Genomic DNA, 144,179 nt, shown 5'->3' on the forward strand with positions numbered 1-144,179 from the left:
CTCCACTAAAATCAAGTATTTAGGACCTGGGATGCCAGAGAGCAGGGAGGATGCTTGAGTGCCATGTCAAGTGTCATAAAAATATTTCAGGCTTATGCTGCCTGTTTTAAAAACACAGTAGGGGAGGGAAATGAAAGAAATGACTCACGGCTATCATTTTAGCGGAAGTATCACCACATAGAGAATTACAGCCATCCAAATCACTGTCTCAAATGTTGCCAAGGCATATTCTTGTCCATGTTGCAAGCCTGGCAGAGTTGCTGGTGCATTTGAAGATGGGTAGAAGAATTTACTCTCAGACCAGTAGTATACAACCAACATAAACTCTGAGGAAATCTAACTTTTCACATCATTTCTGAGAACTATAATAAGTGTCACAACAATGAAGTGCTAATAATGGGTTTAAAGTGGACTGGAACTCGTAGGAGAACCATTTAGCCACCATGCTAACTTCAAGAGATATGTGCCTAAATCAGAGTTGGAGAATTTGTGGACTTCCAGATGTTGTTGGACTCAAATTTCCCTTCACCCCAGTCAGCATGGCCAATGGTCTGGAATGATGGGAGCTGGAGTCTAGGAACATTTGGACACCAACAGGCCTAAATTCTTGGGAGAGGCATTTGCTTTCCAAAGCGCCATACCAAGGCTGCCATAAAGAGACATATTTAGAGATGTTCGCTATAGTAATAAGCTCTACACTGTTTCATTCAAACATCCATTCATGGCAGAGCAAAAGCATATTTCAAGCTTGTGTTTTCATATTAAACACTCTGCAGTAATTCGTTTTTCTTTTTTTTTAAAAAAAACACCTTTAAACATAACTATATTTATCGAAGGTCATATGAAAACAAACAGCTTGTAAATAGTTTTATGAATTACGCCACACTTTATAAGCCTCCCTTGTTAGGCATCAATATTATATATAAACCTCAGTAATAAATAAAACTTGGTGATGTTTCTAATAACGTCTTTGGAGAGAGGTGGGGCAGGGGCCAGAGAGGGGAAAGAGAGAATCTGTCTAGTTATATACACTGACAACTTTTCCAGGGCATGTTTACTTCCTTTTGCCAACGGTTTATTCCACTGAAGTGTAAAAGAAACGATAGCTTATTGTGTTTCTAATGATGGTTTTATATCAAAAACTGACTCTGTGATCTTAAAGGCTTACAAATTGTCCCTAGGCACAAGTTTATACAAGTGCACGGCACCATCTGCATGTAATTTTAGCAAACAGATATCATGGAAACTTGCAGTCTCTCCCAGAATAGTTTAATTAGATGTGAAAAGTGGGCTATGCTCTTCCATTAACTTCAACAGTTATAAAAACAGTGTCAAGTGTTTTGCGATTGAGCTGGCTCCATCCATTGCTTCAAACTACCCAGTGTTAAGAAGATCAAGCTTCTACTTTGCATTATTTCAGCAGAATTTCATAGAAGCTGCCTTAAACTGAGTCAGTCCATTGATAGATCTAGCTCAGTATTGTTTCACTGACTGCAGGATTTCAGGCAGGGATCTCTCCCAGCCCCACCTGAACATGCCCGAGATTGAAACTTAGACTTTGGCCTCCAAAGCAGATGCTCTACCACTGAGCCACACACAGCCTTCTCCCATAACTGAAGATTTCAACTTGCCATGCCACAATCAGTGCCAAACACTCCCTTGACCCTATGGGATGCCAGATTGAGTTACTAGTTTTGTTTTGCTAGCAACCTGGACCATTTAAGTTCAGCGTTGAGTGATGCTGCTGTGAATATATATATATATGTATGATGACAGTTATGCTGGTGTTACTTGATCCTTTGGCAAATGACTAGGCAAATTCTAGTTCTAGTAATATATCTCTATTCTGGTGAGCCACTGATTCAAACAGAGCAGTGGGAAATAAGTGATAGTTTTCCAGATAGAAGGGAACTTGAAGGAGGAAGGATGCAAACATTTTGCCCACTTGTGCCTCTAGCAAACAGATGTTGCATGCTTCTTATTTTTCCAAAAACCTCCCAGCAAAAGAACACACGAAGCTGCCTCATATCGTTGATTTTTTATAAGAGCTGTTGGAACAGTCTCCCTCGGGAGGTTGTGGGCTCTCCTTCCTTGATGGTTTGTAAGCAGAGATTGGATGGCTGAGATTCCTGCATTGCAGGGGCTTGGACTAGGATCAGGCATGGTCACACCTGGCCCTCCAGATGTTTTGGGACTACAATTCCCATCATCCGTGACCACTGGTCCTGTTAGCTAGGGATGATGGGAGTTGTAGTCCCAAAACAGCTGGAGGACCAAGTTTGGCCATGCCTGGACTAGATGAACCTTGGGCCCCTTCCAACTCTACAATTCTATGATTTGTCCATCTAGCCCATTATTGTCCACTCCAAGTGGTGGTGCCTCTCTGGGGTCTCAGACAGAGATCCTTCCTATCATGTGATGGAGATGCCAAGGATCAAACCTGGGAGCTTCTGTATGAAAACCATGCCCTCAACCACTGAGCTATAGCCCATCCTCAGTGTGGTGTACATCCATGTGGTGTAGTGGTTAAGAGCGGTAGTCTCGTAATCTGGTGAACCGGGTTCGCGTCTCCGCTCCTCCACATGTAGCTGCTGGGTGACCTTGGGCTAGTTATACTTCCCTGAAGTCTCTCAGCCCCACTCACCTCACAGAGTGTTTGCTGTAGCGGAGGAAGGGAAAGGAGAATGTTAGCTGCTTTGAGACTCCTTAGGGTAGTGATAAAGCAGGATATCAAATCCAAACTCCTCTCTTCTTCATGATGTGCATGCACTCTATGGAAAGTGACCATTCTGTCAGACCACTTTCAACTTCCAAAAAAAATTATGGTCCAGCTCCGGTCTCCATAGATCTGTATTGCTGCTTGCTTTTGATGCTGCTTCTTATTGCTGCCTATAAAAATTAGAATCTGCATGTTAAAATTAAAAAGTCACCCCATAAAGGTCTTTGTGGCAATATAGGACACTTCCAGATGACCTGCTTATTGAGCATTCATCCTAATTTGTTTGCATGGAGATTAGATGGTGTTGGCTCCGCGATGTTGTATCAAAGCAAAGGTTCTTCCTCACTTGCCATTTCCTCATCACTTTCCTTGTGAAAAAAAGCCTGATCTTTTGGGATTTGCTGTGCAAGGGCTGCAAATCAGCATTAATTGTGCAACCTGAATTTTCTGGTATGCGATTGGTTCTGACTCGAGAATAGTGACAGTCTGGAAGTGCCCATGGAGGGAAAACGTTCATTTTACACAAATATTCCACAGCCTGCCAACTCAGGGCATTTTGCATGGAGTTCGCTGGCTTCCACCCCTCCAGTCCGGCTTTAGTTGTGTCTGTATTCCTTCATCTGCCATTTTGCTAATTCTACAAGAAAGGGAGCACATGCTGTTGCTCAGCAACAGTTGGATGGAAAACAGTCTTTTACCACTTCTGGAATCTTTTTATGTTTCTCAGTGTTTCTATGATATCTTCATAAGCTGCCCTGGGAATTTATTTGAAGAGCAGGATAACAATTCTGTAAATCATATATATTAACAGTGATCTCACTTCTCCAAGTATTGGTACTTTTGTAGCAGCGTCCATGCAATAGATATTGGCAAGCTTGGAGAACCAAAAAATTTGCAGAAATATAATCTTTAGGTTGAAATTCCTAACCTGGGGTACTCCAAAATTTCATGATGAAATCTGAGTATGCACAGTGGCCATGGGATGCTGACTGATTATTGCGGGGCAGGGAATAGGAGAAGATGGGCAGAAAACTGGCCGGGAAGGAGTATGGATGGCAACATCCTGATCAGGAACTCCACACTGCAACATTATGCTGCAAGTCTGACTTTGCAACTAACTAATTTTATGATGGGAAGGGTCATAATGAAGGGAAAGCAAAGCAAATGGCATTTGACTGAAAAGGAGGAAGTGGGAGACTGGAGACGTGGGCCCCTGTCTAAGGCAAGGAACTCACAGAGGTTGCAAACTATTTTGAAATAGCTTACGATCTTTCACATTCTCCTGCCTGGTGGTAGCTAAGTTTCCTTCTAATATTGCTTCAGATTTCCAGAGATGAGATAAAATGCACACTGAATTTAGTGAAGTGAATGCCAAAAATTGGGCTTGGGTTCTAGAGGAAGTGTAGGGGTTATGGTTTTAGTCACTGAATGCCAAAAATTGGGCTTGGGTTCTAGAGGAAGTGTAGGGGTTATGGCTCCCTCTGGTTTTAGTCAAATTGTGCCCCCCTCCTTGTGTTGTCTTCTAAGAACAGTAGCTAAGGGGAGGCTGAGCCAGTCTGCAACAAAAGGTGAGGTGGTTGATTCCGTCTGTCCTCCCTGTAATGTGAGCATTCTGCAAAACTCTTTGCAAAACTCTTTTTGCTGTACTCTTGCAGCTTTCACAAGCACAGTAGATAGTAGCATAGCAGACAGTAGCATGTGCTTGGATTGTTGCCATCAGCACGAACTACCAAAAGTTCCTTGCCTCTTCCTCACCCCTGGCCTGCTGCCCTTTCACCTTATTCGGCACAGTTATCAGGTCAATGGGGTAAAGTGTAACAGAAGTTGCTGAATTCAGAATATCCTGATGGATGACTTTCCTGGCATGGACTTTCAGAAGAGGAGCCATGTGGTGCCCTTTGCATTTGGACAAAGAAAAAGAAAGAAACACCCTCTCTCTCTGTATAAGATAGTTACTAACTCTGTCTGGAATTAGCATGCCGTACTTGGGAAGTGGACTGTAGCTCGTAACAGCACACTGTTTAGCTTTTTTGTAATTGTAGATCATTTATTGGTGTGTATGGCAGGCAACACTGGCTCTAGGATTTGAGGGCTCTCATGTTGTGGCAGCCTCAGTCGAGCCCCTTAACCTGGAAAAATAAAGCCATGTGAACTGATAATTCCCTGAGGCTGCATCTGATCTCCTTTGTTATGCCTTGCAAAATAGTATCACTTCTCGAATGATGGGGCCTTGATAAATAGGGTGGCCATGTGTCCTCCTTTACACAGGACGGTCCTCCTGTTTCAGGGATGGGACACCTTTTGTATCCCAAGTGCCATGTTCCCTTTTGGGAAACCTTCTGAGGGTTACATGTGCCAGTGTTGGTTGGGGCCAGAGGCAAAAGTACTGTAGGCTAGTTTCTACACACAAACCTCTATGTCCTTTCTTCAGATAAGCAAAAGGTGTTTTCAGAGTCCAGGGACATATTCCAGTCAGACCAAAACATTTGGAGCTCAAAGCAGGGCAAGTGAGGGGTGTGCTCAGAGGAGATGAGGTGTGTGGCGTGAGGAGAGTTTTGAGGGCCAGCTAGAAAAGTCTGGAGGGCTTCATTCAACCACTGGGCCTAAGGTTCCCTGCATCTGCTCTGTTTGGAGTTGCCTCCTTCTTGAAGAGATGCATTTTCAAAGCCCAGTTTAAAGGTGAAGAACCATAAGGAAGAAGGGCAGGACCCTTACAGCGACTCATCAGCAATTAGCACCCGAACAGCAGTTACCTCAGAACAGCTTGCTCCACTATACCATAGTAATTGACTACTCTGGGGCTTTCTAAATTAAGAGCGCTGTAATAAATGAACCTAAACAATTAGTAAAACATATTTCTAAATTTTCATGTATACACATAAATTGGCATTATGATGCACTTCCTCCTACTTTTTTTGAGTAATAGATCACCCTACTGGCAAATGTCCACCCTGGCAACCTCTAGAGCAGCGATTCCCAATTAGCCAAGAACTGCAGTCCGTTTTTCAAAAGCCAAACCATGCCCCCCCCCCCCACAATTTTGATATCTCTGTGGTAGTTTATTTTTATGTGAATGGTGCCATGGACCACAAGGGTGGGTTATGTAGACCCCCCTGGGGGCCTGTGGATGGACCACCATTTGGGAACCAGAGCATGATGTAATGCCATGGTCTTATGAACTTCTGTTCCAGACCTCTAACTCAGCCAGTCACTCCTCAACTCCCTGCATGGAATAACTGGTTGCAACCGATTCACTGCACCACACAGATAGAACAGGCCAAGGGAAGCAACAAAGTTCTCTTCTTATCTCTTGCACAATGTACTGTGGGGCTTTCTGGTCTGAGTCCCAGAGCAGTAAGAATTAAGGATCTAAATTTAGGTAGTGTGGCAGCTAAATTATAATGCCCTGCAGTAAAAACGAATACTGGAACACCAAGTGTCTAGATGTCACTTTAAGGCTGAAGCTTTTTTGGGGGGGGCAGGGGCAAAGTTTTTGAGCTATTTTTAGTTCTGCCATACATCCAATTTCCACCCGGACACTGCTGCCGACTTCAGTACTGTATTCCAAATACGTCCGGAAAAATCTGGATGTATGACAACCCTACATTACTACATTTCTTAAGACCCATTGACAGGCATGCTCACCTCCCCAGCATTTTTTGTTGACTCATTTGAAGTGTAGTAGAATCAACAAGATGGAACCAATGGGTGCGGGGATCCAACTGTTGTCTTTTAAGGGCCGGGTTGCTTGCAGGGAGAACCTGGGATCAGCAGGCTGCTGGTCACTGTTAAAGCTACATGTAGCACAATCCTATGCATGTTTTCTCACAAGTAATTGTGCATCTCTACTTGCCCCACACCCATAGTCACAAATGGCATCACCTCTGGGACAGGACAGCATGGGTTGAGGGGAAGGGCCTCAGGTGTCGAAACGAATCCCTGGCTGCAGGTTCCCCACCCCTAGTATAGATTGCTTTGTGTGGTTTTGCTAAAACAAATGCTTTGGGTAAAATAATGGTCTCTATAGTGGATATATTGCATATTTTCATGTGTATGACTGTTTCTCTTATTTAGCCTTGAATCCACCCGACAATCAGCACCACCACTGCTTCTGCCTCGTTCATCCTTTCTGCTTTTCTGCCAGTGGTGCATCTGGTTAACTGGCTGTACTATTTTGACTTAACTGGGGTGCGAATTTAGCTGCCCTTTATTTAAAAATTAGCTGCCCATAATTCAAATAAGTTTATGAAGGTGTGCTTTGAATTTCTCCCCCCTCCCCTAGACTGACATGAAATGTCACTTTTATTTTCTTTTGTGTGATATGCATGAGATTCTATTTTGAGATGAAAGGCATAGCATAGCATTACCATATTTCTGATAGTATCTTTTTTTCTGTGGTTGGAATATCCCTGCAACCCACCACTGAACAACACAAAGGCAGATTGTTCCATACGGTCAACAATGCATCCTATGTGTTTCAGCTGAAAATTCCAGAAGTACAGTGAGTGTTGTTGGAGAAACTGTCATCTTTTTAATCACAGCATTGGGTCCAGAATTAAGAGCCTCCAGTTCTACAGCTCCGTGGAAATTGTATAAAATGTATGCACGTGGAAATGCTTCCACAATGGTAGTATGCTACACTCGTGTGACTTATAAAGAGAGTGCACAGAATTCATGTTGGCAGCATGCCAGGCTCAAGTGAAAGTTAACTTTCTGACTGTTATTAAAGCCACATTCACAGGAAGGATTTGAAGAGTCAGAGATGTACCAAAAGCACATGGAATTCCTGAAGAAACACACATAAACCAATTTGTTCGGAATAAAGCTAAGGGCCACAGAGTGAGAACCAGTTTCAGATGCATGCCATAGAGACAACTGTATGGGCCTTTTCCCACCTCACTTAGCTTGGTGCCACATCATCCTAGCATGGGGAACAATAAGCCAAGAGTCTGTGAGTGTTGGGTGATGATGGAAGCTGGAGAAACAGACATGTCTGCCCCACGTAAGTCCACCATCTGTTTTTGGGGCTCTCCTGGAACCCTAATGGGGAAGCAAGATCCATTGGGGTGCTAATGCCTTGAACCCCTCTATCCTGTGATCAGGTGGCATATCTGCATATATGAAAACATGTAATAAACATATCACAGTCTCCACTGACCTTCATTGCAAGGAATCTGAATCCTGGATAAGTGTCGGAATCCCTGGGGTCTCTTGAGAGGGAAGTAATAGTGCCACTGTATTCTGCTCTGGTCAGACCTCACCTGGAGTACTGTGTCCAGTTCTGGGCACCACAGTTCAAGAAGGACACTGACAAACTGGAACGTCTCCAGAGGAGGGCAACCAAAATGGTCAAAGGCCTGGAAATGATGCCTTATGAGGAACGGCTAAGAGAGCTGGGCATATTTAGCCTGGAGAAGAGGAGGTTAAGGGGTGATATGATAGCCATGTTCAAATATATAAAAGGATGTCACATAGAGGAGGGAGAAAGGTTGTTTTCTGCTGCTCCAGAGAAGCAGACACGGAGCAATGGATCCAAACTACAAGAAAGAAGATTCCACCTAAACATTAGGAAGAACTTCCTGACAGTAAGAGCTGTTCGACAGTGGAATTTGCTGCCAAGGAGTGTGGTGGAGTCTTCTTCTTTGGAAGTCTTTAAGCAGAGGCTTGACAATCATATGTCAGGAGTGCTCTGATGGTGTTTCCTGCTTGGCAGGGGGTTGGACTCAATGGCCCTTGTGGTCTCTTCCAACTCTATGATTCTATGAGACTGGGGTGCACAGAACAATCAAATTGGCAGGGACATAGTTGATCACCGAGCTCTTTTTTGAGGCAGGACATTCTATGCACTGACTAAACTTTGACTAACCTTTAAACAAAGCAGGCAACTTGTTTTACTGGAGAACTTTTATGTTGAATCTGTGGTTTAGCCAGTTTTGTTGTGCTTATTGCAACTCTCTGATTTTATTATGTCAATAAAATAAAAAAAATCATGGCCTATAGATTCAGGGGTGTGTGTGTGGAAAGTAAGATTATATAATATTAGTGTTATGAAACCACTGTGGAACTATCATGGCTGTTCCTAGAACATCATGAGGAAAATGGGATCCGTCATTAGAAAAAACCTTTATGAGCCAGATTGAACTCTGTAGGAATACTGCTGATGTGAGTGGAGTTATACTAGGATGATTTTCATCTATTCCTTGTGAGAGCTATTTCTCATTCACCAAGACAACAGCTGCAGAATGCTCATGACAACTGTAATCTTCTTTTTTTTTTTTTAAGGATTAGAAGTAAAAGACTCTCCAGGACAGAATGACAGTCCAAACTTTCTAGCTCTGTAGTAATGGAGTAAGCAGTATTTTTTCATGATTGTGTTTTGTGTGAAGCAAGTCTCAATTCTCATGCAAGTTCTTTGCTTTCCACACATGCACGCCTATATATTTATGGAGTCTGCACTGACCTGCATTTCCCTCCCCTCCCGTGTAGCTGAAAATTCCCACCGGCTGACATAACAGCTGTACAGTGCTGAAGGAGATCCAAAAAAGGCTGAAGTGCCATTCTCTGGTTGCTGTTTCCAGCCTGACAGCATAAACGAAGTAACCATTTGCCAGCTTCTGATTCTCTGCTCTTGGTATCTGCTTACAGTACATGACGATTGCAGGGCATTGCACATCTCACACAGAAGCAGGATATCTGAGTACTGAGAAAACCTTATGTAAGATGTTAAGATGTTGTTACACTGCTGCAGGTACTATTGCAGGTATTAGTGTCTAATGTGCACTCAAAATACTAAGAATCTACATTTCATGGAGTAAATACTTTTTTCATACTTTTCTGTATTAATTTTTTTTAATGAGGAACATGCACCTGTTCGTTAAACCAATTTCTTTTTGCGCCATTTGTGAACCTAAAAACGGACAGTGCATTTTAATAGCCCCAATATCACTATAACAAACTGCCTATATTTGTTTTTTAAATTTTAATAAAAAGAGGTTGGCTTAAAAGGTTAACATCCCTAATAAACTAAAAGGGTGATTAAAAAAAAATTAGAATGTTAAAAGATTTCTTGAGTTTTTGTAGCATAGGTTGGCAACAGTTTTGCATCTATCATACTGGAATGCCAGACTCAACACCTATCTCTCTTTAGAATTTATAACCTGCCTCTTCATTCACATGGAATGTGAAGTCATATATTTTAAGACTTGCAAAGAGGAGTATGCATTTTTTTTAAGGTGAGGTTTATGCACACTTTTTCTTTACCTGTTTTAGAGGTGCAACCTCTACTTGAATTGCTCCTATATCCTGTATTTCCCCAGTGGTAACTCCTTCAAACTCAGTTGCAGTTTGACTTAATTACCAAACATCAAGCACTGGTTATTCTGACTGTAATTCAACTTGCAGCGTGGACAGAAGCAGGAAGTGGTTTTATTACTTCTCTGCTTGCACAGAGTGAGTTCTTCCCTACTTTCGTCTCTAATCATAGGAACACATTGTGGGATAACTATGAACCAGTGTTTTCAAAAAGGGGGATATAAATCTGGAAGAAACTATGGTGGTTTACTCCAAAAGGCCAGAGAAATGTTGACGGAGCCAAAGAAAAGTAGGTACTGCTTTTTATCAATCCAACAGTAGGAGTTTTCTCCTGGTAAAATGGTGAGTACGGGTAGATGTACCTACAATGTGTTAGGCTGGGAATATTTCTTTTCCCCTTCAGAGAACTTTCCTCCCAAAGCTACTAGGGCTAATGGACTGAGTACCAGGATACAATGGTGTCTTTGTAAGATGCAGGGGAATTTTAAGTGGGAATCTCCAGGACATTCATTTCAGCATACATCACCACTGAAAAGATCTAAAAATCACTGCAATTTTAACTGAAAGGAGAAAGTATGAATAAGCACAGATTTTGTTTTTTGATATACAGGCTTTTGAAGGAACTGGCATAGGCACATCATTCCATACATTTCTACTAGACAATGTAAGTGGATGGATTCATTTCACTGCAGCAGTTGGAACTATTTTCTCAAAGGCAATTCTTTGTTAGCAACAACAATATGCATGCAGATTTGAAGAGACGGAAAACGTTTCCTCACCAGAAGTTATGGTTCCAGGATGTGTAACTTGGCATATTTCTATGGATTTCATCAGACAAACTTTGTTTATAGTAACAATCAATTTCTACATAGTCAAAGCTATGAATGTTTTTGTATTTTACCTCTCGCTAGAATAATTACAGAGCAATGGATTTCTCATTCCCTCCTACAATGAACAAATGGGAAATGGATTTTGTAAAAAAAAAGAAAAAAAGGATTTATTGATCTATGGAGAAAGATAGTGCTGTAATAAGTCTAAATTCTCCTTCCCTTAACTGTGTTGCATATTCTCATCCCTACTCTTGAAGAATAAAGCTGGAAGACAGGCTGGCCCTGTTGTAGAGCCTCCTTGGTAGCTGCACCACATCTGTAATTTCCCCTCCCTGGGAGGATCATCTAGTGGGAAAGACCTGGTGGGCAGGGAGGCCATGCACTGGGAGAGGAATGAATCGTGAAGCTCCCTGCTCCTCAGCTGATTGGCGTGGATCCTTGAAGGTCCAGTTTTGATCCCTATTGTGGTGCACTGGGGAGGTTTTACCCTTCCTGTCCAGTGTGCCACAATGGGGATGAACCATCACTCATCAGATGATTCATGTAAATATGGGGGGGGGGGTCTTCCCAATTGTTGTGTGTGAGGCACGGAGGTTAAAACTTCACCATCCACCATACCACAATCGAGATGAAAGTCAGACCATCCCTGCCCTTCAACAGATCAACACTGCTGAAATGGGTAGGCACCAATTTCATTCTTATTTCAGTCCATGGCAAATGCTGGGAAACAGATTGAGAGACCTAGCAACCAAACTAGGCCCACAGACTAAAGGGTCCTCCATCCCTGACCTAGTCCAATAGTCTGAACCATCTGACAAAAACTTTTTTGGAGTACTATAAGAAAAAAGCGTCAATGGTTTAATGTTAAAGGTTTGAGAATATTAATCCACGTTGTGTGCATAGTTACTCGCCTTAGGTTAATTCTTAATTGGTAAAAGGTGGGTTATGAAAATCATGGGCAACCCAAAGATTACGGTATATTCTAACAGCTGTGCATCACTGAAGATAAAACATTCATCAATATCTTTTATTTTAGGGTATCAGTTAAAAACTTGTCCCTGCTACCTGGCAGCAAGGGGTTATAATCAAAAGCCCTCATTTCAGAACATTCTTCCATAAAACTCCACTGAACAAGCATCACTAAATGGCAATATATGATAGCCATCTTCTAATATTGAAAGGGCTGTCACATGGAAGATGGAGCAAGCAGTTTTCTCCTGCTCTGGAGGGTAGGACTCAATCCAATGGATTCAAGATACAAGAAAGGAGATTCCGACTAAACACTAGGAAGAACTTTCTGAGAGTGACAGCACCTCAAGAGTGGAATGGACTCCCTTGGGCGGTGGTGGACTCTCCTTCCTAGGAGGTTTTTAAGCACAGGTTGGATGGCCATCTTCATGGATGCTTTAGTTGAGATTCCTGCACTGCAGGGGGTTGGACTAGATGACTCTCAGAGTCCCTGCCAACTCTACAATTTTATGATTATTTATTCTTAATTACAGTATTGGCAGGAAGCACTGTGTATTGTCAGCCTTAACTGACTGTGCTTTTAAATGAAGAAGTCATTGCAGTTGTTTATTTCCCCTGAAAGGTACTGTATACAAGCTTTGGTGGCATCATCACAGTGGTGATAATTTGTTGGGGGGGGGAGGGAAAACCTGGATTCAGCCCAATGTATCCTATCCCACCCCAAGATAATTGATGCCATACTTCCTCTTGGAGGTGTGCAATATTTTGACTATCAATTTGAGGCATTAAAAAGAAACGCTCAACAATTTCCGTGGTTTCCTTTTTTAAAAAGCGTTCAACAATTTTGGGGTCTTCCTAAAAACTTTCGGGGTGCCCTGGTTTTTTTACTTTTCGAAATCTGGCAACCCTAGAACCCAACTGGGATTCGATTTCTCGTGCTTTCTTTTCCGGAGCTTTTTAGGTGAATTGTTGCAATGGGTCCAACTTTCTATTCTCCTGAGGCTACCTATAAGCAGGAATCAAGAACCGCACGCCTTGCTTACAGGGCCGGTTCCTTTCCGCCACCCGCCTCTGGCAAGCCAGCCGCGCAACCTCGACCCCGCTCCGTGTGCGAGAGCGAGCCAAGCGCGAGCGAGTCGGTAGCGGCGCCGCCGCCGCGACTCCTCCAATCGCTGGTCAGGTCCCTGCCCCAAGGGGGCGGGCAGAGTCTTTGATGTCGGGGGTCCCGGGGTGGCCGGAGAGTCCGCGAAGCTGGCACCCTTCCCTCCTTGCGCGGCAGGAAAGAGCGAGGAGGCGGCGGCGGCGGCGGCAGCAGCAGCAGCTCTGGAGGGAGCGAACGTGGAGGGGAGGCGGCGGCAGCGGCAGCAAGAGGCAGCAGCAGCAGCAGGGCGCGCCGAGCCGGCAGCGTCGCCTTTCGCGAAGAAGTCCCAGGCGAGCGGGGACGCCGGGGCGGAGAGGAAGAGGCGGCGGCGGCGGAGGAGGAAGAGGAGACGCGGCAGCGGCGGGCGCAGCGCGGGCGCCGCGGGAACATGAGGGAGCCGCGCCGTCCGAGGTCGGCCCAGCCGGCGAGCGGCTGCAGTAGCTGCCGCGGCCGCCGCTGAGGCAGCAAGGAGCGGCGCCGGAGGCGTTTGAGGCAGGCGGAACCATGCGGGGTCCGGAGGGGTTGGCGCGGCTGCTGTACCTCGCCGCCCTGCTCGCCGCCAGGACGTGGGAAGCCCGCCTGCACCCCAAGCAAGGTAAAAGAGCCGGCCGGTTCGAAGAGCGCGCCCGCCCGCCCGGGCTCGGGCACCCGCGCCAAAAGCCCCGGCCACTCGCCTCACGCCCCTCTCGGCCAGCAGCCGCTTTCTAGGAACCCGAGGCTTTGGCGCTGCGCTGGCGGAGGAGGAGGAGGGACGGCGGCGTGAGGCGAGCGCGCGTGCGCAAGGAGCCTCGCACGTGCGGGAAGAGCGCGCGGCGCGCGCTGAGGCGAAGGCAGAGCCCGGGGTTGGCGGCTGGGACTGGGCGCTGGTCTCTTTCAGGTGCATTCCCGCCTGGAAGGCTTTTTTCTCCCCGTCCTCGTACATGGTTACACTGTGGCAGATAGGCCAGAGCAAATAACATTTCAGGCACCCATAAGAAAGACATTTGTCCTGGGTTGTGTTTGGAGTTAGTTATTCAGTGGGCAAAGAGGAGCAGTGCCTGTTTCCGCTGGCCTTCTGTTATTCTTGCATGGACGTCGGGGTTAATTTATAAGCTCCTGAGGAAATAACATTTTCTCAGTTTCATATCATAGGATGTGTTTTGGAATATGCCAGACTTTCAGTGTTAACTCAGCTAAGTTTTACTCAGGGTCAGCCCACTGAATTAGCCTGATTAACTTAGGCTCGTTAATTTTTAGTATGTGTACTCTGAGCAAATTTTAATCAATTAGCACCCAATGAATGCTAGAAAGAGCCCTGAGATTTTGGACTGGTTTTATTCATCTGGTGACTTAACATCATCATTATTCAAGTTTTAAAATGGTGCGTAGGAGCGTAGCCAGAAAATAGCCTGTATTGTATTGTTAGGAAGGTCAGGTATGAGTGAAGCAAAAACCATTGTTTTTGCCCTTTGTATATTGATGATGCATGTATTGCACCATTGTTAGTTTCTACATCTTTTTCAAACCATGACGACCGAAAGATTGAGTCAGAGAATTGGGCCGACTTAGCTTATTGCTGTCTGCACCAGGCATGGCCAAACTTGGCCCTCCAGCTGTTTTGGGACTACAACTCCCATCATCTCTAGCTAACAGGACCAGTGGTCAGGGATGATAGGAATTGTAGTACCAAAACAGCTGGAGGGCCAAGTTTGGCCATGCCTGGTCTACACTGACTGGCAATGGATTGCCAAAGTGCTTGACCAGGGCTTTTGCCCCAATCCTATCTGGAGTTGGTGCATGTGCAGATTATTTGCTCAACCTCTCTGCTTTCAAAATGCCAGATTGTATTGCACTGGTTTCCCCAAAGAATAGGAAGTCTAGCCTTGTCTCTTCTGTTAGGCAGTAGCCTGTGATGGAGCCCATGCCTGTATCAGGAATCTGCACCATATTCAAAGTGTGTACCTTTGCTGTTTTGTTGCAGAGACTTTGGTGAAACATCTGCCGTCCTATGAAATAGTGACACCCACGCGGGTGAATGAATTTGGAGAAACTTTTCCTCATACTCACCACTTCAAAAGGAGGAAAAGGAGCATGGAGACAGGTGTGGAACCCATCCCTTTCAGGACTCACTACCGCCTCAGTGCCTATGGACAAGTTTTCCAGCTGAATCTGAGTGCTGACACCAGCTTCATCGCTCCTCACTATATTGAAGTACATGTGGGGGCCACAGAAAGGCAGCCACCCTCAGATTTGCGCCACTGCTTCTACCGTGGGCATGTTAATGCACAGGAAATGCACACAGCAATCTTCAGCATTTGTGGTGGCTTGGTAAGTACTGTGTTTCTTTCATTCAGGTTTGTTCTGTCTGAATGGGAGAGCGGACTTGTTGGGCACCTGGCTGTTGAAGTGGAGATTTTATGGGTTGCTGTGACCATAAAGGAAAGAGATTCTGAAGCGCTGTTGGCTTCAAACAGAGATGATACTCTTTGGGATACATATATGGCGCTTATATATAATATCTACATTTACCTTAATGGCATTCTGTCTGATATCATGAACTTTGTAAAATGCAACAAAACTGTGTCGCGGTTTGGGATTCTGGCAGTCTCTTTTCTCTGTCCAAAGTACAGTATGATGATGGAATTCAGTAGAGTATACCTTTTCCAATGGCACTATATAGGGTTGCCATATGGCCTTTTTAAACAGCGTCTGGGCGGAAATCGGTTAAATGTTGGAAATCGCATAAATGTAGGAAGTGTAGATTTTGGTTAATTTCATTAAAAACAGCTGAAAAACTCGTGTTTTGTTTTGTGAGATTTTGCAAACTCAGAAGGGATTATAAAGAACCGTTGCAACATACACGGTGTGTCACTTCATTTCAAGTTTCGTCCTCCCTACTCACTAGGGAAAGTGCTCCCCACCACTAGCAAATTGCAAGGCTTTATTCACGTATTTTTTTTTTACAGATTGGAAATTAAGGCTGAGAAGTGATGTATCCAAGACCATGCAACAGCTTGTGCTAGGGCTTGGAAGCAGAACTCTCAGGTCCCATGTGCTATCTGCTATCTAAAAAGTTAATGTGTTGCCTATGGGTGTGATATTTGAGCACTTTCTACAGCCAGCTAGCCCTTCTGAGCCTAGATTCGTGTCAAAAAAGTGGATTCATCATCTGCTGCTGTTCTGGCTTCTGGGATAGCCGCGCAGCCTGCATTCACTCCATAAGACGCACACTCAGGTCTTTTGAATTTCAGCCCATGTTTCATATTTCCAGCTATGACTTAATTTATGTCCAGATCTACTTTTAGCAATGTCAACAGATTAACTGACATTTTAAGTTCTTTTTAAGGAAGTTTGTTTGAGATCTGAGCTATGGAAGACTGAAACTCTTTGAGTGCTGGAATCTTGAAAAGAATGGGGGAATCTAGCTATTGGACTTTTGTACACTTTTTGACATAAGGCTTTACTGGTACATGGATGAACGGAGTTAAATAGGCTATATTCTGCAAGCCATTTAAACCTACAAAGGCATTTCCACTGTGAGTTCCAGCTGTGTTTTGCTGCGATGGTACTTAAGGCGAACAGAGGGTTATGGAATAGTCCATTGAGCATGTGTCCATTGAGGTCCATTTAGCATATGCCATTGAGCATGTATAAATGTCCTGTGAGTCCAGTTTTTGGCCACAGGAGGGCTGCTGAGAGGGGATGGGTCAGTGGCAAGAAATCCCCATGCATGAAAAGTGATGGGGTAAATGCAAAGGGTGAATGGATTGTATCCTGTGTAATTTCTGTTGAAATGATTGGCTTTCTAGTGTTTTAACTGTTTCCTGAGAACCATTTGGCTCTTTTATTGAAAGCTATTTATATTATTTCAGGGACGCGGGTGGCGCTGTGGTCCAAACCACAGAGCCTAGGGCTTGCTGATTGGAAGGTCGGCAGTTCGAATCCCTGCGACAGGTTGAGCTTCCTTTGTTCAGCCCCAGCTCCTGCCCACCTAGTAGTTCTCTGGCGGGAAGGTAAACGGCATTTCCGTGCATTGCTCTGGTTTGCCAGAAGCGGCTTAGTCATGCTGGCCACATGACCCGGAAGCTGTCTGTGGACAAACGCCGGCTCCCTCGGCCTATAGAGCGAGATGAGTGCGCAACCCCAGAGTCGTCCGCGACTGGACCTAACGGTCAGGGGTACCATTACCTTTACCTTTGTTTATATTATTTACAAAAAAACCCTTTATTTATTATTGGTATTAATCACATTAGGATTTCATTTTATTTACTATTATTTCCTAGGAAGTAGAATTGATGGTGCAATTGGTGCTTAATCTTTACACATGTTTCAGTAGTTGTTCTAGTATCTCTTCCGGCCCTTTGCTGAAGTGCATTTATGGCTCAAAGTGTGTTGAGATTTATGATCTAGAGTTATGCATATTTAAGATGTGAAAATTTGTGGCTTGCCGTTTTGGTTTGTTTCCTGAGTACTATTCCAGCCCCTATTTCTCAATTTCGTTTTGGCAAACCTGCATACTAAGAGATACATTATGAGCATACTGTAACTTCAAAATAGGATATTGCTGTTGTGGTTTCAGTTTGTCTTATTTGTTATAATTTAACAGTGTTGTATCTTCTAGCTTCACTGTTGCCTGTTATCAGACAACAAAAAGAGATTTCATAGAAACATAGAATTAATAGTTGGAGGGGACTTGGAGAGTCATTTAGTCCAATCCTCTGCAGTGCAGGAATCTCAGCTAAAGAATCCATTACTCCCAGCACATTTCTGAGCACAATCCAAAGTGTTGCTGCTGACTTTTAAAGCCCCAAAGGGCTTTGGCCCTGTATACCTGAAGGAGCATCTCCATCCCCCATCATTCAGCCTGGACATTGAGATCCAGCTCCGGGGGCTTTCTGGCAGTTCCCTCATTGTGAAAAGTGAGATTACAGGGAACCAGGCAGAGGACCTTCTCAGTAGTTTTACCCACTCTGTGGAAATAAACAACTACAGTGGTACCTCAGGTTAAGTACTTAATTCTTTCCGGAGGCCCATACTTAACCTGAAACTGTTCTTAACCTGAAGCACCACTTTATCTAATGGGGCCTCCTGCTGCCACTGCACTGCTGGAGCACGATTTCTGTTCTCATCGTGAAACAAAGTTCTTAACCTGAAGCACTATTTCTGGGTTAGTGGAGTCTGTAACCTGAAGAGTATGTAACGTGAAGCATATGTAACCTGAGGTACCACTGTATCTGACTTCTAGAAAACATCTGAAAGCAGCCCTGTTTAGGGAATTTTTAATGTTTGATGTTTTCTGTAGTTTTATAATTTGTTGTAAGCCTCCCAGAGTGGCTGGGACAAATAACGTAATCATTACCATTATCATTTCATTTTGGGTGAAGAGAGAGGCAGCTCCGCCTTCTTTCTGTCACCCAATAGCATTTCTCCATCTTCTTTACTCAAGGGACCTATTGCTTGCTTGTTCTTCCTCTTTCTTTGAACGTAGTCAAAGAAACCCTTTTTATTTGACAAATCTGGGTCTGCTACACAGAAAATCTGTAATTATCAACCTACTTGTAACCTCCCTTCCATGCTTCTTAATACAGAAGTTGAGAAATCGGGGTGGGAGAAATGCTAAAGGGTTGGTAATGGTCTCTACCCATGACAGACACCCCCCTCACCCTTGTTCTTCTTTCACAAGGCAGCAGAAAGCTTCTCAGCATACTTTAAAGCTGCAAGAAAAACCTAGGACACAGGTGTGGTCCTTGGCAGCCAGGACTCTAACTCTGGCTATGTGGAATCAAACTGTATCTTTATTGCCTATTCCCACCCCAGGGCCAGAGGTGATGTGTTTGTAGTCTAGCAACACATTTCCCACATTTGCTCTAAAGGCCTCTCAATCTACTGGTACCCTCCAGGCAAAGGTAGTCTTGAATTGGCTCAGCACTTAATATCTAATGTTTAGTGGAAATGGTCCAAGCTTTTGAAGGATCTTCTAACTTTGGGGCGGGGAATATGTATCTTTTTCTACCCTACCTCTCTTCCTGTGAGTTCCTTGTGAGTACCCATGTTTATGCTTTTGTTACCTAATGAGTGTTCTGCATTCTGTTTTCATTCTACACCATATGAGGAAGTACCGTATTTTTTGCTCTATAAGACTCACTTTTTCCCTCCTAAAAAGTAAGGGGCAATGTGTGTGCGTCTTATGGAGTGAATGCAGGCTGCGCGGCTATCCCAGAAGCCAGAACAGCAAGAGGGATCGCTGCTTTCGCTGCGTAGCAATCCCTCTTGCTGTTCTGGCTTCTGGGATTCAGAATATTTTTTTTCTTGTTTTCCTCCTCCAAAAACTAGGTGCGTCTTATGGTCTGGTGCGTCTTATAGAGCGAAAAATACGGTATTTCCAAACCAGACAAACCAGGATTGCAAGAGCGCCAAACCATAGTTTGATATTAAATCCAAACCAATCCATCTCTTCAGCATTTGTAAATCATTCAAAATATCAATAACCAAGTTGTGTCATTATCAAGTGGCATCATTTTTTTTGACTTATGGGGATGCAATATTATTTTGTAGAAGGCTAGTTATATTAATATCAATAATTATATAATAAGCAGTGTGAAAATGATTCCAGATGAAAAAAATCTTTCCTCGTTTTGTGCCAAACCCTGATACATTAGAGAACAGTTCCTTTCATTATTGCAATTGAAGTATGAGAAGTTCCTTTGATTGATTTGATGACAATTATGTCACACACTTTCACATAGTTGTGAGGAACTGCAATGGATCATTGCTGTAAATGTCAGAGGAAGAAAAAAATAGGACTTCAAAAAGCCTACAAGACATTTACAAGCTAAGATTTCAAACATATACTGAATGTGCATGCAATTTGCCTGAATATAATCAGATATATAGTTACTTGAGTAGGGTATATTATCATAATTCTGCATTTGTCCAAGCCTGTTTAAATAAACAGAGTTTATAGCAGTGGCAGGACTGAAGGTCTAGGCGCAGTGACTGCAGTCCTTCACTCAAATATATGTACTCAACCCTGAAATAAATGAGATACATTCATTACTGTTCACTGCGGGTTCCAGTGTGCAATATTACACGTACTTATCTGGGAGTGAGCCCCTTTTAACAAAAAGTCATTTACTTCTGAGTAGTCATGTTTAGGGGTGTACTATTAAGAGGGCACTTCTACAAGCACTGCTTCAGATATGACAAAATTCCTCTGTGGAAAGCACATCTAATGAAAATCTATGTATAGGTTGCCAGGTGTAAACAGACCATAGTATATAACATTTTCTTCATAGAATCATAGAATAGTTGGAAGGGACCCCAAGGGTCATCAAGTCCAACCCTCTGTATTGCAGGAATCTCAGCTACAGCATCCATGACAGATGGCCATCCTACCTCTGCTTAAAAACCTCCAAGGAAGGAGAGACCACAACCTCCTGAAGGAGACCATTCCACTGTCAAGCAGCTTACATGGCAGTGTTTTTGCTGTGTGCGCGCACACACAAACACACTGAAGGGGTCCTAAGCATATGACAAGTACTTCTTGAATAAATGCTGTGGGCTAACTAGAAACATTTCTTAAAGATGTGATTCAGTCATGCAATGTGCATACGTTCTGGCATGCAGATGTTAGAAGGGAATGACTGAAAAGGGAGCTAAGGGGAAAAATGGAAATATGTATAAGTGCTGTAACCAAAGGACACAGGAGTTATGTGCAATGACACATGTGTCTGATCATTTTCAGGCAGGCAGGCAGGCAGGCAGGCAGGCAGGCAGGCAGGCAGGCAGGCTGGCAGGCAGACATAATTTAGAATTCATTCTAGACGCCACAAGCTAACTACATTTTTCTAAGTTCTATATTTTTCTTTTACTTTCACTTCATTGGTCAGTTTTAGCTTCCTACAGAAATGGGCAACCAGATCTGCTGAGGATTTCAGTGGCTGCAGGTGGATCAAAATGACCTCTTAAACATAGTCCAGAGAGGAAACAAAGAGGTAAAATATATTAATTCTTATTAAACTTAGTTGTCACCAAAGTCTATTAAGAAAGGCAGGGTGAAGTATACAATTGACCACAATGCAGTCTTTCTTCAATAGGACAGTCACTATTTAAAGGGGAGGGGGGAGAGTCCTTTCCTAATGTAAAAGGCCTGGCTTCTTGGAGAATCTGGTGTTACTCTTGGCAGACACAATAAATTTGGTGAATCATCTTACCTGTAATTAAACCAGTTTTATGGTCAAATATTACCTCACTTTTCCATAGTTCCAGATGTTGTGGATCTAATTCTGCTATATGTGGTTAAGATATCAGCTTTGCATCTCTAAATGATCCTAGGGTATTGCTAGTTGCTTGAAAGATACAGGGCACAGACCCGTAGACACAAATCTGCATAATATCTGCATATGCCAAGTGATATCTGTGTATGCAAATTTATAATTTAAATGTTACAGAAGGCAAACTCACTAATTTTCGATCAGGATAACCCCTATATATTCAGTTAATTCATAGTAAGTTCATTTGCATCCCACCCTAGTTCACCTGAAATCTGTTCATCTTTTAATTCATTTACCCAAAACTAATTTCCTCACAGGTCCTGCTCCAAATAACTCTTAATTCCATTTGACCAATGCTTCTCCATCACTCCCAAATCATCTAGGAAAAGCCATCTTAAATGTATTCCCCCCAATTTATCTCCTCCAAAATTCATTATCCGCCCAGAAACACTTGGTTCACTCATTATGGGTCCACCCTTACTTGATCTATATAGGTCTGGGTCTCATTTGTGTCCTCATGATATACTCTGTGAACCTTAAGGAAGGGTTACTGCACGGCGAATGATCCATTTTGTTATATAGGGTCAAAATGACTATAGTGCTGCTACTACCACCGCTGCTGCTGCTAAATAATTATTTGATACTCATAGTCTGCTAGATGCCTGTGGTCTGTAAGATCATGTTCTAAACATAGAAATGACACAGCCCTACTGAAAATGCCTTCAGACAATCTAGTAGGTGGGAAATGTGGTATTAGAATCAGGTGGTATAGTATTTGTGGCACGTCCGAGTCGAAAGTTGGATATTTCTCCTGCAGGAGCTGTTATTCTGTCCAGTTTTGACAAAACAGTATGAGTTATTTCTTTATTTCTTTATTAAACAACCTTCATGAAAAGCAGTGAGCATACAATCTTCAGCATTGATGAGAGTCTGATGACTGAGTTACTTTTCTACAATAAAACACATTTCCAACTGGGTGTTGTTCTCCCCGCCCCCCCCCCCCCAAGTATTAGCAGTTATTTTATCGTAATGTGTTATCCTTATCTACAGAAAAAAGTCAGTCACAGGTATTCTTTTTCTCATTTAATACAAATATGGAGTTCATCACTGGAGTAATTCCCACCAGTGCCTTTATTCTTATTAAGTGGGTTTTTGTCCATGAAAGCTTATACCCCAATAAAGCTGTTAGTCTTTAAGACACCATAAAACTCTTTGCTGTTTTTGCTACAACACAATTATTGCTCTAGAATCAGTGGCGTAGCGTGGGGGGTGCAGGGGGTGCCGGCCGCACCGGGCGTAACATCTGGCGGTTAGGGTTAGGGGGCGCAAATCCACGGGTTAGGGGGCACAAATCCATGGGTTAGGGGGCACAAATCCATGGGTTAGGGGGTGCAAATTACTTGCCTTGCCCCGGGTGCTCTCAACCCACGCTACGCCACTGTCTAGAATTAAGAATTTGACAAACATTTTCACACTAATCTTTACTGCATGGTATGTTTTCCTTGAATCCTTTTGTTTATTTTGTTTCAGTTTTGAATCGGTGGGCTGTGCATCAGAATTTTATAACCGCTTGATTGTAAAAACCCTCAAAGTATTAAGAATTGCTTTAAAAACTATTTGTGAAGTTGCTTTCAACTTCACAACTTTTGTTGTTGAAGCTGTTAGCCACAATAGTATTGGATAATGCACACTATAACGTAATAAACTACATATTTTCACTTTATACGGTAGAATTAGTGTTGGAGTTATGTGAGACTTCATTAAAGTAGTAGTAGTTGTAGACAGAAAGCTGTTGTAACAAACTAGTTGATGTAAGAATTTTACATGAATATATGTGGGTAACAACTTGCTTGTCATTTAGTATTTGAGTTAGTGATTGTGCCTAACTGGTGCTTACATATAGAACCAAAAATATAGTAATAGTTTAGGGATATACTCAGTAAATAGTGTAATTATATGTCCCTAGGTGGCACTGAACTTTGCGGTATCTGAGCGGACTCAGGAATTTCCTGTTGCTGTTTTGATATTGTTGAGGAGAGACGATACATTTCTTATGTAGCTTATTGACTGGTCCAAGCCTTCCATGACATGCATTGCAAGGCAGTAAGAATACCAGTATTACTGGGCATAATGGGAACTAGTTTAACCAGTGAAGCTCTTGGCAATAAGTTGTGAAGTGTCTGGGGATGGGGCTTCTCTATGTGACCTGGGAATATATGCATGACAAGATATGTGCAATTTGACTGATGTGATTAAATGAGTCATCAAGAAAGCAAGAAGTGGAAGAAAGACTTATCGAATAAATTTAGTTCTTTATTTAAGAGTTTTGTGTGCCACCCTTTGGCAGTAGCCCCAGTGCGGTAAATGGTGTCAAAAGTCACCAAGATGTCAAAGAGGATCAACATTTTTCTTGCCTGTTCCTCTCCCAGCACAGGTCACCAAGCAGTTTGAGTACCCCAAACCAGACTTGAAACCAGATTGAAAATCATTTTCATCCAAGCTGAAGCTGCCCTATCATTACCTTTTGGGTGTAGGTGAAAGTGGCTTTGGGGAAATGACCTCATGGGTCTATTAGGGTCCCATGCCCAGCTACATTTGGCTCATAGACAAGAAGTTCGCCACCTCTTCCCTAGACAAACAAGTAAAACTGTCCTGAAATGTGACATTCTTCTTCCAAGGAGTGTTGTTCTGCCATTTTGTATTCTCCTGTTTTAAGTCTTGTTTATTTAAGATAGCCTTCAGCAACTGTTCCTCTTTTGGTAATATTTAAAGAGCTCACATTCATTCCAAAGGATCTATTCAGTCTTTCCATTAATAGAATTTTGAACTGATTATATTAACAGATAGTAAAGTGTCAGGGAACTGCCATCGGAGAGTCAGGTGGTGGAAGGGCTCAAGGAGGCTAGGAGACCTTCGGATGCGGAGGAAGGAACCAGTAGGGGGAGAGGGAGAGTTCCTGCAGAAACTCAATCGGAGGAATGGCTCCAAGATGTTTCCAGTGAGAACAGCGGGGAGGGCTCAGGACCTCCGCTGGGGACGCCCACTCCGCGCAGGAAACTGTCACGCAGAGAATCCAGAAGGAGAGTTTCCGTCAAGGAACTCTTATGTTGGCGTAAATTCCGGAAGCGCCCACTGACGGATTCTGCCAGCGATTGAGGTAGCCATGCACCCATGGCTCCGCGGACTGGGAGAGTTTAGGAACTGATGGCAAAGCTTGGAGGGCTTAAACACTTACGCACGGGCAGCCCCCTTTTCCCATTACATAAAGTTAGAAGGGTAACAGTAGTATTGCATACATGAGTACATGCACAAAATTTCACACTCATTTCGCAAAAGCATAATGGCTTGGAAAGCCCTGGTATATATGCATTAATCCTATTATGTGACCTGGTTAGTAAAACTTGCTTTGCTGTCCAATGCTAAATGTTTCTTAACCCAAATTTTAGGCTAGTGGCTAGGTCCAGAACATGATCCAGGGTAAAATCTACACATTGTTCTTTTTGTGCCTGCCATGTTCCAGTTGATTGCCTCCATGTTTCCTTTTGTGTGTGTGTTTAATATTGTTTTTGTTAAGCAATGAGCACAGGTTATTGTTTTCAGAGTCAGCACACCTTATTGCCAAGCTGTAAAATGTTTTCAACACACCATTTTTCTATCTCTTTAACTTGGAGACTGAGAAGATCCTTCCAACATGCATTCTATCATTTAGTATGCACAAATGAAAGGGCTTTTGTCCTCTTCATGCATGTACAATTCCTATTGAAGTAAAAGAGGTTTAAACTTGTAGATGGAAAGGCAGAATTTGACCTCATGGCTATGTAGTGGGCTTTAAAGCAGCCTTTGATAGAGTTGTGGTCTGTTGCTCTACAAAGGAGTATTTGACTTGATTCAACTGATGATTTATCCTGGAGTGCTAAGCTTGTTTGTTTGTGCTTTTGTTTACAGCACATTGCATTCACCGTTTTATCACATCGTGCAGTGATATTAAAATTCTATTTGAAGTGAATGCATTTAGAAACGCAGCCTCCCTGCCCCATCATGTATAATTCTTTATAAACAGCAGGGGTAAGAAACCCTTGGTCCTCTCTCAATAGGCAAATTGAGACCTTCGCTCACTTGCCATGTGGGTTCTTGCAAGGTCACCATAGCCTTTATTAATTTGATCCTGCCTTTTCTCTCTCCGCTGATTCCCATGCATGTCCTAGTAGGCTGTGTCAGTCAGGAATGGGAGTTTCTGGGGGACATGAACAAAGCTTGGTTTATTAATGTTTTCTGATGGGAGAACCTGGCTGTATAAGCAGCTGTGTGGGCCAGAATGTATTGAGCCATAATTCACCAAAATCCAAAACCTATTTAAAAGAGTTGCTGCTAAAAACAGATAGAAAAAATATATCTCTTTTTTGTATGGGGAAGAGGAATGCAGGAGTCTTTGTTTTGCCTCATTGTGGGAAGAAAAAGAGGCAACTTGTCTATTTCGTTCCATTCTTAAATTATGATTTACAGATAGATCAGTCAATAAAGTAGGCATCTCCACCTTGCCTTTGTCCATACCTGGGATATTTATTTTGAAAATAGATAGTTTGTGCAAGTCTATGTTTATTTGTGCATGTGCTAGTGCAGAAGTGTGTAACCATCTTTCTACAAGTGGTCTTTAGCCATTTGAAGATGTTTTTCCTGTCTTCATATAATCCATAATACTGTAAAGCCATTTCAAAATTAGTGTCAGGTTTTTTTGTTCATTATGTCTGAATTGGGATGTCATAGTTCCCCTGCTGCAGACTTGCCAGTTGTGTGTGTGTGGTGTGTGTGTGTGTATGCCATCTTGAGCAAACGCTCTTTGCCTCCGTAGATGACGACAAAACACTTATCTGAAATAGCTGTTCATGTCTTCATCATGTTTAGAGTTACATGGCCTTGGAACTTGTTTATGTTCACTGGTTATAATGTTTTAATTGTAGAAATGCCATGCTGAATTTACTGGATGGCCAAAACTAACGTATTATTTATTGCAAGCAGTTATAGTTTGTTCTTCACCCAATGTTTCCGGGGGGGGGGGGGAGAAATACAAATACAATAATACAACAACAGGATAAACAAAAATCAACATAATCAAGAAACAATTGATAGTAAACATCTGCGATAAAACCGCAGCAACAAAATCAGAAATCAGGGCAGTGCGACAGAAGGTGCTGTCGGTACCTAAAGCACTTTATCCCTCCTGAAAGGTGTATTTTCACCTGTCAGCAAAGAAAGAGCAAAGTCAGAGCATGATGCACCTCAGAGGGGTGACCTCATTCTATCAGCACCGAACCATCCTCTTGGACTCAGCTACATTAGTCGAAAAACAGCATTTCAAATGTGTTATAAGTATGCAACACCAGTTGACACTGTAGAGCACAAAACTTTTCTATGTAATTTTACATAGTGGGCTTTTTTCTTTTGTTATAACGATTTAAATTATAGCTTATTTATAGTGGTTTCCACCCCCCGTGTGTAGATCCATCCCTCAGTGAAGTACATATTTTCAAAGGAAAACCTTTACCCATAAGTTCATACCCTTGGATTTATAACCTTCAAAAATGCTTCCTGATTCTTTGAATGCATTACTTTTCCAGTTCTTGGTTCCAGAATAAGATTTCATTTACTGGACAACCCTTTATTCAGTTTATATTTTTTGTTCAATAATCCTGATCAGAGACCACCAGACTCTCTAACATCCTCTTCAAGCTTGCTCTGGCTGAAGATTTGTTATTGTTAATCAGCCCCATCTTCCTCTCACCTGGGGCTCATTATACAGTGACTGACAATTCCCCAAGAGCCATCTTTCAATTACTTACAGCTGTCCTTGGAGGCCCAAGTCTACCAAAACCCATGGCAGCCTGCCATAGCTACTTTTCTGAGTTTTGTTTCACATAAATCTCACAGTATTACAAAATGAGCAGCCAGCAATTGCTGTTACATAAACTGCAGTTTTCCAAGTTCTTGGAAGAATTAAGGCTGAAGAATTGGACTCAGTGGGATATCCTCTTGCTTGGGAAAATAATAGGCAAGTCAAAAAGTGGAAGCAGCAAGAAGGCAAGAGAGGAAGCCTTGCTGGATATAAGCAAAGAAGTAAACAGGATGCTTCCATGCCATCAAATGAAATAATTTTCTCTGCTGATGAAAATAAAAGAACAAATACCTGATGTCCAAGATGGAAATGATGGACGTTATGAATTGACTTTAGGAAAACCAAGTAAACCTTCCACTTCTAATAAAAAGGCAGAGTACAACATCATTAGAAATACATAATGTTGCTATGCAGAGCATCGGATTGGGTGTTAGCCTGTGTGCCACAGCTGCTATCACCACAACCACCTTTATGGATGCTGGCTTGATCACTGAGAGGACAAGAGACTTGGAGTTTATCACAATAAAGTCAAGGGACCCCAATACAAAGTTATGTAGTCTCTGGATCAGGAACTGGATTATCTTTGTCAGTAGGGTGAAATTGACTGCATCTCCTCTGATGGTCATGAAGATACAACTAAAGTTATGCTGAAAGCAGACAATTCACAATGGCAGTTCCCCAGTTCCCCAGCATCAGAACAGCATTATTCTGTTTACAGTGAGCCAGGTGAAATATATCTCTACTACTTCACTCTGGAAAAAGGCTCAAAGAGAGAAAAAACAGCTGTTGTTATTGCTAATGATCTTGTAGATGTCATGAAGACGAAGAGCATTGGTAAGAGCCTTCAGGCCATTGAAAGTGATTATACAAATGCTAACACTGGCTGGGAGCATGTTACCATGCAGTGGGTACAGGTCAAGATCTGGTTGGTTTGTGCTCTTTGCACCAATGACTTACCCTTGCAACACTTGATCACAACACTTGATGGGAACACCTTATCTAACAACAAGTGGACAGGTAACATTGGCAAGATACTAGACACTTCTACATAACTTGAAATTGAGCTTTCATTCACCAAACTCTCAACTGGAGAGCCTCTTACTTCACTGATTGACAATGTTGTAAAGGATCTGTCTACTGATCAAGCATACAGGTATCAGATCACACATGCAATAAGGATAGGAAAACTTCCCACAGATCTGGCCTTTCTTGAAATTGGTTGAATGAGCCATTCAAGGTGGTTAACAACAAGCTTTCTTGCATATGAGTTTCAAAACATGGCCTTAAAGGCAAAACCCTCAACAACTTAAGACTGATACTGGAATACGTGGTTTGCCTGTTTCAACATCAAAGTAAAATATTATTCGGTGGAAGGCCCACACCACATTGTGTTTCAGCTGCTGCAATTTAGGCTGCAAAACCAGACTGTAGTGGATTCTGTTTTGCCAACCATCCAGTGCTCAGCATGGTATGCATTCAGCATAATAATAAATCAGACACTCTTGTGCTCAGGTGACATGAATTCTCACTGACCACAGTTTCTAGAGAAAATGAAAAGGTTCATAAAGCAAAACTATAATACCTTAATACACATTTCAGTGCCGTTATAAAATAAGAATGTAGATCTGTAATTGTACTACTACAGATTTCCAGGCAGGAGTAAATTGTGCAACTGTTTCTAGAATTTTGTGCCTGGTACACCAGAAACATTTTGTTCAGTTTCCAAAAATGCTGTAAATGAGAGCGATTAATTTAATATACATTCTTAGTATACAATAATTAATTTTAAAAGTTAGATATGGCACTCAGATAAAGGCTCTTGTAGATGACTGACGTAACTATCTGCAGTACAGTCACTTGTAAATTACTGTAGTAGAATTTGCAACTCACTTATTCTGATGATAATTTAAATTGTTAATTGATGTGTTTAACCCAGATTCCACTAAATATGCAATACTTCTAGAAATAATTTCATTAGAATTGTAAGCTTTGGTCTCTAATTTACATTTATCTTTGCTTTCTTGAAACTACCTACAAGTATAATAATGAAATCCTGGGCATGTCTTCTGGCTGGCATGCATTCGGAAGTTCCTGGACATAGATGGGATTCGTTCATCGAAGAGATTTCCTTCCTCCCCCACCCAAAAAAGAGAAAGCTCAACAACTTTGCAAGCAAAAAAAAAAAAAGCGTTCAACAACTTTTGTGTCTGGATTTTCACTTTTTGAAATATGGCAATCCTATAATAAGTTTGTTGGCATTTATTAGCTCTAAAATTACTACAGTTATCCAAGGAACGGTGGGAGTGAACAAAGGAACCGTAACTGATTGGTCACCATGGTAGGCACAGAAAGTACCATCAAAAGTTGATAGGGCAAACATTTTAATGTGTTGCGCCACCACGGGGTGTGTGTGTATGTCTGTGTCTCTGTGTGTGATTGACCCAATGTTATCTAGAATCATCAAGCCTGGGTTGATTTTGGTCTGATAAATGCACATATCCGTGGAGCTCAGCATGAATTTTCCCCTAAATAGCTCAAAAACATCTCCTTTTTTTATTTAGATTTTGCCCCTCCACCTTTTCTGTCCAGATTTTCACTTTTTGAAATACGCCAACCCTATATTGTTCATTCTGACATACCCCCAGGTAAGTGCATATAGGATTGCAACATCAGTGTTTCAGCATCATCAAAAAGCTTGAAATCCCAGTTTTGCCTGTAAGCTTTAAAGGTAAAGATAAAGGGACCCCTGACCATTAGGACCAGTTGTGACCGACTCTGGGGTTGCGGTGCTCATCTCGCTTTATTAGCCGAGGGAGCCGCCATACAGCTTCCAGGTCATGTGGCCAGCATAACTAAGCCACTTCTGGTGAACCAGAGCAGCACACAGAAACGCCGTTTACCTTCCCAACGGAGTGGTACCTGTTTATCTACCTGCACTTTGATGTGCTTTCGAACTGCTAGGTTGGCAGGAGCAGGGACTGAGCAACGGGAGCTCACCCCATTGCGGGGATTCGAACCGCCGACCTTCTGATCGGCAAGCCCTAGGCTCTGTGGTTTAACCCACAGCGCCACCCGCGTCCCTCCTGTAAGGTTTAAGGACCATTAATTCATATAATAAATAATGCAACTGTGATTACTTTTTTAAAGGCATTAACCTACTCACATTTGGGTTGCTGCAGCTTCTCCAGTGACACCTTCTCTTTCGTTTTCAGATGGGCACATTTAAGTCCCATGACGGTGAATACTTTTTGGAACCTTTGATGACAGCAGCTGAAGATGAACAAGAAGATGACCATAATAAACCACATCTAATATATAAACATGAAGAATTTAAGAAAGATTCTTATCAGAATTCCTATAAACCTTGTGAAACTTCAGGTACAACTAAATCTTAAACAGTGATGGACAATATATTTATTATCTTGTTAGAATCACCAGTGGTTTGTTGATATCCCAAGGTGATATTAGTCTTCATCGAGATATGCTTGTGTTTCTCTATCATGTTGGTGGTGTTGGGTAAGATGCTGTAAGTCAGGTGTGGGGAACCTTTAGCCCTGCAGATGCTGGTCATTGGTCATGCCTACAGGGGCTGATGGGAGTTGTAGTTCAGCAACAACTGGAGGGTCAAAGATTCCCTATACCTGCTGTACATGATTGTTGAAGATGAAGGGTGTATCTAAGCAATGAATTCACATTTAACAGACTTGTTACCACATAGAATTCTAGGAATTGGTATCAGACAGAGAATTATGTTAGAGAGCCTCACCTTTTACACAAAACTGCATTTCCCATTTCCTGTGGAGCAGGGAAAGACTGTTAAACTAGTTGAAGTCTGCAGTGTAGCTGTCCCCTCAGTATCTGTGCTGAAGTGACATGATCTGCTACTGCTGGCATCTAAGAAAGGTTGGCTGGTTAGTAAAATACGGCTGCTCTGATCTGTACTCAAGAGACCTGGCCAGCATTTTCTTCCATGTTCTTTATTAGATGCTCCATCTTAAAGGCTGCAGTGTCCTTTGGTATGATTGGACTAGAGCTGTTTTTAAAAATTGTATTGTGTATTTTGGTTCCAGAGTAGAATGGCGCTTGTATGGAGAATACCAAGCAGGGTTTAATTGCAGAATCAGGTTGGATAAAGTTCTTGTTTAGCTTTAGAAATTTAATTGGAAGATGTGAACAGGCCATTTTCTTCCTTTGTTTAGTCTTACATGGCTTCCTTTCATTAAAAGGCTTTGCAGTCTGGAGGTGTGTCGTGACACTTGGCTGATCAGGCATCAGATAATGCCAAAATACTCTCTCCCTCCCTCCCACCCCCGCCATGTTTGGTTGGCTACTGAACAGTGTCCATTCCTTTTCTAGGAATTGGACCTAGCATTTCCAGTAATTCCTGTGTAGTGGAAATTTGTATGATTTTCAATTAGATAACCTAGGACTGTTATTAAAAATGGATAAGCGTTTGTTTGCTTTTTGAAGGAAAAGGCTTATGTTTATAAGTTTGGAAACAGCAAAAATGGTAGATACGTGCTGTTGTTTTAACATATGCACTCTGAGCAGCATTTTTCTTAACTAGATCACATGCGTTTTTGAGAGTTGGCACCATTGCCAAGCGCTCAGCCTAGGGCTTGCATACAGATTAAGAATATTCTGACAATTGTGAATAATGCAGAATGCCCCTTAAACAGTATTTTGTGAAGTAGGGCGGTAGAGAGAAATGAAGGCAGAATGCTTTAGGATATACTTTAGCCTTTCAATTCTGGTTTGATGAAGCAATTTTCTGCAATTCATCATGTGCAGAATTGTTTCTTAATTTGATACATAGGAAATAATTGTGAGGATCTTGCTGTTCAGTGCATTTTGTTTAAAAAGGCATTTCTTGTATACCACGATTCCTCTTATGGTTAGGGAAAGAGGCAGCATTGTACAGGGAGTAGAGTTTCTGTGTCCAACATAACTATACGCCAACGCTACCTCCCAACATCACCTGCCAATCAGACTTTTCCATTGCTTCCTCAAATTACTTCTCCATTTTTTACTCACTCTGCTGCTAGAAAATGGAAAAACCCAAATCCCACAAAATCACAACTACTGAGTTCAAAATAAAGCATAATAAATTCTGGGCGTTTATGCAGACCTAAGCCTAAGATTTGGCTTAATGTTGCATCTTCATTCAGGATCTTGGTTTATCTCTCTCCAGACAAAGCAGGAGTTGTAGAAGGGCTTACTAGGGTTTAGAAAGCCTGTGCATTATGTAGCCTACTGAGATTTTTGGTGGTTATGTCATATTTGTGACTAACCAAACTCAGATTGCATTAAACTAAATCTATGGCACCCCCTTCTGTTTGTGGTGTCACTCTTCTCCACCTGCATCAGAGCAACATCTGCTTCTCTATGCTTTACATTTGTCACCCCCTGGTGTCCACCCTGCAGTATAGCTGTTTAAAAAATTATGGCTGCAATCCAATACACATTTACGGTAACTGGAAATGTGTTCCATTGAACTTTGTGGGATTTAGACAGTGGAATTTTTATTGTGTATATAATGGTATCATAGGTGGTCAAGACATATAATGCCAGTTTTGCAAAGTGAGTCTTCAGGTATAACATGTTCATTCATGGAAAACTAGGTAGGGAAATGTATGTTTAGCAAGAAGATTGTGTCACCTTAGGAAGGTCTGTGTGGTGCAATCCCGTATTTTTGTGTAGATTAGGCAGTGTTATTAGTTCTTCGCTGTTTCATATGAGAGCAACTGTTTCTTCTTATAAGAGTAATTATTTCTTTTTGCGGAGTATTTTCAGCATCTTAATTTCCAAGCCATGTTCATCACTGTGCATTACTGCCATTTCTTTATGAAAGTCTCTCCCCCCATATAGCTAGGTAGGAAGGCAGTTTTATAAGTTTGTAATAATTGTAGCTTATTACTTTATAATTCACAGTTTATCAGTCTGCCATTTTTGTTCCTGTATTTTTAATTTTGCGTATCTTTAATTTCACTGGCCAGTTGTTTTTCTATCACTGCATCTCAACCATTTTTTTTTTGTTCCCTAATGCTGTGATTGATAACTCACATTGTGTATAAATGGGTTGTATCTTCTCAACCTCTTTTTCTGTGAAAAGAAACCTTATTGCTAAGCCATTGAACTAAGCAGAAAAAGATTCACAGTACATAAAACATTGGTAGTGGGTACAATAGCACCAAGAGGGGTACTCTTGTTAAAGTTTGTTTTGAGGGAAATTGAAACTTGGAAAAAAGAAAGGTGGTAGACCATATTCCATAAGCATTACACACTCAAAGAAGCACACTATGTACTGGATAACAGCCAGCAGCGAAGAGGCCTGTTTAAGGGTTGCTGTCTCCACGCACAGGTGTTGCCATATGGTGTCTGGATTTCTAACCAATGGGTTTTGGAATAACACTTTTGTTCTTATTGTGCATGTGTTATGTAGCAAATGCCAAGTTTCAGAGTTGCTTTATCCACCGAGAACAACAGAAGTAGAGCGTTATAGGAAAGCCTTCAGGCAAACTAGCAAGTTTAGGACATCTTTTCTTTTGCTATTCAGCATCCCCATCTTTGTGTGGAATGGGGTGAAGAATATGAGCAAGACTGATTCAGGCTTCTTTCTCAGGGCTGGGGATTGTTGGCCTTGTTCCCATGTGTCCTGGATCTTTATAAGGTGCCTGTGGGCAATTATTGACTGGCAGAGAAAGAGCTTGTGTTGCCCAAATAGCCCAAGCTGAAATTTTAGCTATTGAATGTAGTAATGACATTGAATGTAAACAAATTTCTATGCTAGCCTGACTCTGCTTATTGGCATACATAGACAAGTGAGCATAGATTAGTTTCTGTTCTCTTTTGGGCAGATTGGTAACATTCCAATCTTCTTTTCTATCTGTTCCCTTGTTTGTACAATGGTGCCCAAAGCAAGAAAAACAAAAAGGGCAGAATTGAGTTCCTGTGGGTGCAAAGAGTCCTCTTAAGTATGCAAGCAAATCCCATTGCTGGTTTATATATATATATATAAACTATCCTCCCAAATGACCTGAAAGAGGTCATAGGGACTGAGAAGTGTGCATGTGAAGCAACAGAGAACTCAGGTGTGAGCCCGCATATGCCAGAATTCGGAGTTAACACCTAAACAAAGCAAGTAACTTGTTTCTTCAGCCTAGCGCATAAAGGGCAGAGGGAGGAATTGAAATCCAAACAGACAAAAACTTATGTTCATTCTTCAAGCCAATTCCCCCACTTTCTGTGTGATCCTTTAAGCTCCAAGGGGACCACAAGAAATATGTTTAGCATTAGGGTGTTAGCCTTGCAAATTGTATGTGCAATAGTAATTGTTCGTTTTGTTTTGCAGAAGAGCCAAAGAAAAGCACTTTACTATTTCCATATGAGAGCAGCTTAATGAAAGACATAAATGTACTTCAGGAGCACACCGTTGTAGAATATGCTTCTAAAAACCTTTCTGTCGAGAGTGATAGAAACAACCCACATTCCCGGAGGAAACGCTTCCTTTCCTATCCAAGATACGTAGAGGTGATGGTTACGGCTGATGCCAGAATGGTTCAGCACCATGGACGGAACTTGCAGCATTATGTATTAACGCTAATGTCAATAGTAAGTAAGCCTATATTATTACAGATGTATTCCAACAGGTACTTGAGGAGAATTAATGTTGTATCCCTGTCAGCCTGGAGGGACCAAAGCAGAGCCCAGACAACTGTTCCTGGCTTCCCCGTCATTGTTTTAAGCAATGTACCATTTAGACTGCAACCTCCAGAATTGTGATCAAAGGCTTTTTGTGTCGTCCCCCCCCCCCAAATGGCAACCTTCCCCTACCTGATGACATGTTGCGGTGTATCCATGAGCCTATGAGTGCAATTTCCCTGGTCTTCCTCCAGGCCAGAAGGAGAGTTGGAGAATTAGCCAAACATGCTCCCCAGCTTGAACAGCCTTGTGAGATAGGGGATTTTTCACAGTTACAGAGCAGAAGATTTTTAATTTGGAGAAAAATTGACTCTCTTTTGCAGGAAGGGGTTATAGAGAGGAAAGAAGTAGGCTTCTGTATATCCCAGGGTTCCCCTGTGTATGCAGAAAATACCTTGTTTGTGAATGTCCAGTTTTGCTTCCAAGCTGATTGGCGTAGGGTCACACATTTTGCTTTTAGAAGGAATGATATGGCTATTCAAGGGGGAGACGACATTCATTTGGGCTAGCATAGTAACCTGGCACAAGCCCAGGCAGCTCTTTGGATCCAGGCCCATATTACTTGGTTGGCTGTATCCAGTGACAAATTCTTTTTGACAGTAAATTTGGTTCTAAAAATGATGTCAGGGGAATGTTGAGCCCCAGATATCCACAAATAATGCTGCGAATACATATAATGTCAGATTTGCTTCTACTAATCTGTTAGGTACAGTTCAGACCAATATGGATTAAAATAAACCTTTTTCATTTCATTTAAATTAAAGAACTTTGCCTTAACTGGGTTGTGGATGAAGTCTAAAGCTAAGACAGTCATGGAACTTATATATATATACAGATGTACCTTGGGTTAAGAACTTAATTCGCTCTGGAGGTCCGTTCTTAACCTGAAACTGTTCTTAACCTGAAGCACCACTTTAGCTAATGGGGCCTCCTGCTGCCACCACTTTCTGTTCTCATCCTGAAGCAAAGGTCTTAATCTGAGGTACTATTTCTGGGTTAGCAGAGTCTGTAACCTGAAGCGTCTGTAACCCGAGGTACCACTGTATATATATTTATTAAAGCACAGATACGGTATCATAAGAATTATCTTTGCCTTTATTAAATATAAAAATAGGAACTTAAGCCAGTGTACAGGCTTATTAAAATACTTGCTGCACCTAGAAAATAACTAGAATTTTTGGAAGGGGAGAGATTTGAATACTATGCCAGAGGTTTGCCATAATACATGACCTTTTCCTGGTATGGCAAGAATGTACCAGTAATTTCTCAAGTTTGATGGGTTTGTCCCATTGATGACAACAGGACAATTAGCTAATTTTCATATTACATTTGCCCTAAATAACTGTCGCGCTGATTCTGACTGGGTATTGTCATTCAGGTGGCATTTGTTAGTCTCTCTGCTTGTGTATATATTGCAGTTAGAGAAAATGTGACATGAAAATTGGTTCAGACAGTGCAATCGTATGCTTCATTATTCCTAAGTAAGACCCACAGTATTCAGTGGGGTTTGCTGCCTGGAAAATATGGATAAGATTGCATGCTAAATCAAATAGGGCAGAGGAGTTGAATGAATGCTCAATGCAATGTTGGAATCCACTGAATGTACAGTACCATAGAATTTTAACACTCTGGCTTTTATTTATCTAGGTTGCTACAATCTACAAAGATTCAAGTATAGGAAATCAAATAAATATTATGATTGTAAAATTAATTGTAGTTCACAATGAACAGGTAAGAAAATGCATTCATTTCACGATTCAGAGTAACTTGCTGCAATTTTCAGTTTTAACGCGTACTTTCAGAAGTTAATGCTTTTATTGAAGTATTGAAATGAAATGCTTGAGATGAGATTTGCTAGCTGCTCTGCCAAGTATTTTGTACATACACTGCAGGCAGACAGGCTGGTGCAAATGTTTAGAATTGGGATCTAGCTATTAATACTGATTAACATGGCCAGGTTTATTATTTATCGGGGGGGGGGGAGGCTATTGGCTTGTTGCTTTTATTTTATATATTTTGTGGTTTTATATTTTGATTTTATTCTGTGAACCGCCCTGAGACCTCCGGGCATAGGGTGGCATATTATTATTATTAATAATAATAATAAGATAATATTTTAATACTAACCAGGCTCAGCCTTGACTCTGCCAACTAGTCTTTCTGGTCATCAACTTGCTCAAAATTCATACAGATATGTACCATTGAGATATATTTTCCAGAGCTGGTCTTGCGTTATAATATAACTGCAATGGATTTAAACTTCCCATCCTTGTTTTGTCTCGGCAACTTATGTACAGGAAGGACCAGCTATCAGTTTTAACGCAGCTACCACTCTTCGTAACTTCTGTTTATGGCAGCAAACACAAAACATTATGGATGATGCTCATCCTTCCCACCACGATACTGCAGTTCTTATCACTAGGTACAGTATCTGAGAAAACTCATTTTTCATTACTATCCCTGTTCCATAACATTACTGCATAGAAATACCATTGGGCCCTCTTAAGCTTTGTGTGAACAATCAGGATTAAGAAGAGGAGGAGGAGGAATTTGCAAATAAGAGGGAAGGGATATTGACAAGGAATGCATAAACCCCTGATCTGCTTCCGGTCTTAGTCTAGTTGAGGATTGGCTGATATTACACCTGTATACATGTGGGGCATGTTCTTTTGGAATTTAGTGCCATTGATCTTAATAAAAAATATGTATGCTTAGGGTCACAGCTAGGCCCCTTGATCCCAAGGTGCTGCTTTACTGCAAGTACATCTTTGAGAACTAGTCAAATGGGGCACTTGCCCATTAAAACCATTGAAATTTTAATGAAAGACTTCCATTTGGGAGGGGGTTTCAGAAAATATGTATAGGTATCTGGAATATGTTTTCCCTGTTGTTTTTAAGACTGAAATTTTCATAGAAAACCTTTGTTTCTTTAAGGGAAGATATCTGCAGAGCTAGAGAAAAATGTGACACCTTAGGTAAGTTAAAGCAAAAAGATGACCATGCCATTTTTCTGCAAATAAAAAAAATTGTTTTAAATTGTAAATGAGTATTTAATGTAATTTATTTTGTTTTGTAAACTTTTTGAACATATTTTTAACCTTTTTAAGCATATGGTTACATGATGATAAATATTTGGATCACAGTCCTAGGCCTGCATTTGTCTGTGAAGACAACACTGCTGCTATATAACCTGTTTCGCATTCAGATAACAAATTCAATTTTATAGGTTTAGCTGAACTGGGTACAATGTGTGACCCACTGCGTAGCTGTTCCATCAGCGAGGAAAATGGATTAAGTGCTGCATTCACAATAGCACATGAACTTGGACATGTGTAAGTCTTGCCTTTTCTACCAAGTAAATCTTGCATTTGCCTTACATAGGGGACACAGTATTTTTATTTTTATTTTGCAGGGAAGCCTCTGCATGATTGGCTGAAAAAGCATGAGCTTGCAAGGAAGTGCTGTATTTACATACTAATACTTAGCATTCATATAGCAGTTTAGACTCTAAAGTTGGGAGTGTTCATAGTGATTCATATACAGTACGTTATCTTACCGATTCCCAGCAAGAACATCGTAAGATACCTCAGTGCCGTTACAAGTGGCGTTGCTGAGAATAGCTTGAATCTTGGCCTTCTGGTGTAAATTAGTATCATATCTTGGCCACTGTGCTACTCCAGGTTATCATCAAAACCTGGCATATTTTGAAATGAATTTAAGTAGTAGATGGCAGTAGGGCAGCAGTGCTCATCTGACCATTGGTTGCATTGCTGCTGCTTACCAGGAAGTAGGGTGGGAGGGGCAAGGCTAGTGAGATGTAAATGCACTGGTGGGAGCAGCAGAGTGGCTCCGCCAGTGTGTTTGTACTATGCCAATGTTACCATTGCCTCCTCCCCACTTTTACCTCCTGATAAGCAGCAGCAACGTGACTGGCCAGAGGTCAGGTGAGCTCTGCTGCCCCACCATGCTAGGAATCTGCCAGAATATGATTGTGTTGAGACTCGCCTGTGTCTTTTCACTTTCTGCCCCCAAATATGCACAGCTCTTACTCTTCAATATCTTCATTCCCAGTTTCTAAAAACATTGCTGAGATTCAAATTATATATTTCCATAGGTGAGTTGTTGGAAAGGCAAATAACCCCTAAAACACCATTATATTATTCAAGTGCTGTCATAATCAATGAGGCGATGCATCGGTTTAATGTTTGCTCGTATCGTTATTGAAAAGTAAAAGGCTCTTTCTGAATTTGTTTTGTATTTGTATTAGGTTTAATGTTCCCCATGATGATAGCTTTAAATGTAAAGAAGTTGGGATTAAACATCAATATCATGTAATGGCCCCGACTTTAAATTACCATTCAAACCCATGGACTTGGTCAAAATGCAGTGAGAAGTACATTACTGAATTTCTTGAGTAAGTATGGTTCCAGTCCAGCCACCTTCTGCATATGTTTATCACATGGACGTTGTAGTGGTGGGCATTTGTGTGATTTCTCTGTCATACAGAATTTCAACCTTTAACTTTATTAAAATAGGTGTTAAATGAGGGGCAGGGGGAGAAAGAGAAAAGCTTCAAATAAATTAACATTTTGGGGTTTCCTTACAAAAGGTAAAAACAATTCATCATAGTTTAGAACACAACTATATTACATTTGAACATGTGCTTATTTTGTGTCAGAAAATAGGTTATGCATCAATTCACAAACCCAGAGTTGATTTCTTGTAATAGCACTGCATTAAGTTGAATTCTTTAATAGCAGTGCGTCATAGCAAATCAACCCCAGTCCTAAAATTTATTTACAAAGTGTAATGGTTATATGGGGTTGCTCGTGCGTAAGTTGCTGCCACTCCTGGCTAGGTTGCCTGGTTAAACCTGTTCCTGGCTGGACAGCCCTTCACTTCGTGGCTGTTTCAGTCGCTAGCAGAATCCGTCAGTGGGCGTTTCTTGAACTTCTTCCAGCAAAGAAGTTCTTTGACACCAAGTCTACGCCTACTTTCCCTGTGCGGAAGTCTTCTGCGCAGGGTGGGTGTGGGTAGCGGAGGACCCGTGCTCTCCCCGCTGGTCTCCGGCGAGGAGTCCTGGAGCCCCCTTGCCGATTCCCCCATCTGCCCCCCTTTATCCCTGGTGTTACGCTGATTTCCTTCCCCAGCCGATGAGCTCCCTCTCTCCCTGCTGGGCCCTTCTCCGGCATTGCTTGGGAGCCTTGCCTCCACCTCTGGCTCCGATGTCAGTTCCCGGACACAAAGTATGTTTGAGTCAAAAGCAATGGGTCGTTTAAGAGAAGTTCTGTTTGTTTATTATAGCACTGGTTATGGGGAATGCCTTCTTGACAAACCAAATGGAAGAATCTATGACTTTCAATCTCAGTTGCCTGGTTCCCTCTATGATGTGAACAAGCAGTGTGAGCTTATGTTTGGACCTGGGTCACAAGTATGTCCTTACATGGTAAGTTACGTAATGCAAAACACAATTTATAATACTTGCATAACACTTCAAAACTTGGCTGAAATTATCTTGAAATCCTGAGAAGATGGTTGAAAATGTTTTTGGCACCCCCCTTTAATTTGTAATTCCTTGTTTCCTTTGCTATCCTTGAAAACACATGTATCCTGCATTTTAGTGCCATACCACAAGATTTCTATTAGCTTTTAATTGTTTCTTTTGTTAGTGACCCAGGTAATGGAGGAGCTAGAAATAAATATTTAACAACATTTAATGAATACTTTTAATGGAAACAAAATACATCAACTCTGTTAACTCAGTAATCGGTAATAAAGGAAGATTAGCAGGAAGATAAAAGAATGATAAAATAAATAAAATGATAAAGTAGCATCTTTAAAAAATGTTGCCAAGGTAGAGGTGTTCATTCCTCTGCAAAGGACAATATTCAGAAGAAGTAAGATATTGCTTGAAATGCAGTATCGAAATAGAGTTTGATAGTAAAGGGGCAGCAAATTCACAAAAGCTAATCTAAAAGTAACCAAAATTCATTTTATGAATACTTCTTAATCACACTGAGCTAAGAAAGAGACGTATTATCAGATACATAGATTTGTCCCTTCCTTCCTCTTCCCCCTCCTTTGATTCCAAAATGGAATTTAAAGTTTACCTAGTGTAGTTCTTTGGATCTTAGCTCAAGACCAAAAGTTTATAATGTAAACTTTATTAATAACAGACCAGTCCTACCACATTGGGGGACTGAGTGGTTACTGTCATATCCAAAATAATAATAAAAAATGGACTCACTTTGCCTGACAGAATGTGGAAGAAGCATATTTCATTCCCTGCTTCTTCTGTTGAAACTCCTGTTGGTCCCACTGGGGAGGGGAAATAAGTATCCAAATCCCAAAGTGGAGTATTTCATTATTTGAGGGTATGTTAGAAATGGGAGGGCTTTGGATTAAATCCATTTACCCTCAGAACATCCCTGATATGCCCATTCTCCCTCCAACCACCATTGGAGCAGAGACAGCTGTTGTGGTTTCTGCAGCTGCAACAAACAGGTGAACCACCTGCTTTGGCCATGGAGAGGAAGATCCCCCAAACTCCTATTCACTTTAGGATAGCCATAGGATTGTACCTTTAGTGGGCTGAGTATCTTATAACATGACCATTTAGAGATTTCTTAGCCTCACTCACCACAAGATTGTATTTGGCATGCAGATATCTAAGTACAAAATACATGTGGATCATGTTCAAGATAAATGGTCCAGGTTTTAAACAGGGCTTTTCACTTTAAAATGTAAACAGAACCACAATCTTTTCTTGGTTGCTCCTTCAAAGAATTTGAAGACACATTTAAGAATGTATGCACGCTTCAAATTCAATATATTTGAATATTGGTGTTCGAACTCAGGACACATGGGTGGTATCTAATGATATAGTTTTGCTAGTGCAAGGACTTCTGGCTGTGGCATGGTTCTGGCTCCAGTCCCTTCTCTCCCACAACTGTTCTGAGAGTTCTCACAACCCTCCAGAGCAAATTTTGGGGACAGTGCCTTATGCTAAGGGATCTACTTTGGGATCTACCAAATATCTACCACCCAATATTCTGTAAAACATCCTTCTCCTTAGGTTACATTCTTCCAGACCCCCTTGGGGTTGTTCCCAGTTGACAACTAGGTCTGGCCTGTAGCTTAAAACCAAAACATAGTTTAAGTTGGGGATATTGCATCTATAGATTGATGAAAAATAAGTGTTACTCATGTAACAAAGTAAATCCTGTTTGTTTGGTAGAAACAATGCAAACGTTTGTGGTGCACAAGTGCAGAAGGCATTCATAAGGGTTGCCGTACACAGCACATGCCTTTGGCCGATGGAACAGAATGTGGCCATGGAATGGTAAGATTTCTTTTCCACGTCTACCATTTCCCTTTCCTTAAATTACTGGCTTTCTGTCCACATCTAGATCTATCCTTATCTTGAAATGTCTTCATTCCCTCCCTTATCTCTCTGCTGTTACATCCATATATATATATATACCAATAATACTGAAAGAAATCAATCTTGATTTTTCATTAGTGGAGTGCATTGCTGGAGGTCTCCTCTGAATGAAAACTGTGATGTAGAAGGCAATTCTGAATTAACAATTCAGAACGTATCTATGCTTCCACTGGAGGGAAACAGTATCTTATTTCCTGCTGTAATCCATTTTTCCACTAGAAGGCAGCCATTAAACCCATCAGCAGTTTAGATGTAGTGCAAAGCAATCTGGCCTAGTGTTTCCCTGTACCCAGTCCAGACAATGGTAGAGACATGTGACATAAGAGTCCTTACACTGGGTAATCAGACCAAAGACCTATTTCGTCCAGCATCTTCTTTCTCACAGTGGTGCCAATGGGAAGCCCACAATAGCCCTCTCATTCTGTTGTTGTCCCAGTGAATGAATGTCTCTGAACACCAGTAGCCTTTGGTATGTGGAGGCATCAACTAGATTTCAGAGACATCCTATTCCTATAGCATCCTGAAGGTAGTCTACAGCCCTCACGAGTGGCAGTCGTTAGCAGCGTTATATTCCAGGGACAAGTACAGTGGTACCTCAGGTTACATACGCTTCAGGTTACATACGCTTCAGGTTACACACTCCACTAACCCAGAAATAGTGCTTCAGGTTAAGAAGTTTGCTTCAGGATAAGAACAGAAATCGGGCTCCAGCGGCGTGACGGCAGCAGGAGGCCCCATTAGCTAAAGTGGTGCTTCAGGTTAAGAACAGTTTCAGGTTAAGAACGGACCTCCGGAACGAATTAAGTACTTAACCCTAGGTACCACTGTACAGGGGCTAATCTCCAGCTGATCTCCTCAGCAACAAAAATGGTTGGAGTGACTGTGGAAATATTTTCTCTAAGCTCAGGCTGTCCCTATATCTTGCTGTGTTCTGAGGTGCATGGCTAGAATAGAGGGATGGTTTCTCTAAGGAGTTGCGGCAGTTGGCAGAGTGGGAAGCAATTGCTGTGATAAAGCCACTGACCTAATCGCCGGGGGGGGGGGGGGGAAATCCCATTGCCCTTTCCTTGTATTCAGAACAGACAGTGGCTGATTTATGACTGGAATTTACTGTGGGAAGTACATAGTTGTTCTCACAGTAGTTAACATTTCATAAAGTATTTTCCTGTGAAATACACTAAACAAACCTAAAATCGGGGTACTTGCTTCAGTAATGCCCTGTAGCAAAAGGCATTATTATCACAGCTTTAATTATCAGTGGAGATGACTCTTCTTACCCTTTAATTTGGACTCTTATCTTTGCATTTGTTCTCATGGATTACAAGTCTTGCGTGCATTGCTTGATATATAAATAATAAAATAAGTATATCTGAAGCACAAGCACTGCTAGGTTGAAGAAAAACTGTATGACATGAACATCTGGGATGGGTCTGGTGTGTAATTTTTCTACTGTGACTTCATCTTGTTTCTTCTGTAGAGATGCTACACAGCATAAAAAATTGATACATCTTTATCGAATAAGCTATTACCGGTAAATCCCAGATGTTAACATGGGCTTATTCCAGTTCTATGGAAGTGGCCATATTAGTACAACATTTCTAGGTTTAACTTCAAACATTCCAGAATCGTCTTTCCAGGCAAATATAAAACTAACCCCACTTTTATTTCATGTGCTACACAGTTCGCTCTCAGGTATCATGCCATATTATCCTGTCTACTCTCTTAAGATCAGAAGGTGAGGCCCCTCTCTGTGTCCTGTTGGTTTCTACAGCCACAGCAGGTGCTCTAACTTTCTAATGGTTTGACTTTACCCCCAATGGCACACTCTTGCATTGTCTCTCAAGACAACTTGAAGCCAACAACCAAAAGTTGAAACAAGTTGGGGTAAGGGGGGAATATTCTCAGTGGATGCAGCTAGACTATCAGTTGGGGCCATACTAGCTGTAGACCAGCTACAGCTGGAGGTCACCATGTTGGCACCCCTAATTAAAGGTACCTTATTTGCCCCCTGCCTGGACTGGCATGGTTGCATAAGGCCTCCATCGTCTACTCACATGCTATGGGTAGATTGTGTGGCTGCACACCATACTGAAAATAAACCCCTTAATTTGGAATGAAAGCAGGAAATCTATCCTCTCTGAGTGGAAAATGAAAAAGTTTCTACAAGTGCTATGAAAACAGCTGGTTTTCTTATTGACCCATGTTTCATAGGAACAAATCCATTGTGCATAAACACTAGTTTTACACACAAACTCCTTTAGTCTGTTGCATATTGGAGGCCCATCTTATTGCACATGTTTTAGGTTTGCTTTCTATTCTGATCAGCATAAATTGGGGTTCATGCTTATTTCTTTGCACAGTGTATGTGTAAAAATGTCAGCTGCCAGATTTTCTGATGTTCTGAATGAAAGATACTAGGAGCGGATTGCTTTTGAATTGCTAGACATCTCATTTAAATGCATAAAAGAAAGCTTAGATGCTGAACTTTCCAGATTCCTGAATTGTTAATAGTATTTTGAAAGTAAAGTTTGTTAAATAGTGTTTAAATGACACAGTAATTTTCTAACACCAATTTAATTTTCTTTTATATCAATTCCTGTTCTCCCATTTCATTATCAGAGTCTGTGCACACTGAATTAGTTTTTTTTCTAATTTTGATGATTTTGTTATGTTTGTTAATTGAACAGCATTGCCGGCATGGGATTTGTGTAAGCAAAGAAAAGGAAAAGCTCCCTGTAGATGGAGAATGGGGATCCTGGGGACCCTACAGTTCATGTACCAGGACATGTGGAGGTGGCATCAAAAGCGCAACCAGACTGTGTAATCGGCCAGAGTATGTGTTTTGTTCTTCATTTTAAATATATGTCCATTGAGACTTTGTTTACTCTGCTTAGTCCTCTGAAAGCAATAATAAATTAATAGCAGGTTTCCATAGCATATCCGATAATGACATACTGTTTAGCCTTTCCATTATCACTTACTTGAAACCACCTACTTTACCTGGAAGGAATTGCTACTTGCCACATGTGAACAGGTGAGTGGTGGACCGCAAAGCTTGTTTTCAACCCCTTAGGCCACACAACAGATGCTATTAATCTGGAACCCAATTTTATTGTTCTGTTTAGTTAGATGCAGGCAGGAATGGATGTTTGCCTCTGAGTTCTTAAAAACACATGACTATACTTTGGTAAAAGGTAAAGGTGACTGTGGGATGAGGCACTCATCTTAGTTTAGGCCAAGGGAGCCGGCATTTGTTCGCAGACAGCTTTTCAGGTCATGTGGCCAGCATAACTAAGCCGCTTCTGGCACAACGGGACACCGTGACGAGTGCCAGAGCGTATGAAAACGCTGTTTACCTTCCCACCGCAGCGGTACCTGTTTATCTACTCGCACTGGTATGCTTTCGAACTGCTATACTTTGAATCGTCTATCAAGAGTAGCATGCCTGTTCGAGCTCTTAAAGACACATTACAATACTTGGATCATAATTTCAATGTGTCTTTTGAAATTTAAAGGCAGAAATTATGAATAGTGCATTACTCAAAACCAAATGAAACATAAGCTATCTTTATTGTATATATTATAATAGTTGGTTTGTTTAATCCTGGCATTTTGGCAGTGGATAGTAAAGCCTAAGAATAATGTGGTGGGGTTTGTAAAAATGCATGCTTATGCAATGATGACATTTTATATTTAATTCCCATTCACTTTGCAATTGTATTCCTACCATGATGCACATTACAGCTGTTAAGTTGTGTTAAATATTCTTGCTTGCAATGTGTTTTATTACCTATTGAAAGCTGCTCTGGAAATTTTTAATTGAAAGGCTGTGTGTGTGTGTGTGTGTGTGTGTATGTATGTATGTATATATATATATATATATTTGCTTTCGTAGATTTTCACGGGTACAGGAATGCAGGTTTTGGTGTCCTCGGGTGTCTTCCCGTGTAAAAGTTGGGGTGTCTAGGCGACGTTTCGACGAGGTCTCACTCGTCATCTTCAGGCTGGTGCTTTCGGCTTCTTGTTACTGGAACAGAGCGGGATCTCAATGTTTGAGTTCCTATAAATACTGTAGAGGGGGTGTGGTGTCTAGCCTCCAATGTTCTGGGCAGAGAGGAAGTTCCCAGGCTAGTGTGCCTTTTCTTCTTTTGTTCCTTAATTACTTGAGAGATACCTTGAGTGATTTCTTGAGTGATATCCTGAGTACCACTTAGGTGGGTCATTAGGTGTGGATTAGTTGCTAAAGTCTTTGTGTCTTGACCTCTTGAACTTTGTGAAGAGTTTTCCTGAGAAGATGGCTGTATTGCACTTAGTTGTGCTTTGGCTTGGCTTCGTGTATAGGGGCGAGCTGTGGTTTTGTGGCTTGTGTCAGCCAGATCTGTGTAGGGATTGCAGGGGGGTGCAGCATCCGGAGGTGCCACCATGGATTGGCTACTGGATGGTGTCAGTAATTCATCTGTGGAGAGGGTCTGGGTTTGGGTCTGGTGTGGTTGATTGGTGTTGGCGTTCTGTGTGCCTCTGGATCTGGTGTCAGTTTTTGTGGGGAGGGCTAATTTCCAGATGTCTGGCAAGCGGGATGTGTCGTCACGCTTGTTCATGTTGTGAGGGTGTTTCTCTATCTCGATGGCTTCCATGATTATTCTCTTGTGGTGATGTTCCGTGTTAAAGAGCAATTTGGAATCTGCAAAATTAATTTCGTGTCCTGTTTCTTTCATGTGTTGGAAAAGAGAGGAAGTTTTTTCTTCTTTTTTGACGGCATTCTTGTGTTCTGCGATACGTGCATTTATTCGTCTGTTTGTTTGTCCAATGTACGTGGCTGGGCAGACTTTGCAGGGTATTTCATAGATCCCTTGGTTTTCCAACTGGATTTTATCCTTGGGGTTTCTGAGGATATTGGCTATTTTTTTGGTTGGTGCAAAAGGCTGTTTTGATATTGTGTTTATGGAGGATTTTGCTAATTTTATCTGTAGTGCCCTTGATATAAGGAAGGAGGGCCATGCCATTGTTTTCTTCTGTGTCTTGGTTTTTGGGGGGTGTTTCCTTTTGGATTAGCTTCGTAATCCTGTTTTGCTGGTATCCATTGGCAATTAACACATTTGAGAGATTCTGTAACTCAGTTGTCAAGTGGTCTTTGTCAGCCAGGCGTTTGGTTCTGGAGATGAGAGTCTTGGCTACGGAGTTTATTTGTGCAGGGTGGTGGTGTGATTGTGCATGTAAGTAGCGGTTGGTGTGTGTTTTTTTCTGGTAGATAGTGTGTCCTAGGGAGCCATCAGGTTTTTTGTAGATTAGGACGTCAAGGAAGGGAAGTTGGTTGTTGGCTTCTATTTCCATAGTGAATTGTATTTTGGGGTGTAAGTTGTTGAGATGTGTGAGGAAGCTATCCAGTTTTTCCTTCCCGTGTGGCCAAATTACAAAGGTGTCGTCAACATATCTGAGCCAAAGTTTGGGTTTGTGTTCTGACATGTCTAAAGCATTGGTTTCAAAGTGTTCCATGTACAGGTTTGCGATGACCGGTGAGAGGGGTGATCCCATAGGTGCTCCTTCTATCTGTTTGTATCTTTGTCCATTGTGGATGAAGTACGTGTTGGTTAGGCAGTGGTTGGTCAGGTCCAAGATGTATTCGGGGGGATTGTATTTGTTTTGAATAGCTGTCAAGGCTTCATTAATGGGCACTTGTGTGAAGAGAGATACAACATCGAAGCTCACAAGTAGGTCATTAGGATGTAGGTTTTGCTTCTTTATTGTTTCTATGAACTGGAAGGAGTTTGGTACGTGTGAAGAGATGGATTCTGCATAGGGCTGAAGTTGCTTGGCGAGAAATTTAGCGAGATTTTGTAGAGGTGAGCCTATGGAGCTGACTATTGGTCTGAGTGGTGTTCCTTCTTTGTGTATCTTGGGGAGGCCGTAGAGTTTGGGGCATCTGGATGATTTTTCTCTGGGGATGCTTTAGACATGTCAGAACACAAACCCAAACTTTGGCTCAGATATGTTGACGACACCTTTGTAATTTGGCCACACGGGAAGGAAAAACTGGATAGCTTCCTCACACATCTCAACAACTTACACCCCAAAATACAATTCACTATGGAAATAGAAGCCAACAACCAACTTCCCTTCCTTGACGTCCTAATCTACAAAAAACCTGATGGCTCCCTAGGACACACTATCTACCAGAAAAAAACACACACCAACCGCTACTTACATGCACAATCACACCACCACCCTGCACAAATAAACTCCGTAGCCAAGACTCTCATCTCCAGAACCAAACGCCTGGCTGACAAAGACCACTTGACAACTGAGTTACAGAATCTCTCAAATGTGTTAATTGCCAATGGATACCAGCAAAACAGGATTACGAAGCTAATCCAAAAGGAAACACCCCCCAAAAACCAAGACACAGAAGAAAACAATGGCATGGCCCTCCTTCCTTATATCAAGGGCACTACAGATAAAATTAGCAAAATCCTCCATAAACACAATATCAAAACAGCCTTTTGCACCAACCAAAAAAATAGCCAATATCCTCAGAAACCCCAAGGATAAAATCCAGTTGGAAAACCAAGGGATCTATGAAATACCCTGCAAAGTCTGCCCAGCCACGTACATTGGACAAACAAACAGACGAATAAATGCACGTATCGCAGAACACAAGAATGCCGTCAAAAAAGAAGAAAAAACTTCCTCTCTTTTCCAACACATGAAAGAAACAGGACACGAAATTAATTTTGCAGATTCCAAATTGCTCTTTAACACGGAACATCACCACAAGAGAATAATCATGGAAGCCATCGAGATAGAGAAACACCCTCACAACATGAACAAGCGTGACGACACATCCCGCTTGCCAGACATCTGGAAATTAGCCCTCCCCACAAAAACTGACACCAGATCCAGAGGCACACAGAACGCCAACACCAATCAACCACACCAGACCCAAACCCAGACCCTCTCCACAGATGAATTACTGACACCATCCAGTAGCCAATCCATGGTGGCACCCCCGGATGCTGCACCCCCCTGCAATCCCTACACAGATCTGGCTGACACAAGCCACAAAACCACAGCTCGCCCCTATACACGAAGCCAAGCCAAAGCACAACTAAGTGCAATACAGCCATCTTCTCAGGAAAACTCTTCACAAAGTTCAAGAGGTCAAGACACAAAGACTTTAGCAACTAATCCACACCTAATGACCCACCTAAGTGGTACTCAGGATATCACTCAAGAAATCACTCAAGGTATCTCTCAAGTAATTAAGGAACAAAAGAAGAAAAGGCACACTAGCCTGGGAACTTCCTCTCTGCCCAGAACATTGGAGGCTAGACACCACACCCCCTCTACAGTATTTATAGGAACTCAAACATTGAGATCCCGCTCTGTTCCAGTAACAAGAAGCCGAAAGCACCAGCCTGAAGATGACGAGTGAGACCTCGTCGAAACGTCGCCTAGACACCCCAACTTTTACACGGGAAGACACCCGAGGACACCAAAACCTGCAATATATATATATATATATATATATATATTCAAATAAATGAGAACCACAGCAGTGTAGTTTAGTTCTGAAAATATTGTTTATAGTGTTGTGACAGAAGTCTGTTAAAGCTATGCAATGGTGGCCATCACCTTAAGAACTTAAGAAGATCCTGCTGAGTCTGGCCAATGGCCCATCTAGTCCAGCATCCTGTTTTCACAGTGGCCAACCATACACCTGTAGGAAACCCACAAGGAGGACCTGAGCACAAGAGCAGTCTTCCTCCCTGTCATTTCAAGCAACTGGTATTCAGAAGCATCATTACCTCTGCAGGCAAAGCCTAGCCATTGATAGCCTTCTCCTTCATGAATTTGTCCAATCGTCTTTTAAAGCCATCCATGTTATTTAGATTAAATCAGTAAGATCTCTTTGGAAAGTTTGTTTTGAATATGACTGACTGACTCTGCTTAACATGCTTGCAATGCAATTTTCATTAGGCCAAAACATGGAGGACAATACTGTGTTGGCCGCAGGATGAAATTTCGATCCTGTAATACTGATTCATGTCCCAAAGGCAGAAAAGATTTTCGGGAGCAGCAGTGCTCCGAGTTTGATGGTAAACATTTCAACATCAACGGGCTAACATCTACCGTGCGTTGGCTTCCAAAATACACTGGCAGTAAGTAATGAGAAACTTCCTCTTTAAACTAAATATTCATTTGCGTAAAATTTCACATGTGACAAAAACATACTTGGCTTTTTTTGTCCCAACAGTTTCTACGAAGGATCGCTGTAAGCTTTTTTGCCGTGTTTCTGGCACAACATCCTACTATCAACTGAAGGACAGGGTTGTTGATGGTACTCCATGTGGAATGGACACTCATGATATATGTGTGCAAGGCTTATGCAGGGTAATTGAGTTCACTAAAACAACACAAATCTTTTTGGAAACTGTTTGAGAGCAGCAAGGAGTTTTGTGGTGCCTTAAAGTCCTAACGTATTTATTATGGCATAAGCTTTCATGAACTATAGCAGATGTCATATGTGTGCATTGTTGGGAGGTGGAGTTGTAAACAGCGAGAGGTCAGAGGGAAATGAAAGATAGAGAAGTACAAATAGTGCTAAAAATAGTGGCCATTAGAAAACAAACACCCAACCTAGTTGGAGTTGATAAAACTGACATCCTGAAATTGGTATTGTGAACTGTTGCCCACAAAATCAAGTTCATAGGGAGCTTCCAGATCACACACACAAACATACATGTACAGCAATGTCCATATGATGTTGTCATCATAAAAATGCCAGTCCACACACTTTTCATATTAAACCTGAATTTTCCCTGAGCATGGAAAATCTAATTAATAAACAAAAAACCATTTGCAGACAGAGGATGTGTGTGATGACACGTTGGTGGGTGTTTTTTATTGTCACACCCCCCGTTTCTGATTGTTCCTCCCCTGAGCACAACCTCTCCATTTGTTTCGAACATGCTCCTAGATACAATCCAGCACACCTATGCTTTTCATATTTTGTTGTTGTAACACACTTGAATTTGAAGTATGGTTTTGGTGTGCTCGTTTGTTTGGAAATCTTCTTTTATAGACTAGTAAAGCTAGTCCTTGTTGCAACACAGCACCAAATGCATTATTGATTATGAGAATTGTTAAATGAATTATTACTTGCAAGGTGTGAGGAATGAGAGGTTAAAATGAGCAATTTGAATTACCTGTAAATTGAATGCTGTTGCATGTACTTAAAAACATTTTGACATGTTTCCATAGCAAGCAGGCTGTGATCATGTGTTAAACTCTAAGGCAAGGCGAGATAAATGTGGCATCTGTGGTGGTGATGATTCTTCATGTAGAACTCTTGCAGGAACTTTCAATAGCGCTCATTATGGTATGTTTCTTGATATCCATCTATCTATTTACATATTTAATTGCATATGACACTGGCTTTCATATGCCAAACAGATTCTCAAGTTTGATTTTGTGTGTGTGCAGTCAGCTGTGTTTTTCTAGTAGCGCATTCAAACAATTCAAAATTAAAATAATAAATATTGGCATTAAATTATTTTTTCTACATTCCACAATGCTGTCCACTATGCCAGACATATTTTCCTTTCAAAAAAGGCTGTAATTTCAAACCCCTATATTATAATCTTTTTTATTTCTAACATCACTTACATCACTTTCATTTCATTCCCAAACCTAGCTACAGAAAGGAAACCTGTTGGAGTGTTATGAGCAAGTTTAGTATAGTGCCACATATTTTAATGGTTTAAATCAGTAGTTCGAAACTTTTTTCAGACTTGGGGCCCACCTTTAACCCAAACATGCATTACCAATGCTGTGTGTTTACTTGTGAGATACATAATTTTCTTTTTCTTATTTTGTCTTTGTTATTATGGTCTGTGATTAAGATAATTAATAAACAAAGCAATATTATATAGGGAATAAATTGTTTCTGTTGCTCCTTGGAAGTGATTATCTAGCGGTATTCTGTTATTCTGGCAGGGGACAAAAACAAACAAACCAAAAAGCTGCTTTAATTTCTCTTCAGGTTTATCACTTCTCTTGGGAAGTTTATTGTTTACAAGCATAATCTTTCATAGGATTAATTTAAGTTTAATTATATTCTAGGCTATAACATTGTAGTAAAAATTCCCAAAGGAGCAACAAACCTTGACATACATCAGCACAGCTATTCAGGGAAGCCAGAAGACGACAACTATCTTGGTAAGTGTTTCAGATAATCCATTACTGGCTTTATTCCCTATGAGAAATCCAACAGCCCTAAGACTCTCTTGAACACCTTTGCATAATATTACTATAAGCTGACTCAGTGGTATTTTACCATGTTCAGTGGTATTTATCAGATTAATTCTTACAATTAATTGAATCTTGGAATTTGTTTTAATGTTCCATATCGTAATTCCCTACCAATAATTAAATCATTACCAATGTGCAAGATGCATGTAAGTATGAAGGAAAGATGCACTAATGGTGATTGTTTCTGTTAATGTTGTTATAGCATTATCCAACACTCAGGGGCATTTTTTCCTGAATGGAAATTTTGTTGTGAGCTTGTCTAAAAAAGAAATCAGTATGTACGGAACTAATTTTGAGTACAGTGGGTCAAACAACACAGTGGAGCGAATAAACAGCACTGGCCAGCTGGAAGAGGAGATTCTTTTGCAGGTGAATCTTCAATATGTTAATTAATAGTATGCATTTGCATTTTTTATGCATCAGGAGTGACGAAAAATTCATTGAAAAACAGTTTTTAAAACATCTTTGTTTAGGTGTTGTGCGTAGGGAATTTATACAACCCCGACATTCGCTACTCATTCAATGTTCCTGTAGAAGAAGGCCAGGATCTGTTTATATGGGACCCCTATGGGCTTTGGCAGGACTGCAGCAAAATGTGTCAAGGTATTGTCGTTTCCTTGGTTGATGTGATTTTTAAGATATTTCAAAATTTCTTGTTGTTAACCTGCTATAAATTATATTTATTTCTCTTTCACCTTGCTGTGGTTTGATCATGGAAGTGTGTGCGAAACATAGTTTTGTGTAGGTCACAACTTGGTAGACCGTCTTCATAATTTTCCTAAGATTCACTATATAAAAGCAAGGAAATTCTGATTTTAAAAATTTTGGAACAATGGAAAAATAATTGGAAATGATGCTTCTACTAGATGGGGACAAGTAAAAGAGGGTGCCTTCACCCTTGTGTGGCTTCCTTTTATTACATATACAAGACAGCAACACAATCCCCCTGACAGCATGTAGACTGATATGGCTAAATTGACCCAACACCCCCCACCCCCTCATACACAAACAAAACACTTTGTGATTCACTGAATGCAACCAACTGTGCTCTGGGTTTCCCAGCGTCTCCACCACCAACCAAAACAAACAAACAGACAGACAGACAGACAGACAGACAAACAGACAAACAGACAAATAAAGAACCTCCAGACACAAAAGATTGAAATAACATTATCCCCCCTTCTTTCTCCCCCTCTCACTCACCAATTCTTTCCTCCCAACCTCACAATGCTTAACACAGCAATGTCTCACCCCAAATGTAACTGGCCTGTAGAAAAGATCTTATGAATTGAAAACAGAGATGTTGTATGTACCCTTGTTATCCATGAGAATCTTTCAATAAAAACAATTTTAAAAAATAAAAATAAATAAATGACATTTCTCGTTCAGTATACCAAGAAGCTTAGGGAAAAGCTCCCATCTTTATGAAATGTCCATGCAAGAAAATTTGCATTTTGTGAATGCTGTCCTGTTCATAACTAAGTTGCAAATTATATGTACGATCCCTGTGTTTTGATGTTGTGCTAAACTACTAGTGTGGCAGGAATAGACCTGAGTTGAGCCTCTCGCTTTCACACTTCTCCCTTCCTCCTCAAGGCAAGACTGCAAAGAGATTGGCAGCTTTCACTGGTTTTAATTAACTGCAGTTTAGTAAGTAATTCAGTCCTAAAATGTGGTTGATGTTAACCAATATTTGTTTAAACACAACAGCTTCATAACTCAGCAGTTGGTGTCTGTTTCAAACAAACCATAGGTAAGATTAACCACATATTGGGCTCAAATAATATGACAGCCTGTGTTTAATTCAAATGGAGGTGAAAACTTCTGAATCGAACTCCTCATGGCTACCTCAGTTTTATCCGTGCTGAGTCTCCTCCCTGATGTTGGAGACTGTCAGCTCTCTGAAGTGAACACGGAAGGCAGATGGGGAGATGAACTAAAACGTTTATTGCAAATTTTGATGAGATTAGGCTTTGATGAGATTAAAGCCTGAAATAAAATCTACTTTCATCCTGTATAAATCTCATCTTTAACTTTTTCTAAACCTTTTATTTAAGGTCTTCACAGGAGGAAGGTTACATGCATACGAAGGAGTGATCATTTGGTGGTCTCTGACCAAAGATGTGAGCATATAACCCGTCCCACAGCCGTAACAGAACAGTGTAATACAGAATGCGAATTAAGGTATAAACATTTATCAAATTGTATGACTAGATTAACATTAACTCAAACTGTTACATATTCTGGATTTCCTTTTGTGTTCCACAAACTCATTTAATTCACTGTGTTTGGATTTTTTTTATACGATTTCCTTAAGTGTTTAAAAAATTCCTTGAGTTGTTGTTTCTTGCATTGAACGATTACAAATAATAAAAAAGTAAGCTTAATGTTTGTTTGTTTGCTCCCCATTCTATTTGAAGACCTTCATAATTTAGGTTACCTTTACACACTAAAACATATTTAGTTTTATATAATAGTTTATACTTATAGGTGGCATAACACTGGCAAAAGTGAGTGTTCAACTCGGTGTGGCCCGGGGTTTCGATCTTTACACATCCACTGTATGAAGTACTCTGTTTCAAAGGGACTGAGTGTTCCAGTGGATGATAAATACTGTGCTGATCAACAGAAACCACCAATCCGAGAACCCTGTCATGGAGACTGTCTTCTAACAAGCTGGCATTACACAGGATGGTCCGAGGTACAGATCTAGAACCTTCCTATGATTTGCTTTTGCATTAACAAGTGTCCTGTAGCCTCACTGTATTTTCTGATAAGCAACAGAAAGCTCCATTCGTGTGTAAACCACCGGCTGTTTTCGAACATAAGAATTTTTTTAAAGCATTCATTCAACAGTTTATAACAACCGCAGAACAAGATGCTAAATCTTTTCCAGCCCAAAGCATGCATTGATGTACATCTGTGCTTCTATTCCTTAACACACACTTGTTTATTTTATAATAATAGGTTTCTTGTCTTTTCTCGATTAAACCAGTGTTCGAGGAGTTGTGGACGAGGTGCGAGAACCAGAGAAGCTTTTTGTATGAACAACTTTGGCCGCCGGCTGGCAGATAGAGAGTGTCACGAACTTCCAAAGATTATTACGGAGAGCTGCAACGAGTTCTTGTGCCCCAGCTGGACCACTAGTGATTGGAGCGAGGTAATGTGTGCAGATCAACTTCACTGTTGTGAAGCCATTAAGCCCTTTCCACCTGGTGCTAAGGATACTCAGAATGCCAATGGGTCTCTTATTGCCAGAGATTCCTGGTGAACTGCGCCTTTAGGCTGAGTTTGGAGTTCTTATCATCCTAGGATCCCTTCTCAACTTAAATTCCTTTTGCCCAAACTCATTACTTAGCCCAGCTCCCACTCCTCATTTAAAATAAATATATTTCATAATTCTGTGGGCTGGACAGTACATTTTGGGTTGCCATGGATGGGAGCAAAGCTTGACTCACATTTAAAAGTGGCAGTGGCAGGCACCCACCTCTAAAACAGCTGTCAGACACCTGGCAGGGAGTGGCATGATAGGTTTGCTGATTTTTGTGCTTTTAACATAGGTTTAACATGCTGTTAGTGTGAGGAACTTATAGCGGGTGATAATAAAAGTTAGGATTTTTCTTTTTACTTATGCAGATTTTATTACTTTGTTTGCTACTTCCAAGAGCCTTGTTGGAGGAGGAGATGTAATATAAAAGCTGCATGAATCAATCTACAAATAACACTCAAATCCTTTTTACCATCTCTGATCCTCTGCCTAGTGTCCTGTGACTTGTGGGAAGGGAATGAGGCATCGACAAGTATGGTGTCAGCTGAATGACGAACAACTGGAAAACGTTTTCTGCAATCCAAACTCTATGCCACATTCAGTGACAGCATGTGAACTTAATGAATGTGCAGCTTGGCAAGTGGGACCCTGGGGAGCAGTGAGTACATTGAAGTCCTTACATAATATTATTTTCAAGCATTTCACCACTAAAATGCTTCTTCTTAAACCATTTCTGTGAAGACAGGGGGACAGGTACACTGAGGTTAACGATGCTCCAAAAAATATTTATTACAGCCTAAGTCTTTGTACATGGCCTAAGAACATTTGATGAAAGACTTTGAGGATCAGGTGGAGAACTTGACAAATAGGCAATGGAGGAACTTATGGGAAAAGAGAATATATATATATAGAGAGAGAGAGAGAGAAGCAGGAGATAGAGAGCTCTAAAGGCAAGAGCTAGAACCTTCAAATTCATTCAATGCAGTATAGGAATCCATTGTAGAAATTTAAGAAGAGGAATACATGGTTAGCAACAGTTGGAACTTAAGAATTTTCCATTTATCTCTGTGGATCCTAAGTCTAATCTGTTCTATCTTTATGGAATTGTTTGTGTTTAGTGCTCTGTCACATGTGGGCATGGATATCAAGTGCGTGCAGTCAAATGTGTTGCTGGCATTTATGGAACTATTTTGGACGATAACAGAGAGTGCAGCGCTGCAATTCGTCCAGGAGACAGCCAAGTAAGCAAAACAAGTATTTAGAGAAAGTGCTGTGAAAAAATAACAGTTAAGTGAGTTTTATTCTACCCTTCCAGCCATCTCATGTTTCCAAAATGTACTTTGTCACCTTTAGGAATGTGAAATGGTTTCTTGTCCAGAGACCATCAAGCTGTGGCCAACATCACTTCCTGTGATCCAGACTGATAAAGCGGCTCAGTGGAGATATGGATCATGGACTCCAGTGAGTGATGTTGCAATGGTGCAATCAAACATGCATTTTCCTTCTTTATTTCACAGTTACTTAAACTTCTCCATTTCAAAATGTTATTCTATAAGTAAACTGGGATAAGGATAAGATCTTAAGAATTGTCTTCTCTTGATATGAAAAAGAGATGAAAAACTCCTGCATCGCTTTTCGGCAAATTAATTTAGCCCATTTGTTTTGCAATGTTTATAGTACAACATTATGCATTTGTTTGCTGGTCTTATCTCTTGTTTCAAATTGTGCACCATGCATAGGACACCTTGTCCCCAGGAGCAGAATAATGGGTAGGCAGACTAGTTGTGGGTTAAAAAACAACAACAACAGGCTGCAACTTACAGCAAGAACATGGGGTTGACTTGGCATGGGGCAAGGATCAGTAATAGAACAGCCCACCTGATGGGTCGTCCTGGTCAGGGTCCTTTGTTCCGGTTGGGGTTCAAGCAAGGCCACTATAAGAAGTCTTGTTGTGCAGGATGGCTTACCTTGACAGCTGCAGGGCTAGGGAGTCAAGTGCTAACAAATGGCACCATAATGCAAATAATCTAGGTAAACTGCCAACTACACAGTGACATTCTTGACTTCATTGAATATTTGGCAGTATTTATACCATAGGGACGCGGGTGGCGCTGTGGGTAAAAGCCTCAGCGCCTAGGGCTTGCCGATCGAAAGGTCGGCAGTTCGAATCCCCGCAGCGGGGTGCGCTCCCGTTGCTCGGTCCCAGTGCCTGCCAACCTAGCAGTTCGAAAGCACCCTCGGGTGCAAGTAGATAAATAGGGACCGCTTTCTAGCGGGAAGGTAAACGGCGTTTCCGTGTGCAGCTCTGGCTCGCCAGAGCAGCGATGTCATGCTGGCCACGTGACCCGGAAGTGTCTTCGGACAGCGCTGGCCCCTGGCCTCTTGAGTGAGATGGGCGCACAACCCCAGAGTCTGGCAAGACTGGCCCGTACGGGCAGGGGTACCTTTACCTTTACCTTTATACCATAGGCACCCAGCTGACTAGCATGCCATCCCTAAGGAACATACCCTAGCTACACTTAATATCTTAGGAAAGGAGAGGTTTCTTGACTCTGGGTCCTGAGTATGTTCCTGTTTGGTTAGAATAGTACAATTCTGGTTTTGCTCTGTCTTTGCAGTGTTCCGCATCTTGTGGGAAGGGGAACCGCGCTCGTTACGTAAGCTGCCGGGATGGTCATGGCAGAGTAGCAGAAGAATCATTTTGTGCACATTTGCCACGACCTGAAGAACTTTCAAGCTGCTTTAGTCCCTGTGGTGTTTGGCAATCTGGAAGCTGGTCACCTGTAAATATTACTCTTTTTCCCATTTTGTTTTTTATTTTCCTATTTTGTATTAGAACGCCAGTGTACACCTAGGTAGAAAGACTTCCTATGTTTAATTTCTGATGAGGCATGCGTAGAGTTGCTTTGGCCCTTGTTCCACAAATGTAGATAATTGTTAATTGCAATTTTTTAAAATAATTGTTAATCATTGGTTATCACTTTTTCCTGTTACGTTGTGTCACATAAATGTTGGGTTAATTTTTGGTCAGTGCACAGTTACATGTGGTAATGGAATAGTAACAAGGCAAGTTGTCTGTGTCAACCACCATCAACAAATTGATGAGAATTACTGTGATCCCGAAGGCCACCCTGCAAAAGAACAAGAATGTAACATGCCACCCTGCCAGCCAGTTTATCACCACAATCCGGATACACGTGAACATCCAAACCACCAGGATTATCCTCCAATACACAAGGTCCATGATTCACATGACAATATAAACTCAAGGAATCACCACTCTCCTCAAGGAAACCAGTGGAGAACAGGACCATGGGGAGCAGTAAGTAAATCATTGTCTGTGTACATTTGATGATGATGATGATGATGATGATGATGATGATGATTACCCCACCCATCTGGCTGGGTTTCCCCAGCCACTCTGGGCAGCTCCCAACAGAAAAAACGGTGATAAAATATCAAACAGGGCTGCCTTCATATATCTTCTAAAAGTCAGATAGTTGTTTATTTCCTTGACATCTGATGGGAGGGCAGGCACCACTACCGAGAAGGCCCTCTGCCTGGTTCCCTGTAACCCCACTTCTTACCGTGAGGGAACCGCAAGAAGGCCCTCGGAGCTGGACCTCAGTGTCCAGGCTGAACGATGGGGGTGGAGACGCTCTTTCAGCTATACTGGGCCGAGGCCATTTAGGGCTTTAAAGGTGAACAGATCTTGCTGCTGTTCACTTTTTCCATCCTGTAGGTCCCTGATCCAGAGGTGTCCACATGCAAACTGTCAACACATATACTGTAATCTTCCTTACATGTTTCCCTTCCCTCACTGAACACCACAACTATATATAACCCTGATGTTATATTTTAGGTGCAAACAAGGTTCTCCTTCCTTGCTCTAAACTGAAGGATGGCATAGTGTGAAAATACAGTCTTCAGAGAGGAGATTGCAGCCACTTTGCTCCTCCTCTAGACCTGCTGCTGCGGTGCAGCTGTGAGCTAAGCCGTGGTTGTACTTAGTGTGCCATCTGAACCCAAGCTTGTACTTTGTCTCCTCCATGCAAACCACAAACTGTAAGCCAAGAGCAAGCCTTTGTTGCAGCTCCTGGTTTGTCTGAAGCACCACAAACCTCATGCCTGAATTCAGTTGGCACACTTAGCCAATAATAATAAGTTTTTATTTGTATCCCGCCCTCCCCTACCGGAGCTGGGCTCAGAGCGGCTCACAGCCACCACAGCAGATGCAGGACCAAAGATGGAGCAAAGGCACTGTGATCTCATTTCCTCGACCCAACATACCTGTGTGTATGCACTGAGTTTTGTGCTAAGTGTGAACTGGATCATTGTATTCTTTTGGTATTCACACAACTAGGGCAGCATATTGTGTTTATTGCCTCCTAGTGCTCAAGTACTTGTGCTGGTGGATTTCACCGCCGGGTCGTGGTGTGCCAAGATGAGGAAGGAAGAAGTGCTAGCTTCTGTGATGAAGCACTGAAACCACCTGACTCCAGCCATTGCGATTCTGGTCCCTGTCCAAGATGGAACTATGGGGACTGGGGAGAAGTAAGATGATTAGACTCCATTTGGTTAAAAAAGAGTATTTATTTCTATTAATGCTTTCTAACTTACTATTTGATGTTAGACAAATTCCACGCAGCATTATGAACCCAGCAATATAACATTTGTTACCAATTTAGTCCATTTTCTAGACAAACCCAGCCCTGGTTCACAAGTAGGGAATGAGAATGAGGCTGACTTGCAGATGTTTTAGCATAGTAAAGAAACGTTAATTTCACTGCTGTCTGTTGTATTTTTAACAGTGGATATTCCATCTCATTTCCAATAATCCACCCCCCTTATCTTCTTCTGTTTTCACCTGTCATTTTGTGTCATGCTTCTCAAATATCTATGTCTTCTTTATTGTACGCCTTTTCTACAGGTATATAAAACAGGCTGCAACTCACTACACTTGCTGGGAGTAAATCCATTAGACCCGTATAGGCTTCCTCTTTTAGCTAGTTCTTTTTTGAAAAGACATTCTATGGTAATACTCATAGTAGTTGTTCTTAGACTGTTGGGCTAGGACCTGGGGAACCAGGGTTTACATTTCCACTCACCCATGAAGTGACCTTGGATCAATCACCTTGTATCAGCCTAACCAACGTAAACACGTAAGAACAACGCTAATATAGCTATTTTCCTTACAAAAAAAACACCAGTTCTAGATAACCAGGCAGTATACACATTTATGTAAAAGAAATGGCTACACCAGTTTTATTTTCCTCATATGGAAAGGATAAGCCCAATGAATGCCACACACAGCTGATTGGAATAAGGAATACAGATGTCTTTGATAATTAAAATTATGAGCAATAAACTACAGGCTCTTCTTGATAACAGTGCCATTCATGAAAATGCTGATCTGTATTTAACTTCCAGTGTACTCAGACATGTGGCGATGGAATAAAGACACGACTGGTGATCTGTCAGCTTGCAAATGGTCAAGTGCTGAATGATCAAAACTGTGAACTGTTAGAGAAACCACCTGAAAGAGCACAGTGCGACATACATGCGTGTCCTGTTGAAGTTTCATGGCATCGTGGACCATGGAAATCGGTACGGTAGTATTCACTATCATATTTATTTTACTTTCTTCCTTTCCCCTTTGCCTTTTTGTTTATTAAGTAGAAGTTTTGTTTAAATACAAGAAGAACAGTGCATTCAGTATGCATTTTGTATATGTAGTTTGCTACTTGGTGTAAACCCCTGTAACTGCTGCATTGCTACAAGCCTTGGAAGTGGCTAGTCAATGGTGGCAATTTCAGTGACTCTAATAGAAGTCAAGTTGATGCTTTGTACACTCTAGGGTGTGGGAACAAACATGTAGGTTTCTGATCATCAAGAGTGACTAAGCTTTTTGTTACTAACTGGTTTTGAAGACAACGAAAAGGGGGACTTGTTTAAAAGTCAGCGTAAAAGTCTATAATGTTTTCTACATATTTATTTTTGTACATAGAAAATAATGAACACTCTTTGTTGTGTATATAGCTGGCTTGCCTTATATTCAGTAATGTATACCATGCCATCCATACAGTGTGTGATAGAGACTCATATTTGCTGGCTACAGAAATATGTATAATACTGCATTGTGTATAAAATACAACAGCTTTCATTTTATGGTTTAGATAGATTTTGATTTGAAGTTATAAGCACTAGTCTGCACATGTCTAGGGATTGTGTCCCTGCCTCCTCCCCCCCCCCCCGTCTCATTTGTGTGTGAGTAAGGATATTTAAAGTATCTATTCCTGGTTTGTACAGACTACAGTTGCCTGAGTTCAGATGAAATGGGGAAAAATGGTTTAGAACAAACCAATGAGATTTAAGTCTCCTCCCTTCACACACAAAGGGGAGAGCAACAAGGCATGTTTTATTGTTGTGCTTGAACAAGATCACACCTTGGCTATACCAAAAACATACATAGCTATTGCCATTGATGCTTTCACAAGTGCCATTCCCCCCCAAAAAATGTGAATTATCCAGCCAAAGCTAAGCAGTTTATGGGCTTATCCATGCTTACCACACAGGTTTGCACTTTCCCAGTCTGTGCCCAAGTGCTATTTTCCCTCAGGAAAACCCAATCTTTACCACTGAATTGGAGCAAACAGCACTTCAGGTTTTCTTTAGATTGCCATTTGCTCTGATTCAATGGTAAAGAGCAGGTTTTCATGGAGAAAGTGCTGGGGCAAGAAACAAAAGCGCTCAGACACAGACTTGGAAAGTTCAGACCTGTGCAGAGCTAAGGTAAGCATGGATGAGCCCTAAGTAGGTTGTAGTTAAAGATGCTTGAGTCATGTTCTTAGTATAATCACAATACTATTATTTTGGGAGTAGAATTGGATAGTGGGAGTTACTGGATAACAGAATAACACTGATTAGTCTAGCTAAGCAGATCATGCTGGAAAACTCACTGCATTTATTAGAAGCCTCTGGTTTTATTAAGAACAATTTTGCAAGCAAAATTGTTCAGCATTCTCTTTAACTATGTCAATATCTATCAGGTCAATACTATGATATCCATTTGCAGTGATTTTTCTTCCGCTGTTTCAAAGTCAATTTTATAAACAAACATTTTATATGCCGAAAAATATTTAAGTAATTCTTAAAACCTTTTCATGCTGCAAATAGAACTTTCAATCTAGAGCATACTGAACATTCAGCACCAGAATATTTTGCGAAGCATTTCCATGCTTAAATTGCACTCATTACAATTGTAAAATTGTAAAATTAAACTCTGGCTGAATTCTCTCCATTTGAATTCAGTGGTGCTAAAGATGTGTCTGGATCATACCTCGTAATATTTATTTTCCTTAATGACTCTCTGAAATGGTAAAAACTAATGATGTTGGAATTAATACATGAATATGCCAGTAACCCAATTAGCGAGGCATGGATTCTAGAACATAAATGAAAATAAGATCAAGACATGGCAAAGCCGCCAGTACTGGAAAGAATAATAGTTTTACTCAGTTAAAAGTAAATGCAATAGAAAATTATTTAGGCTCTAAGTTTATTAGAATATGTGAAGCTACTTTTGTCTTCATTTGTAGCTCCAATACCCTCTCATGTGAATGGAAGTAACCAACCAACTTGGTGAAGCTGTGAACTTCTGTATTTACTCCTAGATGGGTTTCTGTTCTCTCTCATAAAGCTTTATGAGTGAACTGACATTTTTATCCTAAATGCATTAATTCAGCAGTACATTGGGCTGGATCCAGAGCAAGTTCATTGCACTTGGGCTCCATTGAAATCAGTGGGAAGTTAGCCATGATTGCTGAGAGCCAGTGTGGTGTAGTGGTTAAGAGCGATAGACTCGTAATCTGCTGAACTGGGTTCGATTCCCCGCTCCTCCACATGCAGCTGCTGGGTGACCTTGGGCCAGTCACACTTCTGTGAAGTCTCTCAGCCTCACTCACCTCACAGAGTGTTTGTTGTGGGGGAGGAAGGGAAAGGAGAATGTTAGCCGCTCTGAGACTCCTTTGGATAGTGATAAAGCGGGATATCAAATCCAAACTCCTCCTCCTCCTGATATTTCTCCTTGTTGTCAGTGGGGTCCAAGTGCAACTAACTTGCTCAGGATGCAACTAATTCTGTTTATTGAAATTATGTACAAATAAGATTTACTGTGCAGTTTTTAGCTTCCTTTTATTTTGTAGATCAAGATGCAGTAGATATTATCAATCCTCTTCTGTGTTTATATATTTCAACCCCTTTCACCATTACGTCAGGGGCCACCATCTGTTCTTGGCTTCAGTAGTCCTTGGAGTCAGATGAAGTATATATAAGTAAAAGAATATTTATTTGACCCGTGTTAATGTATAGATGGAATTTTCTGTCATAAAAGTGCCTCCACTCACTTATTATAGTGCCTGAAAGTATTTATATTTTTAATAGTCTTTTATATTAAAAGGGAAGTCAGGATCTTGCTTTCAAAACCAACTACGTACTTCTTCCTCTGCTACTGAATATTGTCAAGCGTCAGAATACCTCATTACTGATATTTGTCCAATGGTTTGTTTACTAACTTCAGTCTTACTATATGCTGATTGCTGGTTTTTTTTAATGCTTTGGGAGAAAAGAATGATCTGCCAGTGTCTGACATAATTCATACAATGAAATCAAAAGACTCTATAAACACTTGACACTCCATCCAGCGCATAATTGTGTTGAAAAAGGAGAACAAAATAGACATTTCTAAAATTATCAAACAAGTTTAATGTGTTGATTGTATTGTTGTTGTTGTTTAAAAATGTCCATGTTAATGTTCTATTACCTTGTAGTTAACAGAATAAAATAATAAATAATAATTTATGTCTGATAATTTAATTTAATTATATGGATACTACTTGGTGTCTATGCAAAATAATTGCTTTTTGATTTAATTGTTGTGTCATTTGTCTTTCGTGGCTTCATAATTGTTAATAATTAAATGTGCTTTTATTAATTCAGCCTTTGTTTTTGGATTGCTGTTTGGAATTAACCATTGATGTGGAAGTGTTTTATATGACAATAAATGTGCTATTCTTCAGTGCCAATGCTTTCATAGGGGAATAATTGTTACAACACCCTTAAATAATTAAAGATTGAAATATTGTAGAGTTTGTCATGGCCTTTATGTGTGGACTTATATTATCTATTATCAAAAATATATTCTGAACCAGAAAGACACTTAGCGCTTGGTGGAATCTAGGTACATTCCTTTCCGTGTCAGAAAGAAAAATACCTCAGGTAGGAGGAAATCATTCCATAACTACTAAAGTTTCATGGCAGTTTGAATCCTTTAACCAATGTGATCTAGAACAAATACTATTTCAGTATGACTGTGTCATTTCAACCAGGGCTGGTTCTACCATTAGGTGGAGTACAGTAGACGCAGGTGGCACTGTGGTCTAAACCACTGAGCCTCTTGGGCTTGCTGATCAGAAGGTTGGCTGTGCGAATCCTCGCAATGGAGTGAGCTCCCGTTGCTCTGTCCCAGCTCCTGTCAACCTAGTAGTTTGAAAGTACATCAGTGCAAGTAGATAAACAGGTACCACTGTGGCGGGAAGGTAAACGGCGTTTCTGTGTGTTCTGGTTTCCGTCACGGTGTTCCGTTGTGCCAGAAGCAGTTAAGTCATGCTGGCCACATGACCCAGAAAGCTGTCTGTCCACAGCTCCCTTGGCCTGAAGCAAGATGAGCGTCGCACCCCATAGTCGCCTTTGACTGGACTTAAATGTCCAGGGGTCCTTTACCATTTAGACATCTCAAGTAGTAGGCTTTGGGTGTTATGAAAGAGAAAAAATACGAATTGTTATCAATTTAATATGCAATTGTCATTGACCACAAGGGAAGGGGAAAGGTGGTATTTTTCTGCCTTTGGCACTGAAGTAACTATATTAACAGCTAATATGGATTAAATATGCACACTAATTGTGGTGTCCTTTGGCCACATTCTTATGTCACAAGTAACCAGGGTTGCTGGTGTAACATGGTTTATTGTGTGCAGACACACTATTTGCTTACTCCAGCTTCGTTCCTCCTCTGACACAATTGGGAGAACCAAACTAGGAAGCCACAATCAAGCTTGGCTTCTTGTTATAACCAAACCCAGGGTTGTGCAAGCCATGATTGCTAGCCAGCCTTAAACTGTGGTTTGTTCCTGGCTTCCAAACCTGGCTTGTTAGAGTGCAACATGCTTTGATCTTAGGTTTGGATGTAATGGAAGGTTGAGCACAACCATGTCTTACTTTGTTTCTCTACTCATTCCTGGGAAGGAATGAAGCAGAAGTGATAAACTAGGAAGTTTCTTATGCACAACAATCCACCATAAGCCAGCAGTCCTGGCTGCTTATTGTTACACGTGAACTCTGTTTTGTGGAGATGGGTGTGTGTGTACATCTATTTATTTATTTAGAGCACATTTATTTATTTAGAGCAGCCAAAAAAGGCTTCCAGAGCAGGTTACATGAAATCAAAGCAAGACACTCCCTACCTGCAGGCTTACATTCAAATAAATAATTTAAAATACAACACACAAAGGAAAAGGAACAAGGAGGATAGAGGAAAATAAAACTCGAAACTCAGGCACCAGTTTGTAGACAATTGTTCAAGCAGGCACAGTTGAGAGGCAGGAGGTCCCTGGTGGAGCTGGGGCTCCAGAAAAGTGGATGCAATGAACCCTGCTTCCTATCTTTCCCATTGAGGCAGCCTGATGAAATGGCTTCGCCCAGATGACAGCTGAAGGGAGAGGAGGCCTGATGGAGCTGGCCTGTCGCAGCAGAGCTGATGGAATGAGCTCTGCTTCTTCAGTTTATTTGGTGCCTGCAGATCTTCCTGGATCCTGAGGTTGTTTCCACCAAGTTCATAATACAGGCATTGGGGGATCTGTGAAACGACATGGTTTGAGTTGTAGCTCATTCTTTTGCAGCATCCCAAACCATATTTTACCCTGTTTGGGGAAGAACGAAGAGGTAACCTGAAGAGGTATGTACAAAATGAGCTGCTTTTAAGTTGCTTAGCTATAATAAGTTGTTAAGCCGTTTTCCCTACAACAATTTTTAAAATACATTTTGCTAGATCGTTCAACGGCTGCAAATATGAGCTGCCTTAGTTTGGAAAGTACTTCTGTCCATGCAGAACAATCACTATACTTCCCACAGTAGGCATTTGTGACCCCCAAACTGTGTGTATGGTACTCTTATGTACATAAATGACATGGAACCAAAGGAGTTGAACAGATTCATGGGGAATATGTCATATCAGTGGCTACCTGCATGTTCCTGAGATCAGGCAGGGCTATTTTTATGTTCTTAAATCCTAAATTTCATCTGCCTTAATTGGGTATTCCTCAGTGAAAACAGAATGTCTCAATCTATTTTGTTTTTGTTGTTCCTGAAACACATGAATCAGTCAATCAAACTGTACGTGTTCCAATCTGCTCCTGTAAAAGTTGCATCAGTTCCGCATGGAAATCCAATGAAACCCATTTTTTCTGCCACACACAGCTATTTGTTCTCTAGCAGGACTCTTGTCAAGCAAGAGGTGATTCAAACGTATCCTCTTCAACCATTTTATTGATATTTTTTGCTTCAATATTAATGTTTCATTGTTATCATTAAATATATGTAATTACATTAAGTAATATAATGTGGTTAGAGAATATCATTAATTCTCTTAATAAGCTCCTAACGATATATTAAATAATATGATGTAATTTACTAATGTCATCAGTCCTATTCATGATTCATGATTCTAATGCTGTCCCTGCTGAAATGTTCTTTTTAAAAAAATTATTTAATCGTTTTTTCAATACCACAATAACACTAATAATACAATTTAACAATTCAGATTTGAGTACTGATATACCTATAACTACACCCTTTTAACAATATTTCCCCACCTCTCCCCCCCACTTCCCGCCTTATCGCTTAAGTATTCCTTCCAGATTTCTTCATATTTATCCATTCTTAATTTGCGTCAATATGCAATTCGTTCGTATGTAACTAGTCTGTCCAAATTGTCAAACCATGCTGAAATGTTCTTGATTTACACAGCAAATCCCTCTGCCATTCACCATGCTTAACCTAGACCCAACACACATCAAATGGGTCCCTGCGTTCGCTCCTGTGCATGCCCAACAGTTGCAGGTACATTGTAAAAGTACATCTGTCTCAATATTGTTGGCGTAATAGTTTTCTTACATTTGAAGAGGAACATGCTGAAATATTCTTTGGTTCTTCTGTGATCTTTTAGCAAATTATTCGTACTTTCATCTTTGTGTGTGAATTCTTTTGTTGCTGTTGACAGAATCATTCCAGCCATCATCTTTGTCAGTGTTCTTTCCCTAATGTGACTTTCATCTTGTGATAAATGCATGCATTCCTCATTTCTGAAGCAAGTGGGTGGAGGGATTGATAGTTACAGCTAAACATTTTGGATGGTGTTTTAGGGTGGTTCAAGATGTTCCCTGAAAATCTCATTCTCTCATGCTAGTTTAGTGTGCCTACATAGCCTCATCAGCTGTTGAACTTTTTTCTTTCTAAAAGAGAAGTAGCTTAGGTATCTTGTTAGTAATAATGGCATCATCACATGTCAGTCAGGTGTTGCTACATAGCAACATCACTGAAACCAAATGAAATCAGTTCAGAGTGAAGGCAATGCTTCCTGAACATTACTCCGAACTAGCTTGTTGGTTCTCAGTGATAATCTCATGTGACTAAATCCGGTTATGCGGGAACTCACTTGTTTCTATGGGAAAATAACTATTTTAAAGAGAAATAGTGCTGCAGAAATAGATGAACAGATCTCCAAAGATACACCAGACCATCCAACTCTACACCATCCAACTGACAGAACGAAACCCAAAGGGAAATAGGAGTACACCTATGCAGCCATGCTAAAAACACTTTGCCCCTTTCTGAGCCTTCCAGAAGGATGTTGGAAAGGGTTCTTCATTTTTGTAGGGCTGCAAAGTCATTGTTTCGGTTTAGCCTCAATAGATACCCAATTATTATAATCATTACTTCATAAGGTGCACTTCAGTATACTGGCAAAGGGTATATCCAGTAAAGGATTATATCTGAACAGCAATATAATGCATAGATAGGATGTGGGTGGCACTGTGGTCTAAACCACTAAGCCTCTTGGGCTTGCTGATCAGAAGGTTGGCGGTTCAAATCCCCGTGACGGGGTGAGCTCCCATTGCTCTTTCCCAACTCCTGCCAACCTAGCAGTTCGAAAGCAGGTCGGTGCAAGTAGATAAATAGGTACCACTGTGGTGGCGTTTCCATGCGCTCTGGTTTCCATCACGGTATTCCGTTGCACCAGAAGCGGTTCAGTCATGCTGGCCACATTACCCGGAAAGCTGTCTGTGGACAAACGCTGGCTCCTTCAGCCTGAATGCGAGATGAGCACCACAACCCCATAGCCGCCTTTGACTGGACTTAACTGTCCAGGACTCCTTTACCTTTCTACCTTTCTTATAATGCACACTTGTGTTATAGTGTATATGGGAAGACATTTGTGATTATGCATACAGTAACCATATGATTGATATATCAAGCGGTTTTAAAACTTTGCCGTTTTACCAGCTGGTGATAATATTGTAATGGCATCTGTACTTGAAATAATGACTGGACTTCAAATTGTGAAGTAGGGAGGAAATTTATTGACAGCTGATCCCACCACATGAGTAAATGAAAAATTGTGTGTGTGTGTGTGTGTCTGTGAGAGAGAGAGAGAGAGAGAGAGAGAGATTTTCTGATTCTTGGATGGTAATCAGATGCCACAGCAAAGACCCCTGTTAAGACAAAAGCAAAAATAATAGTTCCTTCTGTTTTAACGAGTTTGTGTGTATGTCTTTTTTATTATTTTAAAAAAGCATATTATACTGCATGAAATGATGATATATCTGTGCAGTTGGGGGAAAGCGTGTATTGATAGTAAGTATTGAATAAGTAATTTTACACTTTTATGCAGTGTGAAAATCAGTTTATATAGTGACACGCTTACATATTGTTCAATAATAATTGAATCTTAGAAGCATTATAATTTTTCCAATATGTAGTTTAATCCTGGGGAGGGGGGGACATAGCTGAGAAGAGTAGATCAACACGATTTTATTATAGAGATTTCAGTTGCAATAGAGATGTTAAACATAATGGCCTAGTGACCTCCTGAAACGCTCCTGCACAATATACTATTGAATTATCTTTATAGTTTGAAATCTGATGTTCATTTTAAAATCAATGTATTTATTTATAAGCATCCTATACATACAAAAATATCTATATAAACAATCAGACAATTTAAGAGCTGAAGACAATCTATACTAAAGTCATTGTTATTCCTGGTATAAACAATTAGCAATACAATAAAGATTTTCTCTTAATATCCCACAATAATCAAATTGTTATAATATTCAGCAATTACCAAAAAACCTACACTTCATAAATAGTTGAGAATACATTCTACTGAATTGAATTGAATTCACATTCAACTCTATTCTTTACAGAGCTAATTTTTTAAGCACAAAGGTGCAAATCTATCAATGATCGCTGCATCATGATCAGTGATGCAGACAGATGAGTTATTTTCAGGTTTAAAATATGGGTGTGTTCCTTCCTTGGTGGCAAATTATTGGTCCTGCAGTCCATTTGAATTTAGCACACCTAGAATCATGATTCTGAAATTGTTGTTGTTGCTGCTGCTGCTATATTTTACCCTCCCTTCACTCAGAAGTCCCAGGGTAGGTTGCAACACTTTCAAATACAACATTAAAAACAGTTTTTTTAAAAAAAGTTACAATCTCAAAATAAGGTCTTAAAAATATGTATCTCAGGTATCAAAGGTCACGGTAAAGAGGTGAGTCTTTAGTATTTGCTGAAAGCCATTAAGTGACATTTTCAGATGTGTCTCTGTTTTAAAACAGAGATCTAAATGCAACCTCTTATCTGGCCACGGCACTTTTGAGCAGTTGACATTTCTGAGTCATCTTCAAAGCCAGTTGCATGTAGAGCGCATTGCAGTAGTCCAATCTGGTGGTGTCCAGAGCATGGAGTACAGTGTCCAAGTCATTTCTGTCCAAAAGGGGCCAGAGCTTGGCAAACCAGTGAGAGTAGGGGGGAAAGCACTCCTAGCCACTGAGGCCACCTGAGCCTCTGGTGACAGTGCTGAATTCAGGAGTCACCCCTGGACCTGCGCCTTGCAAGGGAGTGCAACCCCATCCAGAATGAGCTGTCTCCCCACTTCCCAGGCATGAGAACTTGTGGCACACAACATCTTTGTTTTTTCATAGATTCAGCTTTGAGGTATTGGCTCCCCTCCACCTAAAATCCCAACAACTGTCCTGATAATTAGATGGAAGTGCTTTGTTGTGCCTGAAGACAGTTGATTGATGGATTGATATAATATTTAAGCACTTCTTTGTGGAGGGTTGCAAGAGGGTGGTGTTTCGAGGAGAGAGGGTTAAATTGGGATGTGGAAAATATGAAAACAACAAGAAGAGGCAGGACTGAGATTTGGAGATATGCTTCAGAGGTCCAGACTATGGGGAGCCCCGAAAAATCAATAATTACAATTTGGATTATAATTTGGTCTTTTTTTCTTTTTTGTTTAATTGGATTATGATTGGATATGTTGATTGGATGTTTTTTATTGGAAAATCAATAAAAATATTTTTTTAAAAAAAGAGGAGAGAAGGAATGTGCTGTTGTTGCCAGAGAAACTGGGCTGATACTTCTCATCTTGATCCAATCCGACACAGTTGCAGCCGAAGGAGGCTGAAGATGTGTCTTTGGATGCACAGCCAAAAGCTGATGTCACTAATTCACAACACGTTGCTTTTTTCCATCCGAATATTTAATTTCATCCACATTCCACCACACATAGCCACACACAGCAATGTGCCACTAGAGTTGGACTGGGGACAAAGCCTGGGTGTGCAGGGCTAAATAGGCAATGTAACCTCCTGCACAGCACAGCAAGGCGAGAATATTAGAAGCGCATCTCCACTGTTCGAAGGGGTGGTTTTACTATCTGTTAATGATGTGGCCTAATCTCATTGGCTGTGTCAGACTGCAGTCATGGAATCATAGAATTGTTGATTTGGAAGGGACCCTAAGAGGTTCTCTGTGTAATCCCTAACTGGTTGGGATCATTCAGTGAAGAAGAATCACTGCAGATGGATCTGAAGCAACAATATCTCTGGGGCTAGGAATACCTGAAAGGCTACTGTGATTGGTGTGGGGTTTTTTCGAAGGTTTTTCTTGCCTCTTGAAAGCTCAAGCTTGAGTGTAAAAATTCCTCACTAAGGCAAAGGAAAGAAGGGAGAAAGATGGTGCAAAAAGGAAGAAGAGGAACTATAGCTGGGGAAGGAGGGTGGGGATACAAATGGTGAATGGCTTCGTGAAATTTCACAGGCCTTGTCACCTCAATCTCTTCCAGTACAGTTTATTGCAGAACATCCCAACTATTCAGGATTCTGCAATCAACTGTGTCTTGAGGTGTCTGAATGTGAATATTACACCTGTATCATATGAATTCATTTGTATTCCAGCGGCTGCATTTGATTGATCTCCCTTGAATGTTATTATTTAAAGGAAAAGGGGATTTAGCAGACAAAGCCCAGTTACCAGAGAAGCATACAGACTTTGAACAATACTAATCAAATCCAGCTTTTGCCCTTTGATGTGTTAATATTTTTAAAAGAATCTGCCATACAACAGATGTTAGTTTAGTCCAGTTGAGATAAGTAATAGAATCTTAGCATAAATAAGAGATCATTCAGCTTCAATTTAGTCGGTATATTTGATTCTTCAAATTATGCGAATGGTTTCTGCATGCTACGTCCAATGCAAGTATTTTGTATAAATCATCAAATGAATAAGATTTAAGACTGAAATCTTGTACACCCTTACCTGGCAATAAGTCCCATTGACAATGATAAGACTTATGTTGGAGTGGTGATGTAGAGATGATTGTGATGATTGTGCTGCATATCTTCTAACAGTATAATTGCAAAAATGTTCAAAGAGAAATAAAATGGTTAGAAAAAACAGAGCGGTCGGGGGCACTTTTGTAGAATCTGCCCATAAGGGACTATACTATTTTTCTGAGCTTTAGCTAGGCTTATCCTTTTTAGAGTAAACCCACTGGAATCAATGGAATTTTAGTTAGCCCCATTGGTTTCAATGGGCCTTTCCTTAAGGCTAGAGCCAATTATTTCTTTTGTCTGTGTGAGATGCAGCAAGCAATTGATTACTTGGCCAAAAAGTGCCAATGGGTGTGATAGGATGTCAGGCTTCAGGGAACTGGCTTCCTTCCTTCCCCTTTGGCAGTAGATAAGCAGAACAAAGATAAAAGAGTCTCTTACCAGTTAGAAACTTTAATAATCACAGCGAGAGAACAAAGAGTCCATTCCTAGGAATGAAGGTGCTCCCAATTAAGGGTTCAACCCACTTCCTCCCTAGTCACCCCATCACTACCGCATCTTGTAACCTGATCTTGCAACCACTGTGCTTTGTCTGCTGCCACCTTATCTGCTCTTCTTGACCTTGGACTGAGCAGATGAACACTTTCAAGTCACAGTGAGTCTGTTAACTCTCTCCCGGTTCTTCTCCTCCTAGCTGTTTCCCCATCTAGTACTTCCCAGCTTCTGCCTTATGAACTATGCCCCTCTGCAAACCACTGTTCCAAATCTATACTGTCCTGGGAAGATTCAGGATTCTGATCAGGAGCAGGGGGAGGGGGAGGCTCCCTCCATTCCTCCTCAGTGCAGCCCTCCTCAGCACGGTCCCTGACATACGATCATTTTTTAAAGGAGTCAGACAGCAGGTACCTTCCATGGAAAAGGCGCTGAACTAGCACAAAACGAAACTTGTTAAATCCTCCAAGTGTCAGCAGTGATAACTCTATTGTGTTTATTAAGTTGGAAGGACAGAGTTCTACTCCATTGACATTAACTGGCAGCTATATTATTGCTCGCTAAATACCCATCATTTTGATGGACAGTTTGCTTGTGGAGAAAGAGTTTGTATATTGCAAGGACTCCCAAAGGAAGGGGAAACAAGTATGCAGTGACTTTTGGCATAGCCTACACGATCCCATTATTACAGAGAAGGGTCGGTTTTGCTCTAAATTGTCCCCAAACTGCATCACTCTCCTTCCACCCACCACCCCTTAGCAACCAATAACTTAGGGAAAATCAGAAAGGTGAAAAACCCTAAAGTCATGGTTAACCAGGCCTGTCTGCACAACCCACCCATTTGGATAACCTAGGCCTGTGATCTTAGACACAATACAATGGACTGGAACCTGCAGAATTGACTTGGTGTATCTCCATGTTTCTACACATATGATATTATGCACTCTATATACTGTTTCTAGACAGATGTGGCCAGCTGTTTCTTGGGCACTGGAGTTCCTTGCACAGCTGTTGTAAGCCCTGAAACAAGCAGAAATGCATAGTTAGAAATAGATATCTCAAGCAATCTTACTCCTTTCTTGTAGCTATAAAATAGTCTGCTTTTATTTGTTTCCAAATAGCCGCACAGTATTTTTTGTAAAAGGTAATGTTTTCCACTACTGAAGAGGCAGGATTGATCTAAATTGCAGTCCAAATGATGGAGGCCCCTTGGTGGCACATATGTGGGGTGTTTCTCGAAAGGAAAGATATAAAAGCTATATGAAGAGTTCCTGTCTGTACAGTTTCCTGAAAAGCGACCCTTTAAAGCGCAAGCAAAGAAGCTTTTGAACACAAACCGGAACAGACTTCTCAGTTTAGTTTTACAGATGGAATTAAGTGGCAGCAGTGAAAAAACTTTTAACTTTGCAATAAAATTCACACGATGCAGCCAAAGTTAAGCACTTTTTAAGTCCTATTAATTTCAGTGGGAGATTTAAGCACATGCATAAATCTCTCCTGTTGAAACCTGTGGGAGTTTAAAGTGCTTTGGCTAGGGGAAAAATGCATTTATTAATCTATTATAGAGATTATTGCCTAGAGCAATTTACAGGAAACTACCTTTGTAACAAGGGATTATTTACTGAACCTTTAAATGCTGGTCCTGGTGCTTTTTTCTCCACTTAGATATGGATAGCTGAATGCAAAATACACCTTGTTGATCACATGAATTTTCAGCTGATAGTTTTCTTAGTATACTACATGCTAGTGGGTGCTCTTACTGCTTCTACTCAGGAAGAAAGTGATGCAAATCTCAGAGTTTGGGACTTCCTTCATGAAATTTATGTGCCCACAAGCTGAGACACACCACAGACCCTTCCAAGTGTCCCTGTTTTCCAGGAACAGTTCCAGATTTACAGAAGCCTTCCCAGTTTCTGATTTGATCCTGGAATGTCCCACTTTTCCTTAGGACGTCCCTATTTTCATCAGAGAAACATTGGAAGGTATGGAGTTATGCCACCCCTGAGCCAAGGAGATATGTAACTAACCATACAACCTTTAGAAGATATCTGAAGGCAGCCCTGTTTAGGGAAGTTTCTAAATGTTTAATGTTTTGCTGTGTTTTTATATATTGGAAGCTGCCCAGAGTGGCTGGGGCAACCCAGCTAGGTGGGCAGGGCATATATAAAATTATGATGGTGATGATGATGGAATAGGTAGGACACTCCTATTTTCACTGGAGACATGTTGGAAGGAACACATCCATGTATCAAGGGGTAGTAGTAGCTCAACCACGAAACATGATCCCTGAATTTTTCTTCAGTTCAGATTTTGATCTGAGCTAGAGAAGAATTCCTTGTACTCATTGTGTCCCAAGCCCTCTCCATTCAGCTGATTCCCTCAGGCCCCTCTACCCTACCTGGCTCTCCCACACCACTAACTGGACTACAGTGAAGACCGCAGTATGGCTGTAGCAGCAAGTTGCACTGTGGCCAGGCTACAGGGAACGGTGACAGAGAGAGGACTCCCATCTCCATGGGGTGTAGCAATATGCCAACCCAGGCAAAGTGGGCCCTGGAAAATGTGCTGCCCCTAGGCCACGGCTACAAATAGATGCAGACTACATCCCCAAAGGCTCCTTTTGGTTGGTCTGGTGCCCTACTACATATCACACAAAAGTATCAAGAGAAGAGCAATAGGAAGGAAAGGCATCCCTTCCATCAGTCTCCCTACAGCTTAATGTACATTCTGGCAGTTCCCTTGCTGCGAGAAGCCAAGTTACAGGGAACCAGGCAGAGGACCTTCTCGGTAGTGGCGCCCTCCCTGTGGAACGCCCTCCTACCAGATGTCAAAGAGAAAAACAATGACCAGACTTTTAGAAGACATCTGAAGGCAGCCCTGTTTAGGGAAACTTTTAATGTTTAATAGACTATTGTATTTTAATATTTTGTTGGAAGCCGCCCAGAGTGGCTGGGAAATCCAGCCAAATGGGTGAGGTATAAATAAATTATTATTATTATTATTGTTATTATTATTATTATTATTATTATTATTTGAACTGCCACCTGATAAGGGGGGGGATTTTGAGGTACTGGCGGAAGATAAGTTTGAGTGACTACGAGGTTGGGAGTGGACCCTGTTTGGGAGGAGATAACTCAATTTCTTTCCAAGCCAACCTGAAGTGAACCGAGGCAGAGGAGGCTCACCCATCACTAGTGCAAAGTTAATAATAGAGAGACACATTCGGGCACAGTTATGTGTAAGGAACAAATCCCATAGCTTTTAGTAAAATTCAGTAAAGAGCAACACTGGAGTATGAGTCTTTGGCCTTTAGCTTTTTCATCTAGAGCAAATAAGTGTCTTAACACTTAAGGGCTCTTTATATATGTGTCCAGTGAAGTCATTCCGCTGGCACAAAGATTTCCGTCTTCACAACAGAACTTTCCTCCCTCTCCTCTCCTCACACCCCATGCCTCTCCCAAATCTGCTCTGGAGTTCTTGTGCTGACAGAACAACTTTGATGGATCCTGCCCTCTGGCACCATCTATGTTACTTTTTTTTTTCCCCTCATTCTTTTTTATTAGTTATTTCCAAAAAGAACACAAGGTAACACACAAATACAAAGAAAATACACAGAAAAGAAAAATTAAAAATAATAAACAGCAATTATCATTTCCATATCATCCATAACATAGTTGTCTCTTACGGGGCTTCCTTCAGCCTGTCCGTAAATCATTCGAAGCAATAAATAAAATTACACGTTTCATTACTTATATTGTCATTATACCGATTCCTAATTCCTGTTTGCTTTGCACAATAACTCTTAGTCTTTCACAGTGCGTCTCTAAATCCCTTTAGCGTTATTTGCCCTTCACTAATACATTCCAGATAATCTACATACTTTTCCCAATCTTTGGTGAACACTTGGTCTCTTATGTATCTAACTTTTCCTGTTAATCTATCCAACTCTGCGTAATCCGACAACTTAGATCTCCACTCCTCCACCGTTGGGGTTTCCCGGCACCATCTATGTTACTACAAAGAGATAATTTTAATTCCCAATATGTTTCAGGCATCAGCCTGTCGCAATAGACCAGTTGCTTTATCTAAGGCAGATGAATCCGCTTGCCCATTCAGTAGAGTACAATACTCTCTTGCATGTATGTTTTGAAACTTTTTATAAGCAGTGTCACATCATCAAACTAGGCCAAGGAAGACTTTTTTTAAAATCATACATTTGGTACTTTCTCCACTCCTAATATTTTTTCCACAGCTGCTGCACTTCTTGTTGCTTTCCTTCCATTACTAGTGTACAGCTAATGTTTTTTCCTTTATCCTTTCTGAATTACTAACTTCCACTCTATACTCTGTCTGTTTTGTCATTATTTTATTGTACATTAATTGACACTTCATTGACCATTATCAAGAAATCCTCTTAAGAAGCTAAACCTACTACAGTGACTTCATAAAACACACTTGCACAAACACCATCTTCTATAGTATATATTGTCTGCGTCCTGTTCTGTGTTATTCTATACAAACACAACTTAAAATGAGCATTTTGTAAACAGCAAAATATTCCCCATATTCCTTGCAAGCAAAACTGGTGCCCATTTGATCAAAGACAGCATTGGTTTTATTTCAGAGCATTTGCATGCTGTCGTTATACATTTGAGAGATTCAGCAGGTCACAATTAAAGCATTTATATCTTTACATTTCAAACAATACATTTATAACAAGCCGCTGTATGAATTACTAATGAACAGCCGTCTGCTTTTTTATATTGGCACTGTAAGCATTATCCTTCTAATGCAAATCCTGTAGATTTCAAATGGGGAGAGTTCAGCACTGGCTTAATTATTCCATTGAAACTGATGGTGCTTTTAAAGCAGTGCTGTTTTTCTGGAAAAAGAGATGCCGGAACTCACGATGAACGCCTGCTTTGCTCTCTTATAATGTCAATGGTGCCCACCTGAGAGGTGCAGGAACTGAACTCTGGTGAATTCCTGCTGAAAAAAGTACTTGCTTAGCTGTGGCTGGATTGCACCCTTAATTTTTTATTATTAATCACTGAGTAGACCAGGTGTCACGCTGGCCACGTGACCCGGAAGTGTCTCCGGACAGCGCTGGCCCCTGGCCTCTTAAGTGAGATGGGCGCACAACCCCAGAGTCTGTCAAGACTGGCCCGTACGGGCAGGGGTACCTTTACCTTTACCTTTAGACCAGGCATGTTTCCTTGCTATGAAAGTAAAGAACAGAACAACATTCTTACCTTAACACTGTTGCCTTCGGTGAATATTGTTTGGAAACCGCAGACCTCAGAAACAGAGGAAAAATGGAAGTAAAGTGTCTGGTGAGGAATAGCTCATACTGCGGAAATGGAAACCGCTGAGGAAGGAGGGGACAGCCTAATACACTGACACTGGATCTGTTTTCATGTTGGTACTTCAGATAAAGAAATTAAATGATTAAATCTGCCTTACAGTATAAGTGAACTTTTTTTAAAAAAAAGAAAAAAGATGAGCCTTTTGAGACAATAGGAAATACGTTGTGTCTTTTTCAAACACCTGCCTTACTTAAGTGCCACCATTTATCAAGTTCTGTTTACAGTGTAAAGACTTTAATGTGGAGCTTATCACTGGGGTCCTTTGATACTTAATCCTTCCAGAACTGGCTCTTTGAAATGCCTTTATAATGATAAGGTTTGCAAAAGTGGCAGGTTCTCTGTCGCCTCATGCTCAAGGGCTCGGATAAGAGAAAAGAATACCTTGCAGGAAATATCAAATATCCTTCGCATGGGTCTTTTCCCCTCATTAGAATACCCTCAAAGTGTAACAGAATACAAAACCTGTAGTGTTTGAAAATTTAGCATAAGAAAACAAATACACTGACATCCCTAATCCTAACTGTATATACAATGAAGTAAATCCTACTTTTCAGTAAAACTATAGGCAAGTTCCACCATACAATCTATATGTAAGTTCCATAGAAATATGAGACATCCTGCTAGATACAGCGATGTAAAATGCAAGTCTCAGTCAGTAGCCTTAGAAATGTTTCCATTTGCTGAAAATAAGAACTGTATTAATTTTTGCTTTGGGGAAAGTAAGGCTGCTGAAGTAGGCAAATCTTAAACACAACTACAAATGAGCAGGCAACTGCCGACTTATTTTAGCTGCCCTGAGCATTTGGGTCTAACTGCTATTTTAAGTTCCCATTATGGCCCACCATCATAGGCGCCGACTCCATGGGGCCTGAGGGGGCCCGAGCCCCCTCAAAAATTCGCTCCGCCCCCCCCAATAATTTAAGAAAATTATTAGTTATATTATGCTTTGTAAAATCACAAAATTATGTTGATATTTTTTATTTTCCTTGTTTGACAATAGTTACCTTTTAAAATACATTCAGTAATGAGTTAAAACAAAGCCACTCCCGATCTAGAGAGGGGGTGGGGTTGCGGGCTCTTGACCCATCAACAATCTCGCGGGGCTGGCATCAGCCCTGCGAGAAGCGGGGATTCCCCCTAGCTCATTAATATTCACCGCCCACGGCGGCAGCCAATTGGCTGCCGCAAAGGGCGGGCCCTCACAGGTTCACTTAAGGTCGGGGCAGCCCGGGGCTCGCCCCTTTCGTTCCCCCAGCAGCAGCGGTTTGGAGGTCTTGGCCCCCCCCAATATTTTTTATAAGTCGGTATGGGCCCCCGCCCCCCCAATATTTTTTATAAGTCGGCGCCCCTGCCCACCATGTAGTAGTGTCACTGCCAATGTGGTAAATTTAAATGTCTGCCAAGCCCAGGGCAGATCAGGGCAACAGAAAACAGAAAGATAATTGTTAGTGATAGGGCCTCGTAGGGTGCTCTGGTACTGACCAGCTCTGGTATTAACTCCACCTGACTTTCCAGTAAGATTTCCTCCCACCACTATAAGACTGGTGAGAATCAGAGTAACGAATCATACAGAGATGGACGGTCACACAGAGGATAGATACATCAACATGCTATTAAGCATGTAAGCAAAATGGAATGTTTGGGTGCCAGGGCCATGGGAACAAAGAGCAGGACGTGGTCACTGTCAACATCAGTGGTGGTGCCAGGGCAGGACTTGAGAGTAGAATCGGAGGAGGACCCACTTAGCAGAGTGAGTAGGGGACCACCAAACACTGCGGGGCTGACTTCAAAGTAAGCAAAGCAGCACAGAGAGATTCTCTGTAAGACTGTTAAGTCTGGACTCCAAAATTGTGTAACTGCATCACTGGCCAACATGTCCTGTTTGAGAACTTCAAGACTCACATGGCTGACCACACAGTAGAACCCTGTGAGTGTTTGTTCACGAGTAAGTGCCAGTATCTTCAATAGGGCCCTCTCCCTTAAGTGGGTGTATGATTGTGGCCCAAATGGACCTGATTCAGCATAGTAGCATTTATTTGCCATGCAATATTTGCACCAATAATTGGCCATGCTTCTGCTATGAAAATGTCATTCTAAAGTCAAACAGCTGAGAACGTTTGATTCTTCTTTCTTTTACAGTGCTCTGTATCCTGTGGGAAGGGTGTAAAGGATCGCGACATATATTGCGTTAACAACTTCCAAATTAAACTAGGTGATAATATGTGCCAGCATTTAAAGAAGCCTCGAACCCACAAAGTTTGCAGAGCTGCCCGATGTCCTGGATGGAAGGCCAACAGGTGGAATGAGGTATTTTTTAGTCTTGCAGTCAAGTCACGATACAGTCCTGCAGCATAGAGAAGGTCATACCTTCTGCAATGAAATATAGTACCTAACTTTTTTGTACTGTGGTGCACCCAGTAGAGTTTGGCTCGTATGGTCCAATCTACTGTCTAATGACAGTTGTTATTTATTTATTTACTTATTTGTTTAATCAGTTTATAGACCAATTAATATATTAAAAAGCTCTTAGAGTTTTACAAGGTAAAACAACAGCAACATAAAATGGAATACAAATTAACTGAAAATACAAACTTTCAATGAAACTCAAGGAACAAAATACAAAAAACCCAAGCAGTGCAATCTAAAAAATAACACTTGGGAAATCTTGGGGGTGGGGGACAAATACATTCTTAATAAGAATTTAAGACACTTCCAAGTTGGGGTACCAATCCAGTTTTGCTACAGCATTTAATTTTCTTAGGCCATTATCTGGACACAATAGTCACATGGAATTAAGCCCCATTGAAGAATCCTGAGTAAACACAGGATTTGACTGGATTTTAACTCTCCCATTGAAATCAATGAGGTTTTTAAGTGCTTAGCCTTCTCTAGGCAGTATTCTCTTGTATTGTGTGGTTCCGGTTATTCAGAAATATTTCACAAAAGTGGTAAATCTGTGATACTAGGCTAGCCACAGGTTGATTCTGAACACATTGGACCACCATTGCTATAATTCAGAAATGCACAATTTGCACACCACTGGGCTGAACACAGTGAGCCAACAATAGACAGTAACTTACCAGCCGCTCAATAAGGCCTCTTGAATTTGGGGGTCTGCCTGGGCTGGCATGGGTTGTCAGACACCAAGCAGGCCACAATATTTGGCTCAGGAGCTGTCACCAGTTTGAGACGCCATAAGCTGTGCAAGCCTGCTACAATCATCCCCTTCCATCCATCTCATTTTAGTCTCTCTTAACATGTGGTGAAAGCATAATAGGACCTTAGGAAGCTACATTATACTGAATCATCACCAGGATAGTCTCAGGTCTCTCTCAGTCCTTCCTTGGGGATGCCAGAGATACAAACTGGGGCCTTCTGCATGGGAAGAAGATGTTCTACTATTGATCTACAGCCCTTCCTTTATGATTAGGACAATGCAGTCATTTGTTGTTGTTTAGTCATTTAGTTGTGTCCGACTCTTCGTGGACCAGAGCACGCCAGGCACTTCTGTCTTCCACTGCCTCCTGCAGTTTGATCAAACTCATGCTGGTAGCTTCGAGAACACTGTCCAGCCATCTCGTCCTCTGTCATTCCCTTCTCCTTGTGCCCTCCATCTTTCCCAGCATCAGGGTCTTTTCCAGGGAGTCTTCTCTTCTCATGAGGTGGCCAAAGTATTGGAGCCTCAGCTTCAGGATCTGTCCTTCCAGTGAGCACTCAGGGCTGATTTCCTAAGAATGGATAGGTTTGATCTTCTTGCAGTCCATGGGACTCTCAAGAGTCTGTCTCCTCCAGCACCATAATTCAAAAGCATCAATTCTTTGGCGATCAGCCTTCTTTTAATTTTGTGGCTGCTGTCATCATCTGCAGTGATCATGGAGCCCAAGAAAGTAAAATCTCTCACTGCCTCCATTTCTTCCCCTTCTATTTGCCAGGAGGTAATGGGACCAGTAGGGGGACGCAGGTGGCGCTGTGGGTTAAAGCCTCAGCGCCTAGGACTTGCCGATCGAAAGGTCGGCGGTTCGAATCCCTGCGGCGGGGTGCGCTCCCGCTGCTCGGTCCCAGCGCCTGCCAACCTAGCAGTTCGAAAGCACCTCCGGGTGCAAGTAGATAAATAGGGACCGCTTACCAGCGGGAAGGTAAACGGCGTTTCCGTGTGCGGCTCTGGCTCGCCAGAGCAGCGATGTCACGCTGGCCACGTGACCCGGAAGTGTCTGCGGACAGCGCTGGCCCCTGGCCTCTTGAGTGAGATGGGCGCACAACCCCAGAGTCTGTCAAGACTGGCCCGTATGGGCAGGGGTACCTTTACCTTTTACCTTTAATGGGACCAGTGGCCATATATACGGTCATATATGTGTCCTAAATTATTACAGATCATTTTTCATTGTGCCGCATTGTGTCAATGCAGTTCTGAAGTTAATTAACATTCTGTGGAGGGATGTGCCTTGTGTCAGCAAATGCAATTGATGGAGATGACTACAAAGCAAAACACGTATAGAGGATCTGCTCTCCTTTCATGCTTACATACAGATCACCATAAAGTTAATAGTTACAGCACAAATGAGTCTGGAGAATAGAAACTCCAGCTCCCCATCTGCGATTTTCAAATAAAGTTAATGGAAACAAGTTGTGGTATGTGCTTTTTTCACTCACGTACAAGAAGGCTATATATTCTGCCTTTTCAAGAGGCACACATTTTAGGAAATGTGCCATGGAGAATTAACATTAAAAGGCTGCAGAGGAGAGTATGACTTTAAAAAAATAATGAAACAAATATGCAATGAAAGGGTGGAGGCAATAATGGCTAAATATGATTCAGTCATTTTTGAAGTCTGGAAAACATTGGCAATGGTAAGATGAAGCTGCTTGAAAGCATGGGGCCTTTGATTTCTGCGTGAGAGAGAAGGCAAGTGACATCAGCATGTGAATAAATTCCCTCTTTACCAGTTACATGAATGCCATGTACGAGTGCTAAGAAATAAAGAGCACATTTGCTCAGTTGCTTTCCAGCCCTCCTTATAAGCCTGCACAGCTCGTGACTGACAATACATGCTAACAACCATATATTGTGGTTTTCCAATGCCGGAACTCTCCACTTTTGCCTACACAACAAGGGATGGGAGATAATTTTGATTCAGCCTGCGTTTAAAGGTGAACTTAATCCACATTTCCCAAAATGATCTGCAAACTGAGGTTCGGCCATCCTTCACAATTCACACTGTCCTGAATTTTGCAATGCAGTTCTTCAGCCAAGTAATGTGTACTAAGATGCCCAAACCAAGGTAAAATGTGCATATAGGCGCATATATTTTACTGAAAACAACATAAAATGCATTATACTAGGGAAAGCTGCTTTGCAAAAAAAAAAAAGTAGATATTGGGCAAAATTGCACATGAAAAGGTGGATTCTAGGAGAGACCATGAACTGATGTGGAAATCTAAACTTAAAATCGGAAAAATGGGGAACTGAGAGAAAATGACATTGATATATTTCTCCATATTTGGCTTGTGGGTGCAATGGCTCACAACTGACAATTGTCTCCCACTAATAGAGCAAGATTTCCTGTGCTGTTTTACAGCAAAGATCTATACTTGCCTACTCATAAGTGTCATTCTGAATTTAACAGGACTTACTCCAAGGTAAGTAGGTAGGCTGCAGTCCTGTTTCCACTTACTTGGGTGTAAACCCCACTGATTTATTTTAAAGTATGTATACCCTAGCAGAGTTAGTGACTATTAAAAAGTATGAATGTCGTATTCCTAACAATACATATTTGGGTTAAGCACCCTTGAGTTCATCAGGGCTTTCCTCTGTGCAGATATGGTTTGGATTGCCCTGTTACGTCTCATTCATTCATTTCCCTGGTTTTTCTATGTCTGTGTGTGCACATTTATTTATTTCAGTGTTCCGTGACCTGCGGAGAAGGAGTTCAACACCGGGATGTTTACTGTAGGTTGAGAGGCAGCGGCAGAGTTGATGAAGTGCTGTGTAATTATCTGATGCAACCACCTAGTAAGAGGCCTTGTTGGCTACCTGCCTGTGTACAGTATCACTGGCTGACTGATGAATGGCAAGATGTAAGTACAGGCCAATAAATAATCATCCTGTTTGAGATTATTTAAACTAGTTACAGATGTCTGCAGGTTTGGCTGCAGTTATACTACTTGTTAAAAAATATTTGCAGTGGGAAGACCATAATAGTTTTCAACGGTGACATGAAACACCGTTCCCATATGTGTATTATTTGTGCATTCTGCTGTTTGCCCACATATTTGTCTACTTCAGTCCCTGCCAATGAAGATGCCCATAAAGTGAGGTGGGTGGTAACGCTACTGACACACATATTTTAAGGATCAAAGGCGATCTGTTGAAGAAAGATCTGAAGGTTGCTTTATGATATATGACTCTATGGCTGCATTAATAGGGTGCCCCAATAGTGTAAATGGGGAAATCAAAACAGTGATACATTTTCCTTTACAACTCTGAGTGGCTTTGAATGTCATGATGACACACAGGGAACAAGAAGTGATTTTGATGTGAACTTCTTTATTCCGTTGACTCTCAGTCTTCAGTGAAATAGACATATTTCACCCAGTGTGGAAAATCCAAATGCCTGATTGAGGAACAACTTGAACAGCTCTCCACTAGGGCAGACCATGAAACATGTAGCTTCCATGAGATGCCCACTCTGAAATGCTACTCTTAGCACCAACCACTTAAAATCATATATAAAGCTTTAATAAAAACGAGTAGCTACAGAATTCCACTTGCTTTCAGAGTGGCCACATTTGGGACAAGCTTCTTTGGGGGGAAAAACTCAGCTTCAGAAATGTAGTCTATCTTATAGGATTTGTTCTTATCATCTACAGTGTTCCTCATCATGTCAAAAAAGGGAAACATACCGCAAGGTGAGGTGTGTGGATGAAAACGGAATCCAAGTAAATGAAAGACTCTGTGATTCTGGTGTGAAACCTCCATCCAGCAAGAAATGCAAACTGGCTTCTTGTAAATATATTGTCATTACAGTTGACTCCTCACAGGTATGTATATGTGCATTTGTGACTGATTTTATACCTAACAAGAACAAATGCATTTTCTAAAAAAGCATGGGAGTACAAACAGTCTCTCCTACCAACAGTTCAAAAACATTCATTGAATTCTCTCACCAATTCAGTTTGCTTTTATTATGGTTATAGACCTTGGAGATGCTTTTCCCAACATGAACATCTATTTATGTTGAAAAAGTTTTGTATTTTGTGGCATGTAGCCTAAAGATTTTAGGGGTTGCCACACAAAAAATGTCTTCTGCAGAGCAGCTGCCACCCTGAATTTCTGAGGGAGGTGGAACTACCAAGAGATAAAATCCTATGCCTACTTTCTTGGGAGTAAGCCCATTGAAAAAGGGACTTCCTTCTAGGAAACATGCATAGAAGAAGGTTGCAGTATCTCCAGACGGGAGGAGTTGTGAGCGGGAGCCATTTCCCGTGTCGGCAGGGGGCGTTCTGGCCCCTTCGTCTGCTGTCCCAGCTGCCGTGCCGCACTCCCTGGCAACCAACCAATCAGGCGGAAGCTGAGGGGGGTGGGGTTTAGCTGCTCAAATGCAGCAGCGGCAGCATTGCCCTCTCATTGTGCTGCTGGGTTTCATCGGATCACCCACCCATCCTCCCTTTAGTTCATTTCCATGTTTTTGACCTTGCTATGGACCTGTGGTTGGTCGCCTTGGTGGTCCAAGGGGCCTGGTAGGAATTTTTATATACTTTGTCCTTGTATCTTTCTTATCCTCAAGCGGGTGGCGGGTCCTCGACTCACAAGTATAATAACAATTAACTTCATGTGCCTTTTGTGACAGTAATTATATTATTTTAGTGTCCAGCTGGTTGTTATCTTGAGAACCAGCAGAAGACCTCATACTGCGTAGAAGCCCACAATGCCTGGAGCAGCCATACCAACAGCCTTCGGAAAATAGCATACAGAAATTGCCCACTGGCTCAGTCACCACTGATGAATAAATGTAATGTTGTGGCGTGTCCACTTGCCGCATCATGGAATGTGGGGAAATGGAGTCAGGTGAGTATTGACTCAGCAAGGTTAAGATGCCTCAGTCCAGGAAGGAATTGTGGCCTCCATCTTGACTTCTTTGCTGTTGTCTAAATTATTTCTATGACCTCTGTTTAAGTGTTCAGCACCTTGTGGAAAGGGGACGGCAGGAAGAAGAGTAGAATGCATGACCCAAAGTGGTTCACCCAGTGACTTGTGTCTGTCACATTTGAAACCTGCAACTAGAAGGATTTGCCATGCGAAAGACTGTAAGTAATTCAGATATGTGCAGCAGATACAATGGAATGCTTCATTCACACACACACACACACACACACACACACACACACACACAAAATGACCTGACACGTCTATTTTTAGGTGAGATGATAACCAGCTGCAAAGAAATCCAGATCAGGAAAAAGATTAGAAAGGATGGGGAATATTTGCTAAACATTAAAGGAAGAAAGATAAAGGTATTGTTACTCCTTTTATCTGAGAGGGGAGATACGTGGAGGAAATCCATCTTTTTCTAAAGGAATTCTATGTTTCTGTTGTAGATTTTTTGTTCAGACATGTGGCTAGAGGATCCCAAAGAATATTTAACACTGGCCAAAGGGGAAGCAGATAACTTTTCAGAAGTATATGGATATAGGTACTGTGATTTTAATTTTTTAACCTTTCTTTATTTGTAGATATACTGTATTCATATGTAAGTTGCAGAATTATATGTCTGTTCCTTGTTATAGTCTGAATTAATGTTGAAGAACCTAGGAATTGCTAAATGGTCGTACCCTGCATGCTCCAAACTGAGCATGTGCAAATAGTTTCAGAATTCATCTCCAGCTCCCATAATCCATGCTATTATTTGGCCAGAGCTCTACCAAAACTCACAACCTGAGCATGGCTTATTTCTAAGCATTGCATCTGCAGTGGCTCCATATGCTGGGCATGATCCAGCCAAAGTTAAGAATTTCTAAATCCTATTTATTTTTAATGTGAGAGTTAAGGACATGCTTACACCTCTCTCCATAATATCAACAGGACTTAAAAGATGTTTAGCGTTCCTGGATTGTTTTCACAGCTTTCAGCTGCAAATCTGTAGGCGTTTATACAACCCTCCGTGTTGCATAATGTAACCTCATTAGTTTTCACCCTCTTCAGGCTTTTAATAAGGAATAGCACTTTGCTGTGATGAAAGCAGAAACTAAAGAACGTTTATTTGTAGGCTGCAAAATCCATACGAGTGTCCTTTTAATGGAAGCAGACGGCAAGACTGCATGTGCAGAGATGACTACCCTGCAGCTGGCTACACCATTTTTAGGAAAATAAGAATTGACCTCAGTTCTTTGGAGATTAAAAGTGAGTCTTTATGTAATAATACTGTGTTTTGCAATGACTGAGTGACTGTTGAAAACACAAATTGTATTCCCAGTAATGCCCTTTTGAAAGAAAAAGTCTATCCCCCCCCCCCTGTCTTTCATTACATAATGATATATTGGAGGTGATGTGAGATTCAATGAAATATCTTCTTGGTGGGGTTTGATTTGTGATAGGTTTTCGCATGCACACATCATTATGGTGTGATGCTCCTATCAAGAAGTGAGCTTGTATGTGTAGCCTCTCCCCAAAGCAGCCGGCCATATTGTTCTCTCTTCTCATTCTGTGCAAAGGCCAAACTCAGTGCGATGCTAGAGATTTGTCATCTCTGCTCTCTCTCAACTTTTGCAAATAGCAACCACAATCCAGATTAAGGCAGAAATGAGGCTTTTATGGTTTTCCTAATGGCACTAATGTCAACACCACAAGGGGATTGACAGTGGAAAGAGCTCTCCCTTTTTGCCACCCTCCCAACCTCCCTCAGAGGGGGCAGTGGGCCTCACATGAAGACGGCAGGATCCAAGTAGGTTCATGTCAGGAGAGGCGCTCCAAATATCTATTGGGATGGACAGAGCTTTATAGGTCAAAACCAGTCCTTTGTATTGGATATGCAGAGGCAACCAGTGCAGCTTTCCCAAACAGTCTGCAAAGGCAGACCCACATAAAGCTCCTTGTAGCAATTCAGTACAGTACTGAGCTTCCCAGGCCATAGATTACTGCAGCCAAGGCTATCCCTGCCCTGATAGGGTGATAGCAACTTCAGAAAGGCCATTTTCAGTGGGGAAATAGCTCTTTGAAAGGGTTATATTTCCCCTCCCCTGTTGTCCTGACATGTCCTGACACACACACACACACACACACACACACACACACACAGAGAGAGAGAGAGAGAGAGAGAGTGCCCCACGGTGGTTGCCATTTGCAAAAGTTTAAAGAGACCTGAGACCTATTCAAGCACTTTCGCGGGGGGGGGGGGAGAAACAGAGTGGTGTAGTTCCATGTTTGCCATGCACTTAGGCCTCCACCAACTCAGAGTTCTGAAGGTGCAGGGCAGGGCTGGTCAACCCATGAGGCAAGCTGAGGCAACTGCCTCAGACGGCAGGATCCACAGGGGCAGCGATCTGGCCTCCAGGGAATGCATTGCCTGATGTTGTTGCTGCTACTGCTGCTGCTGAGGTAGCAGCAACAACTTTGGCACTTTCCTTAGAGACCAGCTCTGCCTCCTCCCTGGCAGCCTCCCCGTGCTGCCTCTACAGCAGCGTCTTGGTGTATAAGAGGTGCTGCTGGTCTTCCACTCCCACCCTTGTTCCCATTGTAGACCTTTATTCCCCTCCTTGTTCCCAATGTAGATCTTCAACCACCCTTTCTTCCACGGGGATGCGGGTGGCACTGTAGTCTAAACCACTGAGCCTCTTGGGCTTGCTAATCAGAAGGTTGGCGGTTCAAATCCCCACAACAGAGTGAGCTCCCGTTGCTTTGTCCCACCTCCTGCCAACCTAGCAGTTCGAAAGCACACCAGTGCAAGTAGATAAATAGGTACCACTGCGGCTGGAAGATAAGCAGTGTTTCCATGCTCTCTGGCACTCATCACGGTGTCCCGTTGAGCCAGAAGTGGTTTAGTCATGCTGGCCACATGACCCGGAAAGCTGTTTGTGGATAAACGCTGGCTCCCTCGGCCTGAAAGTGAGATGAGTGCCACAGCCCCACAGTCATTTTTGACTGGACTTAACTGTCCAGGGGTTCTTTACCTTACCTTCCATGGGGCGGGCACGAATCAAGAATTAAACTAGTTTTGCTGGCCATAACAAGCTTTCGCTTTTGCTTGCTAGCCACCGACTTCCGTTTTGCTCACACCATACTTGGGAAGCCCGTTCCTTTTGCCACAGCTGGAGACTGTTACAGCGCTGCTAGATGCCCACAGGTACGTGTCAGGGATAGAGATGGGACTCAGTTTTCCTTTGTCATGCATTTTTTTTCCAGTCCATTAAGTATTAGCAGCCTCATACCCAGTGTTGCTCAGGAACTCTAAGAAATCGAAAGAATAGTGCAGTTTTGAAATCAGTGTAGTTTTGAAAGGCTCAGTCTGCCATCTTGAGTCAAAATGGCGTCCAACTGTATCCAAACATAGACGAAAACCTTCCCCCTTGATCTTAGGAGCCATTATGCCGTATTTGGTTAATATCATGGAAGGTTTGAAAGTCAAGTTTGCCAACTTGTTTGAAAATTGTGTCCAACTGGACAACAAACAAATTCTTTGATCTCAGAACCAAATGTGATTCCAATATGTCCAGAAGTGTCTAAACAAGGGGTGAACAAACAACTTTCCAAGATATATAGTTGATTTTGTTGAAATCTTTAAATACCCAAAGATCCCTCTTTTCTTACTTGCTCCTTTTTTATTTCATTTTGGCCTCATCTTCAGCTGGTTTCTCACATTTTATCTGTTTTCAAATGTTCGGTGACCCCAATGATCAGAAGAACTGTAGAATTTGGTTTGCCATTCATTGCATTTGATGGGGCACATTCCCAAGCAAGTGTGAGGGATTTTCAGCCATTGGCAAGCACTGTAGAGATGCGAGAATTTTCCTAGTGTCTGGCAGAAATCAGTACCCAAATCCCATGAGGTGTTTTGTTCCTGTTTCTTTCTCTTTTTTTACCCTTTCCCTTCTTTTATTGAAACCCCCTCTTTCTGTTCACCTGCTCTTTCACTCTTCCTTTGTCTCGCCACTTCTTGTAGACCCCCCCTCCCTTCCGACCCATTGCATCTGGAGTCTGCAATGCAACACTGCCCTCTTGTGATCTCACAACTTCTCTTCAGCAATTGTGCTTTAGGTTGGAGTCAAGGCAGTCTTTTTCAGAGTGGTACAACAAAGGCATTGACCTAATCCAGAGGTTTTCAACCTTTTTGAGTCCATGGCTCCCTTGACCAACTACATTCTTTCTGTGGCTCCCCTGTAGGGATATGTGCTCCAGACCTCATAAGTCCCTTGCCTGCAGAGCTGGCAGCCCCTTTTCGAACATCCTCCCTTGCAGAGTGTTCTCTCAGCCTCCTCTCCTCTCCCCTGACCAGCCCCAGAGGACCATTTGCCTGCTGAGCTTGTAGCCAGGGCTGCTGCAACAAACAGCTGTGCAAGCCTTCGGCATCAGAGGAGGGAGGGAAGGAAGGAGGGACAGAGGCCAGTGTTGCCCACAGCACCCCTGGCCATCATTCAAGGCACCACAGGGTGCCATGGCACACTGATTGAAAAACACTGCCCTAATCCATGGCAGGTTCCCCAACTTTAGGGTGTATCTAGGATGTAACTTTTAGAAGGCAGCCCTGTATAGACAAGCTTTTTAATGTGTAATGTTTTATTATGTTTTTATATGTGCTCGAAGCTACACAGAGTGCCTAGGATAACCCAGTCAGATGTGTGGGGTACATATTATTACAGTGGTACCTCGGGTTAAGTACTTAATGCATTCCAGAGGTCCGTTCTTAACCTGAAACTGTTCTTAACCTGAAGCACCACTTTAGCTAATGGGGCCTCCTGCTGCTGCCACGCCGCGGGAGCACAATTTCTGTTCTCATCCTGAATCAAAGTTCTTAACCCGAGGTAATATTTCTGGGTTAGCGGAGTCTGTAACCTGAAGTGTATGTAACCTGAAGCACATGTAACCCGAGGTACCACAGTATTGTTGTTGTTGTTGTTGTTGTTGTTATTATTATTATTATTATTATTTCAAATATCTAACGTGGTAGTGACTGGTGCCTGTTGAAGATGGGCTGGGGGCAGGGGAGCAAAAATGGACAGATGACCATGCATGCACACACACTCCTTGACGCACTTAACAAAAGCACACAAACATAGCTGACAATGTTTCTGCCCATCTGAGACTCGGACATACAGCTGACTCTCTCTCTCTCTCTCTCTCTCTCTCTCTCACACACACACACACACACACACACACACACACTGAGAGAAATTAAAGGAAGGAAGGAGGAACTACTAAGGGCCTTATACACACGGTCTCGAAATTTGCCTTCTAAGTTGCTTGTTTCTTCATTTTTGGGTAGGAACCATGTGACATTTCTCCTCACTGGGTGATACGACCGCTTTTCTGGAACTAAAATCTGCTTTCCAACCAATTGGTAGTTAGAGCAGAAAGATTTTCTAAATTGATTACATGTCACTGTGCTGTTTGCTACATCACATCCCCCCCTTATCCCCCTTTCTTAACTCCTCTTTTGTGATGCCGCCCCATTCCCTCTCCACCCCACCTCAGCCCTCCTTGTCTCATCTTTCTTTTATTGCCGCTTCTGCTGTTCATTTCTGGGCACACCTGCACAAATATTAGCAATATTACTAGCCACGCTCTAAAGCCGATCTGTATGAGCAGAGGGCGATGTATAGGTTACAAATTTATTGTAATGTATGATGGTGGTCTTTGTTTTTATTTTGCTTTGGTTCCTGTTTGTCTTTTGTAAGTTTTGGCGATTTTGAATTTTAAATTTGGAGGTTTAAGTATATTATATTGGTATGGGAAACTGTCGTGTAATGGGCCAATGGCCGTAATAAAGATCAATCCAATATGTTTTTTCTCTCTCCACTTGAAAAGGGGCAGTTTGGCATCAATTTGGCAGGCACTGGGCTGAGGCTATCCCCTACGGCAAAGTGGATCGCTCAGGGAAATTACGTTACAGTTCAGATACACAAATCTCAAGTAAGTCTGTTTGCACCAATGATTATTTGCAGGGATGGAGTGTTTGCTCCAGTTGCTTCAATTAGCAGCAAAGGAACCTTGAGTCAGGTACAGTGGTACCTCGGGTTAAGTACTTAATTCGTTCCGGAGGTCCGTTTTTAACCTGAAACTGTTCTTAACCTGAAGCACCACTTTAGCTAATGGGGCCTCCCGCTGCTGCCGTGCTGCCGGAGCAGGATTTCTGTTCTCATCCTGAAGCAAAGTTCTTAATCCGAGGTACTATTTCTGGGTTAGCGGAGTCTGTAACCTGAAGCGTGTGTAACCTGAGGCATATGTAACCCAAGGTACTAAGGAGTTGGAAAGCGTCAGGCTTTAAAAAAGAAGAGGCTGTAAAGACTTAATCTCATAAAACGTCTTAAGCATGAGAACAAGGAAAGTGGCAACAGACATCTGGAAGGAGCAGGTCCTGTTTTAAGGCAGGGCGGTTGGGGTGGGGGGAGTGATTTGGAGTTGCCTGTCACATGACACAGAAGGAGAGGACGTGCAGGTCATTGCTTCATCTCCTTCCCATGATTCCTGGTTCTCAGACAACTTGTGCATCACTGCAGCGAGGGGGCAATGTTGCTTCCAAGGCAGCTATGAGTTCATGCTTCTCACGAAGTGATTTTCTGTTCTTTTCAGGATGATACTAAGATATACGGAAGATGTGGAGGATTCTGTGGGAAATGCATTCCTAATGGAAACACTGGTCTCCAACTTCAAATAAACTAGAGAGAAAAAGAGAGGAGGAGGAGGAGAAGGAGAAGAAGAAGGAGAAGGAGAAGGAGAAGGAGAAGGAGAAGGAGAAGGAGAAGGAGAAGGAGAAGGAGAAGGAGAAGAAATCTTTAAGAATTATATTGAAGGTGCTGTTATTTCCTCAATCCTTTCAACTCTGCAGTGTTTGTCTACTCTGAATTCCTACTCCTCCTTCTATGTTAATCGTCAACTCTGCTTCTTGCCACACCCACAACCTCCTGCAAAGCTGCCACAGATTGCTGGGCACAATCTTAAGGCCATTTCGCCCATTTAAAAGGAAAACGGACCCCTTGGTGTTTTATGCGCACACATAAAACTGCAACGAGTGACATGAACATGGCAAACGTGATTACAAATGCACATAGCATATAAATACATTTCTCTGAGATCCGGGGTTTCTTGCAGCTTCCTAGCACTCTGAACACACTGGCTGAATGTATAGTGAATGTACATGGGGACGTAGCCTGCTCCAACCTGGGCATGTTTCTTTCACAGTCTGTATCCTGTTCGGCTAGAGGGACGCGGGTGGCGCTGTGGGTTAAACCACAGAGCCTAGGACTTGTCAATCAGAAGGTCGGCGGTTTGAATCCCTGCGATGGGGTGAGCTTCCGTTGCTCGGTCCCTGCTCCTGCCAACCTAGCAGTTTGAAAGCACCTCAAAGTGCAAGTAGATCAATAGGTACCACTCAAGCGGGAAGGTAAACGGTGTTTCCGTGCGCTGGTCTGGTTCACCAGAAGTGGCTTAGTCATGCTGGCCACATGACCCGGAAGCTGTACGCCGGCTCCCTCGGCCAATAAAGCGAGATGAGCGCCGCAACCCCAGAGTTGGCCACAATTGGACCTAATGGTCAGGAGTCTGTTGGAATTCTGGCCCGGTCAGAGGTATGTGCCTATCTGCAGGCACTGGCTGAATTCCTTTGACCTCCCTCCGGCGACTCCCGGCAGGAAAAACACACGAGGTCCGTTCCGGCGATTTTCCTCAGGCTGTGAGAAAAACACACCACCTGCTTCTCCTCCTTCTCCTCCTCCCTGCATATCCCCAGGGAGGGGAATCAGACTCAGACAGAAATGTAACTACATGCTTTTATTCCTGTCTTTAGCAGTCATACAGTAAAAGATGTCTGCTCTCTTCAACAAACAGAGAGAAACTCCAAACTCCACCCATGTACATCCTGTACAGGTCATATGACACACACTGAGCTCACATCCTGTGCTCAATAAGGAGAAAGGACTGCCCCTTCGTTCCCATGGCAACAGTCACAAACTTCCTGTTTGGCTTTCCAGCCACAAGCAGCTGACTGAGCTGCTAGAGCCATTGCTTGCTGCAGCATTGCTGCTTTAGAATAACAGAGTCAGCCCAAGGATCTTAACTTATTCATTTAATAAACAACTTTACAAAAAGCCAGTTTGAGTTCTCTTCTGGCGCAGGTTGGCAGGAGCAGGGACCAAGCAACGAGAGCTCACCCCATTGCAGGGATTTGGACCGCCGATCTTCTGATCGGCAAGTCCTAGGCTCTGTGGTTTAACCCACAGTGCCATCCGCGTCCCTTAAGACCCTTATTACTGTACAAAACAAAGAGTTCACATTTGCTAAGCTGGCTCAATCAGTTACGTTAGAAAGCACGGAAGGTGTTGAAATATATTTAATCATCTTTAAATCCCTCTAGGTTCACTTGGACTTACTCTCTAGTAAGTTGGTTTAGGATGGCAACTGATCAACTTTGCAAAACCCTGCCAGGGATTATACTTGTCCCCAGATCTATCTCAGATAGGGGCATATCAATATACTTTCTGCTGATACAGTTCCTGTAGCTTTCTTCATTGTGCCCCTGTCCTCTTTTCACATCACATTTTTGGTACTTATACAGACGCAGCTCAGCTTCAGAAATCTCCTTGGCACATGCTTAGCAAAGTTAATGTCTATTGTGGCTAAAAGCAAGTAATCACATAAGGAAAACCACCATAGTTCTGAACCTAATGTTAGCAATCCTACCTCTCATCTATGTACTATGAAAACAAATTAATTTTGTATATTATAGGGGGTTTTTTAATTCAGTTGTGCATATACACACATACACACATGGAAGTATACAACAATTGCCCAAATACTTCAAAATGAATGCCCATACTATATGTTAAAGGAAACCTCTGTTGCATCTTTGAAAAACTCACGCAAGAAGCTATGTAGGAAGTAGAGCTCATTAACTTTAGGGAGATCTAGTTTAGATTTCTAGTGCTCCTAGTGGTCCTCGTTCAAGTGTCCTGCTTTTTCCACATCAGGAAGTCATTGCTCTGTGCCACTTTGTCTCCACATAGGTAGAGAGTTTTGTCTTTCAGAAGTGTTCTGGTTGTTGGACTTGCCAGAAACCCCAAATATTAATTAATTATAATAATATAATTAATATTACATTGAATTTAGACACTATTTCATAACAAGTTCTCAGGTATTTGGAATGTATAGCATATAGTACGATTCTATTTTCTTTGTGATGCCTACTGTTGAAGCCAAATACCAGCTAAAGGTACAGTCCTCATTCCATTCAAGTCTGTGACAAACGCCCCATTCATCTTAATGGATCAGCATTGCAACCTAGACAATTAAACCAAATACCGTCAACTGCCAGTAAAGCATTGGTAGAGGAAAAAATGGCAGCTATACTAATATGACCCACAAAGATATTTAAAATAAGGGCTAAGTCATACCACGGGATTTTGAGCAGTTAACTGCCTTTGAGCTAACACATATAGATAACTATTTTGTGACCTCTGTATCAGAAAAGTATTTTTTTTTTTGCACTATGTGCCTTATTCTACTTGTAAACATGAAAACTGTAACATTATTTTCCTAGAAATGTTTACATTTACGATACCTATGTTATAAATTATAAAAAAACTTTATGTAATAAATATGCCATGCGATCACTGCTTAAATACACTGCTTAAATGTGTCAGCAAATCACTTATGGGATGTTTGTGCAAATCATTCGGTGTCTCTTCAACCTTTGACATTTTTCTCTACATTGGGAAGAAAGAGCCTGTGCAACTTAATTTATTAAGACTGCAGTCCTCTGTACAGTGGTACCTCGGTTTACAAACTTAATCCGTTCTGGAAGTCAGTTCTTAAATCGAAACCGTTCTTAAACTGAGGGGCAGTTTCCCTACTGAGGCCTCCCGCCACCGGTGCCCTTCCACCGTTTAGCTTCCATTTGGCTTCCAGGGCAAAGTTCGCTAACCGGAACACCTACCTCCGGTTTTGAGGAGTTTGTTGTCTGAATTGTTCGTGAACAGGGCTGTTCGTAGACCGAGGTACCACTGAGAGTAGCGATATCAGATAATTCTGATGAACACAGAAATGGGAGTAGAAATAGCTGCGGTTCACTTATTCCTCCTGCATCTGAAATGGAAATCCATCAAGGGAATATGATCAGCATTCACTTCTTTTCGTTATTGTCGGTCTGCAAATGACGCACAACTGGAAAAGAAAGCCCTAGTCTTAGGGCATTATAGTGGTACCTCAGGTTACAAACACTTTGGGTTATAAACTCCGCTAACCCGGAAGTAGTACCTCAGGTTGAGAACTTTGACCCAGGATGAGAATAAAAATCAGGCGGTGGCGGCAGCGGGAGGCCCCTTTAGTGAAAGCACGCTTCAGGTTAAGAATGGTGTCGGGTTAAGAACGGACCTCCGGAACAAACTACAGTAACCCAAATGGAAGTGTACCAGAACGTGAGTCACAGAAGCCTGGTTACCTGGAGCCAGATAGCAGCATCGCTGGGATACCAACCCATGCTGGAGAATGGTAGTGCATGTCATGGAGGAGACTAGTGCCTCCAATGTAGGTAATGGATCAAAGAGCACCTGCAAACAGAGGCCTCCCCAGGCTCCTTTGTGCCCTTGGCAAGGAGACATTGGCCACTCAGGAGTCAGCTGCATGTTTAAAAACAGTGTTTTAAATACAGTGGTACCTCAGGTTAAGTACTTAATTCATTCCGGAGGTCCGTACTTAACCTGAAACTGTTCTTAACCTGAAGCACCACTTTAGCTAATGCCGCTGTGCTGCTGGAGCCCGGTTTCTGTTCTCATCCTGAAGCAAAGTTCTTAACCTGAAGCACTATTTCTGAGTTAGCGGAGTCTGTAACCTGAAGCGTATGTAACCTGAGGAACCACTGTAGAACACAAAACTATGCAATTTTACAGAGGCTTTTTTATTATTTTGTTATAAGAAATTTAATTTATGACTTATTTATGGCAGGTTTTTTTTCCACCCTAGAGCAGTGGAGGAGCAGCCCAGGGAGCATGTGCATGCTTGGGCAGGCTCCTAGCCACTCTGAGCTAGAGCACAGAGGCATGATTTTCATGACCACCCCACCGGGCCTGAACCCTTGGTGGAGGCCAGCTTGGCCAACCCCCAGGTGTGCCCCTGTTTCCCAAGCAACAAGGCTGAACAGGTTGAACACCGCTCATCCAGACAGGGGTGACCATCTACTTGACAGCATGTCTGTCTTGTCTGGCTCTGAGCTCTCCTCTAGCTCATTATCACAGCCAGACATCATATTCATGTCATTGTGTTCCTTTGAGATTTCCTTGAAAGTTATTGGACGCAGCATCCAAATCCACAGCTTTCACTCCATCTTGCTGGCGCATTGCTATGTTTAAAAAGATGCTGGTGAAACCCAGTTAAGTCTATATTGTGAAGAAATGTTTACAGTCTGGGATCTACGTTGGCTCCCAGTACGTTTCTGAGCACAATTCAAAGTGTTGGTGCTGACATTTAAAGCCCTAAACAGCCTCAGTCCAGTATACCTGAAGGAGCATCTCCACCCCCATCGTTCAACCCAGACACTGAGGTCCAGCGCCAAGGGCCTTCTGGCGGTTTCCTCACTGCAAGATGTGAGGTTACAGAGAACCAGGCAGAGGGCCTTCTCAGTAGTGGCGCCCGCCCCGTGGAATGCCCTCCCATCAGATGTCAAGGAAATAAGCAACCAGCTGGCTTTCCGAAGACATCTGAAGGCAGCCCTGTTTAGGGAAGTTTTTAATGACTGTTGTTTTGATGTGTTTTTAATCTTTTGTTGGAAGCTGCCCAGAGTGGCTGGGGAAACCCAGCCAAATGGGCGGGGTAGAAATAAATTAGAGTGGTACCTCAGGTTAAGAACTTAATTCGTTCTGGAGGTCCGTTCTTAACCTGAAGCACCACTTTAGCTAATGGGGCCTCCTGCTACCGCTGCACTGCCGCTCCACGATTTCTGTTCTCATCCTGAAGGAAAGTTCTTAACCCAATGTAATATTTCTGGGTTAGCAGAGTCTGTGTGTATGTAACCTGAAGTGTATGTAACCCGAGGTACCACATTATTATTATTATTATTATTATTATTATTATTATTATTATTATTAGTGTGGCTCAGCTGGGATTGCACCTCAGTTTTGTTGTTCACCACAGAAAAGATCTGAGGCATTAGCAAATGACTTTCTTTGTACTTGAAAGTCACAATGACATCTGCATGGAAGATGGGAAAGTGCGGGGAGGGATGTGGAGCCCAGTTGCTTTGCCAAGGTAAACCAGTGAAAATGGAAACATGCTTATCCAACCTTGGTAGGGGCTCAGGCTCAGGGGATTCATATTTTAGTGCATGTATAATATTCCGCTAGACAATTTCTTCTTCAGACTGAGATGTTAAGGTAATCAGCATTAGTTCACAGGGTGCTCATACAAAGGGGGGCATTGTTCAGCTTGAAGGCTATGTCCTGAGGAAAAAAGTCAGAAATTTTCAGATGAATTTCTGAGTTCACAGCTACAGAAGGAAAGATGGAGTTTGAACAAAGCAAGAAATGAATGCCAAGTTTTTCACCTAGATCTTTAATTTTTAGTACTTTCAAGGGAGTATATTTCACTGTTGTGACCTACTTCAGGACATCCTAAGCTTTAGGATTCAAAATGGGAAGGAGAAAGTCAACACGTTTTATATTTGATTTTTAAAAAATCAGGAGTGGTCAGCTTCTGAAGTCTGGCAAGACCATATGTCTATAACATCTATATCAAATCTGACAATCTGATATGATTGAACATACTTGCTTCTGGGTTAAAATGTGGAATATTGAAACGAAAGCTTCAGTGATATCATGTTCATGTTGAATTTCCATTCCATTACTTAAGTGAAATGACAGAAAACTCACAGAGCACTCTTTATTTTATTCTTATTCTTATTTCTTTTTTTGATATGTGTGCGTGTAGAATAATGTGCACAGCCCCATCTAGTGGCTATGCTTAACATTGTTATAAACTACACTGATTCAAAATAACCATCCTTACAATTTAATGCACAGATGTTAAGCCCAGAGACCTATAAACAAGCATAAAATGCTTTGCTGGAAAAGTGCAGTTTTGAGGCAGTTGTTGGCATTTGTCTGTCTTGGGAGATGATGGAAGAGTGTGGCTTTGGGGGTAAAGTCAATGAAAGTTACAATGCCTGCTGTGGCTGAGACCAAAACAGAAGAGACATGTTTTATTGCAGGTGAGGCCGATGAAGGCGTCCATTTTTGCTGCTACAGGTGTTCCATGGTGTTTCTTCTCTCTGCTTTCCTTTGGTCACTGCTGTGGACACACAACCTGATTGTCTTCAGGCACTGCGATTGTCTCCAAGGGATTCCCATGTGGTGGGGTTAATTTTGCTGGCCTCCTGTATCATGTTGAGATATACGCCAAGCTTTTCATAAGCTTCTGCGAAGATATTTAGGATGGTTTGGAGGTCATCCTCCGAGTGTGCACACGCTACGTTGTCATCAGCATATTGAAGCTCTATGATGGAAGTTATGGTAACCTTACTCTTTGCTTTCAGCCTACTCAAGTTAAAAAGCTTTCCATCTGTTCGAAATATGATTTCTACCCCAGTGGGGAGTTTCCCTTTGACAATGTGTAGAATCATGGCAGTGAAAATAATAAACAGAGTTGGGGCAATAACACAACCCTGTTTAACACCTGATCCCACTCTGAATGGTTCATTTTGAGAGTCATTGTTATCTGCAATGGTTGCTGTCATGTTATCATGGAGGAGCCAAAGGATGTCCACAAATTTATCTGGGCAGCCAGTTTTCAGAAGGACAGTCCACAGGGCATTATGATTTACAGTGTCAAAAGCCTTAGTCAGGTCAATAAATGCTGTATACAGGGGTTGGTTTTGATCTCTGCATTTTTATTGAGGCTGTCGAGCAGAGAAAATCATGTCCACTGTCCGCCTAGAAGGTCGAAAACTATTTTGGGATTCAGGAAGGGTAGCCTTGGATATAGTTAGGAGGCGGTTTGCTCAGATCCTTGCAGCAATTTTGCCAGTCGCAGCTGGTTACCTCAGTCACTCTGGGCGACTTCCATCAAATTAATGACGAGGCAGATCACCTTGCTGCAGTCATTCCTCCTATAGCAAAATACATTGTGTTCCTGTTTACATTAAATTCATTTCCAAGTAGGAACGTTTTAAGACAGATCTGTGCACTCTTTAGTCCTTTTCCCCTCCCCTTACAAGAAGAGCTAGTTCTTCTACGTTATTCAGATTAAGCAAACCAGGAAATCAGTGTGTTCGACACTAAATGTGGTTTTCACAAAATCGAATGTGACAGGCTGTGCCACCACTTGAGGCTGATACTAATTGATACTGCTAGGTAGAAGTTAGGGAGGACAACAGTAGGGGTCGCTAGAGCAAATGGCTGATGGTGCTAGAGCCAGTGGTAGGTGGAGACAACTGCTGCGTTTTTATAAGGGCAACACCTGGACTAAGGATGAGCAGGCGGACAGCTGGTGTCCCCCTATGGCAGGTGGGACTGACTGAGCATGGAGTGGATTTTGTGGCCCATTGCCTCACTTGCCCTAATGAACTAGCTTCCACTGTGTGTATCATCGTAAGCGAGTGTGCTGTCCTAAGCAAGAAGAATTGAGCTTTCTGATTGCTTTGTAAAGTCTCCCTTGTTCTTACATCGCCTACAGTTTAACACAAATATTAGGATTTTCTTTTCGGGGGGAAAGATGGCCATAATTTTGAGAATAGCAAGTACATAATCTCCGCATCCTTGGGCCTTTTTTATACTTAAGCCCATAGAGGATTGGCTTGTTTGGCTTCAGATCCCTTTTTAACACATAAAGGTTTTCTTTTACGGTTTGTGGCGGTTCTTTTTACAAGGCCTCAGCTTCATAGGTACTGGGTGTGTTTATTCTGGCTGTAGGAAAAGATTCTGTGCTCTGTTTTCTGATAAGTTTCCCCTCGAGTTCAGTTATGACAGATCTCCCTTTGAATATGCTTTGCTGAAGAAAAATACCATAGCACAAGACAGGCATCTCTGGCTATATTATATTTATGTCTGTAGTCTGTCCTTAAACATCAACAGCTGTGCACACATTGATCTGGCGCACGGCCGATTCTCCACTACATCCAAGAAACCCTTTTCGAAAAAGTTTCTTGGGGATTATGTCTACATTATTGCAGTATGATTTCCTAGCCTACACATATTTTTCCAATATTATCTGTATTTTTATTTATTTTGTAAAGATGGATCAAGATACCAGGTTGCATCCAATGTTAACCATACTCTTTGAAATGAAGGGGGATGTCTAACTTAGGTTCATTCATTTCAATGGGTCAACTCTGAGTAAAACCTGGTAAAACCCAAAAGCTGTAATAGGAAACATAGACAATTGTTACACATTTGTAGCTGTGATGTTTGCTGACAGTTTGGGAGCAGATATTTCTGGCTTTTTGTTTTTAAATGTGCTTCCTCTCTGGATGGGGAGAGATGGGAAAGTTTTCCCCATCTTGCAGCTGGTTTTCCATTCCTTTGTGGCATGTCTGTTGTGTCACACTTACACATAGGGTTTGCAACAGAGGAATTAGACCTTGACGTACACAGGTTCATTTAGCATCCTATGCACTCTCATTTACCCTTTGAGTGTTCAAAACAAGCTCCTGAAGAGGACTATGCAGAAATTAGAGGCCAGTTATCCTCATTGCATGGTAACTTTTATGGCCACCTCAAGTAGAATCCTCAATGGAAGGAGGTTGTCTGAAAATGTCTGTTCCACAATGACCTTCATGACAACCATTCTTTAAGCAAGCAAATGGCCAAAAGAACAGTTCCTGCACAGTTTATCACATTACGTATCCCCTTACAAGTTCCTCATATAGATCTCCCCTCTTCCAATTTAATGCAGATGGCCTTGTGCAGCAGGAGAAATGCTAATCTGAAGTCATTCCAATCTGAAAAAGGAACATCAATTTTGATACAGGAGCAAAACAAGTTTAATTCACGGGACATTCCATAGGCCAAGAGGGATATAATGCTTTTTATACAGTTAAATAATTCAAGCTGTAATTATACGACATACAATTGGCATGTGCACTTATTAAATAAATAAAAAAGCTCTCTCTTTAGGATCTTGAAAACCTGGAACAGGAAAGGATAGGGATTTGATGATAGAGCTAAGAGCTTTAAAAATAGTTCAAAGGAGTTTGGGAGAAAAACACAAAAAAGCAAATGGTTTTAACTTGGCCCACCAGTTAGGTATATCTCCAGCTTATCTGAAACTTGAAAGCCGTGACTTGTGAAGAAAATAATAAATTAGCAATGCAATCATATACACTATCCAAAAATAAGTTCCATTGAGTTTGATCCTGTGGTTTTCCAGCCTGGACACTTCTGGACTATATCTCCCATCATCTATTTTCTGTCAGCCTTGCTCATTGGGGCTGATGGAAGTTGGAGCTGAACACCACCTGCAGGGTCACAGGTTCTGCACCCTGCCTTAGACTGTCTTTAATCAGTATTTCTCAAACATGGGTCTCCAACTGTTGTTGGACTACAACTCCCATCATCCCTGACCACTGGTCCTGCTAGCTAAGGATGATGGGAGTTGTAGTCCCAAAACATCTGGAGGGCCGAGTTTGAGAAACACTGCATAGTCTCTGCTCCCACTCCCAAATAGGACTTTATAGATCAGCAGGAGATGATAGATCGATAGAGATAGATAGATGATAGATAGATAAATAAATAAATAGATGATAGATGATAGATAGATAGATAGATAGATAGATGATAGATAGATAGATAGATAGATAGATAGATAGATAGATAGATAGATGATAGATAGATAGATGATAGATAGATAGATAGATGATAGATAGATAGATAGATAGATAGATAGATAGATAGATGATAGATAGATAGATAGATAGATAGATAGATAGATAGATGATAGATAGATAGATGATATTGATGAGTGTTGGCCTCATAGTGCCACATTTGTAAAGCTAAGCAGAGTCTGGTATGGTTTCAAATTGGATGTGCGACTTCATGTTGGGATTTCTGCATTGCAGGCAGGGGTTTGTCCTAGATGACCCTCACGGTCCCTTACAAGTCTACAACTCTATGAGTCTATGTTCGCTTCCAGACCCAATGTGGATTTATCTTGGGATTGCTTATGGAAGTCGGCTTCTGCACATTAGGGATGGCACAGCTTTCCATTTCAATTTCTCTCAGTAGGCAAATTTGTATTTCAGTTCTCTGAGAAGAGTGTAAGTAGATAAGCCAGTGTGGAAGTGATCATGTGCATACTTTATTGGCTGTAGGCTCCAATAACATTAGTAGGAGTAATTTCCGAATAAATGCAATTAGGGGTTTACAACATGAGGTAGTGTATGGTGGTAGCTGTGGTGCTACTAAGTAATACTGTTGCATGCAATACCTTAGTCTAGCCACTCCGGGTCAGTATTCCTACATCTGAAAGGCCATTGCCAAAATGGCCAAAGAGGTTTGAAGACCCGCCAAGGAAGAATAATGCTGCTGCCTTTCCATCAGGAGACTAGAATAAATCACTCTCTCGCACACATCAATACAGACAGTTCACGTGGATGACAGCAGTTGCACATCAGTGAATGGAATATATCTGAATATGAAGCAACAGAATAGGAAATTCTGCAAATAATAAACTGAGAGCTTACATTTTAGATTGCAAAATTCTTAGGTCAGGGGTCTTTCTTACTTACATCTCTGTTGTAGTTCTGAAGGCAGCTCTGTTTAGGGAAGTTTTTAATATTTAATGCTTTATTGTTTTTAACACTCAATTGGGAGCCGCCCAGAGTGGCTGGGGAAACTCAGCCAGATGGGCGGGGTATAATCAATAAATTATTATTATTATATTATTACTAATAGGTTGGGGATACTCTATAAATCCCACACATCTATAAATCTAAAACCAACAGGAATAATTATTCAGCTAGGCAAAGGAGTGGCTCTTTTCTCTTTTTAAAAACATAATACAGCAAAGAAAGTCACTGGCAAATTGGCAGCAGACCTACTAGCCGTTCTAGGGAAGAAAACGTCAAATTGACCTCAACTAAATACCAAACAACAGTCCTGATCATGCTCATTCAGAAGGAAGTCCTCCTGAATCAGTGAGACTTAGTGCATCGTATCCAAACTGGTTATAAAGGATATAGTTCAATTACACAGGGCAGGACTGGGGGCTGGGTGTGGAAAATGAATACCCCCCCCCACCAGCCCAGCTCTCGCTGTTGCTGTTGGATGGGCACAGGACAAAGAGGGTTCAGGAGCCCGCAAATAAGTCTCTTAAGCTTAAGCCAAGAGAGAGTATTCTCTATAAGATTGAGATTAGACCACTGAAGATGCCCGGAAAACTATCTTGGGAGTGTGCTACCTGCAAGCCCCAGTTAAAGGGCCCCATCGGGGGTGAACAGCAGCCTTTTGATTACTTGGACTACCAGGGCAAAACAGGTGCAAAACGCCAGCACCCTGTCATCTACAACTTTATTAACATCTATCTACAATTCTACTAGCACCTCTCGGTATTGTGAATATCACCGAACTTATCTTTTGTTGGTATCTTCATGAACCTATCCAAAAGACTGAGTTAAGCATTTGAAAAATCTATTGAAACCAGACATTATAAGTTCATTTTAGGCTGGGTAGTTTGCAAGTCTTTGTGGCTTTGTTTAATGTTTTGTATTTTTCTCAGAAGGTTGATAAAGTATGTATAATTATTGTTCTGTGTACAGTGGTGCCTCGCAAGACGAAATTCATTCGTTCCGCGAGTTGTGTCGTCTAGCGATTTTTTCATCTTGTGGAGCGCGGATTCGCTGGGTATTAACGGCTTTAAGAAAAAGGAAGCAAACTCGCAAGACGTTTTCGTCTTGCGAAGCAAGCCCATAGCGAAAATCGTCTTGCGAAGCAACGCAAAAAGCGAAAAACCCTTTCGTCTTGCGCTTTTTTCGTCTTGCGAGGTACCACTGTATATTAATCGGCAATGCTGGCTGGGCAGCCATTCAGTGAGGGGGCCACGGGCGCAGCAGCAAGGCAAGGCCGGGCTCCAAAGACCCCTGGCAGCAGGCAGGGCAGGACAAGGATCTCTGTGTGGGGGCACCTGGTTCATTCCCCCCAAATTGTGCTCTCAGGGCTACTGCCTCCCCATGCGATGCCCCTGAGTGAGCCACTTATGATCAGACGGAGAGGCAGGCGAAGATGTAGGTTGAGACAGTGAAGAGGAGAACCAGGTCTAGGAAAAATTTGTCCATCTATGGATACCAGTCTTGCATCTGAATGCCTTTCCCCATACAGTGGTACCTCGGGTTAAGTACTCAATTCGTTCTGGAGGTCCGTTCTTAATCTGAAACTGTTCTTAACCTGAAGCACCACTTTGGCTAATGGGGCCTCCTGCTGCCGCCACACTACCGGAGCATGATTTCTGTTCTCATCCTGAAGCAAAGTTCTTAACCTGAAGCACTATTTCTGGGTTAGCAGAGTCTGTAACCTAAAGCATATGTAACCTGAAGCGTATGTAACCTGAGGTACCACTGTACATGTAAATAACATATGGGTGGGTACCAACTCACAGCAAAGTATATGTACTTTGGTGGATATAAAAAACTTGGGAACATCCATGTTCGATTTAGTTTGTTTTGAGTTTTGAAGATGCCGTGTTTCTGCCAGATGTACTACTTCTAGTTGCAGTTTTCCGAAGGATGTAGTATCTCTGGCAGAATTTTAAAGCAGAGGAAACTTGTGGCTTTGCATGACTTCAAGTGGCGCCCACTCTTTTCTGCGTTAATTCCAAGAGATGTTTTATTAACAGAGACAGAAACTCGCCTTGCAGTCCAAATGTGTACAGCCCACAACTTTCTTGTCTGGATCCAAGGCAAGATGTTTCTGCCAAGCATTCATAAACAGAAATGATGAACAGAGACCCTCGTGCAGACGTCAAAGGCTGTGGAGATTTGGCAGAAAGCACACGGAAGAGGGCCTCCTTCACCCCCAAACAGTCTGACTGCCCCAAGGATCCTAGGACACCTTTTAAATGACACATTTAAGGATCTGAGAGTCTGTGGCCTCTTTCGGATATTTTGATGCAGCACACACATACATATCCTTGCTTCTTTAACCGTTCAGGGTGGCTTCCGAGACGTTAAAACACACGGCTGAGAAAACTCAAGCATATAGCTGAGGTTCCTGAAATGCCAATGTAATAAGAATTGTAAATGAACACTTAGAACTTAAAAAGAGTGTGAGGAGAGATTGAATTATCCCTAATGGCCTAATAGATTAAGTTGCAAATCTGGTTTCTTTTAATTTAATGGGAATTTAGCCACTGGAGTCCTAGCCACCCCAGATCCTGAAGAGAAAATCCAGAGTTCTTTTTGCTGCTTGACTATTTTTGGCTGGCAATGGTTTGTTTGTGTTAAAAAAGGTTATAGGGGTCTAGGAAAGGCCCTATCCTTTGGTCTAATCTGCATGACTCTATGTGGCCAGAATTTCCAGTTCCAAGCTGCTTGAAGCAAGCACAGGGGGGTTTTTTGTAGGGGAGCAGCATTGCAGAGCCACAGTGGTTGCTTGAAGCAGCGCCCAGGTGCCGGTGTTGGGCACCCACAACCATCTTCACTAGACAGTGGTACCTCAGGTTACATACGCTTCAGGTTACATACACTTCAGATTACAGACTCCGCTAACCCAGAAATAGTGCTTCAGGTTAAGAACTTTGCTTCAGGATGAGAACAGAAATCATGCTCTGGCGGCATGGCGGCAGCAGGAGGCCCCATTAGCTAAGTGGTGCTTCAGGTTAAGAACAGTTTCAGGTTAAGAACGGACCTCCGGAACGAATTAAGTACTTAACCCGAGGTACCACTGTACATTTAAAACACTACTATACCACTTTAAATAGTTTTCAGCCACTTTAAATTCTGAGAGATTTCGTTTGTTAAGGGTACGTAGAGTTGTTAGGAGATCTCTGTTCCCCTCACAGATCTACAATTCCCAGAGTTACTTGGGAAGAGGAACTGACTTTTAAACCACTCTGAGAATTATAGCGCTTGCCCCCTGTGTCCCTATCCGGCCACTTTGATCTACGGAAACAGGCACTTTTACAAGTTCCACATAATGTTTGTTCTGTACTTGCAAGAAATCAGACTTTTCGTGTGGCAGCATGTGAGGGGAATTGGGGGTAGGGGTCTCCTATCAACTCTCAGCACCCTTAACAAACTGCAGTTCCCTTGAAATTGGGTAACATGATAAAATGAAGGATACAACAAGTATTGAAACAAGTTAACAAATTGCTGATGTTCTGTATTACAGAGAATGCAGGGTTGGGAGGATGCGGGGAAGTCCAGTAGATTTGGAAAAAAGAACATGAAAATTTGTAACCTTTCTATTTTATTCTTATAATCTGTTCTCTATTCTTTTTTCTGCACTTTATAAACTTAATAAAAAATATTATAAAAAAACAAACAAACTGCAGTTCCCAATATTCTTTGGGGAAACCATAACAGTTTAAAGTGATCTTATAATGCTTCAGGGGTGCCCAAACTTTTTTCAAAGAGGGCCGGATCTGATGAAGTGAACATGAGTGAGGGCCAAGTTGTTGACCTTTTTTTTTTAGGATTGGAGTTGTTGAGCTTTGCTTTTTTTAGGATTGAAGTTATAGAGCTTGGGGAGGGGGGATTTTAACTGCCACAGGAACCAGATTAAATCGACCAGAGGGCCAGGTTAGGCCCCCGAAATGGACTTTGGAGATGCCTGCTAGGTGTACAGTGCAGATGGGACCTAGATTTCACTTGAAGTCCAATAACCTTCACCCTGAACCAATCAGAGACCCTCCAGATGTTGTGGACTGAAACTCCCACCATCCCTGTCCATTGTCTGTGTTGACTGGTGCTCATAGGATCTGTAGTCCACATCATTATTAATTTTTATGGGGGTGGTATCATGTTGGCTAACCCTGTATCCAATTTGATTGGTGGAAATTCAAACATACTTGCTGGATCAGAACGAGGAAGTGGCCTCAGGGATAATATCTCTAATTCTGCAGGAAAGAAAGAAAGAAAGAAAGAAAGAAAGAAAGAAAGAAAGAAAGAAAGAAAGAAAGTCAAATAAAAATAGTTTGAAAGGTAGTGCCAGTTAAAACAAGCCAGGGGAGGGTGCAGCTTGCAATCTGGATCCTGACCTCCTTCCCCCTTGTGGATCATTTTGATAGGTGGGCATGGCTAGCCACTTATCTGTCGCCTGACAAGCACTATCCTTTGCCTGAAATCAAGCTACACGGGCAAAGAAACAGGTCTTTGCAAGTGCTAGCAACCAGCAGGGGTTGCAAAGTCCTCAGCTTCTGCAAGCACCAATAAGCTGTCTCAAGGACTCACCTCTTTGCTTGGTGGTGGGCATGGCTTGTGGAAAACCACTTCCCAGGCCAAACCAGGAGACCGCAGACCACAGAAGTCCCTTCCGCTGACTCAGAGGCAGACCAATTCTCATTAAAGCAAGAATATTATCATGGGGTGAACCCATGCGCATGTTCCCAGTGAAATAAATTCAGGAGACGACTATGAATGCTGCTCTTATTTCATCCTGGTAGGCCTGGAATCAAGCATCTCTCCAGGAAATGGAAGTTGCAGTGGGAATGCCCTTCGATTTGTCTGGGGTGAGTGTGTGTGTGCTTCGATGTTTATTGATAACAATGGAAAGACAAGCTAGCTATTGGCCTTAGAGTTTAGTCCCCAAAGTACCTGCAAGGAGACCTTTCATCGCTGGTAGATCTCAGTTGTCATTTTTATACTAAACACAGCCTCTTATAAACACAGCACATGCCTATGATACTGACAAGCTGTGCATCAGACAGCTGCTGCCTAGCAGCTATTCTAAAGGAAGCGAGGAAAATGTATCCCATTCCTAGACACACGGGCTCCTTGCCAAGGCTGCTCAAATGCACCACATGGCCAGTGAGTAAACCTCCGCCACACCGTTTCTGCAGATTTACTTTAGTTTTTAACATGCTTTCTTGGCCTTGGGTTGAACAAAGGTGCAATATTGGCTAGGAAATCGTTTCCCACATATTTCAAGTCACCTATAGCTCCTTGCTCTCCAGCACCCTCCACAACACACCCAAGAGTTCAGAAACTGGTCTCTGTGGGTTGATCTTGCCTTATTTGCGGCAGGGGGATTGGACTTCCAGGTTTGCTTTGTTCATTTCATTCTTTACGGTATTATAGACAGTAACCTTTTCTCTCTGAGAGGATCGCAAAGATGCTGAATCTTTGGCTGTGAGGAAAGGAGGAAAGCCATGAAGAAGAAGAAGAAGAAGAAGAAGAAGAAGAAGAAGAAGAAGAAGAAGAAGAAGAAGGGGAGTTTGGATTTGATATCATGGCTGACAATCTCCTTTCCCCTTCTCCCCCACAACAAACACTCTGTGAGGTGAGTGAGGCTGAGAGACCTCAGAGAAGTGTGACTAGCCCAAGGTCACCCAACAGCTGCATGTGGAGGAGCAGGGAAGCGAACCCGGTTCACCAGATTACGAGTCAACTGCTCTTAACCACTACACCACAAGAACACAAGAACAGTTTGCTGGATTGGGTCAATGGCCCACCTAGGCCAGCATCCTGGCCAACCAGATGCCTTTGGGAAGCCTGAGAGTAGCACACTAGGGCATCAGCACTCTGCACACCTGCATTTCTCAGCAGCTCATATTCCAAGGCACACGGCCTTATGTGTTAGGTGAGAACATCTGATCTGATTAGATCAGTCCTTGTAAACCGAGGATATCGAAAATCATCTGCTGTTTTCCCCCCTTTTCATTTTATGATGGTGGCTATGGATTTACAATCCTTTTCTTTTAGTCCCTAATCTCCAATTAAAAAACAAGATGAAATCACTAATGAAGTCAACTGGAATATGTAAAAACTGCTTTTTTCCCTAAAACAAATGTTTAGGGGCAGTGCCAGATTTACGTACAGTGGTACCTCTGGTTGCAAACGGGATCCATTCCAGAGCCCTGTTCGCAACCTGAGCAGAACACAACCCGCGTCTGCGTGATTCGCCGCTTCTGCGCATGTGCGTGATGTCATTTTGAGCATCTGTGCATGTGAGAGTGGCGAAACCTGGAAGTAACCTGTTCCGTTACTTCCAGGTCCCCGTGGGACGTATCCTGAAAAGATTTAACCCAAAGCGTCTTTAACCTGAGGTATGACTATATAAGCTAAACAAGCTATAGCTTAGGGTCCCACTCTCTTGCCCCCCCCCAAAAAAAATTAAAGGGGGGAAAAACTGGATGTACATTTCCAAAATATAAGATAAAAAACAAAATAAAACCTGCATACAGTAACAATGTGCAAATGGCTTTAGATACCTATTAGGTCCATAAATTACCATATAGCATATATTCAAGACAAAAAAGTGACAATTTGTTGTTGGCAAAGGACAGCTGGACATATAAAGGGCCCCATTACTTCAGTAGCTTAGGGCTTCATCAAATCTAAATCTGGCCCTGTTTAGAGGTACTCTCATTTTGACTCAAGAAAATCACCATTTTATAGTTCAAATTGGGGGGAAATAAATACAGTAAATGGACAAAAGTATGAAGAAATTGCGTTGCCTCATATTACACAGCTGGCAGCTCACAGTAACTTCCACATTGGCATGAGGTTAATAATTTTCCTACTCATATTGAAATACAGCTCCTCAATGAGGTCAAACTTTCATCAGTTAAACACCACACATCCACATTGCTTCATGCATTAAACGCTCGCTTCCATCTGAGACTCAGGAAACTGTGACAGAAAATGAGGCCGCCATCACGGGAAGCAATAGAACTGACAATTCACCATGCTAGAGAAGAAACTAAAAATTTAATATATTTTTTTTTAGTTTCTTCTCCTCTTATTCACAAAAAGTTTAGGGGTATGTGTACCCCTGCGTATCCCCAGGAAAAAAAGGCACATACTCTCCCTTCGGAGCATTAGGTCCTGCAATTAGCAACGAGGTGTTCAAATACTGATACAATTCAGTGACATCTCTAGCCATAAACAAAGAATTATAGCCGCAATCATTTTCATACATGTGTTTGGCTTGTTTGCATATTGTTTCAGAAGGTGCAAATTTAGTAGTCTTGCTTTTAAATGCAAACTGGGTCAAATTTCTGCTTCATCCATACACTCTAGAATTGGAATTAGTCATCCAACAGCCCTTCCTAATTTTCACAAAATGGCGGCCCTCCCACTTTCAAAAGGTGCTGGCGCAAAAATCGCAAGACAGGAAAAACTGTTTATTGTTGCATGACTAAACCCAGTAGTCGGCTCAGTCGGGAAATGTTTTGAGAAATTGTCAAGATCAACAATATATATGTGTGTGTGTGTGTGATTCTCCTGAGACGTTCTCTCATAAGTCTGCCTTTGATTTCTTTATTACTCTTGTGTCAGTAAAGTGATTAGCAGTCTTCCATTAAAACTGCAAACCTTTCATTCTGAATTTATTAGACGATAATAGCTGACTCACTAACGCAAGCACTTGGATGGGCTCCAGTGCTCTTTATATGGAATGACAATGCTCTTCGGGAATCCATTGGTTTCACAATCCAGTGATGGATGAACATACATCCATCACTGGATTGTGATTATATATTGCATTTTTCTGTGGGGACAATGGGGGACGCATACCTGTAAACATTTTGTGAATATAAGTTTGACCTCATTGAGGGGCAGTATTTCAATATGAGTAGGAAAATGAGAGTAGTCCTGATCATTTTTTTAATAAAAGAACCTACTGTGTGTGTGTGTGTGTGTGTGTGTGTGTGTGTGTGTATTCCAACTGGAACAGTGAAGAGCTGTGGAGTGTCTAACCAAAGCACAGCACTTCATCAGAAAGCTCTACAGCTTACATTTAACGCCAAGCGTTGATCAATAATAAATAGCGGTAATCAATGAAATAAATAATAAATAAGAATCTTCTATCAAAGTGGCCCATTGCTCAGTCACGACACAAAAGCTATTTTGTTATGCTAGGCTACATATTTGGATGTGTCAGAAGTGATAGAAGTCAAGCACCCACCAAACTTATTTTATGTCTCACTCTATGACCTTTTGGTTATCTAAAAACGTTCAGTTGAAAGCAATTAGTTTCTTAGCTTGCTTGCCAGGGACTGGTTGGGTGCATATGAATGGTGGGACAATGACAAGTGGTCAGTGGGGGAAGACTGGGAAGAGGAGGTGTCAGAAGCAGAAGGGCTAACAGGGCTAAGTGAGTGGGGAGAGTCTGTGGCAGAGAGAAGTCCAGAATCAGAGGCAGAAGCTGAAGCAGGAGAGTGGGGTGAGGGAGGCCAAGAGGGAGAGATGAGTCAGGCAATACAGTGGTACCTCGGGTTAAGAACTTAATTTGTTCTGGAGGTCCGTTCTTAACCTGAAACTGTTCTTAACCTGAGGTACCGCTTTAGCTAATGGGGCCTCCTGCTGCCGCCGCATTGCTGTAGCGCAATTTCTGGTCTCACCCTGCAGCAAAGTTCTTAACCCGAGGTACTATTTCTGGGTTAGCGGAATCTTTAACCCAAAGTGTCTGTAACCTGAAGCGTCTGTAACCCGAGGTACCACTGTAAGAACAATTTCCCTAGCCAACAGAATCATTTTCAACAGAATATTAAAAACACAATAAAACATCAAACATTAAAAACTTCCCTAAACAGGGCTGCCATCAGATGTCTTCTAAAAGTCAGATAGTTGTTTATTTCTTTGACATCTGATGGGAGGGCGTTTCACAGGGCGGGTGCCACCACCGAGAAGGCCCTCTGCCTGGTTCCCTGTAACTTCGCTTCTCACAGGAAGGGAACTGCCAGAAGGCCCTCGGAGCTGGACCTCAGCCTGAATGGGGGTGGAGATGCTCCTTCAGGTATACTGAGCTGAGGCCAAATAGGGCTTTTAAAGGTCAGCACCAACACCAAGTCAGGCTAGTGAAGAGTCGTAGGTATCTCTCGCTCCTGCTGCAACAAGCTCCTCTCCCCACTGGTTTGCCAGAACCAGAAGAGGCATGAAACAGGAAGAGCAAAGACAGGCATGCAGATGCAGTCTCAGATTGCTTGGGGAAAACCCTGAAGGGGCAGCTGTGGGAAGGCAGGGACCTTCAGTCTTGGCAACTGCTTCATGAGGGCAAGACCTACCAGAGATCAGTTGCTATGCTCATTAGGCCTCACAGTCCTATGCAGGTTTTGCTAATAAAGAGTTAACTCTACTTGCTTGGTGTGATTCACTGCTTGCTCATTACTGGCAAAGTGAGGGAGAATAGCAGCAGGACTGGAAGAGCTTGCCAGAGTAACTGTATACAGGGCTCACCCTTCCATTGTCCCCCAGGGCTGAAGAGCCCTTTTCAGTCTCATGGCCACATTCCATTGTGGGCAACCTTCTGGAGGGGCCAGAGGCAAAAGTGGGTAATGAATATAAATTTTACTGTTCTACAGTACCGTTCTACAGAGAGGACACCTCTCTGTCCTCAAACCAGGCAGAGTTATTATCCAGGTCCAAGGATACATGTCAGCCTAGCAAGAAGATTCAAGGAGGGAGATCACTGAGAGGTCTAGCCTGCAGAAAGGGGGTTGGGAAGAAGAAGAGGAAGAGTTTGGATTTGATATCCCGCTTTATCACTCCCCGAAGGAGTCTCAAAGCGGCTAACATTCTCCTTTCTCTTCCTCCCCCACAACAAACACTCTGTGAGGTGAGAGGGGCTGAGAGACTTCAGAGAAGTGTGACTGGCCCAAGGTCACCCAGCAGCAGCACGTGGAGGAGCGGAGACACGAACCCGGTTCACCAGATTATGAGTCTACTGCTCTTAGCCACTACACCACACTGGGAAGGGGATGTAGCCTGGGAAGAGTCCCAAGGAGCGGCTGAAGGAGTCTCAGGGGGACACATTTGGCTTTTAGCCTTGAGCGTCTCCAACTCTGCATTAGGCAAAATGAGCCAGCTATCTCAGGCAGCTGATTTTAAATGTCACGAAAGGCAGTGACTTGTTAATTATTCAGTCTGCTGCTGTTGTATTTTTTTTTCCCCCACTGCCATGAAGGGGAAGAGCTATTTTGTGGGGTTTTCTGCCTCAGGTGTCAAAATGGTTCTACACCTCGTCCAGTTTGCAGTGCGCAGGGAAGCTCACTTGCTGTTCTGCCTCATGCAGAGAACTGTCTCCGGAAATCGGCTCTGGAACCAAATCCTTTTAGGCCTTGTTTCACTATTGCACTATTTGCAGCCCAAGCTTTGTTTCCCCATTACAGTGGTACCTCAGGTTAAGTACTTAATTTGTTCCGGAGGTCTGTACTTAACCTGAAACTGTTCTTAACCTGAAGCACCACTTTAGCTAATGGGGCCTCCTGCTGCTGCCGCGCCACCGGAGCATGATTTCTGTTCTCATCCTGAAGCAAAGTTCTTAACCTGAAGCACTATTTCTGGGTTAGCGGAGTCTTTAACCTGAAGCGTACGTAACCTGAGGTACCACTGTACAATATTTATTATACAAGGCTGTGTCATGAAGCTGTATTGGTGTAGGGATTCATCCAACACTTCTAGCAAAATTTGCAAATCTTCTGGAGGAGAAGGTATTCAGAAAAGGCACCAGCTGTCAGGAGTCACAAGTGAGGAGAGTGCTGTTGAATCTGGTTGGCTATGGTGAGAACAGGAAAATGGACCAGATGGGCTTCTCGCCTGATCTAGCAGGGCTTTTCTTACATTCTTGAGGATGCCAACTTTTGAGATACTAGCTGGAGTTTGGCAATGGGCTTTATTTCACTGTTTCCTTTTATATCTCGGTAATATTCTATTTCTAGAAGTCTACCCCAGAATCGCGGAGAACTTAAAACTCAGAGCTTTGCAATTTCATACTGGTTGTTTGTTCTCCCTGTTTATGAGAACAATAAAATAAAAGATTCATTTAAAATAATGAGGAAGGCATAACAGCCCAGAAATAAAATGGGGGGGGGGGGGAGAGAGCAAAAAGCAGAGCAGTTCTTGTGAGTTGTTGTTGTTGTTTGTGAATATCATGAACTGTACTGTGGAAACTTTTTTCAGCCGTCAGTCTGACGGATATTAGAAACATGGCGACTGCGTTAAAAATAAAGTGTTGGGCTGTCTTTTGCAGAAAGTTAATAAAAAGAAGGAAGTGAAAGGCTGCTCATTATTTTTAATGACTTTGCTTTCCAGCAGAGTGCTTGTATCTCCCTCCCCTTCCATTCTGCTTTATTTTAGTTCATTATGGTACATTAAACTGCTCAGAAGAATGATGGCTTTGTTCTAAATCACTGCATTTATCAAGAAGCCCACCATCCTGGCTGTTAATAAGGACTTCTTTGCCAAGGCGATGATTTGGGAAGAGCCGGAGACATTGTCCACCAAACAGCAAGTGAATAGCTGAGCAGCCGAGCAGCTCCATCACTCCAAAGAACTGAAGTGTGAATGAAAATAGCCCAACACCATGGACAAAACCAAACTTTGCCCGACAAAGTGGCACAAATCATTTCATACCTTCTTAGAACAAGTGTCACTGCTTACAGTCAGCTGAGGAAGAGGAACATATCGCTTCCTGTCAAGCCATCCGTCTAACAAGACTTTTAATGAGTTGAAGCTTTACCAGAGATGGTACTAATTGTTGTTTTTGCAATTTTAGCACTCAGGAAAAGAGGCTTGATGTGCCAAGTTATTGAGGCAGGATCCTGTAGTCAGCTAATGTTTACTCAGAGTAAACCTATTGAAAGTAATAACAGTGACTAACATTGATGGTGATGATTAATTAAATTTATTGGTTGCTTTATCTAGCCCAAGGCAACCCAAAGCAACAACCAAACATCAAACAAACAAACAAACAAACAAACAAACAAAACCACCACACAGATACATTTAAACCGGGGGGTGGGGTGGAATTCATTGAAAACATCCCACTCACTTTAAAAGGCCACAGATAGTTAAAGGCCAAAAGTATAGATACAGAAGAAAGATTTGCCTGGCACCTAAAGATATAAAATGATGGTGCCATGTGAGCCTTCCTGAGGAGAGCATTCCCCAAGCGGGGAGCCACCACCAGAAAGGTCCTCAGATGACAACGGCAGAGTTCAAGGCAGTTCATCTGGGGAGAGGCAGTCCTTGAGGTGTTGCAGTCCTGAGCGGTTTAAGGCTTTATAAGTCAAAACCAACACTTTGATTTGGGCCCAGAAGCTAATTGGCAGCCAGTGCAGTTGGGCTAGGATTGGTGTAATATGCTCAAAAAGTCTTGCCCTAGTGAGCAGCCTAGATGCCTTCATCTGCCCCAGTTGCAACAACACATGTCTCTCCTGTATCAATTTCCAATGGTTTGACTCCCCACTGAAGGCACATTGTCTTCTGAGACAAATGGATGCCAACCAACACACAAAGTTATGAGCTTTTTTAAAAAAGAGAACCTGCCATTTACCTCAGTGCTGTTCAGTGAGACCAGGCCTGAGAAGAAAAAGGATGAAATATTCTTCCCTGTGTGCTGTGATCTTAATTGGCCCCTCCTGCTTTATTCCTGCCGCTTTTTTATTATTTAAGAAAGCTAAATGACATATTTCTAATGACATATTTAACATCACATCAAATTTGGCTATTTGGCTATTTTTAGAATTTGAAAAAACACCGACAATGGATTTTTGTGCATTAAGAATGAAAGGTTGGGAAAAAATTAAAAAGTTACATTTGAAATCCAAACAGCTTGTACCCTTGACCAAAGTTCTCCATCTAATTTTTAATAATTGGATTCCACAGGTTTATCTATATTATCTCTAACTATAGCCCAAACTGACATCTTAATTGCAGAACTCCATGCAAAGCAAAAGTACTTCAATTTGTTCCACTTAGCAAAATCTATTTGATGCCTTTCTCATCAAGAGACATAATTATATCATTGAGCAGCTAGTTAGCAGACATTGTGGGTTTCAAAGTTTATCCCAAGAGTTTATCCCAACTGTACAGAAACTTTACCATTTCATATTCTTAACAATCAATATAGCTGACCATTCTGCTTTGTCCTTATTTAAAATATCCCGAGATTTGACCACAGAATTTCTGTACCCCTAAAACAAGGGACAATCCCCATTTATTACACCTCTTTCTGCCATGCCAGCTCTCTCCTTCGCGGCTGTGTGGCCAGAAGTTTGCTCCCGAGTTGCATAAAGGCTTTATTCAGTTGCAAACCAATATGTTTCAGTTGGTATAGCAACCGGGTACTAAGCATGCTTGTTCAGGAAATATTTAAATTTCAAAATTTGAAACATACGGCTTTGAATTAGTATTTTTTTCCCCTTAACAATTTAAGCTGAAAACAATCCACCCTGATGTACTATCAGTGGTATACCTTATGTCTATAAGGGGGTGGGGGAATTAAAGGATTCTGAAGTTAAAAATGTGCTTACTAACCCCAGCTGCTCCACTCAAGCTCTCAGCCTTATAATTTCAGTGAGATGTGCTTCCTCTTTTAACAGAGACTTCATATCACCATCTTCTATTGTCAGAGGAGGGCAAGCCAACAAGCTGGGAGATTCATTAGTCAAGGAGAGGAGCAAATAACAGGATCGGGTGTGCAAGCCCATGGTGGTTAAGAGCGGTGGACTCGTAATCTGGTGAACGGGGTTCGCGTCTCCGCTCCTCCACATGCAGCTGCTGGGTGACCTTGGGCTAGTCACACTTCTCTGAGGTCTCTCAGCCCCACTCACCTCACAGAGTGTTTGTTGTGGGGGAGGAAGGAAAAGGAGGTTGTTAGCTGCTTTGAGACTACTTAAGGTAGTGATAAAGCGGGATATCAAATCCAAACTCTTCTCTTCTTCTTCTTCTTATTTTCTTGAGCACCATTTTGAACTCTCCTGTCATAGTTTAGGAACAATCCAGAGATGGGCTACATAGGAAGCAGTTGATAAAGTGTCCACCAGAAAACTAACTGAGGGGAGAAGGAACTTCTTGGAGTGCCAGAAAACTATTGAAGCAAACAAAAGGAAGGGGGAAGCAACCGTTCAAGGCTACCACCAGCTGGGCTCAGAGAAAGACAGAGTTTCTAGTTTCAGTCCCCAGACGACTATTGGGACTCTATTTTGCCTTTGAAGGGGAAGACTGGTCATGGCCCATGCAGCAGTGGTGTAGCGTGAGAGTTGCCAGTGCCCAGGGCCATGAGAAGGGTGGGTGGGACGGTGGGAAACAGATGAAGTATGCATGCATAATGGCATCCGCATCACCCAGGAGATCACAGCCACAGAGATCAGAAAAGAAGAATTGTTCCATTGTCTGGAGAGGTCACTTCCTGGTTCTCATGGTGAAATATACTCGGAGTTGAGAGTAGATTTCATGCTCTTTATTCAGCTCATAGTGGTGAGGAGGAATGAAAGTTTCCCCAAAGTATCTGCTTTATGTACATTATTTACACAATGGGCTGCACGTGATTGGCTAATTCCGGAATTCTCCTGTAGGCCAATCAGGTTGTGGATTCACTTCCATCTGGAGCTGGATTGGGTGGCTCCTGCAGACCAATCAGACTGCTGCATTTTGGATCCTATTCAACTCAGTACATAACACATGGAGAAGCTGTTTTTAATAGAGCCCAGCGACAGAAGCACGCAACTGTATTGAGGCAGCACAAGATGTTGAAATTTTGCGCCCCTAACAATTTTGTGCTCGGGGCAACCACCCTTGTGGGGTCCCCCATGCTACACCACTGTATCAGCTGGAAGATAAAAAGATGGCTGGAGGAACGGGCCAGGCAATCAGAGGAGGAAGAGACCCTCCTTTGCTATCACTGAGCATGTCACAGTAGTAGGCTTCTTAATACCTTGAAGGAGAATTCTTGAAAGAGAAGCACATATAATGTCCTTTTGTAATTCACCAAAAATTAAATTTGTAATTCTGGCATAAGAATGGATAAAGAAATGGGGGGGGGGGAGATCAGGGAGGAGTTTCTACTTTCTACTTTGAGAGCTATTTGTTAGGAGGAACCACCAAAGAGGATGCGTGACTCTGCTAAAGCAGGCCTGCGTGCTATGGATGGGAATTGAACTAGAGGCAGACAATCTGTTCTATAGTGGTAAGAACAACATTGCTGCACTCAGCAAAGAGCCCTCACATACATAAAACATTAGTGTCTGTGTTCCGTTTTACTTATTTTTTCATTCCACTGACTTTTGTGCGCACGTGTGTTTGGAAATATACTGAAGATGTAAGATTACTAAATGAGACTATTGTGAGAACCTCTGGGATATGTTCATTTTCCAGCCGAAATGTCAAAAAAGCAGATTTAAGTAGGTGCCAAATTGAAATAAAGCCCACGTGGAATGATATGTTTCTCCCACATGAAAGCCCAGTGAGCTCATTTTCTGTTTAATATCATTTTAAGGGATTAAAGAGAATTACTCAATTCCTTTGCAGAGAAAACTAAGCAAAGCTTCCAGCAGATTCAGGATAAACCCATGGAATTATATTAATAGTTGCTGTTGCTTTTATCAATTACATAGTGCCTCTTAATCAGATAATGTTCAAATCAAATATCCGGTTACAACCCATTTTTAATAGAGGAAAGAAGGGCAAAGAAAAGGGAAATCTATTATAAAAAGAAACCAAAGTTGGATTCTCTAAAACAGGATTGAGAAACCCGGTGGCCCTCTAGACTCCAACTCCCATAATTCCTGACGAGGGACCTCGTTGACTGAGGCTGATGGAGTCCAACAACATCTGAAGAGCCACAGTTCCCCATAACTGCTCTAAACTAAAGTTTTGAAGATGAGTCCATTTTGAATAGAGACAAGTCTTTGCAGGCTGTGAATCTCACACCATTAATGTGGACATCTCAAGAAAGACCCAATCAATCCTCTAATTTAGGGTGCCCTCACACTTATTTATAATTACATTTATATCCCACCTTTCCTTCAGGAGCTCCAGGTAGCACAAAACATGTCCCATTCCCCCACCTCTGATTTTTATTTTTACTTTTATTCATAGCCAGATAGTTGCTCACTGGGGCTGTTTTCTGGTTAGTCGACACCAATTTCACCACTGGCTTTAAGTTTTCCTAGTGGCTTAATTTGTTTTGTTCGCTTTTTAGTGGGACTTTGAGATCTTTTTAGCTGCTGTTCATTGTATTTTATGGAAACTATTGATTGTGGTTTTATGTATGTTTTTACTTAGGTCGCCTTGGCAGTGTTGTTGTTGTCCTGACAGTTCACCTAGAATTATGCAAAAGTAAATTGTAAAGAAAGCATGAAAAATTCAAATGAGACTCCTCCCCCTACCTATAAGGTGTAAAATAAGCTGCAAAACATTCCTGCCTATTTTGCAAGCATACTGAAGATGACAGTACTGCCACAGTTATTATGGTGATCCACTTGCATCCAACAGTTAACTGCTAGTGTCCTTCCTTTGTGAAACATCCAGCAACTATTTGCATCTAGGGGTCTTCATCTCAATAGCTTTGTAAGAGCAGCTGATAGTCTCTCAATATTCCAGAGGGGCTGAAACGTCTATTAATATTTATGAGTGGTTATCTAAGAAATCAGAGCTCTTAATAACACAGCAGAATCATTTTCATAATCCCCTTTCAGGGAAATATTGGATCTCGTTTATCATCATGCTGAGGGGTGTGGGGCTTTTATTTAATCTAAAAAAAATGAATTACTGATTAGGCATGTCGTTTTGATCAAAGAATGAGCATTTTTTTCCTTTTTCTTTTACAGAGATATGAAGAAATGATGGGATTCTTACCATACTATGTGCATCTATGTTTTTCATCTGTAATCACATGCTACTTAATTTGGGCAAACTTGATTGATTTCAGCCTGGAAGCAAGTTGGGATGATTATTTTTAAAGGGATATAAGAAAACCAGTTTGGATTATTTTCCGTCTTTGGTAAAATCACTAATTTGTTTTATCATGTTTTGGACTTGTGGGGGCACTCATGTATTTCCTTACATAGTTCTTCTTCAACCACCTGCAGATAAAAGTTGCAGGTTGGGGGGGGGGGAGAGAGAGAGACCCACGAAGCTGAGTTTAATCCAGAGTATTTTAGAGTGGACAGAATTCAAACCAGAATATAGAGCTGACAGGATGAGCTGATAACCCAGGCATCCTCAACCTCGGCCCTCCAGATGTTTTTGGCCTACAACTCCCATGATCCCTAGCTAGCAGGACCAGTGGTCAGGGATGATGGGAATTGTAGTCTCAAAACATCTGGAGGGCCAGGGTTGAAGAAGCCTGTGATAACCTATTGCATGACTGGCATGAGTGCTTTTTGAAGTTCCCTATGTTGGATTAATGAAGATACGCACAGGAAGGTGATGGATGGAAGAAGGAGAACCTTGCATGAGGGGCAGGCAAGAGAGGATCTCCCAGTGTAGGAGGCTGGTGAAAGAAGGGGAAGCTCTCAGGTGAAAGCTCATAGAATAGAAGGAATGTGGACTGTTAATTGGCAGAGGCTGCTCTCTGTCCCAGGTGTGGTATCTCAGAGATTAATTGATAGCTATCAAGAAACAACAACAGGCCTGGCATGCTACTATTGTCATGATACCTCCTATGCCCCATAGCTATTGTCAGTTGTAAAAAAGAAAAGGCCCACCTCACTGCTTTCATCTGCTATGCATTTAGAATGGGTTAATTTTTTTTAATAGAAAAATGCCATTTTGCATATACAGCATGCCATATTTGCCAAAGGGATCTGCCAAGACGTCTGGAACACGGTGCAAAAATTCCACTTTCATTAAACAGCAAAAGATTTCTGGCTGTTCTTGCTTTTCTCTCCAGCAACCTTGAATCGCTCCATTTTAAGGTAGTTTCACAGCTGTGTGGAAATCACCATTGAAACTGTATCCCAGTGCATCATAAATAATCACACTACTAGGCTTCCCTCCATTATTATTATTATTATTATTATTATTATTATTATTATTATTAAGTTGGGAGCAGGACCTGGTCACAGAAGAAGAGTCTGTATTCTTTGTTGGTGGGTATGCTTCACCCTCAAATCAGTTCATGACCCTCATGTGCAAGTTTACCCGCAAATAAATCTGAGTTCCGTGGGCTTTTCTCCCCAATTTAGTGTGCACAGGATTGCTGTCCAATGGGCTCAAAGAATGCAATTTCTAAAGATTTCAAGAGAGAAAAGTGCTGCAGTTGAGACCAGGTGCAAATCTGTGTTAGTTTTCCCAAGAAGAATTTATAGACCCTGTTGTAAAAGAGAGAGAGAGGGAGGAACACAAACTTGCTTTGTTGGTCTTCTAACCCATCCTATTGTTGTGGTTTTTCGAGGTTTAATTCTAACTTGCTCTGCATTCCTATGCATAGAGATTGATGATAAAGGTGTTGAAAGAAGCAACAGTAAATATGCTATGGCAGAAGATTCTATATTGGAGGCATTCGGTTAGTTCTGTGGTATTTCTCAGATGATTTGTTCAGCTCCACCAGTTCGCCCCCCCCCCCTTGTCAAAAGGTCCAGCTGGATGCACTTAAGAAATGGGAAATTCAGACACCTGTGTCTTCCCCAGGGCTGGCGGTTGAGTTGGGGAGAGCCATAAATGTTTTAAGTAGTTTTGGGAGGTGTGGGTCTGGCCCTGAGGGTGATGAGTAGAGTGTGACATGGGGGTGAGGGAATGAAAAAAATGCATACACCTATTGTGATACGCTGGAGGATTTTCCATTGGTGCAGTCACAACCAGGACCTACAACACAATAGTGCAGTATATCTTCATCCCCTACCAGGAGAGCTCTTCTTCAGGGTACCAGTGACCCATGCCCATTTCTAGGGTATTATAGGATTCAATGGCAATCCAGCTTCTTCCAATTTTCTTTTCCAGTTTAGCGGTTGCCCTCTTTAGATAGAAAAATGTCGTCTTGCATACTTTGTTGATGTCACCCTTTGGTTTACCGTTGGTGCTCAAACACTTGTGTTTGCTATTAGAAGGAATGACAGTTCTGCCTCCATTTCTATTGTTCCAATGTGTTACAATCCAGTGCTGAACAATTCACTGGATGGGCATTACAACTCTGTGCAAGCCAGCAACGCTTTGATGGAAACTCGTTTGTCACTGCCAAGATACTTTGAATGAGTAGAAACGAACACAGTCTCATTTTACCCAGTTTATTGTTTTGGTGTGTGGCTAAGGGGACCATTGGAAGGTGTCTTATGCCACTCAGACTATTTATCAATCTATCTCAGTACTGTCTGCACAGTGGCTCTCCAGTATTTTCAGTTGAGTGTGCATATAATGGGAGACCTAAATTTGCCACTTCACAAGGTGAGAAATGGGCTACATTTTTGTCGTAGAGGTAAGATGAGTCACACCAAAGAAGAGATTCTTCTTTTATCTGTCTGTTCCTGAGGTGCTGCTTGACTACCACAGGGGATGGGGAGAGAGACAATTCAGTTCACATTCCAAGCAGAGTCTATCCAATTTGTCCTTTCCAAAGCAATACAAGAACAGAAATGTAGGCACCTTTCAAAATTCGCTCTTATCTGAATTTTGTGATGCAGTTCTCCAACTGAACAGTGCTTATAAAAGTGCATATGTTAGAAAAAGCATGCATGAAAAATCAATGTATTAGTGAACATAACATTAAAAAATGTATTATAGTAGGGAAGGATGGACATGGAGCGATGAGGGGACACCCGACAAGCTAGCCAGATCAGCTGAATCAATCCTAGTGATCAATGGAGTGACAGGTGTTGCAGCCAGATCGCCCTGACATCCATTATAGTAGGGGAAATTGCTTACACAAATATGTGCACTGGTCAAAACAGCATACGGAAATGTCTTTTACCGTGAGAAATTCGAGCTAAGATGTTGATGAATTTTCACGAGGATCTGCAAAAATGTGCTGCGGAAATGTGGAAAGCCGAATTTAGGGTTGGAAAAATACCTGAAACCACTCAATGGGATCCAGAAGCTGGAATTGGTGTGGAGCCATTGCAGGGAAGATAACAAACAAAATGTGAACCAGCCCTTAGAATAGCAGAAATCAAGCACAATAACGGAGAGTGGGAGACATTGATGAGGTAATTATCCCTCTCCCATTGAAAAGAAGTGTCACGCACAGGGCTGTGGGGTTTTGTGACAGCAGGAGACCATCCCATGATTATGATGTTCCTTCTTTCCCTTAATTTATTTTTTTCTTTTCTTTTTCGAAAGGTTTTATGAGGATTGGGTGCAGCTGCGCCTCATCAAGCCTCTTCTTATTTAACATTATAAGGGACCTGATTAGTTTAGAGCTTGATTCAGCTGCTGCTTATGGAAAGCTTGGCCCTGCCTAGGATGCTCTTGCTACAAAATTTAAGATAGAAACTCTCTGAACCAAATATAAATGCTCTGCCCGCTGATAGATGCACATGCCGATTGCTCTCCCTCCACCTTTCTACTCCTGGCTATATTTCTGCGATTCACTGTGAATCTGTAGTTTAACATATCTCTCTATAGTGTGATTTTTCTTCCCACTTCAAGAAAGTCACAGAGTAGTAACAAATGTATCTGGCAGTATTTAGAATTCCAAAGCAAAGGCTGTTGTTTTTGCCAACAAGAAATCCCTTAATACTAATGAAAACAGGCAGAGCTGAGCAAACGACAGTCAATTGAGGGCGATTCGAAGTTTGACCTGAAAATAATCTGGATAGAATCTTTGAAAGGGTAAGAGAGATTTATGAAGGAATTCTGGGGCTCACACTCTAAGCGCTCCTTCTCACTTATCCTTGAAGGTTCACTCCCTTCTATAGCAGTTCATAACATAAAAACATGAGTCCTGCAGGATTAGACCAGAGGCCCATCCAGTTCAGAGCTTTCTGAGCTCTCTGAGACTTTGGGGAAGTGGGGTGGATACTCTCCAGAGACTGTGGATCTGTTAAGTCTCTCTCTTCTAGTGTTTCTTTTGCTAGCTGTTCCCCATCCAGTATTTCCCAGCTTCTGCCTTCTGAACTATGCCCCTCTGCAAACCACTGTTCCAAATCTATACTGTCCTCCTGCTCCTGGCAAGATTCAGGATCAGGAGGGGGGTGGCAGCTCCCACTATTCTTCCTCAGTGCAGCCCACCTCTGCACTGTGACTAGGAGCCATTATTTTCATTCTCCATGGAAAGCTGGAAACGGTGCTGTATTCTTTACCACTAGTTTATGGATTGAGGTTGCAGTTGTTTTCACAATCTAGCTTTCTTGAAGGCACACAATGGCTCACAACAGGCTCTGCTTATTGAATGCAACAAGACTCTCAGTAACATGGGTGGCTGGGTAGGGAAACCATGGAAAGCGGCTATAAATTTCAGTGGGGAGAGGATGTGGGGGATCTCAAAACCCTATATACAAATTGCAGGTGTTCTTTTTGCCTTTTCCAAGATTTCTTCAAAGTAATCTATTCAGACCTTCACAATTATTCACACTTCAGAATGGGCTGAACCACTTGAGACTGCTCTAATCGGGATAGGGTTAACGTTGGATACAACCCAATAGTTTTCTTTTTAAAAAATTCTCCAACTAAATATATTTAACATTCAAATAAGCCATCTGTAAAATAAAAAGGAAAGGAAAAATGATGTGAATAGCAAGAGATGGGAACAAGCAAAGAAGATTATTGAGGCAGATGAAGTGCTATGATAGTCATTTAGAAAGTATATTCACCCGCCTAATGATGTACTTTCATTACCTGGCCACAAGGTAAGCATTTTCCTGATGTTTGCCCAATTCTTTGTGAGTCAACCATTCTTCCTTACTCTTGAACTTTGGGCAGTTGCAGGGGAGCAGTGTCTGATAATGCAAATAGCTTTAGAAATGAACCATTGTCTGTTGACTCCTATACAGCCATAAACATGTTTGCTGTAATTGAGGCATGGTAGGATTTGTAGCACGACTGAAAGATGAAAACAGCCCAGATTAATGACTCCTCTCAGCCCGTGTTCCGACAGCCCCTTTTTCAAAGCACCAATATTACCCACTTAAAAAATGGAAATCTGCCAACATTTGACGTACCACTGCCGCCACTTTCGACATGCCAGATGGTACTAAAAATTCAAAATATTTCCTATAACAGCTGTATCTTTGACAACAAAATTAATACAGGCAGAAACTTCCACTGCTGCATGTAGGCCACACTGGTCAGGTTTCTCGCTTTAAGGTCTAATGTAACAAGAGTTAATAAATAGATCTGATCAGCTCGGCGCTGGATGTCAATCATGTGTCCACGTCTGATGTTCAAAACCAGATGCAAAGCTCGGTGTCTTTATAGTTTAGCAGCTGCTCTAATAAGACTGTAAAATACACCTTCCCCTAGAGTGACAATAAATGTGTTAACACTTTCTTGCAACAAGCCCTTTCCTATAGCTCATCAGCTTCTTGCCTCAAGCTCTGTCTTTATGTATTCGGTGACATAAATCTTACAAGCATATTTGACCAGAAAGCTACTCTTCAAAGTCTGGATAGTGCAATTTGGCGTTTTTAAATCCCTTCCTTTGATGCCAGGAAAAGAAGATCTATTGAAAAGAGAGAAACTATAAAATGCAATCCTACTATACACATCTACTCAGAGGTAAGTCCCACTGACCTCAGTGGGGTTTACTCCTAGGTAAGAGGGTATGGATTGCAGCTCACATACACTTCCTTCTGCATAGATATGTGCAGGATTTAGATCTGGAAATTGCTGCCTTTGTGTAAAGCATCATTTGAATGGGTTCCCGGGTTAATCAGCATAACCATGTAGCCTGACCAAAATGCTTAAATTTAAGTCAATGCATTTAAATCATCTTTATCCTGCTGAAGTCAATTGCACTAGTGTCTGGGTTCTAAGCATATTTGTAACATATTTCAGGCTCTTAACCACCCATCACAGATAAAAAGTGAATTCATTTATTTTTTTTACCCTTATTCCCTATGACCATTCTTTCTGCCATTAATAAATGAATTACTGTTGCTCTGTCTTCAGGAAGGACATTAGAGCTTACATAGACAAAGAGCAAGACCATTGGGTCCAATATTAAATCATAGCCTGTCAGTCTTTACTTTCAGCATGTATCGATGTAATACGGTATTGTTATGACTTGCAGCTGCAGAACACCCTTAAATTCCCGGTGGGTGATAGAAGTTAATTAAGGCTAGGAGTGTCAAAACATAGCTAGACTCGTGTGTATTAGGCCAAACCTGTGTGTATGTAAGCTGTGTATTGGAGACTTCTAAATCCTGTAATCAACATGTGTCAAAAGCTAATTCAGCCAGGACTAGCTTCTTGCGTGAGGTGTTAGCCTGGGGGTAAGGACCCATTAAGACAACAAAACTTCAAAGGGAACTCTGTGTGAAACGGCAAAGGGATAGGGCCCCTTTTACTCCACAGATCAAGCAACATGGGTTAGAAGCTGAGAGGAGTTGTGTTCCGTGAGAAGTGGGAAGCAGGAGGCAGAGCAATGGCTGGCTGGAATACAAGGCTGTGCTTATGGATTAAGAAAGACCCTCCAGGAGTGTGACGCTAGGAACCCCTTACACATATGCTCAGGTTGTACATATGTGTAAACAAACCATATATCATAAAGACACCACAGTCTCCGCTGTGCCTCATTTTCCAAAAGGAAACATGGATCCTGGAATTCCTGGAATCTCACACCACTTGGAGATTGGAGTGGCCTGTAACAATATTGTACAATTCTATCCAGGGTGTGCAACTAGGTTTTTTCACCTAGAATGTAGGCTATTTGTTCTAAGAGCCATTGTTGTTTAAGCCACATCCACACCATACATTTAAGGCATTATGATACCACTTTAAACAGCCAATGCTTCCCTCAAAGAATTCAGGAAGCTGCAGTTTGTTAAGAGTGCTGAAAGGTGTTACGACATTATTCTTCTCTCAGAACTACAGTTCCCAGAGTTCCCTGGGAAGTGTAATTGACTGTTAGACCACTCTGAAACTTGTGTCTCTTACTCCCTTCTTTGCCCACCCACTCACTCAACCACTTTGAACTACAAAAACTGGCATTTTTACAACTTCCACATGATGTTTGTTTTGCACTTGCAAGAAACCAGTCTTTTAGTGTTGAATTATTTCAGGTGCCAGCTAAAAGCTTTCTTGTTTGAGCAAGTTCACCAGACATCATCATCATCATCATCATTATTACAATTAAAACACAATGTTTTTGTGTATATTTGCTTTTAAAACTGCCGATTTTATCTATATTTTTATAATTTTAGTCTTTTTACTGTTTTTGTTGTCAACTATTTTGAAATATTTTACATTATTTTATGTAAACCGCTTAGAGATTTTTTGTTGTTTTTGTTTTATTCACTGGTACATAAATTTTGTGAAATAAAGTAAGCATTGATACTTCAGAACCAGGGTTATTCGGACTGTGTTATTGTGTTTCTCCACACTCCTGAAGAGTGCGGCAATAATTTTCAGGCTGTGCTGAACTGAATCAGTATTATTGGGCTGAAAGATTATTGTAGCCAAATGCAAGGTCAGGGAAAAAGACATGTCCCTTTTCCAGCATTCCGTTTCACTAGCTCAATTTAAGCACAACCCATTTCATGTTATACACATTACAATATACAGTTTCAAATGCAATTCCTTCAAAAGACTTACAAATCTTTCAACCTCTCTAGAAATACTGTGCACCATTCTGGCTGTCTCTCGCTCCAAAAAGAATATTGTACTGCAGCAGGAAAAGGTTCAAGGAAAGGCAACCAAAGTCATCAAGGGGAATGGAGGCTAGAGCATTTGATTATTTTTAGTTCAGAGAAAAGGCATCATAGTAGAAGTGCACAAAATTATGTATATAGAAAGTGGACACCAAAAAACTTTCTCCTCCCCCACATAATACCCACATTGAATGAACCTGGGTACATTCAATGAAACTGAGTGTTGGAAGATAAAGGACAGACAAAAGGTAAAGGGACCCCTGACCATTAGGTCCAGTCGTGACCGACTCTGGGGTTGCGGCACTCATCTCGCTTTATTGGCCGAGGGAGCCAGCGTACAGCTTCCGGGTCATGTGGCCAGCATGACTAAGCCGCTTCTGGTGAACCAGAGCAGCGCACGGAAACGCTGTTTACCTTCCCGTTGGAGTGGTACCTATTTATCTACTTGCACTTTGACGTGCTTTCAGACTGCTAGGTTGGCAGGAGGAGGGACCGAGCAACGGGAGCTCACCCTGTCACGGAGATTCGAACCACCAACCTTCTGATCGGCAAGTCATAGGCTCTGTGGTTTAACCCACAGCGCCACCCGCGTCCCTAAAGGACAGACAAATAAAACGTTTATTCACACAGCCCATAGCAACAGCTCTAAATTCTGGATTCATCCTTCTTACCAACCAGAAACAGTGGGGGATACCCATTTGTCATCTCACACAGAACCCATTTCCTTTGTTCTCTTAATGGCCAGGCGATCACCTCATCAGGAAGCTACCCTGGCTTCTATTTTAACATTTCCTGAATCCAGGGATTAGAACAGTCTCTCATACAGCCTGCTTCCCCCCCCCCCCAACTCATAACAGACTTTTTGGGAGCTCCTTGCTATTGCAGGAGTAGGTACACCTTTGAGCATTTTTGGGTCATACAGCACTTCCCCCCCCCCCCCACATGACGCCAGGTGCTCATGAGCCACAAACAATCCATGTGCAATGATTGGCAATTAAAATGCTATCTCTCCCCACCCCAACCCCCATCATATTACAAACCCTTGTAGACGTGATATACTTGGCAAGTATCTTATGCTGTTAGATTACCAAGAACTGCATGCGACAGAAAGTTTCAGAAGGAAAAGATGGCATTAAAGCACACTGAAATTTGGTGAGACAAGTCTAGACATGTGCATAGCTTCCCTGATGCTCTGTTTGATCTTTGCAAGTGACATAGTTCATTGGTAGAAGAGTGAAGCGGTGCTTCTCGAAAGGCTTTGGCTGGATTAAGCTGCGATATCTGGCTTTGGCTCTGGACAGAATTTATGCTGCATGGAAATGGATGGTTGTTTTGTGGGTGGGTGTGGCTGCTTCCTTAGGCCGAGAGACAAAACATATTCAACTCTAAGATAATGGAGAAATGTGGAAATGCCTTAATTGCTAAAGCCCACCCCCTGACACTCCCTGGCACAAAGCTTCTCCAGAAGTGTCTTCTTCCATTGGGAAAGACAAGTTGTGTTCTGGACAGCAGGCTCAGAGGACCATTGCTTAGAAGAGAAACAGTGTCTGAGCCTGTTTTTGAAGCAGACGCAGTATGCATCCACATCATACATTTGAAGCATATTCAACACACTTTTAAAACACATTTGTTGTTGTTGTTTAGTCATTTAGTCGTGTCCGACTCTTCGTGACCCCATGGACCAGAGCACGCCAGGCACTCCTGTCTTCCACTGCCTCCCGCAGTTTGGTCAAACTCATGCTGGTAGCTTTGAGAACACTGTCCAACCATCTCGTCCTCTGTCGTTCCCTTCTCCTTGTGCCTTCCATCATTCCCAACATCAGGGTCTTTTCCAGGGAGTCTTCTCTTCTCATGAGGTGGCGAAAGTATTGGAGCCTCAGCTTCAGGATCTGTCCTTCCAGTGAGCACTCAGGGCTGATTTCCTTAAGAATGGATAGGTTTGATCTTCTTGCAGTCTATGGGACTCCGAAGATCATTCAAAAGCATCAATTTTTTGGCGATCAGCCTTCTTTATGGTCCAGCTTTCACTTCCATACATCACTGCTGGGAAAACCATGGCTTTAACTATACGGACCTTTGTTGGCAAGGTGATGTCTCTGCTTTTTAAGATGTTGTCTAGGTTTGTTAAAACAGATGGCTTCTCCCAAAGAATAATGGGTATTGTGACCCCCCCCCACAGAACTACAGTTCCCAGTGCCCTTAGCAAATTACAGTTCCCAGGATTCTTTGGGAGAAGTCATGTGCTTTAAATGTGCATTGGACATGCTTCAAATGTATGGTGTGGATCTGCCCGAAGTCACCTAGATTCGCTCCCATTCTGCATCTTTCCACAGTCAAGAAATGTTAGGATCAAATTGCCTGTCACGTTTAACGGGTACTACACAGCTACATTTCTAGTTCCCCTCCTTTATTTAATAATAGGCAAATTTTATTAGAAATGTTATTAGGACTGGGACTGGAAGAGGAATATATCCCTTCCCTCCTCCCTTGCCATCGGGGTGAAAATTGTGGATATGAGGATTAGAAAAAGACTCCCATTGGCATAACCCATTTAACTATGAGGAATAGGGAGGGGTGCACATCACCTAGGAGTGAGTGGTGCTGTGGTCTAAACCACTGAGCCTCTTGGGCTTGCGAATCGGATGGTTGGTGGTTCGAATCCCCATGGCAGAGCGAGCTCCCATTGCTCCTGCCCAGCTACTAGCAGTTCGAAAGCATACCAGTGTGAGTAGATAAATAGGTAACACTGTGGCAGGAAGGTAAACGCCATTTCCATGCTCTCTGGCATTTGTCATGGTGCTCCGTGCGCCAGAAGTTGTTTAGTCATGCTGGCCACATGACCCAGAAAGCTGTCTGCAAACAAACGCTAGCTCCCTCGGCCTGAAGCAAGATGAATGCTGCAACTCCATAGTCAAATTTGACTGGACTTAACCGTCCAGGGGTCCTTTATTGTTACCTTTACACATCTCCTCCCTACACATTGTGACAATGATAGCAATTACCTTTGTACCTGCAATTAAAAAAAATAAATTAAGCATCGTGCATTAAACATAATGTGTAGTTTGCCCCACGTGAGCCATGTCACTGAATGTCTTAACATGCCGCAAAGTAGAGTATCTGTAGCAAGAGAGAACACACAGGAGCTTCTGAGAATGCCATTTTTTGGCCCAGGAAGGATACGCAGGGATCACATGGTTGCCTAGGAATAAGCCCCATTGAACTTGGTGAGACTTGCTCTACAGTATAGATCAGGGGACAGCAACCTTTTCCAGCTGTGGGCCAGTCCACCATCCCTCATACCTGTAGTGGGCGGACTATATTTTTCTGGGGGAAATGAACAAATTCCTATGCCCTACAAATAACCCAGAGATGCATTTTAAATAAAAGCACACATTCTACTCATGTAAAAACACCAGGCAGGCCCCACAAATAACCCAGAGATGCATTTTAAATAAAAGCACACATTCTACTCATGTAAAAACACCAGGCAGGCCCCACAAATAACCCAGAGATGCATTTTAAATAAAAGCACACATTCTACTCATGTAAAAACACGCTGATTCCCGGACCGTCCGCAGGCTGGATTTCAAAGGTAGGTTGCCTACCCCTGGTATAGATGCATTAGAGTTCACAAAACATCTGCCCTTACTCAACAAGACTCTTCATTGTTGCTGCTGCTGCTGCAGCCAACACAGCTCCCTTCTGGAGTATGTATTTCCTCAGTATGACATGAGGACTTCTGCACCCTATTACACTGCAAGGGTGTTCTAAAAGCAGAACCGTAAAAGTAATACTAATTATAACGAACTGAGAGAAGTTGTGCTACAGGGTAATTTTCAACAATCTCTTGAGGGAGGGTGGTTCCCCTCCCCTCTTTCTATCCCTGTTTGAAGTACTTCCCACTCTTGGATGCCCTTTGGAAGTATTTTTTTTACTACTGGAGTTCTTTTTGAAGTACTTTATCACACCATCATTCCTTACTCTTAACTTCTTCATTTTCTCTATCTCATGAATCCTTCAGAAACCCATGCCGTGAAATGTTGGTGACAGTTGGGTCCCTGACACCCATGAAGTTACACTTAAGGTAAAGGTAAAGTGACCCCTGACCATTAGGTCAAGTCGCAGACGACTCTGGAGTTGCGGCACTCATCTCATTTTATTGGCCGAGGGAACCGGCGTACAGCTTCCGGGTCATGTGGCCAGCATGACCAAGCCGCTTCTGGAGAACCAGAGCAGCACACAGAAACACTGTTTACCTTCCCGCTGGAGCGGTACCTATTTATCTGCTTGCACTTCGTGCTTTTGAACTACTAGGTTGGCAGGAGCTGGGACTGAGCAACGGGAGCTCACCCCATCGCAGGGATTGGAACCGCCGACCTTCTGATCGGCAAGCCCTAGGCTCTGTGGTTTTAACCACAGTGCCACCCACATCCCAAAGTTACACTTAGGACCCATCAAAATCAATGTGGAAGCTGCTACAATATTTCAGCCTGAAATCCTAGCCACACTTAAGGTAAAGGTAAAGGTACCCCTGCCCGTGCGGGCCAGTCTTGACAGACTCTGGGGTTGTGCGCCCATCTCACTCAAGAGGCCAGGGGCCAGCGCTGTCCGGAGACACTTCCGGGTCACGTGGCCAGCGTGACATCGCTGCTCTGGCAAGCCAGAGCCGCACACGGAAACGCCGTTTACCTTCCCGCTGGTAAGCGGTCCCTATTTATCTACTTGCACCCGGAGGTGCTTTCGAACTGCTAGGTTGGCAGGCGCTGGGACCGAGCAGCGGGAGCGCACCCCGCCGCAGGGATTCGAACCGCCGACCTTTCGATCGGCAAGTCCTAGGCGCTGAGGCTTTAACCCACAGCGCCACCTGCGTCCCAATAGCCACACTTACTTGGCAGTAAATGCCATTGACTTCAATAAGACCAGAAATTGCTTGGGTTGTGCTTTATGGCTCCTCATGGTTGGTTTTGTATAGTTGCCTTTTTCTGGAATAAGCAGAATGTCACATTTCATACTTGGAAATATGACAACCTTGCTTAAATTACCCAGCTTTGCCTCACAATGCGGGGTACACACAGCACACCCCTACTCCCTGTGTGAGCCTACTACCATCAGGTGTGCTGCCACACCATCAGGCACAGTCTTGTCCTTTGCCTCAGGCAGCAAAATGTATTGGGCCAGCCCTGGGACTCAGCTATACAGCTGTGGATATAATGTTTTAAGTGCATTATACAAATATGACACTAGATGGCGATGGTGAGCTAATGGCAAATTCAATATATTTTTGAAAATGTTTATTTTAAAAGCATTTTCACAGTGTTTTTGAAAATACATATGTAGATTCCACCCTGGACATTTAAGATCTATGGCAGCTGCCAACTCCATTGCCACAGATACTACTGTGTTGATAAATCCTCTTCTAACTGAGCAATTCTAATTCTGAGCAAGGGAATTATGCTATATTTTATAAGGGTTTGATTAACTAAGGGCCTGGACCTTCCAGGTAAATACTTAATTATTATTATTATTTATTTTTTAAAAAAACAGTAAAAAAGAAAGAAAGAAATCAGAAATTATTGCAAGTAAAGGAGACCTGCTTTACCTGATTTAGGGCAAATGGTTGGTTGTTCTACCATAAGCAAACCCAGCCTGTAAGACTAGATAGCCCAGTGTTGCTGATCTTGCTAAAACGGCTTAACTTTCCATTGCACCCGTGATTAGCATCACTCGGCCATTATCTTGATAGCACTGATAACATGCAAATATGAACCCAAATCCTCCTCTGTTTTATCTTGAGCAAGTCATGCAAGGCCTATCATCTTAGCTGAGTCATTCTTGTCCTAGCGGAAGACCGATGCTCTCATCCTTGATGTGCCTTTGTTCTGTGTGCACTTTTCATCATAACAGTTATCTTATCGGGTTTTCGTTTGTGTAGGCTCTCGCTTCAGAGTAAGCGCTAGCTGCGTGCAACTCCCGTTTCAAAACAGCTCGTGATGAGTCGGCACTTTGTGAAGTGTGCTCTAACTGTTTGCTCCACTCCACTGTATGATACTTAACATTATGATGATGGAGGCACTATGACAGCGACACAGAGAGTAGGCTTCGCATCCATCCACTCCAAGTAAATCACTAAAAAAATATGCTGCGTCAAACTGTTTCCTAAATTGACCCAAACTTGAAGAAAATAAGCACATGAGTTGCACGAAAAATAATTCCGCCATGGACTGGAAAGTGAAATAAAATTATATGCTATACAGAGAAGGAGAATATGCTGATATAACTAATTCTAATAATTTCTGGACAAGCTAGAAAGACTGCCCCCTGTGTTCATTCATTCTACAGGTAATAATTTGAAGGGCGGGTTAAACATTCAAAGACTTCAAAGGCAAAGGTTGCTCCTCATTTCCAGTTCCTTTATTCTACACACCAGCAATTTGCATAAAGAACATTCTGATACATACCTTTGTTTCCCAAAATAACCTTTGAGGGACTCCATAGTCACAACACTGCTATAGGGAAACTCTTTCCTGTGAGATGATCTAGCATTGTGTCTGGTCTAAAATGTCATTTTCATACAGGAAGCAGGAAGCATAATGTCTTGATGGCAAGCGTATACCTACCAATAGGAAACTCAGGATTCGGCTAACCCAAAACAATAAACTCTTGCCACTGGGAAACAGTCTCTTTTGTGATGTCCTAACATAATATCAGGTCCAAAGCATTACTTAATGGGCCAGATGCTTAAAGGGACAACATCCTCACTCTTGCCACTATATCCACAAATAAGGACTCTGAGGCTTTGCTACTAATTTAACTTTGTGTTAGCCCGGGTCATACATCCCTGTTTCTGGGATATTCCTCCTTTGGCATTGCAATTGACCCAGACCTTTGCAAGGTGAAAAGGGGTATTTTGGGGGAGCAGAGAATGTACGAAGTTCTTTATTTCAGCTGCATCTGAACCTCTGGGTTGAATAAGAAAATGGGAAACAGGAAGCAATTTGAGCTTCATCAAACTTTGGCTGCTCTTCTGACTTTCCCTAAATATGTGTGTGTGTGTGTGTGTGTGTGTGTGTGTGTGAGAGAGAGAGAGAGAGAGAGAGAGAGAGAGAGAGAGCAGAGACAGAGAGAATTTACAAAGTATTATTCAATACTATTGGATAAAAGCCTGCAAGAAGATTCAAAAATTGGGGATAAATCACCCTCAGAATTGTGCAGAAGGACATGATGTTTTGTCTTGCAGTCACGCTCTGAGTAATTATCCAGAACAACTCTGATCAATGATTCAAAATTAAAGTATAAGTGCATGGTACCTATTCCATCGCAAGCATGAAAACCAGCGTCTCCATTTTAGGGAGCAATGGTGATCTGGATTATCCATGTCAGCACCTTGACAAACTCATTACTTTTTATCAGATGAATTATAAAAATGGCCAGCGCTGTAACAAGACGAAGAGTAAATCCCCCAACACTCCTTTTGCTGCTGTTTATGCTTAGCCAGATAATTTCATATGGCAGGAAACCACATTATGGTTGTTAAGTTAATGGAGAAGAAAAATGTTATTTAATGCAGCTGCATCTTTCATAGACATGAGCTCCCAGTCCTTTGCGAAAGACCCTTGTGGGTAATGATAATAAATTTCTAGTTGAAGCGTTGTTAATATGACTGGAAATCTATTGAATGACCATCCCCTTGTAAATTCAGTCTAAAGGCACAAAATGATAATATGTCTAAATAGCCACTTAAATATTATGGTCAATTATCTCTCTTCTTTTGGATTCAAGCTGGAAACAAAATGACCTGCCATATTTACTTTCTACTTCTTAAGGAAAGAGGCCTTCCAGTTACTTAATATGTGAGGGACAGCATTAAGATGCTTGACATTATGACTGATAACTAGAATGAAAAATATATTTGAGGGATAAAAATAATAATACCTCGCCCATCTGACTGGGTTGCCCAGCCACTTTGGGCAGCTTCCAACATAATTTAAAAACTCAGTGAGACATCAAACATTAAAAACTTCCTGATATAGAGTTGCCTTCAGGTGTCTTCAAAAAGCTGCAGCACAGGGATGTCATTTGTTGACTTACACTTGATTTGAGATAGAGTTGGCCTTAAAAACAAAAAAACTCTCTGCCAATTGTGTAGAATAGATCAATGGTTCTCAAACTTTTTTCTCTGGGCTACACAGAATAAAAAATTAGTCGTCACATACTTTTTTTTATTGATAAGAAATACATTGGAAAAAGAAACAACTGCTAGGAGGGCTTGATTTATAACACAGAACACCAACAACTTTATAATACGATCACAGGACAGTATAAAACAATGCAGCTACATAAAAACACAGATCATTCCCAAAATTTAATTATAAACCAACCTTCTCCAGCACTCTGTTTGAACAACAATTCTAGATCACAACTAGAATTGTCCTCCATATCTCTTGGTTCTCTTGCTCTCATTCTGAAAGGATATCCATCCATATTCTGCAAAAAAAATAAAAAATTGATGCCATACTATATTATACCACACAGAAATATTTAACTGTTTCTTTGATTGTTCTTGGAACTTCCCATCACACTTATCCTTTCCTGCCACACCAATGTGGCGTCCCACACCTTTTGAGAACCACTGGTCTAAATGAGTATTTTCTGTAGACAGTATTTCTCTAGATGAAAAGTTTCACCTAGACAATTATCAAATCATGGTCAAGTATTTTAAACATTAATTTATTGAAACAGCAGGAATACTTTTTAACATTGGGATTAAACCAGCTAAGCCACTTTGCACATAGTGAAATTAATAACTTTTAAAACAAAAAGCAATTCAGCCCCATGAGGCAAATATCCCTTCATAATGGTTTGAATCTTTCAGCCCTTTAAATCCAGAGTTCTGTGCATACATAAGGCAGTGTTGTTATCCATCCAGACACATCTGTTTGTGGTGACTCCTCTGGACTCAAGCCAGACTAGTCATTTTTTTCTAAATTTGCTGTCAAAATAATCTGAAGCGCATGCCACACTCATACCCTGTAAATATCACCAAGGATGATCTAAATCAGGAAGAGCCAAAGTGGGAGCCTCCAGATGTTGGACTACAATTCCCAACACCCCTGTCCACTTGCCATGCTGGCTGAGGCTGATGGGAGTTGTAGTCCCAACGACTTTTGGAGAGCACCACAGTGGCTATCCCTGGCTTAATCGTTAACTTACCAACAACTCAAAAAGCAACTCTCAAGATTCTTACTGGAGAAAGCAAAAGGAACAATGCAAGGAAATTATGGAAACATAATACACAGTTTGGCAGAGTACAAATCCTTAAAAAGAGGCCCTGCATTGGATTTCACGGGAGCAACTCTTGCTATGCCCTTGGGATTTCTCATGTGTTACTTGCCTTCAGCTTTGGCAAGACCATAATTCAGTGGCAGAGTGTTAAGTTGTGGGTGAACATATCAGATGACACAGTGATTCTTCAAACAGCTCTTGTTTATTCACAGGCCAGAACAGAACTGAACTGAAGGGTTCAGCCAGCCTGCGTATATAGAGCTCCACTAGAACGCGACAGTAACCATTTTCTGTAACTATCCAATCACTGAACATCACTTTCAATCCCTTATTTGCATATGTGGACCTGAGTGAAAACTATCTACAGTATCCCCCTGTTGGCCCAGGGTGAGAACCTCAGTACATAACACAGAGGACATGCTTTTCTTCAGTTGCCTTTGATCATCCATGCTTCAGATTAAGTGCCAAGCACCCAGTGGGTTCTTAGCAGTGCTAGAAACAGACCAATGACACCACTATGCACTGACTGCTCGAAATCTGCAAGGTAACGCTTCTGAAATAGGAAGACCACACAAAAATATGATGACATTAAACCATTACTTGAGCAATAATTACCCACACAATATATGGGGTCAGGGGATTACAAATGTGGAACACACACTGCTTTGATTTAGCCAACCTATTGTTTCCTTTTGAGAAAATCTCCATCTAAATACACCTTGAGAGACCTACAAGTCCTGACTGGTTTTGTTATGTAAAACAGGTTGCTGACATGCTGACGTATTCCCAGAAGTTCAAAGAAGGAATGCTTCTAACAACTGATCACCACAATGTGTTTGAAAAGAGCTGATCTGTACATAAAGTGCGCGTTTGTCAGGGTGTGTATGGCGGTGGGGGCAGGTTCAAAGGGTTGGGGAAAAGGAAGAGGTGACATTGTGCCAAGAAATCTGCATGCAATGAACACCAAGCTTTCTAAGCTTGTAAACACATTATTCTGGCTCTAGTGTGCTCCAAATGCTGGCTTTTGAATCCATGTACACATGGCATTACCCAAAATACAGAGCTATTCTGTAGTTTCTTGAGAAATGCTGCTGTTTCGTGCATCTTCCCTCAAATCTGCTTCAGTCCAAAAGGAAAACTTAAGCCACATTCAAATTGAGGCAAGCTAAGCATCTTAAAAAGCAGAGACATCACCTTGCCAACAGAGGTCCGTATAGTTAAAGCCATGGTTTTCCCAGTAGTGATGTATGGAAGTGAGAGCTGGACCATAAAGAAGGCTGATCGCCGAAGAATATGGTGCTGGAGGAGACTCTTGAGAGTCCCATGGACTGCAAGAAGATCAAACCTATCCATTCTGAAGGAAATCAGCCCTGAGTGCTCACTGGAAGGACAGACCCTTCAATACTTTGGACACTTCATGAGAAGAGAAGACTCCCTGGAAAAGACCTGATGCTGGGAAAGATGAAGGGCACAAGGAGAAGGGGACGACAGAGGATGAGATGGTTGGATAGTGTTCTCGAAGCTACCAGCATGAGTTTGACTAAACTGCGGGAGGCAGTGGAAGACAGGAGTGCCTGGCGTGCTCTGGTCCATGGGGTCACGAAGAGTCGGACACGACTAAATGACTAAACAACAAAACAACAACAAAGGTGTGTTATTTTGTGGGTAGGGAGACCAAACAGGTGAAAATGTGACTTGAAGTGCAGCAGGGTGGATGTGAAATGCTGTGTTTTAAGCCACCAATGTGTACATAGCCTGAGTTTCAATTATTTCCCTTAAACCGTTTGCAGTTGCTTCAAGGCCAAAGTTGCAAGAGAGCCCGGCAGACTCAGAGAATCTCCATACTCCCTTTACAAGACTAGCACAGGAAGAAAGTGGACAATCAGGCTATGAGAGTTTGCATCGGCTGTCTATTATTATTCGTCTTTGATTTATACAGCCCTACTGGGTCTGCTGCAGACAAACTACCAAATAAAATCCCTTAACACAAGAAAGAGAGTTTTGGACAGACGGTTTTAAAATGGCATGCTAAATTCTGTCTGGAGCATTAATATAAAACTATTTATTGAAAAAGACCTCAGAGTGCAGTGTTTCAGTATGATGACTTTAACAGCTCTTCAGATGAGGAGAAGAAGAAGAGGAGGAGGAAATTAGCTTATCTGTAACTGTTTTACTGACTCTCAAGAAACTTTGTCACATTTGCCTATCAAGCGTGTGAAATGGGGATTTCACAGCTTGCAACCCATTTTCTCCATGCATGCAACTGATATCTTCCTTACCCAGGAAAGATAAATAAATAAAACAACATCTCTTTGAAAATCTAAAAGAGACAAATTGGCGGGTCGTTTTAAGATGGAAAGTCTGTGTAAAAAGAAACTGGATCTGAAAGTTAGGGGGCTTTTTAAAAAAATATCAAATAGCGGAATTAAGGATGAGTTGGCAGAAGTAACAGCGATGCTTTCGGAGGGCAAAAATGGGTGAGGTTTCTTCACAGGTTTTGGAAGAGAGACATAAGCATGACACTAATATCTAGGATCAAAGCTAGCCTGGGCATCTTCACTGTGCATTCAAAGCTCCTGGTTCTGGCAATATTCCTGAAGTAGCACACCACTACTGTAGTGGCTACTGTAATGGGACGCGGGTGGCACTGTGGTCTAAACCACTGAGCCTCTGAGGCTTGCTGATCAAAAATTCGGGGGTTCAAATCCCTGAAACGAGGTGAGCTCCTGTTGCTCGGTCCCAGCTCCTGCCAACCTAGCAATATGAAAGCACGCCAAAAAGTGCAAGTAGATAAATAGGTACCACTCTGGCAGGAAGGTAAACAGCATTTCCATGTGCTGCTCTGGTTTTGGTGTTCCATTGTACCAGAAGCGGCTTAGTCATGCTAGCCACATGACCTGGAAAAACTGTCTGTGGACAAATCTGGCTCTCTCGGCCTGTAAAGCAAGATGAGCGGCGCAACCCCAGAGTCGTCTGTGACTGGACTTAACTGTCAGAGGTCCTTTACCTTTACCTTTTTACTGTAGTGGCATGACTTAAACTTGCCTTTGGCTGTGCACATATCATACATTTATAACACATTTAAAGCATGTGGCTTCCTCCCAAAGAATATTGGGAACTGCAACCTGTTAAGAGTGCTGGGAATCCTAGTTCTGTGAGTGGCAAACTGCAGTTCCCATCAGATTCTTTGGGGAAGTCATGTGCTTTAAGCATGTTTTACATGTGTGGTGTGTATGCAGTCTTACTGGGAACAGACTCTCTGAACATGCACTTGGGTGCTGAGAGGTTTTTGGAGACACGTTACTTGAAATAGATACCCCAAAATAGATACAGTGGTACCTCGGGTTATATACACTTCAGGTTACATACGTTTCGGGTTACAGACTCCGCTAACCCAGAAATAGTACCTCGGGTTAAGAACTTTGCTTCAGGATGAGAACAGAAATCATGCTCCGGCGGCCCGGCGGCAGCAGGAGGTACCATTAGCTAAAGTGGTGCTTCAGGTTAAGAACAGTTTCAAGTTAATGACGGACCTCCGGAACGAATTAAGTACTTAACCCGAGGTACCACTGTACTCCAAATGCACTTTCATCTGTGGGACCACCAGGCTATAACGTGTGACATGCATACACAAAATCACACATAGCCCTGGGAAAATACATAGCCCTGGGAAAGATTGTTTCTGGCTGCCGTTGTTTTCATTCAGAAAGCCAATGTCAAAAAACTTCTTATTTTGTTAGCTTTGCATTGTTTCCCATCTTATTTGTGCAAGTTTAGCATATTTCCCACCGTCCTGCAGCAGAGCACTGCACATATGCAGATGCAATTTTATAGTAATAAAGTGATCTTTCCCTAAGAGCAGATCCCAGGGTCTGTCTTCATCAGAAAAGACAGCCTAGGTTCTTATAATGCTTTTGTGATAATATTTTTTTTTTTAATTTCTTTAAACAGTTGGAGTTTGTGAAAGAATGGCTGAGAGGTAGCAACTGTCAGCACAGACAATGCAAAAATCGAAAGCAGAGCAGACACGCAGGACCCACATGGAAATATCTCACCAGACTTCTCATGCTAAGCTCCTGCCTGTAGCTCTTGAGACTATACCTTAACTGCATATACGCACTTGAACATAACTTGTTTCTATTTCAGAAATAGCAACTGTGTGGTGATGACAGTCATGATGGAATCGGTATCAGGAAGTGGTGCAATGTTTCCCTCCTGTAGTGTGTGCTTCCGTGCAACAGCCTCTCCCCCAGCTGATAACCAGAGCAGGAAGGAAGCCAAATGGAAGGAAAGAGCGGCTTGAGGCAGAAGGGAGGGTCCCCTGCCCCATACTCTCCCCTTGCACCCTCCCCAGTCATTATTTTTCAAAGTAAAGAACAAGACATATTAAAAACATTTAACATTTAGCTTTGCCCTTGGTCTCCAGCTGAGCTAAAAGGTACTTTAACTTTAACTTTGACATAGGTGGGATGCAGCAGCGGAGCATGTCTTCCTAGCGCCTGGGGCAGGTGCGCCTAGGGGGCGGAGAGTGACGTGAGGAGGATGCAGCAGGGCAGGCATGCGCCCTTCCAATCAGCCCAATTGGACTGATTGAAAGGGCGCATGGTGCGATGGCACAATGGCACTTTCCTCCCTAGCGCCGTTGGGCCCACCCTCACTTAAACATAGTGAACCTACCTCACAGAACACCAATTCCACAAATTCCTACAAACTACCCCAGATTATCTTGTGGAGGACTTGTGGGGGGGGGACATAATAATTTAGAGTCTCAGGCAGGATTTGATCAAATAAACAATAAAGATTTTATTAAACAAAGGAAGTTTATGACAAAAAGTGGGTAAAACATAGGATACTTCAGATTATAATGCTATTTCACTTCAGTTCTTTCTCAGTTGTTGCACAGCTGCTGCAGCTTAATACTTTGGTTCTTAAACAAGGTGGTACTTCCTGTCAGTTACACACCCCGTTGACAACCCTACTCCTGAAGTACTCCAAGTAACAGACCCAAGGGATCGCCACACCCCTCTTAACTGGTTTGGGAGTCTTCTCTTTTGGTAGAAGAATCTCTCCCCTGCTGACTGGAATGAGTCCTAAGTAAACTGTATCCAGTGCTGGATTTATGTATAGGCTATGTAGGCTGAAGCCTAGGGCCTCTAAATCTAGGGGGCCTTGTCTGCCCTCCCGCTCCCCAGTGGGCAGTCTCCCCTCTCCCAAAATTGCAAACCCAAGACTTCATGTGAGGGCAGGATAACTTGGGCCTCTAAATCTAGGGGTCCTCGCCAGCCTGCCTGCTCCCCAGTGCCGCAGTCTCCCCTGTCACAAAATTGTAAACCCAAGACTTCATGCAAGGGCAGGGCAACTCAGGCCCAGCAACTATTAGACTTAGGGCTAGCCAGTGGGCCCCAATTTGAAGCAGTGGGGCGCAACTTGAATTCCCCCCCCCTT

General features: G+C 42.0%; 1 protein-coding gene across 4 annotated transcripts; it reads left to right on the forward strand.

Annotated features, from left to right (window-relative positions):
- Positions 1–12,680: 12,680 nt before the first annotated feature.
- On the forward strand, positions 12,681–93,552 carry ADAMTS20 (ADAM metallopeptidase with thrombospondin type 1 motif 20). Of its 4 annotated transcripts, none has more exons than XM_083698886.1 (39): positions 12,681–13,565; positions 14,931–15,277; positions 30,325–30,490; positions 34,464–34,723; positions 36,461–36,544; positions 37,111–37,235; positions 37,748–37,788; positions 38,040–38,145; positions 39,081–39,227; positions 40,118–40,259; positions 42,051–42,155; positions 44,945–45,090; positions 50,232–50,413; positions 50,509–50,645; positions 51,516–51,633; positions 52,377–52,472; positions 52,768–52,934; positions 53,039–53,168; positions 54,623–54,749; positions 55,056–55,266; positions 55,561–55,725; positions 56,327–56,491; positions 56,952–57,074; positions 57,187–57,294; positions 58,452–58,616; positions 58,865–59,155; positions 60,226–60,387; positions 61,264–61,440; positions 80,789–80,956; positions 84,551–84,724; positions 85,517–85,687; positions 86,514–86,714; positions 86,824–86,953; positions 87,066–87,160; positions 87,245–87,339; positions 87,913–88,046; positions 89,894–89,985; positions 92,664–92,768; positions 93,429–93,552. In XM_083698886.1, the coding sequence occupies exons 1-39, from the start codon at positions 13,475–13,477 to the stop codon at positions 93,516–93,518; spliced, it is 5,739 nt and encodes a 1,912-aa protein (XP_083555012.1). In that variant the 5' UTR covers positions 12,681–13,474; the 3' UTR covers positions 93,519–93,552. The 4 variants fall into 4 exon arrangements, with proteins under 4 accessions (XP_083555012.1, XP_083555013.1, XP_083555014.1 ...); XM_083698888.1 differs by lacking the exon at positions 12,681–13,565 and adding an exon at positions 20,839–20,943 and having other exon boundaries at positions 15,161–15,277; XM_083698887.1 differs by lacking the exon at positions 89,894–89,985.
- The last annotated feature ends 50,627 nt before the right edge of the window (positions 93,553–144,179 follow it).

Source organism: Podarcis gaigeae, assembly GCF_964106915.1.
Source record: "Podarcis gaigeae genome assembly, chromosome: 10".
NCBI lineage: Eukaryota > Metazoa > Chordata > Lepidosauria > Squamata > Lacertidae > Podarcis > Podarcis gaigeae.

What these genes read in the sequence shown, in the direction of transcription:
- ADAMTS20 (XM_083698886.1), top strand. Translation starts at nt 13,475, where the DNA reads ATGCGGGGTCCGGAGGGGTTGGCGCGGCTGCTGTACCTCGCCGCCCTG. An exon ending in ACTATGGGGACTGGGGAGAA is followed by an intron (nt 60,388 to 61,263) that starts GTAAGATGATTA and finishes TTTAACTTCCAG; the next exon opens with TGTACTCAGACATGTGGCGA. An exon ending in GATTTGCCATGCGAAAGACT is followed by an intron (nt 86,954 to 87,065) that starts GTAAGTAATTCA and finishes GTCTATTTTTAG; the next exon opens with GTGAGATGATAACCAGCTGC.